At 37.4% G+C, this 117,807-nt stretch overlaps 1 protein-coding gene and 1 long non-coding RNA gene across 2 annotated transcripts; one reads left to right on the plus strand and one right to left on the minus strand.

Annotated features, from left to right (window-relative positions):
* Nucleotides 1-9,393: 9,393 nt before the first annotated feature.
* Nucleotides 9,394-90,802, plus strand: LOC148130880 (uncharacterized). Its single transcript, XR_015749411.1, has 3 exons — nucleotides 9,394-9,446; nucleotides 74,508-74,622; nucleotides 88,634-90,802. It is a non-coding gene; the product is annotated as an uncharacterized LOC148130880 (long non-coding RNA).
* Nucleotides 31,640-43,023, minus strand: DUSP5 (dual specificity phosphatase 5). The gene is made up of 4 exons (XM_026676952.2): nucleotides 42,308-43,023; nucleotides 38,276-38,418; nucleotides 37,661-37,880; nucleotides 31,640-34,290 (listed from the first exon to the last, which is right to left on the minus strand). The coding sequence occupies exons 1-4, from the start codon at nucleotides 42,726-42,728 to the stop codon at nucleotides 33,869-33,871; spliced, it is 1,206 nt and encodes a 401-aa protein (XP_026532737.1). The 5' UTR covers nucleotides 42,729-43,023; the 3' UTR covers nucleotides 31,640-33,868.
* Nucleotides 90,803-117,807: the final 27,005 nt, after the last annotated feature.

Below are 117,807 nucleotides of genomic sequence, written 5' to 3' on the forward strand. Positions count from 1 at the left end.
AGAAGAGCTGATGTTATGAATAATGTGCTGTCCCAGCCAGTCTATGGGAATTGGATAGTTATTTAGGAATTATGAGCTGTCCCGTTAAGGGAATGCATCATGGTAAATGTAGTTAAAGGTATCCTGGGAAGTTTAGTTCATGTCACATGGCCACATCTGCAACCCTGATTGGTCACTAAATTGACTCTCGGGTTGGGGGAAGTTTTCCTCACTTTTGCCTGAACTCCCTAACTCATGGGAGCTGATTTCTATTGCTATGTGATGGGTTAGGAGATAACCATGTTTTCTTACAAGGCAGATATACAAAGGATTGGTCATTAAAGAAGAACTTCGTCACAAACATGAGTTATGAGGATACCTGATGAACTAATAAATGTAATTTGTTATGGATGTCTTGTTGAGTTATCTATCTGCATCTGTACAGTTTACAAATCCACCTCTGCAGAAGACAGAAAAGTAAAAGATGGTTATCTCCTAACCCAGGGGTGGGCAAACTTTTTGGCTCGGGGGCCGCATTGACTTTTAAAATTTGATGGACGGGCCGGGTCAGCACAAGATACGATACATATAAAAAACTGCATTTGTTAACAGTTCCCCTTTTCAAAGCGAGGGAGGAAAGAGTTTTGTTTTTAAGCGGGAGAGACGCCTGCCGTACTCGGGTGCGAAAAATAACTATTTTTCTCCGAGACATCCTCCAAAACTCAAGTTTGGCGTCATAGTTAAATTTGCACAACATAGATAGATAGATAGATAGATAGATAGATAGATAGATAGATAGACAGATTCTTCCCCTACGAATAAACGACTGTGTGTGTGTATGTGTGTATGTGTGTATGTGTGTATGAATGTACCCCCTCAGCTTACAAAAGTTGGCCACTTATAAGATAAAAAATAAATAAATGCCCACCCCCCAAAACATAACTCCTCCGGTGCCCACGGATAAACTGTGAACCACCAATTAGTAGCAGGGCTGACCCTTCCTCTTGAACCAATGTCTAATTGGGGGGGAGCAGACCGGCCTTCAGTCTCTTGCGAGAAACTGCTGGCTAACCCTGCAAACCGCTTGCCGAGGTGTGTGTGTGGGGAGGCTTTAGCTTGCCTTTCCCCCCACCCACCCAGCGCCCATTCCGCCGCTGCTTTTGCCATTAAACCACGAGTCCTCCCGGGCGCTTGGGAAGCCCGCTCGGCAGGAAACATCTGCGCGCCTCTCCCAGGACCTGCCCGCTCCACCCAGCCTCCCCTCCCGGCTTACCTTGAAGGCCACGGGGAGGGTCTTGTTGCATCTCCAGTGGGAAAGCAGCACCAAGCACAAGAAGTTGGAGCTGTCGGGCCTCACCAATTCCCCCGGATGATCGGCCAGGACGTCCACCACCGAACACACCTCGGTCTGGCTGCGAGGTCCCGGGACTGGCGCGCTGAGGGCGCCGCTGTTCTCTCCCATCTTACCGCAGGGGAAGGCCATGGAGGGAGGTGTGAGCGCCTGCTGGTGCTCGGGTCTATGGGAATACGCATCACAACAGCGGGCGTTAGGGGAGGAAGGAGGCGGCGGCAGAGCTGCTGCTGCTGGCCGAGAGGCGAGGGAAAGACGCGCCTAGGGCGCAGCGAGCCAGATGCCCAAGTTCACACGGTGGGCCGCTCCGAAGCCGGGCGCAGGAGAAAACCGCCCCAGCCCCCCCTGTGCAGGTCGGGCCCTCGCCGCCACTGCCAGTCCCGGCCGCTCCGGCCACCAGTTGCTCCTGGGGGGCGCAGCTCTTCCCGTGGCCCCGTTGTGCTTCTCGTGCTCCTCGATGCCGGCGGTGCTCGGGGCTCAGGCGCCTCGGCGGAGGGGGATTCCCTGGGACCGAGAGATCTGAACCGGCTGCTGCAGCTCCAACGCGCCTCCTCCTGCCTCTCGGCTTCGCCGTCCCGTGGCTCTGGGTTCCAGAGTGCAGCCCCAAAGTCTGCCCGCCACGGTGGGGAGCCCGGAGCGCTCAGCGGGTGGTTGGCCGAACCCCAGAGTGCTCCTTTGGTGCTGCCTCCCACGCCCCTTCCAAATCAAGCGCGCTCAGGCGAAATGAAGCTGGGCTCTGTCGGTGGTGGCCGTGAGAGCAGCGCTCAGGGCTCCTTCTCCCGCAGTCACGACGGAGGGGCAGGGAGGCGAGCCGGCAGCATCCCGCGCTCCTCTCGGCTCGGCAGCTTCTCTCCCCGCGAAGGGACTGCGACGAGACCTCAACAGGTTTCAGCTCTCTTCGCTCCGCCGGGCTCCTGCCCCCGTTTCCTGCTCTGCCTGAAAAGCCCGCCAGGCGCCCTACTTGCTCTCCACCACCCGCCCTCCGCCTCAACCACCTCCTCTCAACGCGTCTGAAAGCAGCCAAAAAGTGGCCGCGGTTACATACGGACCAATCTTCGGCGGGCCACATAAAAAAGACCAACGGGCCGGATGTGGCCCGCAGGCCGTAGTTTGCCCACCCCTGTCCTAACCCATCTCCTAGCGATAGAAAGCAGCTCCCATGAATTAGGGAGTTCAGGCAAAAGTGAGGAAAACTTCCCCCAACCCCTCGAGGGTCAAATTAGTGACCAATCAGGATTACAGATGTGGCCACGTGACATGAATTAAATTTCCCAGGATACCTTTAACTACACTTAGCATGATGCGTTCCCTTAACGGGACAGCTCATAATTCCTAAGTAACTATCCAACTCCCATAGACTGGCTGGGACAGCACAAATAACTTATCATTAGTCATGTGTTTCGGGTTTTTCACTGGAAAAGCAAAATAGTTATCCCCCTGTAACTTTGAAAATATATCAATGCGGACATTTCAATTGCATTTTATGGGATTATTCATAGTTTTAAAATGTTTTTGTAGTGTTTTGATATTGCACAACATAACCTCTTCAAAGCAATTTATACCAACTTAGCATCAAATAAAGCATCATAAAAATAACCACTAAATTTTTTACAATTTATTAAATTTATTGACCCCCTTTCTTACCACAAGGTAATTCTGGGCTGTTTACAATATTAAAAGTTTTTTTTTTTACAAAAGCTATACACAATAGGAACTAAATAATAAAGATAAATACATAACCCTAACTAAAAGATGGGAAGAGAGGGAGTAGGATGAGGACGGGAGGTAGGATCTGTTATTAGGCTCAACCACCCCCAATTTTAAAAACAATGCAATAACAAAAAGCATTTTAAGTCTCCCTTGAAAGCAAAGGAGCATTGTGCAAATCTTTCGCAAGTATAACAGCTGAAAAAAAAAACCTCTTGTCCCATCAATTTATATTAGGGGTGTCAAACTCACATCACTGCGGTATCACGTGACGTGTTGCGACTTTTTCCCCTTGGCTAAACTGGGTGGGTGTGGCCAGCGCATGATGTATAAGGGCTACGGGCCATGAGTTTGACAGCCCTGATTTACAGATTCATTAAACTAAATAATTTTTAATAGTAATCTATAAAATAGCCAATTGCCTCTGAAAGCGTATTGTGATTCAGTTTATTATAGAATATGAAATTTACTATGATTGTCTCGCAATCAATATAGGATCCCTAATAGAACTAATAATGTGTGAAGCTTGCATTTAGATGCGAACATACAGGAAAAAAGAAAAGATAATTCCATATGATAATTCTGAAGTAATGAGGCCTGTGATCAAGAATTGATACAAACTTAAAAATTAATCTGCAGTAGGCTATTCTAATAACTGAAATTGGATACTAGTAATTTGTTTCTCAAAAATCTAATGGCATCTGTTTTTGAAGCATAGCATAAACTGATAGCTGCATTTTGTAACATCTGAACCTTCTTTGAAAGCATTCCCATATGGAATACATAAGGTGCTTTGATGTGGTGGCACAGATGCAAAACTATAAATCAGGAGGCTTTGATTTCTGGTACTTTTTTAGGCATGAAAGTCAGCTGGACAATTTTGGACCAGTCACCCTTCCTTGTTTTAACTATGTTAAGTGGTAGTTGATGGGAAAATAGGGAGAATTAGTTATGCTTTGATTTGGCCAAAAATGAAGTAAGGATAAAAATCAAATAAATAAATGTAGTCCACCAGGATACTGATTAATAATTTTATTTTTTGCTGAAAGTGGCAAATTTGTCATATCAATCAAAACCTGTACATATAGAACAGGATCATCCTCAAATTCCACTTTCATATCTCGAATACACGCTTTCCTCCTACTCTGATGCCAAGAGGAGACCACATCAACATAGATATTACTGCTCAAACAGTATGACATTAACACTCATGTTAGATATTCAATAAGAAAAAGACAGCAGCCTGTAAAAAGAACAACAGGCACGCTTGGCGGCAGTCTTTTACATAGAGCAGAATAAAGAGATCTTTTTCACCTCTCCACATTGTCCTGCCTCTTCAATCTAGCCCATACCTAACAACTCATTTATTGCACAATTTATTTTTCATCTCATTTATCCCAGGCTGTAGGCTGCTGGCTCCTACTAACAAAGGGATACAGTCAAGATCAAGGGAAGTACTAATACCACTCTATAAAGCCTTAGTAAGACCACACCTAGAGTACTGCATCCACTTTTGGTCACCACATTATAAAAAAGATGTTGAGACTCTAGAAAAAGTACAGAGAAGAGCAACCAGGATGATAAGGGGACTGGAGGCTAAAACATACAACGAACGGTTGCAGGAACTGGGCTTGGCTAGTCTAGTAAAGAGAAGGACCAGGGGAGACATGATAGCGGTCTTCCAATATTTGAGGGGCTGCCACAGGGAGGAAGGGGTCAAGCTATTTTCTAAAGCGCCTGTAGGCCAGACAAGGAATAATGGATGGAAACTGAACAAGGATAGATTTAACCTGGAAACAAGGAGAAACTTTCTGACAGTGAGAACAATCAACCAATGGAACAGCTTGCCCTCGGAAGTTGTGGGAGCGCTATCAGTTGAGACTTTCAAGAAGAGATTGGACTGCCATTTGTCAGAAATGGTGTAGGGACTCCCGCTTGGGCGGGGGGTTGGACTAGATGACCTACAGGTCCCTTCCAACTCTGATTATCTGTATCTGTAAATATTTACAAAACATTTTACATTTTACTTGACTTATAACCATTATTTAGATACAATTTGAATATACAATGGCACTGAAAAAAGTTAATTATGACCAGTCCACACATTTATGATTGTCCAGGCATCCCCACAGTCACATTAAAATTCTGGTGCTTGGTAACTGGTATATATTTACAATGGCTGAGTGTCCCAAGACCATGTGATCACCATTTGTATCCTTCCTACTGTAGTTGGCTTAAAACAAGCTAAGTCCATGGGAGAAGCTGAATTTGCATTATTCACTTAACAACTGCAGAGATTTTCTTAACAATCTTGACAAAAAGTCATAAAATCTAGCAGGATGTTCCTTGGTAGAAACTGGAACATCACTGACTTCAGGAAAAGCTACCATCAATGTTTGCTGAAGCCGTGTTTTTAATTTCTAGGTGCACCAATAGATTGTTTTCTATTTCCTTTTTCCTAAAGGATTGACAGCCTATGGCCTAACAATAGATGGCAGCAAAGAATTAGTCTTCCTTAATTGCTGTTTAGCAGTAGCCTGGATATGTGCAAGACAGCCTGCACAAGTTATTCCTTTAGTCTTGATATGTGTATGAGATGTATTCAGTTCTGAAGGTTATATCCACATAATTAAAAAAAAAGATCATTGGTGTTTCAGCCATTAGGTGGCAGCAAAATGTAAACTTTTTGTCTCTTGACTGCCATTTTGGGTTTTTAGATTTATACAGGTGATATGGAGCTACTGGATTAGTAGATCAGCTGGAGTTTGAGAAATTTGTTTTCTTATTCTCTCCATCACCATTTTACTATGGGGTGAATTTTTTTAAAAAAAATGAGACGAACTGAGGAAACAGAACTTTCCACTGGGAGGGGAATGCCTTAGTTGACAGCTATCACAATACAAGACTAGATTGTTTCAGTTATATGAATTAAGCTGAATTTTGGGGTGGTCAGCTTTAGGCTTTGTAGACTCTCAATAAATCTACCCATCAACTAAAGCTGCTTAAAAAGGGAGGAGGAGGAGCAGAATTTCTCTGCAAGTAAAACAGGAGTGCAGAAGAAGCATCCATCTCAGTAACCAAGTAAAGTGGACAAGTGATCAGCAAACGTTTTGGGCCAATTGTAGCTCGATGGATCACTATCCCTTACTGGTTAACTTCAACCATCCTCTATTGTATATTGTCCAGATGGAAGTCTGCTTCTACTGTATTTCCCAGGGAAGACATTACTTTCACACCGAAACACCATGGACTGCCTATGAAATAAGCTCCATTGGAAGGATATACATCCTTAACAGTTAGAGAAGCATCTTCATACTGCAGTAAACATAAGTCATCAGGTTTCCCCACACTCAGCACTTTTTATTTTTTCAGATTAAACTTCAGATTCTTGGTTTATCTCATCATTCATAAAATACCTCCATACATTTGTTCAGGGTTTCTGTAGTATCTTAGAAGCATTGGAGTTTGAAGAACTGAGCAGTAGAATTTTGTAGTGTTTCACTATACATTTTTAACCCAAATGTCCAGAATATTACAGAAACAAAGCTATCTTTATTTATTTAGTGAATTTTGTCAGTCTTTCTGTCATTGTCATGACTACATAATACCGTCTCTTGCTGATATTAATTATTTAAATATTCATAAGACTGGTGAATTATAAAAGCTAACTTAGCTGGCTATACTGTTTCAATATACTTCCAAGATGTCATATTTTGTTTTAGGAATCATTTGTGTGTGTGTGTATTTAAAACTCTTGCTCATTGGAATCATATCTTCCAAGAAATTGTTCCTATCAATTGCAAACAGTGTATGATATTGAACTGAAAGGAAGCTAACTATGGGTACTCCAATCATGCCATAAGGAGCTACGAGCTGGCTTGTAAAACATTCTTGCAAATGATTGAAACAACTCAATATATCTCACACATACTTTCTCTATAGTAGTAGTCATAATGTTGTGTTTCAGGATATTCAGCTAAATACCTTTAACAACTTTATGTACGCATAAGTGCGTGAAATAGTGGTGCATCTGAATGGAGATGAGTGACATGTGAATGGGAATAGGTGCAGAGAGGAAATAGTATACAAGAACAGCATCAGAATTTTCACAGAACTCCATCTGTCTTCTCCTTTTGACAGATGGAAAACTAAGACCAACTGTAGGTACTATAGCAAAAATAGCATGCCGATTGAGTGCTAATGAAGTCACAAAATAATCTGAAGGAAAAAGTAATAATTGTTAACTGTAAGGTCTATAAATTACAGTAATATTAGACCCAATATGTAAAAACAGCGGGAAGAAAATTTACAAGAGGAAATAGAATTTTCACCTTGACAGCATCTCATCATAGAAATGTAATCATTAGAAAAATCAATTTGTATATTACAATATTTTCAACTAATTCTTTTCTTATTAGGTTTGCTCAGAACATAATTGTCTGCTTCCTATCTTTTCTACAATGTACAGTAGATATGGGCCAATTATTTCTTTTTTGTGTAAGCCTTTTACATCACAAAGTATCCTTAACATCATTTATTCTGAGATTACTGCCAGTGAAGTTATTAGGTGTTTATCTCATTAAAAAATCTCTGGGTAATAATTCTTAAAGCATAACTAGGTAATATCTTGGTAAAATTGGTAAAACTAATTTAATGAATTTAAACACTGTTAATCTGCATATGCATGACCTTTTGTTAAAAGACTTGCTATTAGCAGGTATTCTAGAATTCTGTAGGCTCTTTGTCTATTAACAGCTATATGGCAAACAGGAAGTCATCTTGTTATTTTTGTGAATCAGTGAAAAATATAAGCTTACATTTTTTTGCTTCTAAGCTCTTAGAATCCCAATTAAAGGGGAGGAAACTCTGGCAATTCTATTTATTGTTATGAAGCATTTTAGCAAACCCAATTGTTTATGCTTTATATCATTTTCTTTTAGTGTATAATTATTGTTTTCCATTATCTTTCTAGCAATCTTGTGCATGCAAATTATTATCAGTGCTCCTTCCTTTATTTCTCAAAATAGTACAATAAAGCATAGATGGATGGTTGATATTTTTCAATACACAGAATTTTTCACAATGTTTTAAACAAAATTAAAACAGTATTCTCTCTTCTAGGCAAGGCAAACTATTTAATAAACTCTACTTGAGCACAAAGCATAGAGTTAGGCATAGAACACTGTTTTCTGATTCTTTTAACTGCAGTTTCACCTAAGATTTTCTCCATGCAGATTAAGTATACAGTATGTTTATTGAATTAAAAAGCCTGCCTGTTATGGGCCAATGAGAGCCTTCAGTATAGCATTAAATGTGTTTGAACAAGATGTATATAGTAGAGATTGTGCTAGTTTAAGGTAACAAGTGGTTCCAATAATTATCTGCTAGATTTAACATCAGAAATTAGAATACACAAATATTTAGCTTCAAGTCTCAAAGATGCTTTTTCAAAAGGCAACTGGACCATTTTTTTTCCTTGTAGAAGTTAAAAATGTTTCGTTTCTCATCCAAGAAACTTCATCAGTTGTGATGGCCCTCACAAGTGATGAAGTTTCTTGGATGAGAAAAAAAAAAAATTTTTGTTCTTTTTCCTCAAGGAAAAACAGTCCAGTTGCCTTTTGAAAAAACACTTTTGAGACAACTATGACCTAGATGACTGAGAATCTCCACAGATGCTTAGCTTCAAGTTCATTTATTTAATTATTGATTCTTCTCCAGCTATAATCTATGTTCCTTGTAGATGATTGTCCAAAGTGAGCTGTTATAGTTTTATTGGTTATGATCCATGGATAAATATACACAATTGCTAATGCCATGTTCAGCTGGATTGGCAAACTATAGCATTAAATTAAAAATAAGTTGGTCTTTCTTACCTACCCCTTAATACCCCTTAATATCAGAAGGATGGATACATATAATATAATATTATTTAATATGTTGATCTTCAAATGTGTTGTACCCTATTATCAAGAACTAGATTGGCCCAGGATATCATTCTGTCTGAGAGAGACCAGGTTGGAGGGAGCTAATTTGATTACTAAATTCAGAATGATAAACTTCTGGTGAAATCAGAATAGATAGTATTGAGCTGAACAGCTGAATGGTCTGGCACACTATTAAGGTAATAGGTTGTTATCTTCACAACTGCAATTTGGATAAAGAACACTTCAAGTTAAAAAAAAACTGGAAGGGGGAGCTTTAAATTCTATACTCAGTAGGACTTTTAGACATGAGAATGAACTACATTAGATTTGCTGTGTTTTCTACTTGATTCAACATATTTGCATAAGATGGGTTAACAACAGGAATCCCTCTGGTATCTTCCAGCATATTCAGCATTCTTGGATTTCCCAAGATGAGATGACAGTTCTCTATCCTCTAGGAAATGAAATTACTACAAAGAATATGAGTAAGTAAACCCTGTTCCTGGATATGTTAAAACAATAATTTAGAATAAAACCCAACAGTTTCATACAAGATACCTAACAGTAAGTTAAACAATAGCATGAAGAATTAACTGGCTCAACTTGGTCTTTTCCTACATGCAGTTTAGAGAGGTCATTGTACTGAGAGGAAGAGCATGAAAATAAAGAAAACTGGATTGTTTTAAAATTCTGGGAAGATTCTAAAACAGCACAATCTTCTTTTGCATAACTCTGATAATCAATATGTGAGTTGTTTAATCTAAATACCAGCTGGGAAAAGAATTATTTTCAGATATTATATTAGGCAGGAGTGGGGATGGGATTGGGGAGAAACAACTGAGGCTTCTAGGGAAGCTGAGGAAATGTAGGCCGTTTTCTCTGCAAATATACCAGCCAATGAACAGTAGACAAAAAAATTGGATTGTTAGTTGCCAATCATTACTTCCTGTCTTATTGTCTGCCCAGAGATATACAGTAGCTTATAGATTTCAGTCATACCTCCTATATCTCATGGGTGAAACATTATCAGTGTGGGCCATTTACAAGTGTTTGGCAAGTCTTTTATCATTTGAAGTTCTGGAGGAAGGGAAGGAAGAGGGAGGAGAACAAAGATATACAATCATAGGCTCCCTTCCTCCAATACTTTCAACATAGCATTTATTTTTCTCTCATGTCAACTCGTCAGCATTCATAAATCTGTAGAACAATGTTGGACTTTCAAAAGCAGTTGTAAATAGAGAAGGTGTATTTTGTATCTCTATTCTCAATTACAATGACACATTTTTTTAAAAAAAATATATAATATTTATTACTAAACACATTTCTCCCCATTGATTTCCTTCTTAAGGATATTCATTCTTAATATTTTAATTACTTCAGTTATTATTACTGATTTATTAACCTGATCAAAGAGACTTGTGAAATTCTGGATTAATTTTGATCATATATTAATCTTTTCTGAGTCCATTGAGACATAAAATAGAGGGTTTTAAAAAGGGAAACAATGATAGATTATCTTGTTGGATAATTCAAATATTCTCAGAGTTTATACAGCAAGTAAAACACCACACATCTTTAAAACACAAATAAGGGATAATAGTTTAAATCAGCTAGATGCTACTATGTGTTTTGAGTACAACTTTTCCTCCATGAGTCAAAAGAAATTTGAATGGAAATTCCACTTGCTTAGAAAAGTCCTTTTTATAAACACACCAGTATCATTAAAAAAAATTCATAGACAGTCAGAAAAGTATTTCCAGGTGAGTCTTGGAAAATTACTCTTTAGGGGTGTGAGTTTTAGTGTCGAAGAGGAAAAACATGGGAATTCAGATTCGGGTTTTCCCTCTTCCATACTAAAACTCACAACTCTCCAGTCACACTCTCCAATCCACCTCAATTCTGAACTCCCACCAAGTCCAGCCACTCCCCACCAAAGTCCAGCAACTCGTCCTTGATCTCTGGTGAAAGAATGTTGTGGCTATCCATCCCTTGCTGTGGTAGCCCTAAATCTGAATCAAGATGGATCTGGGGCTGACAGCAGCATTTTTAGAACATTAACGATTTTCATAATTTTGATTGTAGTACCGTATATACTCGAGTATAAGCCGAGTTTTTCAGCCCTTTTTTTGTGCTGAAAACCCCCCCCTCGGCTTATACTCGAGTCAGATTCCCCTCTGAAAAAAAATGGTGTGGCGCTCCGGAGCTGGGCAGCCGCTTCCCTGCTTCCGTGTTTCCTTTGCAACTTGTAAGCATGGGGGTAATCGGAAGCAGAAAAGTTCTTGCATGGTTTCCAAGGCGTCCCCTCTCCCCCTAATTCCTCCCTCCCCCCCACCTCCGACTCAATAAGCAGTGCTCAGGGTTGCCAGATCGCAGCTTGGCTCTGTGGCCAAACTCAAATCAAAATACGGCCAAATTATTTTCTCTCACGGCCAAATTATTTTATGCAATATAACATGAGGATATATTGTTTTTTTCCTTTTTTAACTGTTTTTAGGGGGGGGGAAGACCCACCATCATGTGAGAATGCTCAGACACGAAGTCTATCCGCCCGAAAATAAGTGTGTGTGTGTGGGGGGGATTTTAACAGAGGGAAGACGTAGGGAGAAGCCAAAAGCGACGGAAGATCCTTCAGGGGAAACTGAGGGGGAGACTCACCCTTGGTCCAGATGAGCCCCCTTCCCCACCCCTAAGGAAGCAGAGGCAGCCAGCAAGGGCAGGCAAGCCCCACTTCGTGGACTCCGTCCGTCCTCGCTCCCACCCACCCACCCACCCAAAGCGACGAAGTCCCCCAATCGGGCAGCCCAGAATCGCCCTCCCCTCAGGGGGCAGCAACGACGCCCGGCGTTTCCCGAGACAAGAAGCTCTGCCGTGCAATGAAAGCGCCCTGGTTCTAGGCTCGCGAGCTCAGAAAACAACGCGAGCCGAGGTGGCTTCGGCTCTGCTCGGCTTCTCCAACATCCGGCGCTGCCCTGTTCTATGTGCCGGGCCCGGCAAGTCCGAGCAGCCAGCACATAGAACAGGGCGGCGCCGGAGATCATTAGCCGCCTCTTTCGCAGCACAAGAAGAACAGGGTGGTGCCGGACCATTGGAGAAGCGGAGCAAAGCCGGAGATTAGTAGCTGCCTTTCGGCGAAGAAAGCTTCCCCCAACCAGCCGGCTGGTCGTCTCCTCCTCGGCCATACAGAACAAGCAGGCAGAGAAGGAGGAGAGCAGCTGGCCAGTTGGGGGAGGCTTCTTGTGCTGTGAAAGAGGCGGCTAATGATCCCCGGCTCCGCTCGGCTTCTCCAACATCCGGCGCCGCCCTGTTCTATGTGCCGGGCCCGGCAAGTCCGAGCAGCCAGCACATGGAACAGGGCGGCGCCGGAAATCATTAGCCGCCTCTTTCGCAGCACAAGAAGAACAGGGTGGTGCCGGACCATTGGAGAAGCGGAGCAAAGCCGGAGATTAGTAGCTGCCTTTCGGTGAAGAAAGCTTCCCCCAACCAGCTGGCTGGTCGTCTCCTCCTCGGCCATACAGAACAAGCAGGCAGAGAAGGAGGAGAGCAGCTGGCCAGTTGGGGGAGGCTTCTTGTGCTGCGAAAGAGGCGGCTAATGATCCCCAGCTCCGCTCAGCTTCTCCAACATCCAGCGCTGCCCTGTTCTATGTGCCGGGCCCAGCAAGTCCGAGCAGCCAGCACATAGAACAGGGCGGCGCCGGAGATCATTAGCCGCCTCTTTCGCAGCACAAGAAGAACAGGGTGGTGCCAGACCATTGGAGAAGCGGAGCAAAGCCGGAGATTAGTAGCTGCCTTTCGGCGAAGAAAGCTTCCCCCAACCAGCCGGCTGGTCGTCTCCTCCTCGGCCATACAGAACAAGCAGGCAGAGAAGGAGGAGAGCAGCTGGCCAGTTGGGGGAGGCTTCTTGTGCTGCGAAAGAGGCGGCTAATGATCCCCAGCTCCGCTCGGCTTCTCCAACATCCGGCGCCGCCCTGTTCTATGTGCCGGGCCCGGCAAGTCCGAGCAGCCAGCGCGTGGAGCAGGGCGGTGCTGGAGATCGTTGGCCGCCTCTTTCGCAGCGCGGGAGGCCTCCCCCGGCTGGCTGGCTGCTCTTCTCCTTCTCTGCCTGTTTGTTCTGTGTGGCCGAGGAGGAGGAGACCAGCCGGCTGGTTGGGGGAGGCTTTCTGCGCCGAGGGAGGCGGCTGCTGGTCTCCGGCTTTGCTCCGCTTCTCCGATTGTCTGGCGCCGCTCTGTTCTTTACTTGGGCAGCCGGGCGCCCGCAGTGGCGCCCGCGGCGGCAACAGGCAGTTCTGCCCAGGCTCTGTTCGGGTGTCCGGCTGGGGCTGTCAGGAGTTGCTGCCGCCTGTGCGGCTCCGGTCCCGCGTTGCCTTGGGAAGGGTGGGGCTAAACCAGGAGCCGCTGAGCCTGAGCCTCCGGTTCTGCTGCTGCCGCTGCTGCCATTGCAAAGCGCCGCCGCGGCTCTTCCTTTTTGCCTTTCCGTTCCCGAGGCGATGCAGGACTGGGGCCGCACCGGCGGTAGCGACTCCTGACTCAGGGGGCCTCTGAGGAGAGGGGAAGAGAGTGACTCCTGCCTCCCGCTGTCATCATCATCATCTTCTTTTGGGTTAGTGAATCAATTAAACCTTTCAGGATAGTGAGATCGTTTCCCAAATTAATTATTTTTTATTTTTGAAATTTACCAGTAGCTGCTGCATTTCCCACCCTAGGCTTATACTCGAGTCAATAAGTTTTCCCAGTTTTTTGTGGTAAAATTAGGGGCCTCGGCTTATATTCGGGTCGACTTATACTCGAGTATATACGGTATGTCATTTTGCTAATATACTATGTTATTTATATATTAGAACAGAACAGAATCATGGAGTTGGAAGGGACCTTGGAAGTCTTCTAGTCCAACCCTCTGCTCAGACAGGAAATTCTATACCATTTCAAACAAATGCTTGTCCAATCTCTTAAAAACAGGACCATGTGGACTAATATGCAGTTAATATTTAGGCTGATGTCCTTTGCTTTTCCATACTTGATCTGTAGTTCATCAATGCTGCATGATCCAATATGATTTAATGCAAGATTTCTGAACTGCATTTCAATGCTTTTATCAATTTGCAATGCTAGGAAAATGAATTATTGCACACATTGATTTCTTTACCATAAATAGTTATTTTGATACCCCCCACATCTTGGTCTTTTTGATGTTCACGAAGAGGCCAAATTTCTCTCTTCTTTAAATCTTTTAATCAGATGTTTAAATCCTTAAACAGAGCCGCTGTAGTGCAGTGGTTAGAATGCAGTACTGCAAGTTACTTCAGCAGACTGCCAGCTACCTGCAATTTGGCAGTTTGAATCTCACCAAGCTCAAGGTTGACTCAGCTTTCTGTCCTTCCGAAGTCGGTAAAATGAGGACCCAGATTGTTGGGGGCAATATGCTGACTCTGTTTAGAAAGGACTGTAAAAGCACTGTGAAGCAGTATATAAGTCTAATTGCTATTGCTTTGGTTGTTGAGAGGAAAGTTATGTTGTCAGAATATCAAAGATTGCTGACATTCCTTTTTCCAATCCTAACTCCAATTTTTGATTCTTTAAGTTCCAGTTTCCTCATGATCATTTCAGGATACAGGTTAAATTAGAAAGGTGGAAGAATGCAACCTGGCTGTACTATTTTCTCTATTTTGAACCAGTGAGTGTCTCCATATGATGTTCATATAAGGGCTTCTTGATTTGTGTACAATGACCACACCAAGTTGACCAGATGTGTCAGCAGGTCTTCTAGAACTCTCCAAGATGATTGTCACAATTTAAGGTTTTCTTGTAGTCAATAAAGCAGATGTAAAGGTTCTTTTGATGTTCTTGAGATTTTTCCATTATCTAGCATAGATTTGCAATATGGTCACGAGTGCCATGACCTCTTATGAATCCAGCATGAATATTGAGTACTGTAATTTTCTTTCAATAGTTCCAGATGTTGTGTAATACTAAGAAGAATCTTACTAGTGTGAGACCAGTTGTGTGGTAATCGAAGCAGTCCTTGATAATGCCCTTTTTTGCCAGTGGAATGAACACTAATAGTTTTCAATCCTATGGGCATGTGTTCATTTCCCAAATTTTCTGGTACAAAGCTCTGATGGTTGTATTGGTATAAGCATCAGCAATTCTGCACAATAGTATCAATGCCTGGGGCCTCATTGCTTGGTAGTTAGCTCATTGCCCACACCACTTTTTCCTGAAGTATGCTAATTCTATTTCTACTTCCCTTTCCAAATCATTCTAGGGAGCCTGGGACTCTTTGTTGCTTGACATACAGCTCTTCTATATATCCTCAAAGAGAAAGTTAAATAACCATGTATAATTAAGCCTCTGCAATTGATTAAATATATTTGCCTTGCCATAAGAGTTGGTCATAAGCACTTTGCCTTTACCAATTTGCTCAACCTGAAAGATCTAAAGATTGTTTAAATAAGGTCTATGTTATGAACAAATTGTCCTCTTCTGTAACTGTATGCCACAAATATATGTATATGTATAAATGTGTACAGTACTATGTTGTCAATCAGTAGTGCATTGTGGGATGATGATAGGATTACTTTTTTCCCCCTAAAGCAGTTTTTTCCAGATGTATTGACAATAGCCATAAGTGGCCATGCTGGCAAGGAATTTTAGGTGATGTAGCCCAAATTATCAAGGTTGCACTTGGTTGAAGAAAATTTGACTTGGCTTGAAAATCATCCTCAGTATTATCCTCAGTACCTTCTCTTCCAAGACATTTTTTCTCCTAGGATGGAAGAGAAATCCTTAAAGCCCTTTCAATTTCCATGAAAGTAAGATGACAACTCGGCTAATCATGGCTGCTCATCTCTTTGAAATTCATTTTGCTCTTGGAGATGGAAATTCTATCCCAGGCACAAGTCATAGAATAGTCAGTTGACTTTATGAGCTTTTAAAAATATTTTTTTAAAAAACACTTTGGGTAATGCCTTCCACAACATACTTTTCTCCATGGGCACCTATAGTTTGCTGCCACGCAATGTGAATCCAAATCCAAATTCAAAGATAGTTCCCTAAAGACTCCTTTTACTATAATCCTGAAAAAAGGTAAAGCATCCATGTAAACCTGTGTTTTTCTTCTACCTTGACAGTGAGCTCCTTCACTTTAGTTGATGTGGAAAATGTGGATATGCAGATGTTTTTCTTCCATTCTCACACTGTTCAAAATCAAAATCATCCAGTAAAACTGTCTGGGAAAATCCAAACTTAATAAACAGAAGTACAACTTTATAAAACATTTATGTGCAAATTGTGCTTAGATACAGCATTGGCCAGACAAATTTATAAAAGGGTATAGATAAATTCATGAGAATGAGCTACTACTGTAATAGTTACTCATTTTGATGGTTGTTTAGTACCGCAGAATCAAAGGCAGCATATTTTAAATGCCATTGCTGAAAAGCAACAATGAAAAAAGGCACTGTCATCCTATGACTAATATCTACAGACTCCTCATTCTTCCTGACCTTTTGAGTCAAATAAGACTTGTGTTGGAAAAAATATCCTTCTGGGTTCAGTTCCAAGTGGGGAAGAAAGACACTGGAAACATGGTGACTGCTTGGAAAGATGGTTTAATGGTGGACAGGATCACATGCCTTGAGTGAAGAAAGAAGGAAAAGGGCTGAGATACCGACAGACTTGGGACTTGAGACTTTTATACCCTCTGTTGCGATTTGAATTTGAGCTTGTATTCTGATTGGTTGTCAGACTCCCATGGGGCCATGCAGGGGCAACTCTATAGGCTGTCCTGAGTCCCAGGTTGGTTGAGCCTTGATGGATAATGATGTAATGAAAGGGCTTTGGGCAATTCCTATTATACCTCTACCTGGAGATCTTTGTTATATAAAATAGGCTGGCCTATTAGCAAAGGTGGAGGGGGCGAGTTTCTGCTTCTGAGGTGAGTTTCTGCTTCTGAGTTTCTGCTCTTTTTAGGGAAAATATTCTGCCTTTTTAATATTTCCTAGGATATTTCATTTTTCTAGGAGAGGGGTGGGTGCTAACTTCCTACACTTGCTTCAAAATCTTCATTGGTTCCTTTCTCAATAACATGTCCTTGCAATCTCCCTTGTTTAATTTCTGCTCCTGTTCAGTTTCCAGGTTATCTTGAGTAACCTCCCAAGGAACATTTAAAAAATTAAACATGTATATTTGCTAGATGTCTGGGATAGTCAGAACTCTCAAAGGCCCCTATGGCTTTCATAGCAAATAGAACAAATCTACTTTCTTCCCACTGTTCTAGGATAGGATTCGTTCGCCAAAGCATATTCCACAGCATATATACCACAAAAAGCTAGCAAACAGCATGGTTGATTTAGTGAGCTGAACCTTGTCAGTTCCTTAGATCTTAGTAATATAGATACTTCTGCTTATTCAACTGCAGAGATGCTAAAATAGATTTGCTCAGCATAGGCAATTAAGCCAGAATTGGAATTGTTTACTGCTGCTTTTTGATTTGAGATACAAAATATCTGAGGAGAAGAAAGATATACCGTATTTATCGGCGTATAACACGCACAGGCGTATAACACGCATCTTCATTTTAAGAGGGAAATTTCAGGAAAAAAAATTAAATTTCTAAATAAAAACTTTGAAGCAAAATAAGGGTAGCTCAGAACTTTTTTTTTATTAATATTATTACCACTTATAAGGTAAATCAGTGGTCCCCAACCTTTTTGTACCAGGGACCGGTTTCAAGCAGAAAATTTTTGCAAGGACCGGGGGAGAGATGAGAAGGAGGCTTCGCTCTCTCGCTGCTCCACCATCCAAGGAAGAAACTGCTTCAAAGAAGCGGGGGCTTTTCCTGTCGCCGCAGCTATTCCGAGCGCCCGTTTCACCCCCACTCCCACCCGCGCGCGCGCTTCAATCCACAGTGTCCCATTCTGCCTGCCTGCCTGCCTGCCTTAGTTTCTGGTTGTTTGGGAGCAGCTTCGGCTGAGAATAATAACTATTCGCCTCTTTTACTCAGCCGAAGCTGTTCCGATTCAACCATTAACGAAGGCAGGCAGGCAGGCAGAACGGAGCACTGCGGGCGGGCGGGCGGGCGGACGGGGTGGGGTGGGGAGAAACGGGCGCTTCAGGGAAGCTGCGGCGACAGGAAAAGCTCCCGCTTCTTTGAAGCAGTTTCTTCCTGTGCTGGTGGAGGAGCGAGAGAGCAACTGAGAGAGCTGACCCAGAGAGAAGGACAGGCTTCGGTTGCTTCCTCCCTCCCCTTCTTTCATTTGTGTCCTTGATCCCCGATCCCAGCAGCATTCACCGAAGGCTTCTTAACATTATATTGGCGTATAACACGCATACATCATTTGCCCCCTATTTTCAGGGGGAAAAAAGTGCATGTTATACGCCGATAAATATGGTAGCCAAAAGTTAGTTCTTTAAATAGAATACAGATTTATATTGGTGATCCCAAAATGTTTGAATTAAGATGTTTTGAGCTCAAAATAACTATTCTTCCCTTAACAGAAGGAAATACTATTGTTTCCATTATGAAAATTAACAAATATTAAATAGCCTGTTTTAGATGATATAACATTTAAACCAGCTGTTTCAGTTCCTGGAATATAAACTTGGAAAGATTGGAACAATGTTAGAATATTTGGGACACTTCTGATCAACTCAAGAAAACTGTTTCAAATGTGAAATAACTGTTTTTGATTCAAACTGTTTTGTGCACAATTACTTTTTACCACAGATACATTGAAGTTCATGTGCATTGCCATTCTGTTTTTTTTTTTTTTAAGAAGAATAAGTGGATTGGATGAAATGTTTTGTGGTGTGAAATATCTTAGAAGTAGTTGCATGTTCACTAGTATTCTGTTAAACACAAGGAACATTACTTGTATGATATGTAGAATCCCCTTTTGGTGCTGGTCCCTACAACAATATACTGTATTTTTTGGACTTCCGGCTTGAGTTCCTTCACTGACAGACTGAAACCGCTATAGTGCATGGTTTCGATCCGTGCTCGCCACCGGAGCGCCCTGAGCCGGCTGGTATCGGGGCTAAGCCACCCCGTAGAAGTGGTGAAGAGGGGGGGAGACTGCCAGCAGGGTTGAAGAGAGCTGCATCTCTCCTCCTCAGCTAGCCATTATTCCCTTTCCCAAAGGCGGTTGCAGCGATGGTGAGAAATGGCCACTTCAAAGAAGAACTCGACTGGAAAAGAATGTGCAGGAGGAAGATAAGAAGAGAAAGTCTTGGTTGACCGGGCTAAACTGCAAAAGCAACAATGCAAGGTACCCTGGAATTTAAACTATAAAAAAAAATAACATTGTTCCCAAAGAAGTTTTTGAAGCAGCGAAGGAGAGAGGGAAGAGAAAGGATTTGGTTTTGGTTTTTTCTCTCTCTTCCCTTCCATATACTGACAGCTAAGAGACTTAAGCAAGAAATTGAAAAAAAATCTACTTTGACATCAACAGGCATTTAAGCTGAAAATAAAATGTCAAAGGGATAATAAAGATTTCTGGATACTTAAAAGCTTCTAAAAGCAGGAAAGGAGAGAAAAAGAATAAAAGGGCAGGATCTGGAAAAATGGAGGAGACTGCCTGGAACTAAAACCTCAACAAGATTCCTAAAAGATACATTTTAACTGAAACTTGGCAACAAAATAGTAGAACCCCTGGAAGAGAAAGTGAAAAAAGAAGTAAGAAGAAACAGCTTGGGATTATTTGGATTACTTGGTGATCTCTGGATTTTTGGTTGTTGCATTTAAATAACTAAAATCAATCAGGTGGTTGTTTAAAAGTGTTTAAAATAGCACCACTTTTAGAAGAACTGAAAATGGAACAAAAAGTACAAGGAAGATGCATAAGAAGGGCTTCATATTTTTTGGCTTCATATTTCAACTCTTAAAAATGGAGATCTGGAATTATGAGAAACAACAAGAAATGCTTGCAGAACAAGAAGATTGGGACAAAGAAGAAGCCATCTTTAATGATCAAGTAACTTTATGTGGGGGGGGGGGAAAGGAAAGGGGGGAAATAGAATGAAAAGTTTAAGATTTGAAAAAACAACCAAAAAAAGAAGAATAATTTGAAAAATAAGTATTATATTAGAAAGCAACAGAAGAGGGGATTACGGAAGAGAGAATTAGAAGTAGAGAGACAAGGGAGTAAAAAGGGGAAGGAGAAGAAGAGAGGGAAGAAGGAAAGGAAAAGAAGTTATAAAGGACAGAAACAAGATATAGGGAACAGGGCAAAAGTATAAGAATTGAAAGTATGTTTAGAGATAATGGGTGAAAACTTAATTGTAAAAGGGATTCTGCAAAGGTATCTATTTGTTATATTACAAATAGAAATAATTTTTGAAAATATGCTTAAAATGATGGATAAAATATTTATTGTAATCTAGTGGAATGTTTGTTAATAAACAAATGAAATAAAGTGAATGAGAGAATTAAATTAGGAAAGGATGGGAACATCCTAATTATTATTAATGATTTATAAAATATAAGTGAAGAGAAATATGGGGGAAAAAATTAATTATTGAAAGTTTATAAGTGTTCCCAAGGAAGTATGATATTTAATTGAAAAGAAAGGTTAAATATGTTAAGATTTTAATGAATATTAATGATAGAATTGAATTGGAATGGAATTCCAATTCAATTCAGAGTGAGAAGCACAGAGCTGAAGACAGAAGCCTGAAGATGATGAATGAGACTTCATCGAAACGTTGCCTAGATACTTCCAATCTTACGCGGGAGAAAACCCGAATAACCAAAGATCCACATACAAATACCCGCGAGAACCTCAGAAAACATATATACATATATACATATATACATATGCATATGCATATGCATATACGTATACGTATACGTATACGTATACGTATACGTATATATATATATGTTTTCTTAAGTTTTCAGCGGTACTTATGTATGGTGTTCGGCTTGGTTCGGGTATTTTCCCACGTCATTGTAGTTGTTCTTTTAAAGTTGTAGCAACGTTTCAGCAGAATCTCATCTGCCATCATCAGGCTTCTGTATTGTGTCCGTCTGTGAGTCAGACTTTTACAGTGGTTTCAGATTTGAATAGGCTGCCCCAAATTCAAATCTGAAACCACTGTAAAGTCTGACTCACAGACGACACAATACAGAAGCCTGATGATGGCAGATGAGATTCTGCTGAAACGTTGCTACAACTTTAAAAGAACAACTACAATGACGTGGAAAATACCGAACCAAGCGAACACCATATATATATATATATATATATATATGTTTTCTTAAGTTTTCGCGGGTACTTACATGTATGGTGTTCGGCTTGGTTCGGGTATTTTCCCACGTCATTGTAGTTCTTTTAAAGTTGTAGCAACGTTTCAGCAGAATCTCATCTGCCATCATCAGGCTTCTGTATTGTGTCCGTCTGTGAGTCAGACTTTTACAGTAGTTTCAGATTTGAATTTGGGGCAGCCTATTGCTGTGCCAGAATGGTTTTTTCTTCATCCTGATTGGTTGGGAGTCTTGGTCTGTGTTTATTGGTCTCGGAGTTTGCTGTGTTCTGCTTGATTGGTGTCTCTAATATCTTCTGTCTGTTTTTTGGCTCTTTTTGTATCTTGATTGGCTGGCAGCATTGTGTTGCTTTAATGGAGGCCTTTAGTGCAGCTTGGCTTCGGGTAAATGGACGGCTATCATTAGTTAGGAAGCTGGGTTTCATCTGGGTGCCTGGTTGGGGTGTGTTTGAGCTGGAGGTATCAGGGGGGATCTGTTTGTGCCCAGGTGTTTGCCTGGCTTGTGGTGTGGAGATTTTTTTGTTTGTGAGTGCAGGCTTCCAAATGATTGACAGCCTGGTGGAATCATCTCTTCTGTTCATGCTTTCTGGTTCATGCTTTCAATCATTTGGAACCAATCATCTGGTTCATGCTTTCAATCATTTGGAAGCCTGCACTCACAAACAAAAAAATCTCCACACCACAAGCCAGGCAAACACCTGGGCACAAACAGATCCCCCCTGATACCTCCAGCTCAAACACACCCCAACCAGGCACCCAGATGAAACCCAGCTTCCTAACTAATGATAGCCGTCCATTTACCCGAAGCCAAGCTGCACTAAAGGCCTCCATTAAAGCAACACAATGCTGCCAGCCAATCAAGATACAAAAAGAGCCAAAAAACAGACAGAAGATATTAGAGACACCAATCAAGCAGAACACAGCAAACTCCGAGACCAATAAACACAGACCAAGACTCCCAACCAATCAGGATGAAGAAAAAACCATTCTGGCACAGCAATAGGCTGCCCCAAATTCAAATCTGAAACTACTGTAAAAGTCTGACTCACAGACGGACACAATACAGAAGCCTGATGATGGCAGATGAGATTCTGCTGAAACGTTGCTACAACTTTAAAAGAACTACAATGACGTGGGAAAATACCCGAACCAAGCCGAACACCATATATATATATATATATATATATATATATATATATATATATATATATATATATATATATATATATATATATATATAATCTTTTTAAGAATATAGTGTGTATTTTAAGAATGTACCAAGCAGAATTCGATTGGAAGTTATGTATTATATTGAATGTTATAATCTTAAAGGTATACATTGAAGCTTAAATAAGAGTTTAATGGATAAAATTAAAAGATATAAAGGTGTCATACTCTAATTAGTAACTACAGGAGAAAATTTGTTTAATGAGAAAAGATAATATGAAATTGAAACAGGACAGACAAAAGTATAAATATAATGATTTGAATTGAGATGAGATAATCAAAATAAAGTTGAGAAAATTAAAAGAGGGGAAAAACTATGTAGAAAATGTAAAACAGTAATAAGATATGGAATAGAACACAAAATTGAGCATGAAATTGAGTTTGTGTCTGTATGAAGAAGTGTAACTCGGGACCATGCTATTTTCAAAAAAAGATGTTTTATTTGTATTATGTTCTTTTTGTGAAAACCCAAATAAAATTTTCAGAAAAACCCAACAACAATATACTGTATTTTTCGGACTATAAGATGCACCAGACCATAAGATGCACCTAGGTTTATAGGAGAAAAACAAGAAAAAAAAATAGGTCTTTGCCTCTGTGCATCACATTCTTGCCCTCCCCGGCATCCAGAAGCACTCTGCAGGCCAAAAATGGGCCCGTTTTTGTCCTCCTGAGGTCTAAGGTTTGCAGAGAGAAAATTGAAACATAAGGTAATTACTTTAGTAACAGATAACAGGACTGAGTTTATTAACAATAGATTCTAAACGAAGTTAAAATTGGCTGGTATCGAACATAAGCATTCTGCACCTTACAGGCCACAACATAATTCATTTATGGAATGAAGAGGGCAAACGTTACAAACCATGGCTCGCACTATGTTATCTGATTCAGATTTGCCTGAAACACTGTGGGGTGAAGCCATAATGTGTAGCAACCATGTGTTAAACAATGTGGTTAACACAACAACTGGTGAATTGCCATTCACTTGTTGGCATGGCAGAAAACCAAATTTAAGTTATCTTCACACATTTGGAGCTCCAGCATGGGTGCATATTCCCTTACAAGTAAGACTGAAAAGACAACTTAGAGCTAGGAAATTATTTTTCGTAGGTTATGAGGCCAACCATACATCGTTTAGATTTTGGGATCCAGGCACAGCTAATATTTACTGTAGCGCTAGTGCTAAATTTCTTGAGCATGTTGGGTGGCATAAACTAGAACAGGAGTCTAACAATGATGTTGTTATCGACACCCAAGTAGTCCCTAATGATGAGATAATTAAACCATCAATAGCCATTAAAGAGGAAGAACAGGCATAGGAGGAGGTAGAAGAACAGGAGCAGGTGGAACAGGAGAGTCCACCAGTAAGCCCTGAATTACCTAGACGTTCAACCCGTGTAACATGACCACCAGATAGATATCAGGCTAGTATTGTATGCCAAGTAAATATAGTTCCTAGTAACTATAATGAACTGAAACTGTATCCTGCTAAGGATCAGGCTGTTTGGCAGGAAGCAATGGATAAGGAAATGAAATCTTTACAAAGTTTGGAGGTATATGAAAATGTCAGGTTACCACCAGGTGAGCATGCCATAGAGTGTAAATGGATTTATAAAATTAAGACAGGTGTAGATGGGACTGTTACCCACAAAGCCAGGTTAGTAGCACAAGGGTTCAATCAGTCAGCCAACGACTACGATGAGGTGGTTGCACCTAGTCTGAAGGTTACCACATTATGAGCAGCATTAGTGTGGGCAGCAAAGAATAAATATATAATAAACCATTTAGATGTGGAGACAGCATATCTTCATGCACCGTTGAAACATACTATATATTTAAAGAAGACTGGGTATAAAAACTGGTAATAAAACTGATTGCTGGAGATTAAAAAAGAGTCTATATGGCTTGAAGCAATCAGGCTATGAATGGAACCAGTGTATAGTAAAGGAATTAATAAAGATAGGTTTTGTAGCTGGCATGGCGGATCCATGTTTATTTAAAAAGGAAAGTGATGGTGTAGTTTCATTGTTGCTATTGTTTACTGATGACATAGCATTAATCACAAAGTCTGAGCAAGAAGCTACTGAGATTATTTCACTGTTAGAAAAGAAATTTAAAATAAAACATTTAGGAGAAATTAAACAGTATCTTGGTTTAAAAATTGATAAAACTAGGGGAGAATACAAAATCTCACAGGCAGATAAAATTAACCAGTTACTAAAGAATTTTAAAATGGAACTTTGTAAACCGGCTAAAACACCAATGAGCCAGGAGTTTAGCCACAGTGATGTGCAAAGTCCTGTTTTTGATAAAGATATTTATCAATCTTTAATTGGTACTTTATCTTGTCTTAGTAATTGGTCAAGGCCAGATATAGCACATCGTGTGAACCAATTAGCCAGGTTTAATGCTGAGCCTGCTAAAAGGCACTGGCAAGCTGCTAAGCGTGTGTTGAGATATCTTAAACAAACAATGCATTATGCATTATATTTAGAGCCTAAGGATGAACTAAGTTTAACTGCATATGCCGATGCAAGTTTTGCTACAGACATACCTACACATAAATCAACGTCAGGTACTGTAGTGTTATTAGGAAAGGTATTAATTGGATGGCGGTCTAGTCAACAAAAACATCTAAGTTTATCAACAATGGAGGCTGAATTCTCATGTTTGTCTCTATTATGTACGGATTTAGTTTGTTATAAACAACTATTGATAGATATGGGAATTAATGTAAAGGAACCTATTGTTGTGTATGAAGAAAACCAATCAGCAATTCAAATGGCTTCCAATCTCTCCGTAAAGACAAGATCAAAACACACCGATCTACAATATCTAAATGTGAGACAATGTGTTCAAAGTAAAATGATTACACTGGAGTATTGCATGTCAGAGAATAACTTTGCAGATCATTTTACGAAAGCCCAAGGCACTGTAAAACATAAGGCTTGCTGTAATGAATATGGACTTAAACTGTAAGGTTTTATATATTGTCCTACTCAAAGGGGAGAATGTTAGGAATGATAGTCACCTAACAGTTGGGTTGGAAATATATAAACCAGGATAATAGTTTAATACTGTATCTTTAAGAGAATGCTGTAATTGTGATTGGCTGAGGTTCCTCCAACAGCCATAAGATGGAGCCAGAAACCTGGTTTGTTCTCTCTCCTTGCATTTTCTGTTTTGTCATATTGCCAGATCGTCATTCTCCTTGGATTGTTGTGAGTCTTGCAACTGTTAGCAAACTCCATTTATTGAACTCTGTTTTTGATACTTGACTTTGTTTCTGGATTATCCTTGGACTGATACTAACTGCTTTAACCGTGTATGATTTGGGCTGTTTGTTGGACTTTGTTTACCTGTTTACTGGAAGTAAAACCTACATTTTACTATTCAGTGTATCTGTATGCTGGTTGTGTGTTATTCCTCACCACTCTCACTACGTTTCCCTGAGTGCACTCATTCTCCTAACAGGGAATACCTCAACAGCCTCCTGCAATCCACTGCCAGCAAAAAAGGAGCTCAGGAGGGTCCTCCCGAGCTCTGTTTTGCTGGCAGAGGGTTGCAGGAGGCCATCACAGCTTCCCAAGCTCCGTTTTCACTGACAGAGCACTTAGGCTATCAAGGTGCCCCTGACATAAGTGATGTTGAGCTGGCCACGCCTACCTATCCCCCAAGGCAGTGGTCCCCAACCTTTTTTGAGCCAGGGACCGGTTTCACGATTATTTATTCTTCCACGGACCGGTACCTGAGTAACGCGAGACTCCACCGCCATCAGGACGGCTCTTCATTTGAAGCCGCCCCCCCCTTCGACGAAACTAAGGCGCGAGAACCCAAACGCCGCTTTCCAACTGAAAAACCGGAAGCACTTTCCAACCGAAAACCCAGAAGCAACCGAAAACCCGGAAGTGCCGTCGAAACAAGATGGCGGCGCCCAAGTTTTGCGGCCCGGTAAAAAAAGATCCACGGACCAGTATCGGTCCGGAGACCAGTGCTTGGGGACCCCTGCCCCAAGGTCAAACACATCCCTGATGCGGCCCTCAGTGAAATCAAGTTGATGTAATTGATCTAATCATGGAGAGTTAATTCTGTTAAGGGCTGCTATCTCTTTATTTAGTTTGGTTACTCAATGGTTTCTTGTATCAATTGTTCTGCATACAACATTTGGAGTTTATTTTTCTTTGGAAAATTAACAAGATTAAGACCTTTCCCTGTTCCCTGTTACTAGCCTATCACCTTCTGGAGTTCCAGAAGGTGATCCAACAGGAGGTCCAAGTTTTTCTTTTTATTTCTCTAACTGCTGAAATATCTCTCAAAACCATTTTTATTACTGTACTTTCCATTGAAAACTTTATTTCCTCTAGAGTTTTAGTACCCAGCTATGGGTACTCCTCATTTTACAACAGTTCATTTAGTGACCTTCAAAGTTACAATCACACTGAAGAAAGGGACTTATGACCACTTTTCACATTCACAACCATTGTAGCATCCCCATGATCGCATTATCAAAATTTGGATACTTAGCAACTGGTTCATATTTATGATGGTTGCAGTGTCCAGGGATCACGTGATTCCCTTTTGTGATCTTCTAACAAGCAAAGTCAGCAGGGAAGCCAAATTTACTTAACAACAGTTTGATGAATTTAATAGTAACAGTGATTCACTTAAGAACTGTGGTAAGAAAGGTCATAAAATGGGGGCAAACTCACTTAACAAATGTTTCACTTAGCAACAAAAACTTTGGGCTCAATTTTGGTTGTAAGTTGAGGACTATCTGTACTTAATAGCTTATCTTCTTGGTTATTATATCTACCTTCCATTTCTTAAACATGTCACTTTTCATTCTTTTTATGGGTCTACAATCATTTCCTGAGCTGCTCTCCATTTTTCCTTTATTTGAAATACGGTGTAATTGTACGTGTAGTGTCTTATTTCTAAGAAATTCCCAATGTCCCACACTTTATTTTAATTGATGAGCTCTGCCCATGGAATACTTGTGTAGGGCTTATTTAAAATATCTAGAATTGGCACTTCTGCAATCTAATGAACATGCTACTATGCACCAGTTTCCCCTTTCTGTAGTATCTTGACACCCAAGATTAAGGAGATAGATTTAAAGCAGTTTCTGTAAGCCTTCCTGATGGTGAAATGGAGTGGGAAGAGAAATATGATTGGAAGTGTGTATCTGGAGTAAATTCACTTAAGTGTGTGTGTGTGTGTGTGTGTGTGCCTAGTTTCTGCTTTTAGAAACTGCAGACAAGACACTCCTTATTACTGGTAATGGAGGAATGGAGTTTATCTCATAACCTTAAAACAGTCTGCGAAATAGCTGACTAATATAAAATGAAAGAACCAGTTTCATCATTTCACAACACAGACATTTTTTTAAAAAGGATACTGAAATTGGGAAGTTCAGTTAATGGTAGTGTCTTATTTGATTGACTTGAGTGATTCAACCCTTTCCCAAACTAGATTCCTTTGCCTTATTTAGAGAAATTAGTCATGTTTCATAACAAGCCGGCAGTGTGCTAGAGCACAAATGTCAGAGCAATGAACTGTGCAACTTTGGTGGCAACATCTCCCCTGCCCAAATGTTAATTTCCCCATTTCAGTGGTTAAATATTTTTTGGGCAATACAAGGAATGAGCTGGCATCTGTAAGCAACAATCCAGAAAAGAAAATACAAGGAAGAAAAAGAGCATTAGCAGTAGGGGTGGGATTCAAATTTCTTAACTGGTTCTGTGGGTGTGGCCTAATTTGTGGGTGTGGCTTGGTGGTCATGTGACCGGGTGGGCATGGCTTGGTCATATAACTGGCCGGGCATGTCTTGCTGGTCACATGACAGTAGTGTAACAAAAAAAAAATTCATTTATGCATTTATTTATGTTTTTATCTGTTCTGTTTTTGTGATTAATAAAAACAAAACCTATACTAAAAATTAATAAAAATTATTTTAAATTATTTTAAATAATTATGATTAATAAAACAAAACAGATACTAAAAATAAATACATAAATGAAAATTATTTTACTATGATTGTTACATGTTGATACATGTTGATACTTCTGTTTGTTTCTCCCATGTAACAATAACAGTAGTGTAACAAAAAATTTTCATTTATGTATTTATTTATGTTTTTAGTATTTGTTCTGTTTTTATGATTAATAAAAACAAAATCTATACTATAAATTATAACAACTTTTAATATTTTTAGTATAGGTTTTGTTTTCATTAATCATAAAAACAGAACATACTAAAAACATAAATATATAAATGAATTTTTTTTGTTACACTACCGTCACGTGATGACCAAGCCATGCCCAGCCAGTCATGTGACCACCAAGCCATGCCCAGCCATTCACGTGACCACCAAGCCACACCCATGAATTAGGCCACATCCACAGAACCGGTTAAGAAATTTGGATCCCACCCGTGGTAACAACCGGTTCTACCAAACTGGTGCAAACCAGTAGAATTCCACCCGATTAGCAGGTATAATTATATCTGTTGAACTATATTAATTATCTTTTGGGTAAAGTGTAGTTTCCAAAAACAGAACATCTATGGTTCTTGATCAGCTCTCTCACTGCCATAGAGAAATAATAGTTTTAAAATGTAATGCACGTGTGTCAAACTCTTGGCGTCACCTTGCCATCATGTGACATTTTGCAACATTTTCCCCATTCGCTGAGCTGGGGTGGGTGTGGCCTGTGCGTGACGCATCTGACCCGTGAGCCAGCAGTTTGACACCCATGATATAGTGTGTGCCCTGCCTTGCTTCTTCTATAGTAGTCAGGACAGCAAACAGAACCAAAGTAAGTACAGTACAAAACAGTAGAACAAAAGTAATAAAAAGTAACAAACCAGTTAAAATCTATGTAAAAACAGCTGAAATATTTGATCTTACAATGCCAGTATATTACTGAGATAGAAAGATGCTTGGATGGATATTTTAAATGCTTTGAATACTTCTAGGTCATTACAAAACTAAGTATTATTCTGTGGGGCTACTTTAGATAACAGAATAACTAAGTTGGAAGAGACGTTGGAGGTCTTCTAGTCCACCCCTCTGCTCAAGCAGTCAATCCTATTCCATTTCACACATGATTGTTCAATTTCATTTTAAAAACCTCCAGTAGCATCCACAATTTCTGGAGGCAACGCCCTTCCACTGATTAATTGTTCTCAGAGTCAGGAAATCTCTCCTTAGTTCTAATTGGTTCTCTCATTGATTAGTTTCCATCCATTGTTTCTTGGGTATTTGAACAATGTGTTTTCAATATAATACATAGTTCTGGTTTACAATCATTCCAGGATTTTTCACTTCAGGGACTCCCCCCCACCCCCGAATAGATTTGCAATAGCAGAAAAAAATAGAGAATAACATGGATGGTGCATTGGTTGGTTGATTACACGCTATCAAATTGTTGTTGATCCCAGAGATTACATAAATTTTCTCCATGACAAGCTGTCCCTTATCTGATTTTTCAGGTTTACCAAATGTGCCCCCATTACCAAGATTATAGCTTTTCTTGCAGACTCTCAAAAAAACACTTGGCGTCTTATTTTATTTTCTAAGTTTTGTTTTTCTAAGAATGTGAATTGCAAGAAACCAGATTGGTGCCAGAATGATGGCATGTGCACAGAGATGTTGACAAGCAAATGCCTTCATTATATGCTTGGTTCCTTATGTCCCATGATACAGGAGTTGTGGCATTCCCATTATGTCATCACGTTTTCTTTTGTTCTCGCTTCTGTTGCAGTTGCAAAATGTTAGAATCCATATGCATTTATATGTCCAGGATGTGAGGGACCTGTAGATATTTTCTCAGCCCCTTCCTAGTTTATGCAGTATATAGGTCCTCAATAGAAGGCAGACTGGTTGCAATTGTTTTTTCTGCAGTCCTAACTATTCATTGAAGTCTGTACCTGTCCTGTTTGGTTGCTGTGCCAGTTATAGGCAGGAAGTTATAGAATAACAAATGATAATTTGATAATTCCTCTGTAGAACTGTATCAACAATTCCTTGGGCAACCTGAGGTTTCTGAGTTGACACAGTAAGAACATTTTTTATTGTGCCTTTTTAATGATGGTTTTAATGTTAATGTGCATTTCAAGTCCTAGGAGATTACAGAATCCAGAAACTTGAAATCTGAAATGGATAATAGCAAACCACTTCTGAAAACTTGCTAAGAAAACTGCAGAGACTACTCCAATCATTGGGAATCAAGACTGACTCAAAGGCACATAGACAGACACATCTCTGCAAGAAAAAAAAATCTTTTAAATGCTATTTTTGTTTCTTTCATTGTTCCTTTCTTAATTGTTATTAGTTCCAGCAAGCTGGAAAATGCACCCATGATATGAATACATTTGGGACTGCTAAATAACATTTCAATTTAATTGGGAGAAGAGGGTTGAGCTTGACTTGATCAGTATATTACAATCCCAAATCACTTTCAAAAGTTATTGTCAGACTAGTTTTTAATGTGATGGGAGATATGACTAATGGCAAATATTATTTATTTGTTGATCACATTGTGATAAAACCACCCATCGTGGTTTATTAATTACAATAATTATATATATTGAATTAATATAATTTGAATGGAAATTTATGTTATGTCCCAGCCTTTTCCATTTATTGGAAAGCAACCTCTGACATACTAAAGATCAATGTAGCCTTTAGCACCAAAAATGTTTGGCACCCCGTTGGATAAAGGCAACATATTATATTTAATTCACATACTGTATTAGTGCTGGAAGAATGATCTGCCTAGTGAATAGTCAAATAAAAGAGGGGAGAAGCCCAACACTGTTAAAAGTGACAGTGGGAGATTTGTATTTTCAGACCTGAAATATTCTGTTAATGTAGTCTGATGATTAAATACAATTAGTCTATCTGCTCATGTTTCCTGTGTGTTTTACCTGGGAGGGCTGATGCATATACACTTCCTTTCCCTCAGAGTAAATGCATTTATATCCCACTACTGCTTTGTTAGTTTCATCTCTTTGTCAGCATGTCAGTCCTTTAGAAAAAAAATGTTCTCTAAAACCTAATTCAAGTACCCTCACAAAATACCTACTACTGCATGCAATCTGTGGAACAAAACATTTTTAAAATATTTATTTTAAAATGCTTTCATTCACATTCACAAGTTTACTAAACAATTCTTATCTTTTCCCATATTTAGAAAAAAGTAATACTGACAGGACAAAGCCACAGCAGATCATGGAGCCATCTGCAGGGAACACAGAGATTGCTTGTTTTTGTTTTAGTCCCATTTGCTAAGAAATAAGTATTCCATAGGCAGGAATGTGAAATGAAAAAAATCAACACAAGGAACACCAGTCCACATGTCATTCAGTAAGGATTGCCATTCAATTGAAAAATACTTTTTTGGTAGATTTATTGTTTTTCAGACTGTCTGTCTTCTCTCCCCCCATCGATTAAAAAAAATCTAAAAACACATAAATTCAAATTTCAATGTACAAAGAAAAATACATTTTCACAGAACATAGTTAGAAATTCCAAAACTGTTTTTTATGTAACAATTTGCTATGGGATTGTCTATTCAGTTACAAAACTTGCTTTGACATCATTGGCCAGTTCAATCAATAAAAATCAAGAGCTTAAGAGTACAGCTGTCAGATATTACATACAGCAATTTCTTTTCTTTTAGCAGCCCACTAGCTATGTCTTACATATGACCCAGTGACTAACATGCAATTATTTCGCGGCAGTTTAGCCTTCTGAATCATGTCAAACCTCATTGTGAAACACTGGGCTTTCTGTCACCAGATATCCATTCTAATATCTTAGAATGAATCTGTAAACACCTTAGTCTTCAACTATGCCTTGAGGACAAGGAAGTCCACCCATTGCCCCCCTTGTTAATTCAGGCAGGTTGGAATTTGGCAGTACAGTATTTTGAATAGCTAGTTGTAGCTATCACCCTGCTAATCTGTTATTGGGTGGCTAAGATAGACCAAAAGAAAGGTAGGCTATATTGCCACTTCTAGAACTGCTAAGGCTTTCTAGTAGTATATGAAGAATAATGTCTGAAGGATGATGTTGTGGGTGTCTCTTATAGTACAATGAAATATAGGAAAGAAAATGGCTCTGTTCACATATCAACTTTAAGATAATATTTTTTAAACCATGGTTTACCGTATCACCAAATCAACATATCAACTTTAAGATAATATTTTTCAAACCATGGTTTACCGTATTACCAAATGGCTCATAGAGCCCCTGTTATAATGCTAAGACATGGTGGGTATGCTCAAGTTGTGAAAACCAAACAAGCTGTGTTATAATTGTGTTACATAGTCATATAGCATTATGACAAAATCAATGCACTGTCTTTTGAAAACAGCAATTTTGTAGCATAAGGAATAAAATACACCAAGTTATCTCCTTGAAATCCTGGCTCATGATAACAAGGGTTATAGTTAAAACAGCAGAAGCACATCAGATGAAAAGTCAGCTCTAACTGGACTGGGTTGGAGAATAATGTATGAAATCCTCATGATTTTTGCAGCTTTAATAACTAGAAATTATCTCCCCAATTTACTTCATTCTGCTGATAACAGTATGAAGCAGAGGCTTTCAAGTAAGGGTCCAATTTTAACCCTGAACTCTGTAGTATACCAACAAAATAATGGAGGCTGATTGGTGCAAAGGGAAAGGCATTTGTTTTTCCAGCTTTCTAATTCACTTGCATATGGCAGATTATGACATTTTTTGGAACCCACAAAAGAAAGAAAAAAAGGCAAGCATTCAAGTTTTTGCCACTACCAAGTAATATCAAGGTTTGCTCTTTTGTAAATTGTGCTTTTTGTTACAGCTTTTTTTCCTGACACAGCTGTTTATTGCTTACACTTCAACGCATGTCTATAATTAAAAGAGGGAAGGAGGCAGGAACTAAGAAGCAATCAGACAGGTCTGAGTAACTTTTTAAAAAATGTGGTTCTTTCTAATCCAGCAAGGTCTGGATATACAGTAGTGAATGCACAAATATTTCAGACATTATTTAAAACACTCATAAATATGCACACATTATCCTCTGAAGAGATTTATTCTTTCAAAACAGTAACCCACCCAAGAACTACAGAACTGAAGTTCTTATCCAGAATGAGGGGCATTTACTTCTGGGAACAATATCTCCAAGTTCTAAGTGGAGTCCTCAGATTATCTGAGCCTAAAACCTGGAATTTGCTAAATTTAGCATGTGATAACTCCAAATTGCATAGCTGACCCGAGCTTCAGTGCACCAAACTCATCCTTCACTCCATCTCAACATAAAAGCATATTTTCCCTTCTGATGTAGACAGTCATTCCAGTGTCTGGAACAAAATGAAATAAATAAGGGCTTCTGTATTGCGTATAGATGAAATGTCTAGTTATCATCACCTCACCTCATGGAACTGTACTGTCTCTTGTTCCCAAGAGGGCCCAGCACGAGGAATTTGCAGCAATAGAGTTCAACGTTAGTGGATGGACAGGCGAATGCAGGGGTACTGAATTCAAAACCGAGGTAGGAAAGGGAAAACTTTTGCTTAGAGCCAGCTCTTCTGTGAAGAAAGACACCGCATCCCTTTTGCAAGACGCAACGGGAGGGCTAGGAGCCAAAGACAAAATTTCTGACTCATACTGCAACAGCTGCCCCATGAAACTGAAGTTTGGTGAGATCAGACTCCTCCGTTGCTTGATATAGTCAAATGCTTCCTCCAGGCGGAATTTTCTCATTTTCATCAGATAAGCCATGCAGATGGTGGGAGAGCGAGAAATCCCAGCTTCACAGTGCACCAGGATCTTGCCCCCTGCCCGTCTGGTGGAATCTGAAAAGAAGAAATAAAATGGATGAAATATGGAAGCTATTGCAATCACTATTAGTGAATGCCTCTGTTGGTAGCATGCTATGCTATGGCTCCTGCCTTGTCCAGCAATATTCCTTTGAGCTTTGGGTGGTCTTGGCCCTTATTGGCTTTCCAGAAGACCTTGAAGGATCTGGCTTTTCCTCCTGGTGTTGTGGTCCAGATCTTAGCAAAGCCAACATATATCTGACCTTGACTAATTTTTAAAAATTGGTTCCTGTTTGTTGATTTATTTTAATTTTTTGGTTCCCTGCCTAGAGTTACCTTAGTTAAGGTGAGCAGCCATGTAGACTTGTTTAACAAAAAAACATAAATAAATGCCATGATGCAAAGCACTTTAACACTCATTTCAGATTGCTAAGAGAAGGGCATTCAGCAGGTATTTTACACATTTACACAAAAATTACAACTCTTACTGTGTGGTATATAAAAAGACTTCTCTCTTTCCCTTCAACCCTTGCCAAATCTAGCCACATTATGGCAGCAGATGTTTAATAAAATGGACTCTACAGTTCTATAAAAAATCCTGAAACAGTTTGATGCTTTTCATAAGAAACACGGTGGCAGTAAAAAGTTTTATTTACTCTCTCAAAGCAGATGGAAATGAGTGCATTTCCTTTCTTACTAGGATCACAGAAAGCAGAACCTTTGTCCCCTATCTTTTTGGTAGACGTTCAGTATGCATTTTGCACCCAAGATGCCAAACCCTGGGCTCCTGAGGTTTCCACCACAAACTGCACAATAAACTACTCTAAAATCCCTAATTACAATCCTTGATAAGTGGCACTTGGACTTAAATCAAACTATAAATGGCTTAAGCAGAGCTACCATTTTACGCAATGGGAGGCCCCAAGGTTACTCACACAATTCAATTATTGTTATAAGATTAAAAAGAAAATGCTGAAAATAAGCTCCTTGTGTAAAATGCAAGGATTTATAAATAGTACTGAACTGCTTTAGCTGGACTAGGAAATGAATTTCCAAGTTTTATCCTATTGTGAAACTTGTTAGATTTACAGTCCATACTATACTCCACCCAGAATCACATACTCCCTAATTGTTATTACAAAGCTTCCTGAAGCATCCACAGAAATCATTTTAAATCAAGGAACCAACACTTTATTTACTACATAGTATTGAATAGGCATTGATATGTAAAGTGCTTAGAATCTCAGAAATCAGTTCTTGCAAAAATTTAGGTTTAAATCAATATTCATCTTTGAAAATCATTGGTGACTTTGAGCCACCCCATTTCACAAAGCTGCTGTTGAGGGAAAATGGGGAGAACATCTCAAACTCAAAGTGGAATATAAAGATAGTAAGTTAATAAATCTTATTAGTTAGGATACTCTCTCTCACTGAAGGATAAGGGTGAAGGCAGAGACCAAGAAACGTTGCTTAATGCTACCTAATAAGTTAATAGTAAGAGAAAGATTTGAATGGATGGCTTCTTAGTTGGATATGAATTAGATTTTTTTCTTCAAAAAGCCAGAAACAATATATTTCAAGAATCATATCCAAATAATTTACCCTTTTAAAACAATTTATGTAAATAACTGAACTGAGCTCTATAATCCATGGATAAACAAATTAGGCAATCCTGCCTATCTAATGAACCTGCTAAAGCCTAAGCTATTCCTATTTAGGGACTGGTGAATTTTTCCAAATAGCATAGGACTTAACCATAATTTTATACTAGAATTTCCATTGCAATTCTTTAATTAATAGAAAACTGTCATCAAAATGTTAACTATATGTTAACATGCCAGTTTCTTACCTCTAATGAACTACATCTGTCTCTTCACAGCTTCCACAAGATATTTACATATATGGTTGGTTACCTAAGCTTTGCACAAATCTATTTGACCCTATCATTTATTTATTTTTTCTCTGTACTGTATATGTATATAAAATGTATAAGCCAGCTGAAAGCATTTGAAAAATATTAAGTCTTACGTAGAAATGAGTTTGACAAGAACCTACTCAAAGAGTTCCAGAGTGTCATGCCCCTGGTGGAGACTGACACTGAGGGAGAGGCAGAACAGCCAATGGGGAGTGGAAGTGTGGCTCCAGAGGTTGTGGAGGAGGCTGGGGAAGGGCAAAGTCTGGCTGAGCAGTCAGAGGAGGACCAGGCCCATCCCCTATCCATCCTAGGGCACGCAGGGAGGAGAGGATAAGGAAGAGACATGGTGTCCTCGGGAGGAGAGGGCTTTGATCCTTTTCATGGGCTGCAGGTGTAACAACTGAATAAGAGTTTGGACCTACATACTGGCAAACGCTAGAAACAAATCGTGTAAATATCTCTTGTTTATAGTTCCTCTCTGAGTTTGGCGTTCTTCCCAGCGTGTGTTATCTGTGAACATCCTCCAGCCCTTATCTTGCCTGGTTTGTATTGCTTTTTTCCTTCTTCGTGTAACTGTGTGGGAGTTTTTTTGGTCTTCTGTCAAAGATATTCGGAGCTTGGAAGCAAAGTGAAGGAATAAAAGGGGCTTCACCTGTTTCCTTGACTGTGTTTGTTTTCTATCCCACCCTGGGTCATCACATAGAGAATACACAAAAGCTCAAGGTATCCCAGTAAACAGGCATTAACTGTATCTTCTGTGTGTGCCAACTCATTTCTTTTCAGTCTCATACCGTCCTACTCAACACTTAAAGAGAACTTCTTTCACACTTCCCACCCAGCAGTACAATTAGAATGCTTAGCCCTACATTGTGGAAACATGAGGCTGGGGATGGAAAGTGTGAGGGGTTTGCATTCACAGGAAAAGGAGGGATGGCTTATAGACTAGTTGTCTATATACTTTTTTTTTTTCAAAATTCCCAAAGTGCCTGTAGTAAATCTACTACACCATTAGACTGCCTTTGCTAATATGAATTGAGTTAAATATTTCTGTGGAAATATTTATTTAAAATATTTGCATGTTATCTTTTTTCATCTATCACATGGTACATATCAAAATGAATAATAATGAACACGAATAATAACTACAAATAATTAAAAATATTCTAGTCGAAGAAACCATCACAAAAGACCCAAGCCAAAACTAAAAGTGGCAGGCGAGGTAAGCAAAGTACAAATGACCATATAGATTTCCATGGAAGTAGGTATTATTATAGTCAGCATTATGGTTGTAAAAACTATAAAAACTACCATAGCAATTAATAGCTGTTTGCGACCATGGAACCCTATAAAAACAAAAATTCATAATCCTCTGAAATGCTACTGGAAGGGGAAGAAGAGTCTGAAGTCTGACACTAGTGGAGGAAGGTTTCCTTTCATGATTCAAGAGTTCTTATTTTTCATTTGCACGAGAAAGAGAGAAAATTCACCTACCGATAAATTCTATGGCTTCCTGGAAGTGTAAGCTGATGTCTGCTGTGTGACTGTCCTCCACTGGAATCCACTTATAGCAGAATTGGTTAATAAAGGGTTCAGAACTCTTTCTGGAGACATTCAAGAGTGCAGTGATGTTTAAGTTGGCAAGGAACTCGCACTTGGAAGCATGATAGGCACTGCCAAGGTATAGGAAAGGCAGGATTTCCACTGGACCACCCTGGAAAATAAAAGAGGAATAAATCATTATAGATTTTCTGGATGATTTTTATTCAATAAACTCAAGATAATAGATGTTCCTGTGATGAACAGCTGCAGTATTGAGGTTGAAAGAGTTTGCAATAGGTGGAAATCCTAACAGAGGTTATTAAACCTCCTGTTGCTGCTTTGGCACTTCAGCTTCTAAAAATCTTTACCCTCATTCTACTATAAGAGTCAGTTCAATACGGTTGCTGCAGATAGGTAGGAATAGCTGTTGTTTCAATTTCTTCCTTGAATTGATTCCTTTTGTCATGTTACCAATCTGAATAAATGAGTAAACGGTGGAAAATGCCAGAAAGATTCCCCAAGGAACCTGGGAATGAATAGATTAATCGTATATTCTTCTAAACATACCTGATCATATGCTGGCTTCTGGTGGATGCATTGCTTCTCATGCAAGCCGTTGATGTTTTTCTCAGTTTCAATCTTCTCTTGGGACAGAGGTTTTGCATCTATGCAGAACTCTGGATATTGTGAGTAAAACGTTTCATAACCTCCTAGAAAAATTACAAGTACAAAGATATATATTAAAAAAAAGCTAGGGGGTGGCCTGTAACTGTACTGGGTCATCTCCCCCCCACCCAAACCTGTTTCCTTTTTCCTACTGCATTAATAGTTTCCATTACAAAGAAAAATAGAGAAAAGAAAGCAAAAGAACAAGAACCTATATTTAGAGCTACAAAATTAAAGAGAAAAACTGCAAATAAAATGTGACATTTCAAAATATTTCCTTCAGACATTTTTATGCTTTTATTAATTTGAGAAAATGAAAATTGAAAGGCCACTGTGCGTTGATTAAACACTCCCATTCCTTTGCCTCTTGACAAATTAAAAAGTAAAGGGGGCTGGAGGTCACACCATTTTGCTAGTAGAAATCAAGATGTCTTGACTATCCCACTTTAAATTAGGGCACAGTGCTTAAGGAAACACACTTATTATCTTACAACTTCACTCCCTCCAAATCCCTTGAGTTGGTACATAATGAAACATTTCCAATAGGAATTTAAGAAAATATAGAGAAAACAGAAAGTTAAGGAAAAGTCAAGGAAAAGTGGTGTGGGGACTTAGGGGATTTTATAAACAATATTCAGTTCAATCAGTATAAAAACATTGTGTTTTCATATTTTAATTCTTATCTAATTAAAAAAATGATCATAAGAACCTAGTAAGGACAAAGAAATAAGTTTATTGTTATAGCACAGAACGTTGCGAAAGGATATTGCATACTTTTAGCCCTATGTCAAAATGGATGCTATGAGTCTCCAAATGATCAGTGTAAGCAGCCAACCCTTCCTCACTTTTGCTTCAAATGGTCTCCCCTCAATTCATTTCCCTCATTTTTAATCTTCTGAAACATCTTATACAGGCAGTCCTCAACTTAGAACCAGAATTGAACCCAAAATTTCTGCTGCTAAGTGAGAAATTTGTTAAATGAGTTTTGCCCCATTGTACAACTTTTCTTGACACAGTTGTTAAGCGAGTCACTGCAGTTGTTAAGTTAGAAACACAGTGGTTAAGTGAATCTGATTTCCCCATTGACTTTGATTGTCAGAAGGTTGCAAAGGTGATCACATGACCCTGGGACACTGCAACCATCATAAATGTGAGTCACTTGTCAAGCATCCGTATAAAAATCGCATGACCATGGGGATGCTGCAATGGTCATAAGTGTGAAAAATGGTCATAAAGCACTTTTTTCAGTGTCATTGTAATTTCAAATGGTTACTGAACGAACTGCTGTAAGTCAAGGACTACCTGTATAGAGGTTGGGAGGTGAGAATTAGAGTTCATTTAAGTGTTACAATTATGTTTCGATCCCTAGTTTCAGGGATAAAAAAGAAATCCACGCTATCTCATTTTCCTTGGATAGATCAGAGAACTCAACAGATCAGCTGTAACCAGAAGCACCAGGGGATCAGGAGATTAGCCAACTATTCTTAATATGAGTCATCTTTCCATCCTGTTCTCTAGCTCTTTCTCTGCCTGCCCTCCTCTGATGACTGCGTTCTGATGCTATGATTTCCACTAAATACTGCGTTGCTCTGTCTTGCAAAAAAAGAGATTCTTACTTTTCACTGTGAAAGATCAAAATTCTAGGGACAGGAAAGTGGCAAAAAACCACTCTCTTATATAGCAAATAATTTCTTCCAACAGGGGAAGAAATCATAGTTTAATTTTAAACTCTTTCAATAAATTTTTTTCCACAATGAAATATTTATGATTTATCTATGTAAGGAAGTAGTCTTGCCAATGAAGTAATCAAGGAGTAAATTTTAAAGATTTTTGTGACTGTTCACTTAAACTCAGTGCTAAATTCAATTAAAACTTTAAAATCAATGAGGAAACCATTTCAAAAAAAGGTCCTATTATGAGTGGTGCATCAGAGAAAGTGACATAACACATGCTGAAAGCTTTCAAAAATATTGATGGGGGGCGGTTGAAAGGATTGTGTCACTCAGCAGTAAAAATATTATCTGAAGAGCAGGATTGCATTTGTGGTTGCCGTTAGCTGACAAGCTTTCTGACTCATGCCTGACAGACTGAGTCTAGGCCCACTTAGAAAATTGATTCCACGCAACAATGAATCCTCTCCTACATCACAAACAGACAAAACCCTTGGGATAAGCCTCAAGGTTCTTCAATTAGTTCATTGTGAACATTCAGTCTGAACTAAAAACATAAGAACAGCATCAAATTGTGACTCAAACATAATTTACCAGTATAGCCAGTTTCCAGAAGATAACATGCGAATCTATAGGAATAATAAGCATGCTATTTCAGGATATTCAACATGGATGGCATTCAGCCTAAAAATCACCCTGATAATTTCCTACCAGGGTATCTCACGCTCAAATGAGCTTAAAACAGGAAAACCTTTTAGCACGGAGTAATATTTACATTCATTTCCTAAGATCACCTTGCTGTTTCAAATAGAATGCTAAGAATATAGGAGATAAAGCTTCCAAGAATTACTTTTTGATTTGGAAATGGGAAGATTGAGAGACTGCCATTTAAAAGACTAAACTACAAAGCAGTTAATAAGCAGATCAGAACCAAAGTGTAATGTGTTTTAGTACGTAGCATATTAAAAATGTGCTTTGTTAAGTATGTGATGAAATATTCCTGAATTACAATATCCTCTCATTTGTTTCCACCCATCAAAGGAATCAGATTTCAAAATCTTTTATATGACACGAGTCTTCTTAAAAATAAAATTCTTTATGCCAGCATTTGAATTAGCATAGTGTAGAGATTTTCCTGCACTAGTTTGATATCATTGAGAAAAAAAAGATGACAAAATATTTTCTGACTTAATATAAAGCAGTAAACATGATGCCTCTAACAGGATCAACAAAGACATTTAAAATGTTCCTAATAAAAGTACTATGCTTCTGCTATCTGAAATAGATCATTTTTGTTCATACATAAATGTCTGACTACCTTGGAATACACAAATGATAAGAATCTGCCCCATAGGAGGCAGTGCTGACTTCTACATTCTGCATTCCTTTAACTTAAAAGCAGACACTTTCTGATATTTCTGATTGCTTTCCATCTCTTGTATTAATACTTTCATGAAACCGCCATACTACTTATGTATCAGCCAAGTGCATATTTAAATAAACTCAAGAATAAAAGACAGGATGGTTTTTTAAATCTGGCATGTGGGGATGGTGAAGTCATTAATGTTTCAATTTTTTTATATATATATATACACATTTTCTCTTGTTGGACTAAAAGATCAGGCAGATCTAGGGGAGTTTTGATTCCTTAGTCACCTAAATATGTACACAAGAGCGCAGGAGATGTATTGATTTTGATTCTGCCCCTCCTTCCTTTCCTTTTTTCTTTGCATGCATTTATGACGAATAAGATTTCCAATGGACTTTTTGTCCTCGCTCGTTAGGAAAAAAGTTACAGCAAAGTCGGGAGAAGAGGATCTGTTGAAAGGAAAACCTACTGATCAATCCCTTTCAATTGTGGAACGGAATTGCGAAAAATGCTTCTTTTCTCCTTCTTTTTCGTTTAGCATACAGTAGATTGCATTAGACACGTGCCGTTTACGCGACCGTGCCGGTTCTCCCTTGTTCCGCGAAACCTACGCAGTCTTGCACCTGGACAAGTATCGGGAAGAACAAGGCGGCCGCGGCTGCTCATGGTTAGCAGCGCCGCCGGCCTCTGGCATCCGCTCATTTAAATCTGCCGGGGTACCGGCGACATCCAGACGGAGCCTCTCTTTGGGATCTGGTTTAGCAAGATTCGCCTTTCCAAATTCCCTGCAGCAACGCTTCCCAGGAGCTACTGGGCCGATCCCGTCTCCCCATTACCATCTCTCCCCGGCCCCGCCTCGACCCCGCGGCGCTTCTTTCTCCTCGACGGCCTCACCTTTGAGGAAGCAGACGCGGGCTCCAGCCTCGGGCAGGCTTGCAGACAGCGTGTTCAGCACGATCTGCGCCGTGCTCTCTTTCTTGAGCTTCCGCCAGTGCCTGGTATTTTGATCCAGGACTACCACGGCTGTCCAGGTCCGAGGCGGCACGGCGTCCCTGTCTTCTCTTTCTTCCGAGCAAGCAGCCGGCGGGAGCAGAAGCCGCCCCCGGGCCGTTTCGTCGGGCACCACGAAGTGTAAAGGCACGGGCCGCCCGTGGGAGCGGCGGATGACCACGGAGTTGAGGTTGACGTTGAGAGACCCTCGGAGGCAAGAGGCCGAATAGGAGAGGTATGGTCTGCAGTCCAGGACGAGGCACAGGGCGGGATCCTTCCGCAGCAGTTGCTTGAGTCGACGAGAATCCAGAGCCGTTACCTTCATCTTGGCTTGCTCTTTCCGCCTCTGGCTCCTTTCCTTCCCCTCTCAGAAGTAGCCTCGCAAAGGGTCGCCCCTTAGGCGCTTAAGCTGCCTCGGCGGGTGATTATTTGAAACAACGACACCCGAGAGACAGCCAAGCCCGCTTCCTTTAAAGCCGCTCCCGGCCTCGACCCTGCTGCTCTGTGGCTCCTTCCCTGCTTTCGCATCTCCCTCCCGGAATTCAAGTAGGGGATTCCGCTCCGGAGAAGAGGCAATTTATCTGAATGAACGCCGGAGCCGCGCGGCTCTGTCCCTATAAGGCGAGCGACGTCATAGGAATGTTCTGTTGCAGGGACGCCTCTTCGGCTCAGCGCCGCCCAGCCGAGAGTAGAGGAGATTCCCTCCTCCCCTTCCCCCCCCCTCCCCCAGGAAAAGGGAAGGCCGAGCTGAGGCGATGCTCAGGAAAGCGTTACTCAGGCTTCTTCGAGCAAAGGAAGTTGAAGAATGTTTTAAAAATTCTCCAGTCATCAGAAAACCCTCCTTACACTCACTCACTGATTTCCGTCGACTTACTAATGAAGGAAAGGACGTGTGATGGTGACGGAAGAAAGAGAAGTAGCAGAAGGTGGAGGTGGAGGTGACACCAGGGTTTGTTTGTTTTTTGCGGGCAAAAAACAGGGCTGACTTGCTAAAGCTACAAGGATCGGCCTCTTCAGTACCTCCATGCAAGCTACTAATTTTATATTGCCACAGCAGTCAGAAGTTCATTCTCTGTTGAATTTCTTTCTGTAGAATACCTATAAAATACATAGAGGATGCCTCTCTTGACTTACATTTTTAAAGTTCTGCTTTAGCAGGAAGTTACAGACAACATCTTCAAAAATATCAGTATATAGAATAAGATGCTGTCTGACAAAAAAAAGCTGTGCTTATCCAAAGTTCTCTGTTCACACGAACAAATCCAACATAGTCTCAAAGTTTTTTTTTGCTTTGATGAGTAATCTGCTTATGATCAATATACTCCAACTCTTCTTGTGTTGGCATAAAGTAATTCTATCATAGAGGAGGTTCTTCATATTGCCTATCCCACAGTACTTCCCCTGTAACTCATAGAACCCCATTTTCTCATTCTGCAGGTGTACCAGACATTGTTGGTTTTAGTCTCTAGCTCTGCTGCTATGCCCTTTCAGCATTATGCCAGTGGGCAAGAAACACCCAAACAATTGCCATCAAGAGTAGGCCTGATATGACTAAGTTTCACAGTTTTGCTTTCCACCTTAGCCTCACCAGTTTTACTCTCACCCTACCCTCCTTTTGTAGATGCAAGGAATATGCATCTACAAAAATATTTAAATATCTTGTAAATAGTTCCATCTGGTGAGAAACCTATGACTTTCCAGGGTTTGATGGTTCCCAGGCACCTAGTTTTGAGGATACTGGGTGGCATTATGCAGAATATTCTGTTCACAAACTGTTTCCGGTATACAGAACTGTTAATTTTGGGTGGTCTGTGCCCCAAGAGTGAAACAAAGCTGTATTTTGATGACTATTAATTGAAATCTGCTTATTCTAGTCTGGGGGTATGGGAAAAAGCAGGGGACTACCTTGGCAAGAGTTTGTGTGAATATTGGCAGTAGCAGTGCAGGCTGAGGGAGGGAGGGAGATAAGGGGACTGGGATGATAGAGGGGCCACAGCAGGCCAATAGGATATGCCCTCCTAGGAACCTGTCCCTTAATGCTGTAAGGAACAAGACATAGAAAACTACATCTGTGGCAATACGTGGGTTTTGGTAACATATTACAAAAATAAAGAACTGAAGCAATCACATTTTCCTTTGCAGTGTGACTCATTTATGCTAGGAGTTTCAGTTTAGTTTGTAATGTGGTTCATTTCCAACAATTGTATGAATTGAGAAGTAAAAATAGAAAGGACTTGTTAAACAAAAAAGGCAGGAGGGGGGGATTAATTCTACATTACCGTAGCTTAGGTAAAATTTCCCTCTCTTATTCCCATTGTAATATCTTCCTTATTTTGCTGCTGTAGTATTTTTTCTTCTGCTTTTGATACCTTAGACAAAAAAGAGACTATGTTCTAATAATAACTATTAAGTTACTATGTTGTAGCATGCAGCAGACTGTCTTCACTTTTTTGCTACTTTTATAAATTTTATTGTTTTTTAAGACAAACATAGACAAACAAAACAAAAAAACATCAAGCCATCTTCTATATATATATACATACAGTGTGTCGGTTGGTTTACAAATTGTTTTGTGCTTCCACTTCGTAGTCTTCAGTTACAATTACATTGTATATATTCTCATATTGTCAATCAAATATTAAATACATTAATATCATTGTTAATCAATCATTTGACTATACTATTATTCATTCATGTTTTATGCGATAATCCATATTTTACTTAATTTGTTTTATGACAGTTCATATTATCATCTCAAATCTATCCTACAATCATTTTGTAGATATAATAAAAATACATCTTTATATATTCATTATTTTTTTAAAAATCTACATATTTCATTACCATGTTTTATTGTCTAACCATTGATAGAATAGATCCCAAATTTTACAAAATTGTTTATCATCTTGTTCTCTGATTTCAAATGTCAATCTACTCATTTCAGCACATTCTAATGTTTTCTTAATAATTTCCTCCTGTGATGGTATTTTCTCATTTTTCCAGTTTTTGGCAAATACAATCCTAGCCGCTGTTAATACATTTACAGTCAGATATTTCAATTCTTTACTAAATATTTCAGGTAAAATTCCCAATAAAAATATCTCTGGTTTCAAGTCTATATGCTTTTTTGTCATTTTTTCCAACCATGTGTGGATTTTAGTCCAATATTTTTTGGCATCCACACAAGTCTACCACATATGGTAGTATGAGCCAAGTACCTGATGACATTTCCAACATTTTTCAGATTTGTTCTTGAACATTCTTGCTATTCTTGTTGGGGGAAAATGCCACCTGTAAAACATCTTATACAAATTTTCTTTATATGCTGTTGACATTGTCATTTTACAATTTTTAGACCACACTTTTTGCCATTTCTCTAGATCAATCCCATATCCAAAATTCTTCCTCCAAGCAATCATTTTTTCTTTAACTTGTTCTTCTTCTAGTTTAATTTCTAATAAATATCCATACAATTTTTAAATCACTTTTTCATCAGTACCTGTCAAAATCTTATCTAAATCAGTCAGTTTATCATAGAAACCTTTTGTTTTAGAATCTTTATCATACCTTGAATGTATTTGCACATCTGAAAACCAATTCATCTTTATACCTTGTTCCTCTAATTTTTGCATAGATTTAAGTTCACCCTTTTCATCCAATATTTCACCATATCTAACTGTTTGTTCTTTTTTATATATTATAGGATAGGAAAATGTTTCAATAGTCGATAACCAGACTGGAATTTTCAAATAACATTGCCTTTTAGTCTTCTCCCAGTTTAACCACAGAGACTCCCGTATATAATGTCTTCTAAAATACCCCTGTGTTTTAGTTCCTTTATACCATAAAAAAGCATGCCACCCCAACAACAGATCATGTCCTTCTAATGTCAACAATCTAGCATTTCTTAATGTTATCCGTTCCTTAACCCACATCAAATTTGTAGCTTGGTAGTACAACTCCCAATTAGGCAAACCAAATCCTCCTCTTATTCTAGCATCTTGCAAAAGTTTTAATTTTATTCTCACTTTTTTACCTTGCCATATATATTTCAACACAATTTTATTTAAGTCTTCAAAATAATCTTTTCCAAGCCTAACTGGAATTGTTTGGAACAAATATAAAATTCTGGGTAATATACTCATCTTGATTATTGATATTCTCCCTATTAATGACAGTTGTAAATTTTCCCAATTCGCCAAATCTAGTGCTATCTGCTGCTTAAGTTTAACATAATTATTCTCTTTTAGTGTACTACATCTTGCTGTCAAATGAATCCCCAAGTACTTGATCTTATTCGTGACCTGGATTTTCAATACATCCGCCAGTTCTTCCTTTTGTCTTGATAATATATTCTTTGTCAAAATCTATGTTTTGTCTTTATTTATTTTCAAACCAGCCACCTTCCCATATACCTCTATCTTTTCTATCAATTTTAATGCTGTTTCTAGTGGATCTTCTAAAATGAATACCAGATCATTTGCGAATGCTTGTAACTTGAATTCTTCCTTTTTAATTTTCATCCCTTTTATATCCTTTTCTTCTCTAATATTTCTGTTTAACACTTCCAAGGTTAACACAAACAACAAAGGTGACAGTGGGCACCCTTGTTTTGTTCCTTTTCTTATATCAATAGAGTCTGTCAGTTCTCCCTCTATTATTACCTTTGCTGTTTGGTTATGATATATAGCTTCTATTGCTTGGATGCATTTTTTACCAAAGCCCATCTGTTCCAGCTGTAATAACATGAATCGCCAATTCACATTATCAAATGCCTTCTGTGCATCTAAAAATACCAAAGCCATTTGTTTTTCAGGGTGTGCCTCGTAGTATTCCAAAATGTCCAAGATTACTCTCATATTATCTTTAATTTGTCTCTTTGGCAGAAATCCATTTTGATCAGGGTAGATAAAATTATTTAGGTATTTTTTAAGTCTTTCTGCCAATATTGAAGCAAAAATTTTATAATCTGTGTTTAGTAAGGAAATAGCTCTATAGCTCTTGATTTGTAATGGATCGGCCTCCTCTTTTGGGACAAGTTTAATATAAGCTTCTGACCATGATTTAGGTATCTTCTTCTTTAACATAACTTCATTCATAACTTCTACCGTGTTTCTCATATAATAAGGCTGGGTCTTATTTTTTTTTGAGCCCCCCAAAAATGGCTAGGCCGTCTTTTCGGGGGTGACTTAATTTCCCCACCCCCTTGCATCTTCGGGCGGGCGGGCAGCGACGGCTTGGATGTTGACCTCGGCGTTGGTGGGGCACTTCGTATCGGGGTCAGCGCAGGCATCACCATATCCAGGTGTGCAACAAAAGTACTTCCTAACAGCAAGCCCCCCCACCTTTCCCCCCATTTCGCATGTTTTAATATAGGCCTTAATTTGGGGGGAGGGGCTTAATTTCATTTCATGCCTATAAAACATGCTGGGACTTCCTATTGAGGGAGGCCGTATTATTGGAGAAACAGGGTAGCAATGGAAGGTTCAACGATTCTTGTAGTGTTTTGTAGAATTCTGCAGGAAGTCCATCTGGGCCTGGTGCCTTTCCATTGTTTTGCTTCTTGAGTGTTTCAGTTAACTCCATCATCGTTATATTGCTTTCTAACATTGTTTCAATCTCTTTAGGTATTTGGGGTAGATTAGCATTCTGTAAGTACTGTTTAACTCTTTCCTCATCAATATTCTCTTGTGTGTATAGTTTCCCATAATAGTCTCGTATAATTTCCTTCTTCTCTTTAATTCCATAGCAAATTTGGCCTTGATCATCTATTAATTGCAATATTTTTGTTGATTCTTTCTCCTTTCTCAGATTATATGCTAACCATCTACCTGGTTTGTTTGCATCTTCAAAATAGTTCTGTTTCGCACCTCTGATTTTCTGTGCTAGTTCTTCTTTTTCCATTAATCCCATTTTATGTTTAATTATATCCATTTTTAACTTAATGTCCTTTTTCTGTGGCATTTTCTGTAACTCTTTTTCAAGTCCTTTATATTCATCATCTAATGTCTTAGAGGCTAGTCTTTTCGTGGTATTTCTTTTCCTTGTATAGTCTATTGTCAAGCCTCTGGCATATGCCTTCATTGTATCCCATACGTTCTGCATTGATGTGTCTTCTTTTTTATTTTCTCTAAAGAAAAAAGCCAGTTCTTTCTCCATCCTCTGTATGAAGTCTTTTTCTTTTAGTATAGTATTATTTAATGTTAATTATTTAAAGTGGATTGTGATCTGCCCAAGTACTTGTTTCAATATTTATTTCTTGGATATTAGCTAACACCCATATCATATCTATTCTGGACCATGATAAATGTCTGTTTGAATAGAAGTGTATTGTTTAGTCTTAGCATTTCTTTCTCTCCATGTATCTTTTAAATTTATTTCATCTGTCATTTTAAAAAAGGATTTAGGGAAAGTCTTTCTGTTTTGCTTTGTTGTTTTCTGTGCTGTATAGTCCAATTTATTGTCTACAATTCCATTAAAGTCTCCCATCATAACTATATTAGCATAGTCCAGTTCGATTATTTTCATATGTAGTTTCCTATAAAATTCTTCTTGATTGTCATTCGGGGCATAGATTGCAATCAGGAGTGTTTTCATATTATTGTCTTCATATTATTTCCACCACTAATAATCTTCCGTCGTCGTCGGTATAGATCAATTTTGCTGGGATAATATCTTTAATGTATAAAACCACTCTTTTCTTGCATTGCGTCAAAGTAGTAAATATTTTCCCTAATTTTGGCTGTATGAACAGCCAAAATGCTTTTTAATATGTACTTCTTATAGGCAGATTATATCAAATTTTAATTTCTCTAATTTATGGAAAGTTTTCCTTCTTTTAACAGCTGAGTTAATGTTAATTGTAATCAGTTTTTTCTCTTCCATGATTATATCTTAACAGGTAGGTTTAGCAGCTCTCATAGATCTTGGTTCACATTGTTCTTTAACTTCCACCTTTCTGCCTACAGTAAAAACTCAAAAAAGGAAGAAAAGACCATAAACAGAAAAAGGAAAAAAATGTTAAATCCTGGAGGAGACGGAAAAATAGAAAATAAAAAACTAAAGAAGAACAAAAGAAGTTCTTCAGGTTCTTCAATACCTTAATCCAATTAAGAAGTCTCAGATATAAAAAGATGTACAAAAAAAAAAGGAAGCCACCCAAAAAAAACAACAACAAGGAAAGTAAATAAAAAAAATACAGGGGAGGGAGAGAGAGAAAAGAAAAGAGGCTACTCCCTTAAAAGAAAAAAAAAGAAGGAAAACATTAATACTAAAACTTTTCCTTTAAAATAAAATGCAAGCGTAAAAATTAGACTTCAAAAACAAAAAGAAAGACAAAACAAAGTTCCAAAAGGCCAAAGATCCAAAAAGCTATTACAAAAAGTAAGCTAGTAAGGAGGGGGTTTGTTAAAGTAAAAAATAGCCCAGCTTAAAAAAAGTAGAAAGAGCACACTGCACCTTATTTAGTTATCCAAGGCTTTTGTTAAAATTTATAACTCCCTTCTCTAGAGTCTTATCGTCTTTTTTTTCTGTAAACTTCAACATCAGACTCCAGCTACTGATAGAAACCCAGAAGAGCACCTGCAATAATACTCTCCCATGCTCTTCCCTCTATCTTATCAAACAGGCTCAAAGTCCTTGAAAAGAAGTCTCAGATCTTTCTCAACTTTGTCTGGTCAAGAGAAAAAAAAGAGAGATACAATATTTCCAAGCCTCTAGTTGGCAGTGTTACAAAGTTTCTTCTGCTTTCACTTTCCCCCTCCTTTTCCAAACAAGATATAATAAAAATTAATTAATAAGGGAAAAAGATATTTTAAAAAATGACTAGAAGGGAGTGTCTAGCCTAAAATATTATAAAGTCAAAAAGGAGAAAAAAAATAGGTAGAAAGAAAAAAAAAACCAGTCCAGTTTCAAAATATAAAATCATATATAAAAAGTCCAGCAAAGAAAAAAAAATTACTTTGACTTCCCGTTTAAAATCGCCACTTAATCACTTCTGTCTAAAATTTTACAGATTCTTTCTTTTCCTTAGGGTGTCCTTTCAAATCTTACAGTAAAGAAAAAATTCTCACCAAACTGGCACACTTTCTCTTTCCGTTCTCTTCCATTTCGGAGCTGTCCCAACTTCAGCAGCTTTAATGGCTGCCTCTTTGCCGCTGGCAAAAAGAGCTTCTCCTGGATCTACCAGGGACGTTGCGATATCCCTGGGATCGACAGGATGCGCTCTTTACATTCACCATCTCTTCGGGACGGTTTAGATCCGTTCGGATCGTCCAGAAGCAAAGATATCGGCTGAGATCTCAGACCTCCAAGATCGCACGCCGTATCGTCGTGACGCCAGCTCCGCCCTCTCCCACTTTTTTGCTACTTTTAGATGTCGCTTTTAATGAGCAATAATCTCAGATATTTTTTAAATAGTATTTTAGATTCCAAAATCAGTTGTGATGCTTGTTTCCCAATTCTTCTCATTTTTCTTATACGAAAGGAGAAATGTAGAATTGCAGCACAGTTATTTTTAATAGACAGTGCAAGGAGTTGTTCAGTTTTAAAGCCCTTTTTGAATCTGAAAGTTGAGGCTTAGACTGCTGTTTAAGAATAATCTTTACACTGACTAAGGATTTACAGTTAAAATTATATAACTTTCAGGAAAGATTTGTTAGAATCCATATGTGGTGAAGATTTGGCAATATCATTATTGAAAGCATTTGGCTTTATCACAGAACTCAATAAATCAAAATCCTGTAATTACACAAAGCCACATAGAAATGCATTATCTGAGCTGTTCCAGAATACTGGATTATACTGTGGTTCATATCAATTCTCTTGTAGATCTTGCCATATTACTGTGTATACAAAATTGAATAGAATTCTTAGCTCTGTACAGTACTGGAACCTTTCAAAGGAAGGAAAAGCTGCACATTATTCTCTACACTCAACAAACATTCATTTCATTGTCATTGTCAATAAAGTTACATGTATGTATGTATGTATGTATGTATGTATGTATGTATGTATGTATGTATGTAACAGAATTTGCAGTAACTATGGCTGAAGTAAAGCAAACAACCAACTAAACAATAACACAAAAGTAGAACATACTTGCTATATCTTTTTTGTCTCAGGTGGAATGACTTACTGTATATTTATTCCTTATACTGTATATTTCTTTCCTAATAAGCATTGTATCAACATGTCAAGAAAGGTTTGAAATTCCACAGAATTGGAGCAGATGATTGCTTGGAAAGAACATGTATCATGTACAAGCCATAAGCTATTGGCCCATGGAATTGTGGTGGGGCAGAACAGTATCAAAGAGTGATATATAAATAAACAACAGCCCCAAGGTGATTTTTTTCCAGGAAAACATGTAGGATGGTTGGGCCTACAAAAATTAAGGAACCTGTAGAAACAGTTTTGAAAGGAATTTAACCTGGGAAAAACTGCTAAGCAACAGAGAGATTCAGTATTACAAAGATGGGATTCTGTAACTATATGCCATAGTAATCATAATTCATGTGATACAGCTCAATAAATCCACGAATTTAGATATGTAGTGCATTGCCAAAAATCTCAGAATATTGTAGGCTTCATTTGATTGATTGTCAAGGGCATACTTGGCTTTTCACTTAATTCAATCATGCTACCTACTTTGGAAAGAACAAATACAGATTTGAGAATTAAGACTTGTACACACAGTTTAACACAAATGGAGTTATTAATTTTATTCAGTGATAATATGTAGCAAGTGGGCAAATAATTATGGATATGTTTATCCATATATTTATCCATATATAAATATATATCCATATATTTATGGATATATTTATGGATGGGGGCGTGCATAAGCGCACCTATCGTGCCTACCGTCCCTGTCCTATTGTTTTTTTATTTTTCTTATAAGTATCTATCTCATGTATTTAAAACTATATTGGCTCCTCTATCCTGGGAGATACTGAATGATAATATTGAATTCTGTGATAAAAGGATCATACATCTGTTTCCATTAGCCTTTAACCTGCATTCTCCTGCACTTTCCTACAATAAAAATACATGAATCAAGATTTGGGTGCACAAATGTTTTAGGCAGAATACCTCATATTATTTTTATAGATTGTTAGTATGGGGAGTAAAGGATGGGAGAAGAGAAGGTTTTCAGAATTAAAGAACATACTGTAGGTAAATAAACATTGAATGTCCACACAATGTATCAATAAACAAGAAAAGGACTAGTCAATTGCAGCCCATATATTACACAGTAATATATACTGTTGGAAGGAAAATACTTCTGCTTCAGATCCAAGCCAGGAATAAAATAAAATGGAGGCTGCTTGGAAAGAAAGTTTAATTATAAACAGAACCAACAGCAGTTCTGGGTCAGCTGAACAAATGGTTGAATGAATGGATGGATCTTTATAGGTTTCTGTGACATTGAAGTTTGAACTGTTCTTGGGGGTTGTGCAATGAAGGGCTTGTGTCTTTTGCTAATTGGTGGTGGGTTAATTCTATTATTTCCTAAAGGCTCATGTCCTATTCTTAGAATTTAGGTAGAGGAGAATGTAAATTTTAATCCCATCCTTGGAGGTGAAGTTTTTTTGTTTTATGAATAGGCTGGCCCAATCTTTCTTAATGGGCACAAAATATCTGCTGGAGGTTATTAAGAAAGAGTGAGTCTGCTTTCTGTCTTTAAGAGCATGTGTCCATTTCTCTTTTAGGGAAATATAATATTCTGCCTTTTCATATTTCCCCAAAGTATTTCATTCTTCTAGTATTTCAATACCCTGTTCTTGCTTCACCTTATTAGATCATCTGGATATACCATTAATGTTAAAGAAAACAACTCTAACCTAGAGCCATGAAAAGCCAAGAGAAAAACTAGTCATAATCAATGCTTGTAATGATTGAAATCATGCCTGTCCTTATGCCTCATGGGTGTAAATTCTCATTCACATCATTATAAAATTTATTTAAATCATATTTTTTTTGCACAGGAAGTTAGAATTAAAAATATGTGGTTCCAATATGTATGTGTGCAGTGAAATAATGCACACGAACACTGGATCCAAATCAAAAAGCTGCATTGCAGAGGCCCAAACAGAGCACTTATCTGTAACTATAACTGTTGGGCCATTTCTTAGAGCAGAGATGTCAAACTCGCAGCCTGCAGTCCAGATGTGTCACGTGCTGGCCCTGCCCGGTTTAGTGAAGGGGGAAAAATGATACCATGACACCACTGTGACACCCTGAGTTTGACACTCCTGTCCTAGAGTCATATGACTGCTCTCTAAAGCTATTGCAGGGTCCTGCAAAAAGGTATATAATCTGAAGTGCTGCACATGTCTAATTCCAGTTATTGTTCATGTTTTGTACATGTTTGCAGAAATCTGCAAGAAAATGTAAGAGATGAAAGGAACATTTTAAAGTTGCACTAATTGAACAATGGTGTTATTTATCTATTCTGGTAGCCTGTTCCTACATTTAGTTCTGAGCAGCTGTATTTTTAGAAAGCTATGCCAGCTAGTTTTAGAAGAGACTAAAACTATTCTTTGGAGCCCCATTTAGCTTCACTAGAACACAACGTTCCAAGTTCATTATCAGGTGAAGTTAAAAGATCAGAGAGGCAGGAAGTCCATTAGAAAATTTAGATTATCTTTGGATATTTATTTGCTATTAAGTGAGAGCTGCTCTGCCATGGCTCCTGTAAGCTTTCAGCCTCATTAACATACAAAATTACTGAAACAAAATTAATTATAATGCAGGAAGTCCTTTTTCCTGTTCTTCTAATCATGGCACAGAACTGACTAGAAGAAATGCTACAGAATTCCAATGACTTGTCTCCAAATGGCATGATGACACTTAATAAAAACTATAAGGCAATTAAAATTGCAAATTCTGTCATATTTTGAAAAAGACCATGTGAGCAGTTATACTGAATGTTCTGTGGGGCTAGAATTATTTGGCATAAAAAGTATTTTACTGGTCTGGCTCAGACATGTGTACATCAGTCCCAAATTCAAACCAATGCAGGTATGTAGGAATACATGGAAAATCAGCATTGACCACGAACCTAACAGGAAAATAAAAAGCTAGAAATAATGTTAAGAAGCTAAAACTTCTTGTCTCAAATTCCAGAAGTTAGGAGATGTAAAATAAGCATTTTCATTATTGAATGTAAGGAAATCTCAATGTTTGTTAGTTTCTGATTAGCTAGTAAACCTATTATAGAGCGTCATTTCAGGAAATAAGAAATTGGATTCCTTCCCCTCCCCCCCTCCTGTTTTTTGTTCACAGAAGAGTTCAAGATGCCTAACAAAATTAAAATATTACTTCAATAAATATAACTATTCAATAAATTTCAGGAAAAATTACATCATTCAATTGCTGATTAATTTTAAAAATTAAAGACAAATTTAAAATGGCACATTATATTCACACATTATCTGTATATCTAAAATAATAGGCATTTATTCTTTTCTAGGAAGTTAATAATGAAGATTTGTGAAAAGAGTTCCAGTGTATTTGCAGCCCTTTTACTAAATGTAGTTTAAGTAAAATTAACATGCAATAAGGGGGTTATTTAAATTATTTAAGTGGGTTAACCAACTAGGGTAAGGCAAGAAAGTCCTTCAGATATTTGTGCTTTAAAACTTGCAGGGCTTTAAACTTCATCATAAATTTTTCAATTACAACAGAAGACAAATAGGAAACCATTTTAAACATTTAAGCAATTAAGGTAAAGATTTTCAAAGCTTGCATTCCTACGATGACCTAAAATAATACATTACTTAGTGTAGCCTCCCCATAAGTATGATTACCATAGTCACTCCATCTCTGATAGCTTTTATTTGACAGGATGGACAAAGTTTAAAGACTAAATCCAAAATTCAAGGACCATGTCAATATTATTAGGTTAACTGAAGAAAACCAAACCAGTGTAACTAGGCAGTAAATAACTGGTAATAGATATGAGGGAAAGTATGCAGAAATTATTTAGACTGGATCTCCTGACTGGATTACTCGGCTGTATTTTATGGTAAGAAGTCTATGAAAATGCCCTGGTGGCTTTAAAAGTTTAAAATCTGATTTGCCCCCAAGATATATATCAATCTTGCAAGTCTGAAAGTAGTCCTTAACTTATGACCACAATTGAGCGTAAAATTCATATTGCTAAGTGAAACATTTTTTAAGTGAATTTGTCCCATTTTACGACCTTTCTAGCTACAGTTGTTAAGTGAATTCACTTAACTAAATTAGTAAATCAGTCAAACTATTGTTAAGTGAATCTGGCTTCCCCATTGACTGCTTGTCAGAAGGTTGCAAAAGATGATCGTGTGACCCTGGGACCCTGCAGTCATAGTTCATAAGAATCAGTTGCTAAGGATCTGAATTTTGATCACATGATCATGGGGATACTACGATGGTCGTTTGAAAACTGGTCACAAGTCACTTTTTCCTGTGCCATTGTAACTTTGAATGGTCACTAAAAGAACTGTTGCAAGTCAAGGACCTTCTGTACAGTTCTTCACCCCCCAACCCATATTTCTTTTACTGACTGAAAAACTAGGGAGAATCTCTTCTGAACCTCTTGCCCCACTCATTATGCAGCTATGGGCTGTGCTATCTCTTATCTGATTGTTCCCTTGGCAGTGTCTCTTTGCCCAGTCACCAAGATCATTCCCACATGCAATTACAAATTGTGTACATTAGCCTGATAGCCGAAGGCAGTTTAAAATCCTAATAGGTTTGCCTATTAGCACAAGCCTGATCCAGTATTAATCTGTACTTGACCAGAAAACTATATTAAGCTTCAGTGTGTGGAGGAAAACAGGCCCAGGTTGTATATAGCTGAACACATGAGCCAGACATTACCTGGAATATGCAATGGTTGCCATGGCAGCCATGAATAGCTGTAGGTGGGGGAAACAGGTTAGGGTTTCTGATGTTCATAATATAGCACTGGTGCAGGCTATTAATTTCCCCCTAAAATATATCACTTATAATGCCTCTCTCATCAGTCTGCAGCTTTCAGAGATGTGATTATGATTATAGGTGGAAAAAAAAAGGTGGAAAAAGTGATGTGCTCCACTAGAAGATTTGAAAAATGATTTGCATTTCCATACTGTTGTCACCACAGTCGCTCCCTGAATGTTCAGATATACCTTGAAATTGACCTGAATTTGTCCTCACTGTTGTTGAGCTCAAAATCTCAGAATCGGTGCTTTTCTTTATCTCTGCTTCGGAAGCCCTCGGCCTTAATTTTCCTAGAAGTGATCTATCTTTGGTTTAGCCAATTATACCAAGGATTCCAATTGTTATAATAGGTTGAGGATTCTTTATTTTTTAATGCTTGGGTTAGTTTGTCCATTTCGGCGCATTGTAAAATTTTCTGGACCATATGTTCAGTGGGGATGGAAGGTACGATATTTTTGAAGAAGAAAGGATCTTACAGACAGTCACAAAAAATATGGTTTTATTTTAATTGTTTTCCCTATTCTACCCTACCCTCCCCTTTCCTTACTCTTCCCTCTTTCCTCTCTCAACCCTTCCTCTCTTTCCCTCTTGGCCTATGCTAAGGCCTGTTTGTCTTTTTTTTGTACATAATTTGTAGTTGTGTTGTTGTTTTTTTAAAGGTAAAATTAATAAAGTTTTTTCTAAAAAAATAATAATCTCAGAATCATTACATAAGATGATCCAAGTCATGTACCTCATTCTACATGCAAGTATGTCTGTTTGGGTACTTTTCTTAAAAATGACAATTCTAATCAATTGGACTAGAGCAGTCTTGCCAACTACCCATTTCATGTTGGGTCATCATTTCAAAGATATTTCCTTATCTGAATAGAGCAATACAATGACAATGAGTGGCCAAAAAAACAGTGTTAGCCGGAGCAACTTCCAACTTCCTGGTTTCCCCAGTTTGAGTTTCCTTGTGGGAAGCTGGCAAGAAAACCAGGGAACATCAGAAAACCTTCCTCCCTTCCTTCTTGCCTTCCTTCCTGTTCATTATATATTTGGAGAGTCCAAATTTGTACAGGAGGTAACTATCATCAAATGCCATAGCTTTGAGACATCCTGGATATCATCTGATTATCCCAGATATAAAGTATATTTTCATTTTAAAAAGGGACAACTGTGCAATTTTTAATGTACACAAAGAAAAATTAAGGACCAAATGTATAATTGCTATTAATTATATCTTAAAATTAATTCTGTTGAAGATATGAAATAGGAAAGCTAGTGAACATTGCAAAATCCTCCCCCTCCCCATTTTTGGCCCTTATAGGAAACATCAAGAAATTTTGATATTTGGTTAATATTTTGTACAATAACAACTTATCTTAATATAATACAATAATTACTTTTAACATATTAATCAGCACACTGGTGAGTTTAGCATCCTCTGTCTGTGTTTGCACAACACACTGAACCACAAATGAGTCAAAGACCTTTTAACCTGGCATATGGAGCAAGTCCAGCCTGCATTTATGATCTAGTCGTGTGCATTAGTGGTGTGTGAATCCAAAAAATGAGCTTAATTAAGGTTTCATCTTTAACTTCAAGCTAATGAAGTAGGATCATTTGGCTATTCTCTATATTCCTTCAGGACATGAGAGCCACAAAAAGTAGACAATGGAATAAGCATATTGTATAGATACATAATGCAGTCACTGAATTAGTCTAGTGCAAATATAATCTAACAGGCATCTGAAACAGGATTGAGATATATATATCATCAGTTTACAGGTAGTCCTCAACTTATAACAGTTCATTTCAAGATCATTCAAAGTTACGACGACACTGAAAAAAGTGACTTATGAGGGTTTTTCACACGTACAACTGTTGCAACATCTCCATGGTCCTGTGATCAGAATTTGGATACTTGGCAACTGACTCACAGTGTCATTCATTTAACAAATGTCTTGCTTAGCAACAAAAATTTTGTGCTCCACTGTGATTGTAAATCGAGGACAGGAAATTCTGTCAAAGTCCCCTTTGTAAATCAGTGGTTGCTTTCTATGGGCAGGCACAATTTGGAGCCTTTTTAAAAAACAACAACAACAAATTCTGTAGTAAGATTGTTTAGATTATTTAGATCTCTTAGGTGCCTACAGGAAGCCCAGTCAAGCTATATCACAAACAGCTGTGGGATTTTCTGAAAATCTTCATGTTTTGGGTTTCCTTTCCACATTGAAGAGTACAGTCTTTCAAAACAAGTGGTGATGCGTGCTGCATTAAATTTGCCTTTGCTATGGTTTAGGCAAGCAGCTGGAGGTGTAGGAAAAGGAAATTAGTCAGCAGAAGCAAAGATAGCTGGGCTTAAGGCCAGGGACTGACAGTACACACTTCTAAAATTAATGATGCACCCGGATATCAAGGTAATGGAATAATCATTTATGCATACAGAGAGAATCATGAACACACACAACCAATCTTATATACAAGGTTCTACAAACATCTCCATCATGGTTTTTTGTGGAGTTACAGGATAAATAAAAGTTCATTCAATTTCCTTGAAAACATGTGCATTACACTAGCCAGTTCTAGAATATATGTTATTATATAAAAGTAATTCATTTTTTTTTATTTTTCTTTGTATTTAATATTTTGATAAACTATTTTGATGTGGGGAAGTCAGATTCCCTTAACAACAGTTTGACTAATTTAACAACTAAAGTGATTCACTTAACAACTGTGGGAAGAAAAGTCGTAAAATGGGGCAAACTCACTTAACAAATGTTTCACTTAGCAACGGAAATGTTGAGCTCTGTTGTGGTCATATGTCAAGTGCAGGCCTTGACATGGAAATTCATGCAGCAGCATGACACATGCTATTTCATCTGCCCAGATTAGCATTTTGCCCCCCCACCTGCCCTCTTCAGAAGTTACAGTAAGCAAATGGGAGGTGATAGACTTATGTGCTTAGTATAATCTCTATGACATCAGAGGTGTAGGAGGAAGCTTTGCAGAATGTTTACTGATTTGGCTCAGAGATACTCCAAAGTGCTAGGGAACAAACAGATGTTTCAAATGTTTGCCATTCTGCATCAAAGGCATGGAGGAAGGAAATCAGTTGATTGATTTTGCCTTTGGTCAACAGGAAACTTTATCACTGAACAGATTCTCTTGTATCTTGTCTTCATTTAGCATTTTGTTCTTCACAGCTTTGTTACCTCATTGAATCTAACTAAAGGCTTGCTGCTTTCTAAAGCTAATGGATTATATTCATGCAAATTGTTTCAATACTGTCAAATGTTAAAAAGCTGTCTATTTGTTTTGGTCAAATGTTTTTATTTTGCTTCTCTTTTCAGTGTTTGTTTTAATTTGCTGTGAATCATTCATTCATTCTAAATCATTTATAACTTGCCTGTCACACTTCCCTATTCAAACTAGCTGATGACAACCCAAAGAAGAACAAAATTCTGAATCTATTATATAACAAACCTAAAGTAAAATACTTAACCTCAGAAAAGCCAGCAAAGAAATTAATTTTTAAGAAACAATGCTGCACACTAATTTATTGGGCTCTCAAAACACTTGTAAAACAGCAACGTGAATTAAAGGTGAAAATGAAATGAGTTTCCTACAGGAAAGAGTTGTGGAGTTAGGATCCCATTAATAATAAAAACCTGCAAACTGATAATAAGTGGCTCTGAGAAAAGCAATAAGAAAGACTTGAGAAATGAAAAGGAGGTCCTGAAGACAAACTCCAAGCATTTTAAGTTGAACCTATAATCAATATTGGAAGTTAATTAAGAATAAATAGGAATCCTAGCTTACACTCCATATTGTAAATTATATTTAAAACTATATTTGCAACCTAATAAAGCTTCTAAACATTATTCAAGTGCAGTCCCCATATATCCAATTAGCCAGCATGTTACCAAATAATATTTGATTATGGCCAAAGTTGTCAAACCAATAATTATATGGCATAAAAATATTGTAAGGAAAAGCTAATTAGAAAAGCAGATTTATTATGTAGACCAAGGCTCTTCAAACTTGGCAAGTTTAAGACTCGTGGATTTCAACTCCCAGAATTCCTGAGCTAACATGATTGGACGAGGAATTCTGGGAGTTGAAGTCCACAAGTCTTAAAACTGTCAAGTTTGAAGAGACCTGGTGTAGACATACACCTGATGGAAGCACCATTTACATATTTACACCTTTTACACATGGAATTTCTTTGCTATATTGGGTTAAGGCTGTTTGTAAAGGGTAATTTCATAAGGCATAGAAAAGTTCAGAAAAGGGGGCATGCCTTTTATTCAACAGTTCCTTGATCATATTAAAAGTAGGAATGTAGATGTTTATTAAATGTTTTTGTAAAAGAAAAGCAGAAATTTGTATTTTTTCCTATTTCTGTCCTTTTTATAATGTGCAGAGCTCTGAAACTTATAGAATTAATAATGGAATCAATAAATAAGATTTATTAAAAACATGTTAGCAACCGTAGAACTTTTACCAAAGGATTTGGCATGTTCCAGAAAATAGATTGTGGCATTATCCAAGCCTAGAGAAAGACACTATTCCATTAGTACACCTTCTCTTTTTCATAACATGTAGTGTTAAATAATCTCTATTTCACTAAGAGAGAAATGTTTGCTGGTCTTAACTAGGAAAGGCCACCAGTTATTTGCATACAGGGTGACAGCCCAATAAATCAGTGACAATGGCCATCCTTATGAATGATGTTATTTTTCTCAAGGCATCTGAGCATGCACAAGCCATGAAAGGAAGGAGTATATTAGTAGTTTATTTCCTTTTCTTATTTTTCCAAATTCCTTATCCTGTAGGAAGACCATTTTTCTGCACTCTAATCACAAGCTCTTGAGAAGCAACTATTGAGAAGCCAGTCATGTTATAAAACCATACCTGGATTTAGCAGAAGAAGGGAGGGCAGAAAAGGATAGGGAAAAATGTATATATCAGATTTGAACAATGAACAGAATCCTTCTGGGAGGACCCCCCCTGTCTAAAGCTGTACACAAAGGAAATGATATAATAAGGTATGAAGACAAGAAAAAAAAACTGGAGAGGTAGAAGAATATTTTTTCCTAGAAAATGTCACCCTCATGGACTCAGGAAATAGTGGGAAAAAAATTGAAAAGACAAACAACCAGGGATTTGAAAAACACCAGGAATAAAGAGATTTACAACAGAAAAACCAGAATCCCTGACAAAAAAAAAAAAAACTAATTGGGAGGAACATATATTAGTATCATCAAACATTTGTGTAATTGAAGCATGTACATGTAATGAACAAATATTTTTGAAGATTCCTTAGCCAGGGCCAAGCTTAACCAATTTATGATGCTGAGAGTGAGAAAGACCAATTGTGAATTAATATAGCAAAGGAAGAAGTTTTCTGGTCAAGTGAAAGTAGTGCAGAATATAAATTAATATGGCAGAACACAGATTCTTCTTCAGTAAGCCATTTCTTCTTATATAAACTTCGTAATACAGTATTTCATTGTTATCTCCCATTAACTCCTCCATTAGCCCAATTTAAAAAAATCATGCAAGCTGATTGCTAACAGTGTGCAGGATGTGAATCCTGATAACTTAAGCTGAGCCAGGAAATTGGGAAATTAGATCAGTGAGCCAGATTTCAAAACAAATTCAAGGAAAGTATCTGGGACTTAGTTCTTCAACCACATAGGCCCCAAATCTCCCATCTCTATTTTAGGAGGATTGCCCAGTCCTTCAAGATTTCCCCAGATTGATGCACAACCGATCAGGACAACAGTGGAAGTTATTTTTTAAAATATGGAAATCATATTTATATATGTTCAAAGTCAGAGGTTGAATCTGTATCCCATATGTTCTGTTAGTATCCACTATATGTGCAATGGTGACCAGATGCTATAACTCCAGTTATTAGAAATTTTAATTCCCCTCACAATGAACAGATCACTGTTTTCTTTCTAAGTGACCAAATTTTAGGAAGCCTCAAAGGTGGTAGCAAATTTTATGTGTACATTTAGTCTGGCAGGGCTGTCAAACCTGTGGCCTGCGGGCCAGATGCGTCATGCACCGGCCATGCCCACAACCAATTTAGCAAAGGGAGAAAAAGTTGTGATACGTCATGTGACGCCACCATGATGATGTGAGTTTGACAGCCCTGGTCTATGGGAATCAGCTAACACCTTCCTCATAAGTTTGATCTTGGACTTTGTATAAATTATATACATTAATTCGATTCCTGAAAATTATTGACCTATGGCTCCTTTGACCATGTTTTAGCTACCTTATAAATATGAGGAGCAAAAAGCACCGAAGCCCCTAGGTAAATAGCAGCAAGATGAGAGTAAGCATTCTAAAGCATTTAATGCCTATTCCTTAACTGTGATACTTAATCTTTTCTGTTATCACTATAAGTTCTAATTTAGTGATGAAAGAAGATATTCTTAGCGTTATATTCTGACAAATTTACAGACATTGCTGATAAAATCAGTTACATGTTAATTTGGGTTCTGGATTTGAAGCCAATTGAAAGTATAGACCAGAAAAGCATTTCAAAAATGAAGTTTTACAAAATAAATAAGTAGATGCGATGACTATACGTAGAAACATTCTTGGATTGGATCAATGGTCTAATCCAGCATTGCAGGATACACAGAGGCCAATCAAATAATTCTACTCAGAAAAATCAGCAAGAAAGTGATAGTTTTTTCCCACTATTGCTGTCTGGCATAGCAGGAAAATGCCATTGTCCTATTGTTAAGGAGTACATATTGTATCTGGAATGCAAAAAAGCTGGGTAAACATTACATGGCACCAAAAAACTATACAAAGCCCTAACATTTTGCTGCCTTGTAATGGTTATTGCAATTTTTGCAGCCCAAATACAATGCCCCTATTGTTTGCTTTCATCCAACAGAAGTAACATCAGACAGTGAATTTTCCTCATGTCCTGTCCCTTCCATGAGTGGACCTTCTTAAAATCCCATTAAGATTTTTCAACAAAGCCAACCTAGCAACTGCTTCTAAATGCTTTGTTAGTACTGTTTTAAATGCATGTTTGGCCTTCTTCACTTGGCTAATCTAATTTCAGCTGCCTCCTCAAATGTGGCATGTCATAATCAGCTTACTAGGAAAAGACAGTATTAAGTAAGAGCAGGTAGATTAATCATCTATTGGTTCCTAGATTCTAAGCAAGCTAGTTGGCTGTATTTTATTTGAACTTAAAATGTGGAGGCACAAGGTGCAGGAAATACTGGAAAAGACATTATTTCTCGAGAAAAATGTGTCCTTCCACCTACAGTGCAGGCTGGTTTGATCACACTCACTGCCAAGAAAAGAAGGGATTGTGTGTATGTGTACTCATATTGCCCAGGAGTAAAAATATGCTGGAAATATGTCTGTCATTCTTGCAGCAAAATGGTTTGAAAGTTAAGAGATCTCTTTCCAAGCTTCTGTTTCAAATCTTTCTTTTTTTGCACACACACACAAAACCAAAATTCTAAAATTTCATAGAGGCCAATGAACTGAATCATTTAACTTTAAGTAAGATGATAAAATCGTAAGTCATTCCATTTGGTAATAGCTTGCATTCTAAATGAAAATTCTTTTATATCTAGGGAAAAAATGAATGCAGAAAATAAGGTATAAGTGAAGGGTTCTGAATTAGTCCATTTCTTGCCATACCAATTTTTTCCTTATGTCTTGCTCTCAAAGGGAATTTTACTCCATGAGCCTTCACCTGCGACCTGAACTGATTGTCAGTTTAAATGATATCTTCTTCTGTAAGATGGCTGGGCTAGGAAGGAAAAGGTGGTGTGTATTGCATTAGCAATACCTTTTCTTCCTTTATTTGCTTGAGTTACAGCAGATGGTCTTTCACCTTCTACTAATAATATTAATTTCATAAATTAATATTAGATCACTGTGCATCCCATGAGTAGAATTCTCCATCACTCTCTGGAAGAAATTTCTCAAGTGGGTGAATCATAACTACTGTTCATCATTCAGGACCATTTTATCTCCATTCCTTTTTTTGCTTTTCCTCTTCCCCAGCCATCTGTTGTTCAGTAATTGTACATTGTACATCTAATAATTCCTGCATTGCAGTGCCTCAAATGGCACCATATTGCTAAACCAGCATCTGACGGCAAGGCTTTTTGCACAGGGTGTTAAAAGTAGAAACTAACATTTATAATCTTTCAGCCTCATCCTTGTTCACAAGGCCCAAAAATGCTTCAAGAAGATGTACTTCTTGTACTTTGGTTTTACATACTGATCCAGCTGGACAGACATTCTTCTTCTTTCAATTCCACAGGCCCTATGAACAATGCATTGTATTTAATTAGATATATATAATTCAATTACATTTCATTCTTGACCTCACCTCTGCCATTTGTTAGTCATAACTTTACAGCAGTTTCCAGATTGCAACCCAGATCTCAGGTATAGGAAGAAAGGAATCTGTTTAACTTTTAGAATGTTTTGTACCTGGCTTTGTTTTAATAGGCAATAAATGATCATGAATTATATTTTAGTTTGTGAACCATGATTTATGGAAACTTAGTGAATGCAAATAGCTGATGTATCAGCAGTAGTTATCATCAACTGGAGAAAGGAACAATCTGTAATTAGTTTATTGAATGATGATGTCAAGATTACAATCATGACTGTACAAAAGATGTGTACTAATTGTAACATTAGAGAAGAAAAGAGAAAAGGAAAGAAAACTTCACTTTGGTATTCACAGAAATGTTATCTGAAATATAATGGAAGTCCAGCACCAAAACAAATGAATTATATTCCTAGATTAGTTTATATCAGTGCAGCTCAACATTTGGGTAATATTTTTTTTGCACATAGGATGAACATAATTTACTTGCATCTGCTACCAAGTGATTCAATGGCAATAATTCTGTGATTATGAGCCCCAGATATACCTTAGATATACCAAGGGACAAAGGCAAAGGTGGTATTCAGCAGGTTCTGACCAGTTTTGGAGAACCGGTAGCAGAAATTTTGAGTAGTTTGGAGAACTGGCAAATATTACCTCTGACTGGAGATTTTACAGTATCCTTCCCCTGCCACGCCCACCAGACCAGCCCACAGAACTAGTAGTAAAGAAATTTGAATCTCCCCACTGGACAAAGGGCATGGTGTAGACTTTGCCTTCAATTAGAGTTTTGTTATAGGATGTGAGCAATACAACATAATTTCTATTCAGTAAGTATAATATGAAAAGCTCTCTGTATAGTTCTGAATGTGTGTGGGGGTGGGGGTGGTAGAGGTTTGACTTTTTTAATGAAACACATGACTGAAGCAGGAGACAAACATCTGAGCCAAGACTCAGGAAAGAGTTTCCGCCTCATTGCCTAAGAAGTGACAGATGCAAGGATACATCAAGCAGGCAAGATTTGAAGATTTGCACTAGGTGCCAGGTTGCTGACGTCTTTCCAGGCATGCTACCACAGCACAGGATTCTCCTGTAGAGAATCAACATTTGCTCTTGTATTCCAAACAATAACAGGTTTTTGCATTAAAAAAACTGGAGATAAGGCACATTTAGAAGGCTGCTACCTGGCTTGTAATGCTTGACACAACTAGTTGGAAAAGTATTGAATCATAAACATTGAAAATTGGTGGGAAGTGGAGAGAAAAATGTTGGGGAAAGTAGAATGTTTTTTTTTTTTTTAATTCAAGATTTATAAAAATCCTCTGACAAAGAATCATTTTCTCTGACTCAGATATACTCTATTCCTCCAATGTTTGCAGAGAACATATTTCATGGGTTTGCAATTTATCTTGTGCTGCTAAGATATTAGCATGAATTGAGAGCTGAGAGGAAAAAAAATCTCAGCAACAGGCAAGCAAGCAGTAATTAAGAGGAGGAAACCACATAAATGAGGACGTGGAGGTTGCAGAGGAAATAGGGAGATTAGGTTATGCTAATGCTGAATGGGCATTTCAGTAATAACTGGGCTGGGTGTCTGTCTCATGATTACAACTGTGTTGAATGTTTTCAGGTAGAAGCTCAATTAATTCTAGAAATAAGAAACCACCGTTTGGCCTGCTTGGATGAGATACTTAACTACTCACTTGCTTCTGATTCCTCACACTGTCATGTAAGAAAGCCAGAAATGACTATATCTGGAATCAGTAGTGGGACTCACAGTGCTGGGTTACTAGGCTGCACTGGTTGTTTTCCAAATGCAATTCAAAGTTCAGGTTTTCATTTGTAAAGCCTTACATGCATAGGATCAGGTTATTTGCAAGACTGCCTCTCTACAAGGTCATCTATCCATCCCATTAGGTAAAATAGGAGAATATACTCAAAGTCCCTTTCCCTGAATGTTGCCATCTGATGAGACCTTGGAGGTGCACCTTCTCTGTAGCCCCAGTCCTTTGGAATAGCTTCTCACCTGAGATTAGAGGGCTCCCAACTTTTAGTCTAGTGAAAGACCATAAAGACTTGGCTCTTCCCCCACAAGCATTGGGCTAGAATAGAATTGAATCAGGAGATTAGTAATTTAGTTGTTCTGGCCCTGCTTGGAAAAAGGAGTTGTGTTTATATTGTATATTTTGTTGTTGCTATTAGGAATGGCCTAGGAGCATTGTGTGAGACAGGTGGCCATATAAGTTCTTTACCTAAATATATACATTTCAGCGGAACTGAAAGTAAATGTCACTTCATTTTCCTGAAATTCATTTTTTTACCCCTATGACAATCCATCTGTGCCAGGGACAGCCCAACTCATATAACCTTCTTTAGGCCTGAGCCATGCTCTCAATATGGTAAATTCAGTTCAGTGGTTTATGAACTCAGGTTTCAAGTTCAGATCTAATCAGTTTGTTAGCATGCTACTATACAAACTATGATTCTCTGGTGCCATTGGACCGTGAATAAAGTTAGAAGGATATATCTACATCCCTGAGTTTCTTTTAACAAGATTTATTGAAAATAATAGGATGAAGTTACAGAAGTCTCAGGAATCGAACAGATTTCACTTTTAGAACCAAATTTACAGTTAAAATTACCCTCTGAATTTTAGTGGTATTTTTTTCCTAGAATAATCTTTTGTCTAATTACAATAACACTTTATTATTTTTAATCATCCCCCCCCCCCCTTCACTTTTTTTTCCTATAAGGCTTTCTGATTAGGAACCAGGTCTAATGTTAACTTCATGGTTCCTCAAGTGTTTGTTATAGAATTTGTATTATAATTGTGTTGACATTAATATGCTCATTTTTTAAAAAAACTTTCAGGTTATGTTTGTATTTGATGTCTTTACAAATGAATAACAGATTACAGAATGTAATAGGTACCTTCTTAATTATTTATTCTTTTACTTTTGTGTCATGTTAACCATCCTTGGGTTCAGAAGTAAGTAGCCATCCTCAATCTACTGCTTTCCAGATGTCTTGTATTGCTACTCCTATTAGCTCCATGCTTCTAGAGAGGCCCAGGTTAAGAAGGACTACAGCTAAGCTTAACCTCTCTGCAAGCAATGCTCATGATTATTTAATTTGTTTAAGAGGCAAGCTTATCATACTGGATTGTGTTAAATTGTGATCTAAACTCATCCAGTAACCTACATATTAGACTGAGGCAGGATATATTGAAATTGCAACTAAATTAGGCACTTCAGGGTGTTTCCTGCAAGGAGACAGTATATAATTGCTGTGGCTAGTCTTACTGGCTGCTTTGGTCATATAATTGAACAGAGAAATTGCAGGCTAAAAAATAAAGCAAAAGTCACAGGAAGTTTTTATATACGATCCAAACATAACAGCTGCTTGACATTTTTTTAAAAAAAATTGCATTGCAACAGTTTTGATAGATTATTTAAACAAAAATCACACAAGAATAAAGATGCAAAAAGCAAAGCAGAAGATAACCAACTACCAGTAGAAGACAAGTAAAAGCATTGTGGAGAAGAAGAAGAAACCTTTTGGTAATACATTTTCCTCTTCCATTCCATTATTTTCCTCACCATTAAACAGTATCTAAATATTTGTACTTTACTTTGAAAGTTAAACACTGGAAGTTATTGTTAGTTATCTGTTTAACTCATTTCATCTATTGTTTTTTTAGATATCTTTGCTATTTTCATAAAAATCATATTTCAAATTTATGAATGTAAGGTATTGTATATTTATATATATATACATTTATTTATTAAATGTATATGCCCCTCATCTCACTATCAAAATGGGCAAGAGAGAAGTCATTCTTCTTGAAGTTAGTTAGCTTTCTGTTATGGATATATGCTATCAATTTTGCCCTTGTTGCCTATTCTTCAGTGTTGGTTTCCCAGTCTCCCAACCGATAGACCAATTTCACCCTGAATTTTTGCAGGGATACTATCTGTAATTGTTTTAAATTAAGCCACTGCTTTAACAGAAGATATAAACATAACTGAACTAGTATTATGATCATTGAATAAAGCGCAGCAGGTTTGGAGCCCTGTTGCACATTTAATTTCTCACAAAGATTCAATTATTGGCCTCAAGTTATTTTTGAGACTAAGTTTGTATGTGTACTAGGTCTCCAGATTTAAAGATACAAACATGGCGGTGCAAATGTAACAGGTCGACCACTTCTTAAGCAGCGATTCATTTTCGTGGGATTAGTTTTGCAAAACCAAAAACTCTCTTATCAAGAGTTGTGCCTTTGTTCTATTCAGGTAAACATTCTAGTACAAGAAGTGGTCTGATATTAAATTTCTTGTTCTGTGTAGCACTGTATTCAGAGTTCTTGTCTGGCATTCTGTGTATTTGTGTTCATTGATAATTATTCAGATCAGGACAGCACAAACTTAGCTATTCTCAATTCATTTTATATGTTAGATAGGAATAAACAATATGCTGGAGATAAAACAGGTATACCACATTTATTAGTCCTAGTAGCTTATTCATCACATTGGGTGAATGAATTTTGATTCTTTTGATACCAGGTATAAGTAAGTGATCAATGGGATCCCATGCCATAGAGGAATTTGAAACCTCAGTTTAGATATTAATTCCATTTGTACAATACAACTGATGGGGTCATCCACTTTCTATGGCAATTTATGACAGAAGATGATTTGATCAGGTAACTAATATCCATTTTGCACCACCTTCTTGCTGGTGCAAAATTGACTTAGGGGAAATTACTTCCTGCCTTCCATAAATTAAAAAATAATAATTATAAAGTTATATATGATCAAAATCAAGAGTGGTTCTCAAAATAAAATGATAAGATTTCAACAGGACATTGAAAAATATCTAAACACTTTAAGAAAAACTATTTCCCTTTTTTAGATTTTAACTGATGTTGAAAACTCTGAATTTTAACTAGAACCTGGTATATCTGAAAAGAATGGAAACAAGTCTGAATAAAGAAGTAGCTCAAGTCCTATTTATGAGTTTATGGCTTTCAAATATCCTTGCTACCAGATGAGCACCTGTTATGAATGGTAAATTCAGTATACAGTAACTCAGGTATAAAAGAGAGAGAGAGAGAGTTCTTGACTCTATGCAAGCAAGCAGTCTAATCCTTTCACATGTTTGCCTAAAGAAAACAATCAGAAGCAAAAGGGTCAAAAACATGAAAGTTTCTCTTGCATCAGTCAGCTGTTACAAGGTAGCCAAATTGATGCTTCTTCTTCATTATATAGGATAAAATGTGCTTGTATCACATAATTAACATGCAGCTTCGAAAAGACTAATTATTTCCCCATTTCCAAAGGGAGAATTGCCACATTAATTCAAGACACAAAATGTAGCATTTTAATTACATCCTATTTAGCCATGTCTATTATCAGTTCTTCATATATGATAATCAGAATGTTTCAAATAGTGCAGAACCTTGTCACTCTCTGAGTTGTCTTTCTGAATAATAATTCCCATCTGGAGGCTAAATTTATTAATTTTCAGGAATAGGGTTAAAAGGAATTAACGCAAGAGAAAATAACAAAGAAAACCAGGGAGACAATGAAGGGAGATGGTAGTTGCTATGTTCTCAGAAACAACATTATCAATATCTAAATAGACAAAAAGAATCACCTTACACAACAATAGACAAAAAGAATCACCTTACACAACAAGGTGATACATTATTATAATTTAATCTTGATTCCATTCTTCTATCAAACAATTCAGAATAGCAATCTATGTAACCTTTCTTATCTTGAAGAAAGAAATGTAGGATTTTAGCAAAAGATCCAGTGTCAATCAGTAAGCTTACTAGCTAAGCAGAGATTTGAACTCAAGTTCTCCAATTCTAGTCAAGCATACAAATGATTAAAAGTCCTGTAAAAAACCTTTCAAGATTTATATTACACATGATTTCAGTTTAGTCTACTCCAACCATGACTAAACATGGATATAATCTCATAGATACCTGCCTAGTCAATGTGTGATGGTTAAACTGGTTAGGAGTTCAACCATCCATGCTAGGTCCACCTGTGTATTTTTATGCCTCTCCTAAATGGAAATCTGCATAACATCCTTCAAAGGAGAAAATGTGACCTTGAAGACAAAAGAAACGGGATCACAACCTCATATTCATCTTAGCCTTTGGGCATTCACTAAAATATGTGAAAAGGTCAAATGTTTTATACATTTCATCATCCATTTTTAGACTGAATTTTTTAAATTAAACAACACATTACATTTGTCAGCTTTTGTATCATCTACAAGAACAAGATTACTTCAAGAGATGTACAAGATATGATACAATAATTTCTAACATAAACAAATTCAAAGTGCTCACCTTAAAAAAACCCAGATGAAATAAATGTCACAGATGGGAGAAATTGAGTGCAGCCAAAGGTTGCATTAAGCAAGAATGTGGATTCTGTATAGTTTGATAAAGTTGTAAAATATAAATCATGGATTATATTATGAACATTAGCATTATGATGCCAACTGATTAAACAAACCTAGTTATCAAAATGGTTAGCCTGAGCTGTACAAAGGACTGGCTATTATATACAAAGGGTACATGGGTCAGCTTTTCAAATTTGAGTTTATTTGCAATTTGATGGACTTGGGACATGCATTGATCTTAATTTTCACTCTTGCTAGCTCAGTATGGTTTAATATATTTCATTTTAATTCTGGCCTGTTGAACAAGCTACAGGAACTGGTTAATAATGTTAAGCCACAAACAATGAACCACAATAGTTAGGGTCACATTTCATAATGAGCAAAAAATCAAAGTGCCATCTGAACCAAGCCATTGGTTGCATGTATTGTATTTGTTGCTACTTTGGAAATTCCACTAGGAGCCAACTCAGCTTGAGATACTGTATTGCCAGAACTCAGCTCACTCTGCTGTTCAGAGTAACCCACCTATTTTCCTTTAAACAGTTCTATGAGCTATTCTCCTTCACAGAAGAAGATCATAGGTGAGAAATATTATTTTGCCTAAGGCTATCCAAGAATTCAGGGCAGAGCTGAACTGTAAGATATAATCAGAGCCTCAAACCAAATTTTATATACCTAAATACAAGTGCCATGTGCTTTACTGCTTCCAAAAGGAATTACTTTTCATTAGAAAGTAAAACATTGTATTGAATTGCATACAGAGGCGGGGAAATTCGGCACCCATAATTATAGTTACATTTTGAGCAAGCCTTAAGCCTGAAAAAGAAGGCTGCATATAAGACCTTCATGCTTACTTTTGAATCAATGGCTGCAATTCTCATCAGCTAGGATGTGCATGATACAAGATTTAACATTTTATGTGTTAATTCTATTGCTATGGCAACATTTGCTATATGCTAGATAAATGCAGTAAAATTGTACATATTATATCAATAGAAGCAATTGCGTGGCTGAAGAGGGGGAAAGTAGAAAAATAATACATTTATGTTTTGAATGGCCTTTCTAATACATCCCCATAACTAATGATATGTTTTCATATTATGACCAAGCACAAACTAGGAATAGCTTTTTCATCTATGTCTTGATTTCACTCTGTGCATGGCTTGGGGCAGAATGAAAAGTGAATCAAGTGGAATTAATATTTTTCCTATAAAAATGAGTTCTAAAAACATAGCTGTCTTTGTCCTTTGCAAGATTCTATAGCTTCACAGCATATGAACGAACAATTAATGTAAATTAACTAAGAAGCCCATTTCCTTTGCAATTATCAAATTGAGGTGGCAAATGATTTAATAACAAAGAGTTACTGCCGGAAGATGTAAGGCCACCTCTTTGAAGCTTGGGAACAGAGGCTTTTCTGTCAGTGCTTCCTAACATTTTAGGTCATTCTGCAACCACTTGGTTCCTTCCAGATTGCTGGTTAAAATCTGGGAATCCTGAAAGCTGCAAAGCATTACATCCTGCAGTGTTTGCATTACTCCGACATTGGTTCTGAATTCATGTGATCCCACAACACTCCATATATTTAGCAATATAGCTAATTTATTTATTTATTTATCAAATTTATATAGCTGCCCATCTCACCGAAATCAACTCTGTTCTAGAAATATTGCAGAACTTGCAGAACTCTGTAGTAAAAATTCTTGCCTCATTGCCTCTCTCAACTCCTAGATTTTTCTTCCTTGTATGTCACAGCTTTGTGCTATTGTTTCTCTGCTGTTTTAATAAACTGAGCAGAGGATTGGGGATTTAGCACTGAATCCTGTTTGCAAATGGTTTAAAGGCCAAACAAAATGAGCTGTAGATTAAAGGGCACTAGCTGGATACCATTGTTTGCTCTGTCTTATTTGGTCAGCTGGAGAATACACAGGTCTCCCCATGTGGCTCATTCTGTATTCAGCTCAGCAGCAATGAGTTCAGCCTCAAACTGTTCCTGATGTTTTGAGGAGTGAGAGGAGCAGTGGCATACTAATAAGCTCTGCTCTTTCTCAAAGTACCGGTATATTTATTTTTGCCCATGTAAAAATGCTGTGCCCGTAATATATCCAATATGTTCTTTAAAAAAGCAACCCTAGAAAGAATCCTGACTGAAAATTAATGTATTCATAAAGTAAAATCAGTCTTCCCCATGTATAAGTATGCATACCTGCATGCATAAATATGTCTGTTTCAGTGACAGAACTGCAGTAGCAATATGGAAGATACCAACCATACTAGAAATGCATGAGCTATGTTCTTTGGTGTTTCTATTAAAATGTAAAACAGTATACTTAAATTTTAAAATAATATTTAGAAATATTAATATTTCATATTTTGTAGATTTCTGCAGGACAAGTTGTCCAGATAGTGCTAACATAGGAAAAGTGTGGAAAGTCAAATGATGTTTATGGTTAGGTGGCTTAGTCTGAAGTGATCTAGTTTGACTTCTGATAGACATACTATTCTGCCCAAATTCTTTGTCAGGCAAATCACAGAGTAAGGAAAAGACTTGAAAAATAATCAGATCATCTCTTGACCCACTAACAACTTCCTTAATAAGTAAAAACAATAAGTAAAAAGTAAAATAAGTAAAAAGTAAAGTAGTAAGTAAAAATATTTTTAAAAAAACAATTTGCTTGCATCCTTGTGAAGTTCTTCTTTGATATTTAATCTAAATTTCCTTTCTTGTAATTTGAATTTGATAATTCAGTCCAAACCTATAGACAATTGGTTTATTATCTATGCATGAAACCTCAACTAATATTGCCTTTAAGAAATAACATTCAACTCTAATATTGGTTTCCCTGTAGTAATTGGTTTCTAAACTCTTCATTGCCATTGTCACTCTGTTTTAGCCATGCTTCAGTTTGTTATATTCTTGTTAAATGGAGGTGCACAGAATTAACCACATCATTCCAGATGGTCTGACCAAAACAGAATAGAATGGTACCATTATGTCTGATGAGCTAATTTCTAAAATTCTGGTTCAGTCTAGAATTTCATTAGCCTTTTTAATATTGTATAATTGACATGCTTAGTTAGTGGTTAATTATTATGCTGTCTTCATGGCAATGCTGCCAAATCAGGATCCACATATCCAGATTTTCTTACCTAAAAGTGAAAACTTTATATTTATTTCTGCTAAATCTTTTTAGACTAGTTTGGCACAATTATTGAATCCCTGAAGATCATATTTAATCCTTCAATTTTTGTCTTCTAATAATGATTTTTTTAAATTTTTATCTGATTCTTACAATGGTCTAAGATTACCAAGGAACATCTTTTTTATGGCAGTTCCTTCTCCAGAATTTGAAGAGTACTATTGTCAATCCCTTGAAGTAAATATCCTGCTCTTTATTGAAAGGTGGGCAAGCAATAGTCTTGGATGACTACGGAGAATAATTTGAAGGTATGTTTCTATTATCGATTTGTCTTCTAGTTTTTAGGATTTTTCTGACAGCATAATTGGCAAGGGTGGGGATGTGGACCTATGTTAGTCTCTTGTGAGTTCATCTTTATGTTAAATAGAAAATTCCTAAATTGTCCAGAATGGAACTTTTTATACTTACAGTGGATAACTATGATGGGATTTTCTTGATATCTCTTTATATTGGACCCCAATTTTTTCAGATTAACCTATGTATAAATACAAGCTGAATAGTCAAGACCTTGTTGATGATCCAAGGTCTGTAAAGGACCTTGGAATACTCATCTCTAATGATCTAAGTGCTAGAGCCCACTGTAACTAAATAGCCAAAAAGGCATTAAGAGTTGTTAACCTAATCCTACGTAGCTTTTTCTCTGGTAATATCACACTACTAACTAGAGCATACAAAACATTTGCTAGACCAATACTCAAATACAGCTCATCAGTCTGGAACCCACATTACGTATCTGATATTAGCACAGTTGAGAAAGTCCAGAAATATTTCACAAGAAGATTTCTCCACTCCTCTACTTGTTGTAGAATACCTTATGCCACCAGACTTGAAATTCTAGACCTAGAACACCTTGAATTACACTGTCTTTGGTCTGATCTAAGTATGGTATATAAAATCATACATTGCAATGACTTACCTGTCACTGAATACTTCAGCTTCAACCATAACAACACACGAGCACACAATAGATACAAACTCAAGGTTAACCGCACCAAACTTGATTGCAGGAAATACGACTTCAGCAACAGAGTGGTCAATGTCTGCAATACTCTACCTCAGGGGTCCCCAACCACTGGGCCCCGGACCGGTACCGGTCCGTGGATCATTTTCTACCGGGCCGCTGGTTTGCTGGGTGCCGCCATCTTGTTTCAACGAGAAAGTGCTTCCGGGTGAGCTTTTCTGGTTGGAAAGCGGCGTTTGGGTCCTGAAGGAATCCTCGTGCCTTAGTTTCATCGAAGGGGGGGAGGCGGCTTCAAACGAAGAGCCGTCCCGATGGCGGAGGAGATTAAGAAAGCACAAAAAAGCACAAAAAAGGTACAAAGGAGGAGTTGAAGGTGGCGGGGAGAAGCAGGGGACGTCTGGCTGGCCGGTTGCTCGGCTCGCCTTGCCTTGTCATGCATGCTGATGCCGGTACCGGGCCACGGATAATTTTGTGATGCCGGTACCGGGCCGTGGCACAAAAAAGGTTGGGGGCCACTGCTCTACCTGACTGTGGTTTCTTCCCCAAACCCCAAAAACGTTAACATTAGACTGTCTACTATTGACCTCACCCCTTTCCTAAGAGGTCTGTAGGGGGCGTGCATAAGCGCACCAACGTGCCTACCATCCCTGTCCTATTGTTTCTTTTATTTTTCTTATATGTACCCATTTCATGCATTCATAACTATGTATATACTTATACCTATTATCTTATAAGCGATTGACAAATCAAAAATAAATAAATAAAATAAAATAAAAAATGTATAGAGTATGGAAATACTATATTATAAATATATGGCTACACATGAATTAAGTGTACATTAATTTAACCCAATAATTTTTCTCCTGGTTGGTCTAAGTTCTTTATCTTGCTTCTATCTGTCTTTTGAGTATCTGTATGACTAAAATACCACCTCTCCTGTATTTAATTTTATGCAGGATAGGAGTGATTTGGGAGGTATTTTGCTATATGTCTCCTTCTATTAGAAACATAATTAAAAGAGAACAGTGCACATTGTGTTTGATTTAGTATGAGCTAGTTCTGACTGTATGGAAAATTTTTATATCTTTGGCTCCATTCATGTGCTGAACCTTTACAACAGGATCATGAGATAAAGTTAGCCTTCACTATGCTGAAAATTAGAAGGTTCCTCTTTGTAATCTTTTTTTAATATGGTGAACCATTCATGTGCATCCATTTATCATGTGGAATCGCTGATTTTTGCTGTGCCATTGAACTCCTCATAACAAGTTGCCTATGGCTGTGCATAAATGATTCTCCAAATAGAACAGCCCCCATGTGATTGCATGTTCAGATGAATTGGCGTTTTGTCTTTTTAGACTACAGTTGTGTTATTTCCAGAGGGCTGTTAGAAGCCATGTAAACTACTTGGAAATCTACTTTTTTATGTTGACGAGGCAGGGCTTGGTGAGAGGAAATTCTCAATATTTTCTTGCAATGCTTTCTTACACTGTATTCTTCAGAAAATAGCAAAAAGCCCCAAATGGTTTAAAAGAGTGGATTCTAACAGCAAGTTTAGAAAACTCATTACTGGGATTTTCAGCTTCCCTAGTTATAAAAGAGTGAAATTTAGGGTGGAACTTTAAAAAAATGTCAGATCTTTCAGCTCTCTTCTCCTCCCTTCTTAGTTGTGACTCATCTCTTCAAAAAATATAGTATTGACTTAAGCATTAATCCAACTCTTTAGATCTTCCAACAGTACTACTGTATGAGGATAATACCAAGATTTTTCACTCAGCATGACACCCAAGAAGTAATGCACAGAATTACCACACTGATATTCAGTGAGAATCCTAGCAACAGTATATACTATTTATTTATTACTGTGTTATTTTATAGCTGCCTAGAATCACTCCAAAGAAGCAAGATGGCCAGTAATAGAGTCGCTCGATAGGGAGATGGGCAGTATATACATTTAATTAAATATACAGTATGTATATGTTTGTGTATGTGTATGCGTATATGTACAGTATATGTATAAAATGTTGGAATATGTATATATACTAACATACACACAAAGGTATTAAATAAACAAATAGCCAAATTGAAGAATCATCATGGCCTATCTACTCTTTTACTTATCTGATAAATCAGTACAAAATTAATCCAAAGACAGAATGCATGTATCCATAGTTAGTTTTCTTTCATTTTATATTAACATCAATACATTTCTCATCATGTCCATAGATAATGTCAATCATGATAGATCAATAAGCCTATTACAGGGAGAGAAGGCAGTAATGGTAATGGCAGTAATCATATTCTGTGTGTATACATGCAGATTAAGTCCTAGGCAAATGGAGCGTATACATGAAAGTCAAATGTATTTAATCATTTACAGCCCCATTAAAGTAAGACAGCTAATAACAGTAGCCCCCATTGGTGGAATTGATATCTGGGCTACAAAAATCTGAGCAACCACTAAAATTCCAGCCTTCAATTATTCATCCTTTTTTTGTAGCTTAGATACTATACTGTTACCAAAATTTGCTTTTACTGAACAATACACTACCATATGGTGACAGGTTATTAGAGTAGGGAAGGATATATAGCAAATATTCCTTTCCCAAGTGCCATCATTAATGTTGTGATTATTTCCCCTTTCCCACAGAATTACCACCACTTTTTCCCTCTTGTATCATAAATATTTCAGGGTGGAAAATATCTGACCCGCTTGGTTGATAAATCATTGAAGCTTCCATTTTGGAATCTATACTGATGCTATGTGTATTAATTAACAAAACATATTGTTCAGAGGTTAATCACATTCTATTTTTTTTTTAAAAAAAGGCAAGAATGCTTTTTTATAACCATAGGAATTGGATTAGCATTCCAGATATTATTGATCTGTAATTCCCAGTATCCTTCACCATTGGGATATTGTATAGTGCTGCTGGGAACTGGGGCTCTGCCATATCTGCTGCCTATCTTGCCTAGTTGCCTTTAGATGAGATAGGTGGCATATAAACCAAATAAAGTAAAATATTTGGACTCCCACAGGTTCTCCACTTCTGACCAGAGATTTTCTTAAAAACGTAATAAAGGAAATAATAGTTTTTTAGATTCCCACCCCCCTTGGTTATTTCACTGCTTTTCTGTAAAATGTAGACTTTTTCTGTCTTGCTATAGCTCTTTGCCAATTGTAAAACGGTGGAGCTGAACAGAGCAGAAGTATATGCCAGCTGTGAACTTGAGCCATATCATCATGGGTGAAATGAAGTCATTGCTATTCACCACCACAGGTTGTTCTTTGAGCAATTTCTGCCCCCCCACTACCTCTCTGTTACACACGCATACACTGCACAGCTCACCTGAATGAGTCACCTCATTCTTTTGCTTCTCCACTTCCTGTTTTATTCACAATTGACATGCTCCACTCAATTATTTTATACATTCGGGTGTCCCTGCCTTTCCATTTATTTCCCTGTGTTTTTCCACATCACATTAGCTTATTATTCCAATTCTTAATTTGGAACAATATAAAAATGAAATTTAGGCAAACCAGTTCAAAATGCACTGAAACCTGATGTGGGCTGTATTGAATATTTGCAGCTGTGTTCACAGCTATAAGCACCTAGGGGCCTTTCCTATTTAAACATCTTTGATCAGGCATGAAATCTGCTAACCTCCCTATCTATCTGCCTTTATTGCATCTGTTAACACTATAGAGGAGCCATGTTAATCTATGGTAGCCAAAATGCAGTCAGTTGGCAGCAGCATTTTTTTCTATCTATGCAAATTTTATTAATTTAGTATTAGTTAGAAAAGCCTCCTAATTTAAAGAGTCTGCTGTGGTTCAATGTCCAATGGTACTGTCCAAATTATGTTAGGCTAAACAATTGTCTAAGCCTTTGATTTTTCTGCCTCTGCCTCCTTGGATGTCACCTGCCAATGGCAAAACATCTAACAGTCATTGCAGTAGTACAGGAATGAATGGCTGAGTTTCTGTGTTCTTTCTTTAGATAAATAATGCTTATATATCGAGAATTGACCATGTTCATTAAAAGAAAGTGACATAGGCATAGTTAGACAAAAGAACAAATATCAACTCCATATCAACTCCTTCCATTCTGGTCCATATGAATATCAAATTTCAGATTTGAATGAAATGTTTCACTGCTGGTGAAGGAAGTTGATCTCACTTACTCTTTTAGTGGAAGAGCTGAGGGAAGCTACAGTTTACCCCAGTGCAGCCAAGAGTGAGGTTAACTCCAAATTGAAGCCAGGCCTTAGATAGATATAGATATATTTCTAATGAAATAAAAGATTTCTTAAAGCAAATTGTTCTCTTCCTCAATTTCCAGGACTTCCCCAACTTCTTGGAGATTCCCACCAAAGACTTCTGGGGTTGAGGGAAACCCTGCCTCTCTATTTGGATTTCTGTGCTCATTTTTTTCTCCAAAGAAACATATTGATTTTTCTATTAGAGGGAGGCACAATAAACATTTAATCCTGGATCTTATGTTCATGGCAGAACAATCTTTCATTGTGGGTGTATGGATTATGACAATCAGTTTGCAGTATGGCATGGAGGATTCATTGACAAGAGTTGTCATTTTGAATTGGCATTCACTACATGAAATGACATTTCCCTATTCAAGCATCAACCAGAAACAAGAATAAGCCACTTTCCTAAACCTCTAATAACATCATTGTGGAATCATAAGATTCCAATGATGGAACTACACTGTCTGATAAGCTCTGAGGACTACAGCTCTAAGTGCTGAAAACATTTGAGGATGAACTATTGCTTCTGATGGCTAGGGTAAGAATGTGAATAATCAAGGGCATGTATAACCACAGGAATTATATCTGCAATCTGTTGAGTGGCAATGGTTACCAACCCAATCTTTTCTATAGTTTAGACTTACTGGCATCTCTCTGTGCTAAAAATTCTTTTTCATAGATAAATTTGGGAAGAAACACCTGCCATTCTAAATTAATTGTGCTGATACAATGCATCCCTCTCACAAGTTCAGAGATGACACAGATCTGAAGTAGGATGCACACATATCAATTTTTTATTAAATTTATTATTGTATTGTATATCAAAGAAAATCACTTTCTAACTTGCAGTGTCTCTATCCTGACTCTACATTTTCTATGGGCTGTTTTATTTTGTAGACCCATTTAGTTATCCCTATTCTGACTTCTATTTTCCTATTTTTCTGTAGCTTTCGAAATTCTAACTATCTGACCTTTATATTTTACTTTTTATCTGTAACTCTGTAATACCCTTAACCTATTGGTTTCTATATTGGCTTTAGCTCTTATCTAACCTGGGCTCATCTTAGACATTACTACCAACTGTTCCTAATGCCTTTACTAATGAATTGGTCTCTGCTGTCATTTGACTTACCCAGAGAAGACTAATATGAGATTGGAACTGCTGCTATGTTTGATTGATCTTGCCGCTGGTATCGTCTAAATCTGATGCTTGCTTCATGAAATTCTTAGAGTCTTCTCTGATTCTGTAATGACAGTCCTTTCAGTGTTGGTCTCTTGGTCCCTTGGTACATCTGAATCACTCTGGTTTGACCCTTTCTTTGGCCCACTTCCTTCTGTCTTAAGTTGCAACTGAACTTCTTACAAGGCGTCTCTCACCATTATTCTTGACCCTGCTGTTAAATCTGTTGGCCTGTGTTGTCTCTTTCTCTTTTTATTTGGTATTGTTGCCAGAGAGGCTGGTTTCTGATGGTATGGTTGTTGTTGCCTCTGAAAGATTGTGGTTACAGAACTATCAGCCCAGCTTTTAGGCTCTTCAACTAAGACTCCATAGTTTTCTTCATCCTAGCACCCTGGTACTCTAAAGTGGAGGACAGTAATAACTTTCTCTTCCCCTTCTTCTTCTGGTCTGCTAGGTTTGGCTACTCTTTGGCAATCGCAGAACTCATCTTATTTAGTTTTGTCTTGAAAGCTACTATTTCTCCTTTCCCCAGCTTTGAGATGGACTTTCTGCAGCCACATTCCTCTGGAATCCCCTCTGTGCCAAGGCCTTTGTCTTCTCTTCTCTGCTACAAAACAATTCTCCAACAGCCCTAGGAAATCCAAATGCACACACTACATGTTGTGTGTGAGGAGACTCCTTTTTGCTAGAGTGTTTTTAAAGGAAATGACTCTCCTTTCTTCTTCCTAAGCATTCAGAAGAAGAAAAAAAGGTGAAACAGCTTACTACTTTCACAGCCAATGTCTCATAATCCCACTTTAGTATATTACTCCTGGTTTACTTTTACTCCCATTATTGCACAAGAACAATTAGAGCTTTTTTAAAATAATAAATTTTGTTGATACTTTCATAATTTAAAACAAATGTACATGGCACCATCAATAGGCCGTAGATACTAGGAGAAGTCTGGATCATCCACAAAAATTAGGATGCACATGTGCCTATGGATTGTAGAGGATGCTATTCTATAATCAGTAGTTAAAAAAACAAGTTATATCTCTCAGCCAGTCAGATCTGGAGATGGAATGATTTTTCTGTTCAGTGCAGGCAGCCAATGTCCTGAACTCACCCTAAAGACAAGGGTCTGTTCAGGCATTTCTTATCTCCAGACAATTATTATTAGGCGGAGAGAAGCAAGAACAAATACAGTATATTGACATTACTTCCCCCACTTTGGTTGTCCCAATGTTTCTCCATGATAGTTAGCCACAGTTACCACACTACCCATTGTTGTCCTCCTACTCATGGAAATTGATAATTGGTACAGCTATGCATGGAAACAGGATTGTCATTTTATCTCCCTATGAGAAAGATTGTATTGCTATTTTGAATGAAGATCTTTTCCAAATTGGGTTGGAAAATATTGATTGATCCAACTAATGCACACTAATTTCTTCTGTGGTGTTCCCTAATTATCTAACCTATTTTACTCTCCCCCTTCCTGTGTGTGTGTATGTGTGTACATATCCATATATACATACATATTAAAATTCTATACATAAATAGAAAAGCACATACACATATATTGAAACATAAACCTGAAACACAAAACTCTTTTTACTGTGTTTACTGAGAAATTGGGTGATATATTGATCGTTGTAGTAAAGATTTGAATCTGCATTTGAGTGGAGATATTTGTTCTCTCTATGTATTATTCTGCTGTTCTCCTAGCATTAACACCCATTCTCTTTTCTCAGGATTGTGGGAATATGAATCTTTTGACACCTGGTTAAAACCTTTTTGATCTTTCCTACTTCACACAGACTACCAAAGTAGGCATTTAATGATGCCGTCTTTTGTTATTATCCTGAAAGGAACTATTTAATTTGAATTTCTAACAAAGAGTTTGTCTGAATAAATGTGAGGAAATAGGAGCATTTTATCACATTACTTTCCAGAGGAACTTCAGATACATGACAGAAAGGTCAGAATTTAACCTTCATGAATTTAAACTGCCTGATCCCTATTAATTTCAATCCATTCTGTCTCCAGTGTATTATAGAAATGGAAAAAGTCAAAGGATTTGAAAACAGATTATTAAAGTTTGGGGTTTCATTCTTTTGTAAAACATGAATAATTAAGAATAATTATAATTAAGGATCAACAAAGATTTATAATTTTTTGTCTGATATTTAGAGAGAATATTTTTCTCACCTTTCATAATTATCACATGGTGTTCATCCATGGAAACTGATAATAGATTTAGAACAATATATTGCTTCGCCAAATGTTTTTAATCATGTGTCTTATTGTCACAAAGTGTGCTAATTTCAGATGTAGTGTGGCAATGAGTATTAGCAAAAACAATGATGCAGAATAGGATTAGAGGCAGAGAGTTGGCTACTATAGGTCAATCTGTCTCCTCCAGAGATGTTGGTCCTATAAGTCCTAGAGTCCTCAACCAATACTACTAAAGCATATTTCAGACAGCAGATAAACCAAAATGGGATTGCAAACGATCCTCTGTGGTATTCTGTTCCTTTTCACAAATCATCAGCTTAAAGACCATTTCCTTTCTAAGCACATAGAAATGAAACTGAACTAGGAGAAGAAATAAAGATAAAAATTCCCTTTAGTCATATTTAACATCTGATGATTTCATGGGTATCCATGTAATTTTATTGGTAACAATGTGGAAATTGTTTGCAATTGTCTTTTCCTACCTATGTTTTCATTTCCCCAAACCAAGTTTATCCTATGGCTCTGATATTTCCTGGTGGTCTCCATGTTCTAATGTAGTCAGACCCTGTTTAACTTTTTGAAATCAGTCAAGGTCTGCTAGAGGTTGCCGAACAAGGCTGAGAGAAGGCTGCAGACCAATTATATAATCTTATAGCTAAAGATAGCTGTGATTTTTCATAGTTGTGTGGAGTCCACATACTTCTAAACTTTCAAAGCCATAATATGAACAGGTTATGTCATTTTCCTATACCATTTTCCTATACCAAATCTTTTTGGTCAAAAGCCACCACCCACTGTCTGAGAAATCAGTGGGTGTGTGCTGTAATCTCCATTCACACACCCACACTCATCAGTCATTTGTTAAGACTGCAATAAACATCTCCCTGAAGACTCATTAGCAGCTGAAGATGTTTCCATATGTTTCTCCAACCACAAGATAACATAAAGGGAAGCACAAACATGGGAAATAAATCAGAAGCCTTCATTTATTGCAACTATCACATAGTGGTAACTGGAATACATCCTTCTTGTTTTTTCTGGAGGCAATAACTAAAAAGGAGTTGCTTCTGAAGAATGCTTCACAGACATTGTGATTCACAGACATTGCTGGAGTCTTCTCTCCAGTTATGACAATGACTCGAGTTTAGCAACTAGGCTAACCTAATGTTATGTCATCAAAATAAATTTAGGAATCAAAAATTGATGCCAGACAGGAAGGCTTGCCTGGGACACCCAGAAGCCATCTCAGACTTTGAACTGTATTATAGTAAAACTTTAATTGCTATGCAATTGTTTTTAGCTTTAGGGGAAAATGGAATTAATTACAAACATATAAAATCATTTTCAGAGCCTTGAAAGTAAGGTTGGTCCAGTGTAGCTCAGAATTTTTCAATACTGAGTTACTACAAATTAATAATGCAAGAGGAAAGGTGCCTGATCCAATGTACTGTTCATATTTAGAGAGTCCAGTTCAATCCATAGGTAGACATCTAATTTAAGCATAATCCTACTTTTTCAGCTAATGAAATACATATAGGGATAACTTACTTGGGGAACATGTGCCATTATTATCCTAAAATTTTTGGAGAAGGATTATAGATGATAAGAATGAGGATGAGATAGATAATAGATGATAGATAGATAGATAGATAGATAGATAGATAGATAGATAGATAGATAGATAGATAGATAGATATAAATAGATGAGAGAGAAGAGAGAGAAAATCAGTAGATACAGCTTTTGCTTTCCATGCTGGAGGTTTATATTTAAAAAAAGATCTCAAAGGTTTAGTTGAATTCAGATTTTATTATTTATTCTGGGTAACATGTAGACTGACATATGGATTAAATACATAGAGTTCAAAAAAATCTGGATGACCACAAATAATAGTAAATGACTGACTGTATTCTGTATCTCTGTGTTTCTTTGTAGTGATCATTGGGGCTTTTGCACCAAGATAAGGCAACCCTATTATTTACCCTGTCCTGAAGGCATTGCCTTCATTTTTCTTCACATTTTTCTTCACTGGATGCTTGCATCTTTATTATCTACCAAAAGGGTCATAAAAAAGGAGTTTTCCAAAACAAAAATGCAGTATGGCACCGGGTGTTAGAACCAGCATTTCTAGACCTCAGCAACTTTAAGCTATGTGGACTTCAGCTCCCAGAATTCCCTAGGCACCTAGGAGAATAGCTTAAAGTTGCTGAGGTTGAGAATATTGCATTAGAGTTTTAAAAGCAAAAGAATTCCTATGGAAATAAAATAGAGCCACGTACTAAGATAATCTTCCTGTTACTGATTTCAGGCTTCTTCATAAAAGCATGGCCTTTATTTTGGCACAGCAATGTCTGAACAACTTTATAAAATGCTTTAAGTTGTTAGAAGGGAAATGATCTAATAATTCTTATCATTATGTCAGAGTTTCCTGGTCTGTTGACTTTCTAAAAGCATTGTGCCCTTACATTTGCATTGAATATTTCAAACAGAGAAAGCTTGAGATAAGTATTAAAAATAAAATTGTCATCTTAACCTATATTGCAGTCTGACCCAATTTCTAAATTGAAGGAAACAATGAGAAGGAAGTTAACATATATAATCTGCAAACTGATTAGTAGGAAATATATTGACATAATTACTGTACTATAATACTATTGGGCTTCATGTATCAGGAAAATTCTACAGACTGATAGACAATGCAAAAGAAAGAAGCAACGATTTCTGCTATCTCCATATCAGCAAATAAACATTCATTACGAGCTTAGAATTTGAATATTTTAAAAATCTGTCAGACAAATTTAAAGTGCTGAATTTGAAAACAAAGAAAAGGAAGCATTTGGTATTGAATGTTTTGCTTTAATGCTCTAATATTTTTTTTTTATTCTTTTCATTTGTTTTATTCAGCCAGACAAACAATACTGGTGGTGGTGGCTATAAACTAGCACTTTTGTGGCCTAAATAACCTACTCAGAGAACGATGGACAGGAAGCAATGAGTCATGAGCATCCTTTGTAGATTATTTTTACTTTGTATTTTATAACCAATTATTGGATCCCACCTCCCTATTTTCTGACAATGGTGAAACTGATTCTGAATAGTGAAGAGGAGGAAGAGGAAGAGCCAGCAAGGCCAAAGAAAAATGTAGGAAAAATAGCAAGAGTTACCTGAGGGAAGAGGTTTGCCCTAGGAAAAACAGATTAAGGGCTATATGGCAAGCAGCTTCTGTGTTTTAGTTATTGAAAATGAACTAAGACCGTTTCTAAAAAATGAACAATGATGTCTTTGCTTTATAGTTTAATTTTACACACCAATTATATATCAGCAAATAAAACTCCTTGAGTTTTATTAGCAGTGGCATATTTCCTGTTAATTACCAAAAATGCTAGGAAATACCTAGTAAAATTATGGCTTGATTTATTCAGTTTCCACATTTAATGTATGGTTAAAGTGTGACACATCTTTCTTTCAAATGTATTAATGTTTTCAAAATTATATTTGATACTCTATAAACCATACAATTTATGAAATTCTTCAAAGAAAGAATGATAAGATTGGGGTACAAATATTTTTGGGTGATAGAAAACAAAAGTCAGAACAAGACTCTATCAACCTCCAGATATTGCCGAACAACAGTTCTAAACAAGTCCAGTTCACATAGTCAATGTGGACGAAGGCTGAAAATTATAATTTAGTAACATTTCGAGGTCCAAGATTCACTATTTCTGTTTTAAATGTATCTTTATCGCATTCTCCAGCTTTAGTTTTAAATCTGGTTGTATATAAAAATTAAGGTATCCCTGGTCACTTGATATATTTCAGTCATTCTCTAACTGAACAGAACCTGACACAATGCTTGTGTGATACAAAATTAAACACATTTTTTTGCAAATTTGTTTGAATACCTGCTGTTTATGTACAGTTATTTACCAAAAAATCTTCTGTTTACTTCAGAAATCAAGATACAATCAATCAAGGTGCCAAAACTTTTGGATGTAACTATACCTTAATTAGGCCTTAATTTCATTTATTAGATCCAGTAACTTGTCTCAAGTTTTGAGCTTATTTCACACATTATATCATTTAGAAGTATATTGACAATGAAAGACAACTGTTGCAGTGAATCAAGGAGATCCAATAATGTCTCCAGACATAATCCTTTTCTAGATCATTATATTAAACTATATTTATTGATTCATCAAGGTGTAATTTTGCTTTGGTGAGGATATGATATATGGTGAATGGTTAATTTTTATCACACTACTTAATTATGAAGGCAGAGGGCAATAATATGTGAAGTTTAGAAGCTCTCTCTCTTCAAATTTAATGTAAGTGGTAAAAAAGAATTTGGAGACTATAATCTCCATTATAACTATAATCTCTATGAAGTAATGCTTTTTCCCCTTGTATATGGCCACAATAGGAGGATTCCAAGGGAATGAGAACAAAAGGCTATTCATAACTATTACCTATGCCAGAGATTTTATTCCAAAATGAATAATGATTCGTTGATACTCAACGGATACATTAAATATGGAATAATGCATAATCTTAATCTTTATCTAAAATGAAGAAGATATCTTCCTGAATGTTTATTATGGCTGCTGCTATTCACTTTAAACCTATTATTTGTAGTTCTTAGTTATCACAGTTGGGAGCAGCAATTTGGTTATTAAGCAAGTCACTAAGTGAAACCAGAACTGTCCTCATGAACTTCAGTTTTCCTTTGTTTTACAGATCTACAAAGTTCCTAAATAAGGGCTTTGTTCACAAAGTTACTTTTCATCACCATTGTACTGTAGGTAGTTCCTCCACTTACAACCACAGTTGGACTGAAACAGCCACAGTCTTGATTGTTGAATTGAAGCAGCAAGTTAAATGAGATACCATGTGACCACTTTGCTCAAGAGTTGCAATCCTGCTGTTCCAGTTGTAGTCATTCAGCAGGCTAATAGAGGGCCTGGACCCTCTCCACTCCCTACTGAGGAGAATGATCACAAGAACCCTGCTGTTAGTTAGTATTTTTGCCAGATTTAAGGTCTCCTTCAGGACGTGGAAGGATTTGTCGTCCCTGCATGGAGGGGAAGGGACATCTCTTGATGTGCTGGAGAAATGGACCTCAAATTCACTATCCCCTTTACTTGCAACTTTCCCTTATGGCTTTCCCTATTGACTTTCTGAGAAAGCTGGCAGAGAAAATTGCAAATGGCCAAGAAATCATAAATTCTGCCAGGGTATGGAAACTTATGAGCACAACTGTAACTGTGAAAACTTGCTGTATGAGACAATCACTAAGTGAGGACTACCTATAATGAAAATTACGCTTGGGTTGTTCAAACTTTTCAAAGTACTGCTTTTATAGAAACTCCAAGTAGCACTGAGACCTTAAGTACTGCATTCCTGCTTCATACATTTATTTAAAATAACAGCACATATTTCTGAATAAGCACTTTTAAAGGTTTGATTCACTTATTTAATCATATAAAACAGATTTTATAATCAACATTTATTATTTTGTTTTACTATTCTATTTTATTTGTTATTTTTATTTGTTCATCAGTTCTCCTTCTGAATGCCAGACTCCAGAGAGATATTTAATATCCGTCATTTTTTTCTGTCTCATTTTGTTTTTTTCAGTCTGACAACTGACGAGCACGGGGTGTTATTTTCTTCAGAGATCCAATGACTATATGCTGCCCTCTGATCCTTAGCCTCAGGTGAAGGAAAAACAGAAGTGAAAAAAATAATCTATATCATGCTTGGAATGTCCATTCCCCATTGAGGAAGTTCCCGTGACTCAGAAAAAGAAAAGAAAAGAGGAAGAGAAACTTTGAGGCTCTAACTTGTTTTTCCAGTTCTAGAAGCAACGGGGACAAAGACTCATCACCTACACCTGTAAAAACAAAATAAAAAAGTGTCAATCATGGATTTTTAGTCAATTCAAACATTGATTCTAATTCATGCTTTCATAATATCATGATTTAGGAAATGAATGCTAGAAGAATAATTATTTTTCTAGGAAGGAATATTTAAATAAAATGTCCTACAGCAGGGAAAGAACCAGTTTAGTGTAGTCATTAAGGCATCAAGCTAGAATATAGGATACTATGAGTTCAAGTCTTACCTTAGGCACAAAGCCAATTGAGTGACTTTGTTCCAGTCACTCTCACTCAGCTTAAAGAAGCAGGTAATGGTAAACCATTTTGGAAAAACCTTGCCCAGGAAACTGCAGTCACCAGGAGTCAAAACGAACCCAAAGGCATGTATGCGTGTGTGCTTTACACACACACACACACACACACACACACACACACACAGCCCAGGGATAGGGAAATTGCAGGTCTCCAGATGTTTTTGGAATCCAATACTCAACCTTAGGTACATGAATACTAATCAAAATGAGATTTTAATTTTTTTAAGTAGCCAGCTTGCTTAATAGTTTTGGGAAATGCTGTAGAGATACTATAACGTGACTTAATTATATCATTTGACAAAATATGACATCACATTCTGATTAGCAAACTAGTGAAGGTGGATTTACAACTGATTTATAAGCCATATAAACGATTTTTCATCAATGTTCCTTAAACTAAATCAGATTGTCAAGTACATCCTCACAGGCTTTGGTCCTAATTCTAGTACTGTTAACATTTTCAGGAATAGTTTCATTGATAAGGTGAATAGCCAGAATTCTAATCAGAGATGCCCATGACTTCAAACTGAAAGATTTTCGGTTTTCTAGCAAATGCTTAAGAAAATAAAACCAAAATTTAAAAAACTTATTCAACCAGAGGCAAACTTACATAAAAGAATGTAATGTAAATAGAGGGAATTACAAAATCTCTCACTAAGTAAAGTGAAATTTCATCCATAGTTACAGGATTGGGGATATTTGGTAAGGCTTGGCAGTGCTTCAGAAATACTGTGGAAAAGGTGTTGTGCAATCTCACCAAAAAAGGAAGACTTCACCCTCACTTGTCAGTATCTTTTAAGTGATATAGAAAAACAAGGTAGCAGCTTTTTCTCTTTCAACTGCAAGCTCCAGTCTCTAATTTCAAAGACTATTTTGACACTGGAATTCAAAAACGACCATTGAAACCCATGTGGTTTTAAAGCCCTTGCTCGTTAGTTGAAGCAATTACAAATTTCTGTAGACACTAAAACTGTTTGTCTCTTAACAAGAATGTCTAAAATAACAGTAATTAAGTTCTGGTGAGAACAGGTTAAATTACTCTGAATCTGCTGATAGGCAACATGTCAAACATTTTGAACTCTGAAAAGGGAATAAAAATAGGCAGGATTAATAGACTTGTCCATGGAGTTTCTTACCCAGCAATAATTTTTTATGAATATTCCTTATAATGCTGAATCAGATCAATTTCTGGGGGGAAATGTGTGGTTTTGTTTTCATTAAAACCTGAGTACCAATTCCAAATAGGGGTATTGTACCTTTTAGAATTTTATTTTCATTCACTATACAGACCCAGTCCATTGCTGGATTGGTTTCTCAAAAGTACTGTTCAAAATAGCATTTTATTACTGTCAAGACAAACATTGTCTCTGAAGTGGAAAGATGAAAAGAGCAGGTTTTTACCAGATGTTGTACTGTTTGTTGTCTTTCTTTGAATTCTGTATCAAGAAATTATCAGATCCAGAAACTGTTTAAACATTTGTTTAGTTAAGATCAGGATCAGAAATAAAGTATAGCAGTCCATTTAGTTTCTAAATGTCACATGTTACTTTTTCTTGTTTTATTTGGAGATACTTAGTGGGAAATGATTCTCTACTGTAATTTCCAGTATGACCTTTCCAGAAATCCAGATACAATTAGATATTTCTCCTTTTTGCAGTATTTCCCCACCTCTCATATTTTTTCTGTTTCATCTTGAAAATGTGTTGCTGTTTTATTATGCAATGGAGTTTTTTTGCATTTCAAATTGAAATCATATGAAGGACTGCTTCCATTACATTCTCAGATCCCATCTTGAATGCATTCCTGTTCTGAGTATGGCAAGATTAAGAGATACTGGAACAGGTGCAAAGAATCATAATTCAGATCGATAGGGGACTGGAGATAAGGCTTAAAAGATAAATGAAGGAAAATCAGCATTTTTAGAAAAAAAGATGATAGCAAGAGGTATTATAGCACTTTTCAAATACACGAAAGGGGTTTAAAACATAAGAAAATAAAGACTTGTTCTCTATGGTCTCAGTAGATAGGAGATAATATAACACCCTTATGTTATAGCAAGGAAGATTTTGCTCATATAAGGAAAATTTCCTAGGGGTAAGAGGAATTTAACAGTGGAATCAGATATTTACTTATGGATGGAAGACAAACAAACCCACAAAACATCTGGAAATAAATGCTGAAGTTAGCAATGCAACATTTTACACAGGATTGGAACACTACCTTAAATATAATCTGTGCTGTTTAGACTAAAAAATATTAAAATGTCCCCATACGGCCTATAAAAATAGTTATTTTCAAAACCTTTTGTTGGGGGTCTACAAGTTCCTTCATAGGGCTTTTCCAGACAGGGGACATTTCCAATAATGGTTCAGAGTAAATACTTTGTTGAGTATTTGATACGCAACCAAACCTTTATAGTTGAACATTGCTCTACCAACTGCAACATTTCTACTGAGAAATCAGTCCTTTATTGAGCAAGAGTATCAGAGTAAGTAACATTACATGAAAGAACCTTCAAGTGATGTTTCTATTAATATAACTCTTCAGGTTATAGATACCTCATAAATTACTTCAGGATTTTCTTCTTTGTTTTTAAGATCTCAGAATCATGGCTATTCCCATTCTCTTATAATATGTTCCTAGGCATCCATACTAGATCCCTTTTTGAAGATGATATCATATATTAATTTTGCAATCAGAAGAACCTAGGTAAGAGACGAGTAGGTCCAGTCAAAGGTACTTTTCCCAAGTGCAATTTTAAATAAGATTCAAGCAGTCTTACCTTTTGCAAGTAGGACCCGAAAAGTGAGTTACCTTGTTTCAGGCATTCCCCTCCATTGCTTTGGTCACTGGTCAGCCTGTTCAACCACCATTTCTCAATTAGTGCTGTATTTTCTGAGTTTCTTTCAAAGTCATCAGTTCTTTTTCCCTATTTTAAAATTAAGTTTCCAGGCAATCCACCTTCCAACAACAAAGCAGAAAATTGCCGGATACAATTTTATTTATGAAAGAAAGGAAGGCATATTTAAGCAATACTGAAATATGCAATAGAATAGATATAGCAGCCCTGCTTTCCCTATTAAAATAAAAAGTGTTCTAATTTGCCACCCGACATATTGTGGTCTGTCTTTTCCTCTCTGAAATGATTTCTGTCCTGGTGTGTCCTTTATATATGTCTAATAACAGCTGCTCAAACTAAATCTGTTTGGTCCTAAGAACACTTTATAAATTCATAATTGATAGCAATCTTCTAATGCATTTGTTCTTGTCACATGGTTTTCTCTTACACAATATCTACGGAGAGGATAGGATCAGTGCAACCTAATCCACAGAAATCAAAGATTCCTCTTATTGCACAAGGTCATCATGGTGATCCCATATATATTTAAGCCTTGATTTATGACTTTTTTCATGGACATGCACATTCATATCCCCAACCAATGTACCTGTACTGACTCCACAATCATTTCTCATATATTTATCCATAAAACATATTAAGAGGATATCAATCCTTGTCTTATTCCAAAACTCTACCACTGGCCACCGTATCCAGCCTCTCAAGTGGGAAGAAAGCTTCACAGGAGAAAGTCTACTATAACTGTCAGGTTTGGAACATCATGCTTCACGTCAAAGAAAGTACATATTAATTAAAAATAATACCTTAGAAAATTAAATGTTACTTTATCTGTGCAGTTATTTTAATTTAATCACAAATAGCTGAAAAGTCAAAACAGAAAGAAGGAATGCATGCAGTGGTGGGACATTTTTACTACCGATTCTGTGGGTGTGGCTTGGGGGGGCGTGGTGTGGCTTGGTGGGTGTGGCAGAGGAAAGTTACTGCAAAACCCCATTCCCTCCCCACCCCACTACCTACCTTCCAGCTCCATTTTCCTGTGCAGGGCAACAAAAGAAGACCCAGCCGATCAGCTGGACAAAGGAAAACATTACCTTTTTTAAAAAAAAATCTTATGCTTATTGCTTTAGAATTATTGTTTAGAATTAATACTGCTAGAGTTGATTAAAAATAAAGGGATAAAAATCCCTAAGTCAAGCAGCATGTTCCTCTGTGTAACATCTATTCAAAAATAATTCTCTATGAATCTGTTTGAGATTGTTCTTAGATACATTATTTGTTATTTTGATAAGTTATTTTGATAAATTGTTAGAATATAGAGTTATTTTTCTAATCAGACAGGACATTATTAGCAGCAATATTTTTCTGCTTTCTCTTCTGTCCTTTCTCTTATTCTTTTTCCTTTTCCTTCCTTCCTTCCTTCCTTCTTTCCTTCCTTCCTTCCTTCCTTTTTTTAGAAAGTGACACATCTGGTTCTCAACTCAATTGTTTTACTAACTGACAGTTGGGGAATTTCATGGCTGATTTTCATAACAAAAATGTTTGTTTGGTGTTAACAGATGAGAAACAAAGACATGGGGAATAGCACAATGAAGGAGCACAGGGTTATTCTTTTTGTTGCCTTTATGTTACTAAAAATAGACTTCATCTTATAATTACTGATTTTTTAATGAATGTTTGCTGAATATTTATTCCACTGCTTTGAACATCTGAAGTATTAACAGTTAAGAACATCTGCACAATATATAGTTTATACTTATCTTATGTTACACTTCTTGGCGAAGGAATTCAAAATAGAAGATCTGGAATAGGAAAGTTAAATTCTAGGCAATTACTACCCCTTTCCTATCAATGATTACATCATTCATAAATATATGAGATTAAGCATTCCTTACAAATTCAGTTTTGGGAGCTTGATTTGATAAGAGATTTGGTAAGAGATAGACTCAAAGAACATAAGATTGAAAGGAACCATGGAAGACTTCTAGTCCAGCTTTCTGCTCAGGGCTGAAATCCTCAGGACATCCCATACAAATAACTTTCCAATTGTTTGAAAGTCTCCAATGTTGAAGTATTCAACATAAGGATCTACTTCAGTTACTCAATAGCTTTCATGGTCACTCCTTATTTCTTATTTTCTACCGATTGTTCTGCTCCTACCATTAGGTAATATTGAGACTAAATTAACTTAACATCCACTTCTCTATGATTTCATTTCAAGTATTGGAAGACTGCTATCAGGTCTCCCCTTGGTCTTCTTGCCCAATTATTTTATCTGTACATCCCAAGATTTAGTCTCAAAACCTGCCAACATCTGCACTTTTTCCAGTTCCTTGGAATTCTAAAACTAGACACAGTCTTCCACATATTGTCTGCATAAAAGATTAGAATTATCACTTCTCATGATCTATCTCTATTAATGCAGATCAAGATTGCATTGTTTTGGAAATTATAGCACACTGTAGTAGCACTCGTGCATAATATATGGTCTATCAGGAACCCCAGAGCTAGGTGCCATTTGCCTTGTGCACCTGACTTTTTCATATCTATTGGCAGAACTCTACATTCCTCACCATTGAGCTGCATTTTGTCAGAAAAGACCCAGTGTTTAAATTATGTTCAATAGCATTTTGTTCACAAATGGCTGGCTGAAAACTGCCATTAAAATTTCCTACAATGCCTTGGATGCAGCATCCCTCATTAACATGATTTTTTAAAATCTAATGTTTATGTTTTCTTAAACTACTATCTAATAAAACTATTATGTCCAGAATATGCAGCCCAGAAGACCTTTAAGTCAATATTCCAGAATCTAATGGGATCTGAGGTCTATTGCCAGCAATGTATAACTCATCTGTCAAAGTACTTTAGCTCTGGTTCCCTTTTTACAGGAATCAGAAGAACTATATTTGCTATTAAAAGGACATTTCATTGAAGAAAGTCATAAAACAACTAGCTCAAAAAGTTGTGTATGTGTTTAATTTTTGTTTGCATTTGGGCCAATAAAAGAAAAGATGAGGCAGAAGATTGTTCCAGTCACTGTGGAACTACAGATGAGTTACAAAGCCCATCATCTGTCAGTCCTGAGGCTTGTCTGCCTGGATGGATAAGTGTTGTAGTAAGCACATTGGGAAGGTCTCAAGTCTGCTACGACGCTTCATGAATCAGCCTTCTGCTCCTTGGTTGTTTTCATCCACAACTTTTAATGTGAGTTTTTGAAGTGTGATTTTTATTATTCCACTTCTTCTAAGGTAGAATCTGTCATAGCCTGAAAGGAAATGATTGCGGATTATCACAGTGGAAGTCTATATCTACAATTAAAACAATTTCCTCTCAGAATAATGGGGAAAGCAATACAGGAACATATTCTATGTTTTGATCTGCTCTGTCACAACAAATAAATAATATTACATAATACTGAACTAAAGAAACTAACAAATAGAAATGTATTGTCATTTTTGTGGAAAAGAATAAATGGGAAAGGTTCCGCTTTCAAAATAGAACTGCTGAAGAAAAACAATGTGACAAAGCAACATTGAGAAAATGAGTCAAAAAATTATACCTTACCAATTTTTCTAAATTCTAGTTATTATAAAATGCGTGACTCTGAAATATCTTGAATGTTTTCAGAATTTTTTTTTACTGATGCTATCTTGTCTTTGAAGCACTTTATCTTGGGGGGTGGGGAATCTGAACATCCTGCATATGACCAGCTAAGGCCACTCACCATATCAGAGGACAGAAATGAATGATATCCGCCTCCAATGATACACTGCATATGCACCCCATGTCCATGTTTCCCAGCTTTGGTTCAAGATGCTGATTTCCATCATCAGCCATCTTAGGCTTTTTAAAGAAGATGATCTCCAGTGCATCATTCTGTTCTAATTGTAGCCCCAGCTCTGATTGGCTGCAAAATGTGAGCACTTTTGGCTTCTACCCAGTGGATGAAGAAAGCTTTCCTTGCTTTCCTACCACACAGCCACAGTAGTACAGAGCTTCCCTTTCTTTCTTTCTTTTTAAACAAAATCCACTTTAAGTTACAATTTGGCCATTGCTACCTTGTTTCTATGAAACTGATCTAACAATTCTTCCTTATTTCCATTGACCTGCAGAACAACAAACTACCAAAGAATAGCCTTGTTATCATTCTATTTGCTTTGATTACTGTAGCATCAGAGCAGCAATGCTATTGTACAGAAGGGGCCGGGGGGGGAGGCAGAAAAAAAGAAGGATTCAAATTTATTGTCAAAGGAGATAATGTGGGAGGGGGTGTGAAGGCATCCATTGTGCAATTGTGTGGAAAAGCAAAGAAAAGGTAGAGGGACTAGCAAGGAAGGAACGATTCTATTGTTTATATCAGTGGTCCCCAACCTTTTTTATGCCGCGGCCCGGTACCGGCATCAGCTGGGTGCCGCCATCTTGTTTTGATGAAAAAGTGCTTCCGGTGAGCTTTCTACCGGGAAAAGCTCACCGGAAGCACTTTTTCATCAAAACAAGATGGCGGCGCCCAGCAAACCAGCGGCCCGGTAGGATTTGTTCCACGGACCGGTATCGGTCCGCGGACCGGTGGTTGGGGACCCCTGGTTTATATAGAAAAAGCAAGGGAACAACCACTAAGGTCCTGCAATGGTCATAATCAAGATTGAGGACCAGTCTGACTTCAATCCATTTCAACAGAGACTGAATTTCTTTTCTTTTATTTTCCATTTAATAACAGTAGTAAAAGAAAATGAAAACCAAATTCAGAAAGCAGAAGGAAAGGGAAAAGAGAATAATAGATGTACAGAAAAAAGAAAAGAAAGAAAAGAAAAAGAAATATAAAGAAGTAGTTTTCAATCTTCATCACAAATACAAACTTAATAATTTATCATCCTCAATAACATGACATGCAAGTATCTCTTCTTCCCATGACCCATCCCTTATCAATACACAAATTCAAAATCATTAACATTTTAGTCCTAGTATGAGCAAAATCCATTAAGGGATCCCAGATTTCTACAAAATGTTTTATTGTAATCCTGGTCAATAAATCCTTGTCCTTCTTAACAATTTTAAATCTTTAGTTCCTTCAGATGCTGTGTGGGATTTAATTTATTTTCTATTTTACTTTTTCCCATTTCAAAGATTTCTTCAAGACTTTAACCAACTTTTTTTTGTAAGTCCAGTCGGTTTCTTGGCTTGTACTTTCATTTTAGTTGTTTTACTCCATTTTTATAAAATAACTAGTACTTTTGCAAATTCTTTAAATGACCTGATATTTTTTCATGAAGAAATGTTTGTTTAATTTCTTTATATTGTAAATCTTCCAATATATTCTTCTTGCATGAGTAATTTCATCTTTAATATCTTTAGGACATAGTCTGTTCATAGAAGCATGTATCACTGTTGTATCACCCCATCTTTCAAAAATGTCCTGAAGTATTTCAAATGTCAAAACATTTACTGTCATTTTGCAAGTTCCAAGATGACCAAAGACATTTTTTTCCACATTTCCCTTTCTGCCATTATGTCAAGTCATAAAACATTCCTATGCCTGTTTTAGTAGTTGCCGTAAAAAAGGGGTAGGAGGGAGGAAGGAAATCTAGAAGAGCAGTTGAAAGTGAAAGTACATTCCAACTTTAATCTTTAAAAGATTGTAACTAAAATACCAGAGTTTTTGCCCGGGAATATATTTAATTGGAGAACGTGAATGATGACAACCCAGCCTGTGAACTTGCTCAATTGGAGAATCTGGCTTATCAGATGGGGGTGGGTGGGAAACAGGGTGAGAGGTGACTGTAAATTACGTATGCCAGAATTGGCTTCATACAGGGTAGTACCAGTATGTTGCCTCTAATGAATCCTTTGATGTTTTTTGAAATTTGGATTGAGAATCATGATTTAATTAGAGCGATTGCTGGAATTCTGACATTGTAATCTTTAGCTCTCTCTAGAGTTTAGTTTCTAAAATCACATAATGTCTCAAGTTGCTATTTTTACTTGATAGACTAAAGAAGTTAGTTCCCATGAATTTGCTGTTCATTTATATAATTATTTTCAAGATTTTGTAACAAAAGTCCCAGTGTTCCCTTATTCCAGTTTTGTCTGGTCCCTTAATTCTTTCATAACTTTCTTAAATCAGATTCTTATTTGCTCTATATGTCTTATTTTTTTATGTTCTTAAGCATATAATTAATTTTTCTTTTATTCAAAAATGAAGGTACACTCACCAGGTGGCTTTATAAACTTTTAAATATCTCTAATCACTTTAAGGTAGTTAAATCAATCATTTAAAAAAGTGATTAGAAAATGAGATAGTGAACTCAATGTCCTTCAAAAGACACCATCTTGGTTGAGAGCATTTGTCTTCTGGTGCTCAAACCCTTGGGGAACTGCTATTCTGCGGTCTTCTTTCAAGGAGCAGCCCTCTGAAACACAAGTGGGTGATCTATTATTCTTTTCTTATCCGGAGAAGTTCTATGGGTCTAGACTACTTGCCAGGCATTCAGTCATAGCTAAAGTACAGTGAGAATCTCCACTCATTTAGAGACATCTTAGCTTACCCTCCAAAAATTGCAATCAAGAATGGAATTTCTGAAAAAACAACTAGAAGCAGCAATGGAAGAAAACCAACGTGGGCTGCAACGTATAATGCTTTTAATCTCTCAGAAAAATATAAAATAGAACTATATTCAATAAAATGTGCTAGGTTTTGGTTGATTGGGAGAAATATCTTCAATCTGCTCCTATCAGGTAGCCCTGTGAGGTAGTTCAGACAAGAAGCACAACCAGAAGTAATAGTTACATGATAAGAAACTTGCAAGAGTAAAAATAATTGTCCCAGAAGTGGTATTCAGCAGGTTCTGACCAGTTCTGGAGAAACAGTAGCAAACATTTTGAGTAATTTGGAGAACCAGCAAATACCACCTCTGACTGGAAATTTTACAGTATCCTTCCCCTGCCACGCCCACAGAACCAGTAGTAAAAAAAATTTGAATCCCTTCTTTTCCTTTTAATCTCCTGACAACTAAGAAGTGTCCCTTCAGAAATATTCCATGCCATTCCCCCTTCGGTTGGCTGAGACATGTTTTACATGCTAATTGTTCAGTTTGCAGCTCTTCCTCCTATCTCTCAAGATCATTTCCACATACTCCTTCACTACCTTATGCCTTCCAGATATGTAATGTGAGCATCTATTATGAGCTAACATATGGATTGGTAATAATGGGCATTATATTGTAGGCTAGCATTGTTAAATGATCCCAGGATGAAAAGATTGTCCTAGATTTATATTTATTATATACATACATATATTTATTACATACATACATACATACATACATACATACATACATACATACATACATACATATACAAATACACATACACATACACATACACATATACATATACACATACATATATACATACATACATACATACATACATACATACATACATGTATGGTATTCAGCTTTGTTCGGGTATTTTCCCACGTCATTATAGTTGTGCTTTTAAAGTTGTAGCAACGTTTCGGCAGAATCTCATCTGCCATCATCAGGCTTCTGTATTGTGAACACAAATTGCTATCCAAATATCAATGAATAAAGTGGCATTAAACACACAATCAAACAAAAACATAGCAATAGCAATAGCACTTAGATTTATATACCATTTTGCAGTGCTTTACAGCCCTCTCTAAGCAAAGAGCCAGCATATTGCCCCCAACAATTTGAATCCTCATTTTACCAACCCTGGAAGGATGGAAGGATGAATCAACTTTGAGCCAGTGAGGATCAAACTCCTGGCAGTCAGCAGAATTAGCCTGCAATACTGTGCCATCACAGCTCACTTAGGAAAAATACATCTTAGACCTGGTCTTGTCTTGGTCTGATATAATAAATGTCATAAAAGCCCCTTGGGACACATTGGTTTTATGGCACTGTAGAATATGCTTTGACCAATGAAACTGGCTTGGTGAGTCTGATGTGTTAGCACAGAAGCTTTTTCCTTTTTCCAGATGTTTATATTTTAATGACTCCCTCCCCCTCCACCATTAGTGTGGGAGCTTCAAAACTAAAAACCACTCCTCTGGAATAGTAAAAGCTTCCTGCAGTGGCAAATAGAGTATATGAGCTTTTAGGAAAGTAACAATCTACTCAGTTGTCCCTTTTAAAAAAAACGTCTAATGGAATGGAAGTAGTTGTGACACTAAACAGCACAAAACATGAAGTCTGGTAATGTATCTGAAATAATTCTTCCCTTAGGGATACTGCAAACACTTGTCTGTCTTTGTTTCCTAAGAAGTAACCTCTCTATCTTGGAAACATGAGCCCACACATAAGCTAAATTCCAGCTAATTGATGATGCAATCTTAAAATGTAAGATTTGTCTTGAATTCTAAGAAAAGGAGCCATATATGGCATGTTGGTGGCACAGTGTCCAGTATTCCTAACCTGAATTGTTCTTCTTCTTCTGCACAGTGATGCCGAAGCTATTATGAACCCACCATTTTCATGAAAGCCGACAGCCTGCTTGGTGGAATATATAAATTCTCCAGCACCTGATTTCTAAATGTATGCATGAAGCATGAACGTGTGTTTCTCTCTGTGAATATCTATATGCAGAGGTAGATGTTGAAGAATATGGCATTTTAGTGGACTTGCTACTGAGGTATGCAGATTGTTTATTTTATATAGCTCAAGATCATTTACTCCATCTTCCCTGTTAAACACTACTAATTTTTGTTTTGATACATTAATTTTCAGATTCATTTATCATATTGCACACTATCTATTTAACTTCTGCTGGAAATCATTCAGATTCTCAGCCATCAACACAGGATTCTCCATATGTAACCACACATCTATATCCCAAGCATTCTGTATTAATTTATCCACGAAGACGTTATAACTACTAAAGAGTTGATATCTACCAAAGAGATATCATGTGCCCTTGCTCAGTATTGAAACAAACATCCATTTATTCTAATACATGTTTTGCTTCCATAATATACTGCTCTTCTCATATTCTGTGATTATCCTTCATATTCTCTCAAAACAGATCATAACTCAAGCACATTTACTTTATACTCTAAGTCAACAAGTGAAAAAGCTTTCTAATGTTTACACATTTCTCAGGAACAAATTGGGGAAAAATCTGTATTAATTTTAAGTGGGTCTTTCATCCAGTAAACAAACATAAAGCATCTCATGTCTCTTTCTCACATGAGGAAACATTTCACTGAATGTCATACTGTAATAATCAAGATATGAATTCAGCCAGTAAATTTACTTTATGGTTAACATATCAACATTATATCTCCAACCTAATAGTTTCCACATATATCTTTCAGCATTAAGGGTAGGTGCTAACATGCAACCAATAATTTCATAATCCAAAATGAGAAATAATATTGACAGTTCACTTCAGGTATAATTTTTTTTTTGTTACTGCAGCATCCATCTGATAAGGTGTTCAGAGCTGGAGTCATTTCCAGCCCAGTCTCCCAAGCATGTTGGGACCCTCATTTACCAAAATATACAATGGGTTTAGTTTTGCACACAGTTGTGCATCATTTTGATCCTCAACTGTTTTTCTTCTTGCTAGCCAAGGATAATTTTTGGCTGGGATAAGGACTACATTTGCATATCTTTGCTTATTTACATGGAAGTAAGTCCTGTTAAACTCAATATTACTTCATTTCTGACCAAACAATAGGTTGTTAAGACTGAAGATAGGGAATTCTAAGAAGCATAAAATACACTGATAATACCCAAGGAAGCCACAACTTAATTCCTCAAAGCTATGTATCTAAAATACAAGTTCTACCTGTTTCAGCAATACCAATATGAGAAACATAGAATCAATTATAGAGAAGAAGCAATTATGGGCTTACTCCTTTTGAAAGTACTACACTAATGGTTTGAACAAATGGTTTGAGCAAAAAAAAAGCAAAGCTGCAATGCACTTGTCCAAAGAGATTGGACAAAATAATATATTCAAATAAAGTTGAATAGAAACTCTGCTGTTTAACCTAGTACATTCCTCTTACATATTAGTCCATAGTTTTTCTGATAGTCAGACCTTTCAAGGTAGGAATATGAAAGCTATTGCATATTCATGGGTGTGATGCAACCCTCTGCTTCTGAACAATTTCGGGCTTGTTCCTCTGATTAGAATAGTTGAACAGGCAGGAACATAATGCTTTACATGCTATATATACATACAAATTGACTAACAACTATATTAGATTATATATTTGTCAACTGTTCAGTCCAATGGCCTCATATCCTGTTTCAAACCATCACTTTAAGTGGACCAGCTGACTCATTTCATAGTTGCTGTTGCTAATTTAAGTGTCTAAATCGGTTCAAGAAGGAACATGACAAGCAGTCACTTCCTCATGCAAAGTTTTTGAACTTGTGCTATTCTAATTATCTTTTACCTTTCAATTTCCCCAGAAGAGATCAGCACTTACACGTCAGCAGCCCCATCATATCATCCGGTCTCCTAAAAGAACAAAGCACTTAGGGGCCTTGGATATGGGATGTGGCACAAGCCTCTCTGGATTTCTGAGATGTGTGTGTGTGTGTTGTGTACAGTGGGGAGCTTGTAGCCCCACTGCTTTGCTCATTCTAACCTAAACCCCCTCCCACCTACCCTTTTCAGACCAGTTACAAGCATTGCTTTAAACTCTAGCCACTAATTTACAAAACATGGAAATAAAACACCATTGTCTTAATGTGTTTGCCTTCTCTTCTTTCTTTGGTGGCTGCTCATATTTTCACTACACAGCTCACCAGCACAAATGAAGATTTTTCTTTTAAGTGGGAGAAAAGCAGAAGGGGAAGAGGAGGCTGTGAAAACCTGCAGTCGAACAGTTCTTCATCTGAGTGTGCTGAAAGGCGCTGTTGTCAGTTATTTTTAGGTATCTGTTAAAGTTCGTATCATCCAGCTTCCTTAAACAGCACGCTGTGGTGCATTTATTTTGTCAGTCTTAAAATGCCATATGGGGAGCTCATATTTTTAACTAGCAAACCTTATGAAGTTTCATGAGGTTAATTTCTCTCCCTCTAATATTAATACACACACACACACACACACACACACACACACACACACCTTGGCAACTGGTCGATTTTTAGCACCACAAGAAAATATTGACTGTCACCCACCAAAGTCTGCCATGGACATATTTGACTATCAGTGGATATTGATTTTTACTTTTAAAATAAAGGAGTCCTCTGTGATAGTGCTATCCTATTTTTCTGGATCTTTATGTATTTTTTTTCACTGTTTTTAATTCCAGTGTTCAAAATGGCAGCAACAGTCAGATACAATGAAAGCAAATAAAATCTTTAATCAGCAGATTATTATCTATTAAAGATACATGCACATATTTTAAACATTTGGGTGTGTCTAGAGCAGCCAAATCTAGATCTGCCCTATAATCATTTAGACAACCATTAGATGACAACAAAGAAACACAGAACTCTCTTTATTGCCATATTTTTTAATGACCCAATAATCCCTTTATTTGGGGTGGAGTCGGGGCGACTGAATGGAACCAAGCGTTTATTGGCTGGATACCCTTCCTGACGCCTATGCAGACTTTGCAGCAGATCGCTTATCTTTGTGCCGCTGCCTAGGATTGAATTCTTAAGCGTGCAGGTGGGAGGCAAAAGCATCTTTACTTTTAGACCACCACATTTTCTATTCGGTGAGTTGGGGTGACTGAATGGAGCTCAGTGTTTATTGCCGTCTAATAACAGTATGAATTTCTCTATCCTGAACTAGAAGCCCTAAATGTTTTCTTATTCAAATGTGATGTAGCATTTTGTGGTGGAATGTAGCCTGGATTCTCAAGAGGGAGGGAGTGAATTCTAGAGGAATAAGAGGCAGCAAAGTTTAGATAGTTTGGTTGGGAGGAAGATGGTCAACTTGGTCTATCACTGAAGTTCAGCAATAAATGGTTCAATGTGCTGCTAACATTAGTTTTAATATTTTTTAAGGTATTCAAATTTTGCGGGGCACAATCAGAGGTGTTGTTCAGCAGGTTCTGACCAGTTCTAGAGAACCGGTAGTGGAAATTTTGAGTAGTTCGGAGAACCGGCAAATACCACCTCTGACTGGAGATTTTACTGTATTCTTCCCCTGCCACGCCCACCAAGCCATGCCCATAGAACCGGTAGTAAAAAAAATTGAATCCCACCACTGGGCACAATGCTGTAGTTTTTCAGGAGTTAATAGCATATTTTACTGGTGTTTTAGCCATTTTTTTTGTTCTAGCCATATCTACATTTTTGAGTCTTGCTGCTATAATATTTCTTGAAAATAAAGTGCCTGAAAAAACATTGAAAATATGTCTATATTTAATTCATTTCTGTGTTTTGAAAGCTTACATATAACATGTAGTTATACAGCTTGGTTTTGAACTAGTGTTCTTTCTTCCACTACACACAGGAGAACCATAATCACTTTTATACCTAAGATACTTATTTGTATTTTGGGTCCTTTTCATATGCAAAGACTGGGTCAATCAAAGATCAGTTCCAGTCTCTTATGTCCTGATGATAGTGTGAGGTTCAGGAATCTATAGTCGATTGATTGACAATTAGCTTACCTTTTGCTCCAGAGGATATTTGTGAAGACAGGTCCCCCCCCCCCCATTTCTTCTGGAGCTATGGAGCAAGGCAAGTCATTTTCCATGATTACCACCTCATATTTCTTCTAAGAATATATCCTTCTTCCTCATATAGCCATGTTGCTCTGGATCTTGCCATCTACTCACCCATTTGTGTTTTGCGTACCATAGCTGGTTGCTTGTTTTTATTTTAACCATTTTTTTCTTCTGTGAAAAGTAAACACTGATTAACATGATAGGTGGGGAAATGGGAGGCTGCTGCCGGCAAATTTTAATTCATTGTCATTGGCCATCTGGAAAAATATAACAAGATCCATGGGAAGATCCAGCTGTTGAAACTGTTGCTGACAAGGGTGAGGCTGGTAGCTGCTTTTTTTTTGTAATGATATTGGACCACCAAAAAGCCCAGTACATCCCCTGGCTGAGTCTTTTTGATAGCATTACAAGTTTCTTTCACTTCTTTGTGGATTATATTTATACTTTGGATTATTTCTCATTTCTGAGTCATGTTTAACATTTCTTACTAGCTGAATTTAGCTAGCTTATAAACTTATAAGATTGAAATGGATAATATTAATTTTGACTATTTTGTAATGCTGTTTACATTTTTGAATCAAAGGCCTTTAAAACTAATTTGTTCATAGAGATTCACCACAAATTCAAACTGAATTTTTGTTACAGCTTTTGGCCAATTAACAAAGTGCAACGAGGTACAGGTAAACCTTTGAAACAATCTACTTGTCCATGATAACTGAACATCTAACTACTGTTTTTAAATATATCCAGAGGTGGGATTCTACCGGTTTGGACTGGTTCGGGTGAACCAGGTGTTAAAGTTACATCTGGTTTGCTGAACTAGTATTTGAACTGACCGGCTTGCCCCGCCCACCCCACCCCTCCCAGGAGTCTCCATGCGATGTAGGTAAGTGCAGGGTCCACATGGAGGCTCTAAGAGGGGGAAAATGGGCCTTCTGGAAGTCTAGAAACAGGCCTGTTTCTGGCTTCTGGAGGCCTTCAGAGCCTAGGGAGGCTATTTTTGCCCTCCCGGAGGCCCAGGGGAGGGCTCCGGACCCTTGGGAGGGTGAAAACTGCCCCTCCAGGCTCTGGAAGCCCACTGGAAGCTGGAAACAGGAGGTTCTGGTAGGCCACGCCTACCATGGCCACGCCCACCTAGCAACCGGACAGCAAACTCCTGAATATATCTTATGTATGTTATATTTGTGTGTGTCAAGAGAAGTTGAAAAAAGTGAAAAGAGTAGTTACTGCTAGAGACTGTAGTGGTATTATCAATTATCACAGACCTTTTTTTACCTATTAAAGGTCTGGAAAATAATATGTAACCAGACTTCTTGACAGTGCAAATAGATTGCACTTATTTCTTTGTAAACTTAAAAGTAGCTTGTTGATTTTTCTGATTTCTTGCACAGCCATACTAGAAAATTGCATTTTCCTTGTATTTTCAAAACACATTTCACTAGGCATTTAACTGAAAATGCTCTTACTGGACAATATAAAAATATAATAAATTGATTGGTATGATTCACTGTTTTTTTTTTATTCTAGAAAAAAACATTTATTTGAGATACATTTAAAACAGACAAATCAACATATATATATGTATATGTATATGTATACTTGTTTTTTTTATTTGGGACTTATTTTGGAGGTAAGACTTATATTACGGGCATCCTGAAAAATCATGCTAGGGCGTATTTTCCAATGGGCTCTTATTTGGGGGGGAAATAGGGTAAATAAAGAAGGATATATAGAAGACAACATCTATCTTTCTTGGGACTCTTCACATTTACTTTGGTTGCACATTTTCTTGTTTGTATATATTCTGCTCTCTATTAGATTTTTTTACACAATGTCCAGTAAAGCTATAAAATTTCATATCATAGATATTTAGGTGGCTTAAAGGGAGCTAGACCAATTAATGAAGAACATAATGATTAGTGGCTAGTGAATTATAGCCAACATCCTTTAAATACCAGCAACTCTCAGGAATAGTTGAACAATGTTATCACCTCTATGTCTGTGTTTAATAACTTCCAATATGTATTTGATTAGTCACATGTGACAGATAGTAGAGGATTCCATGGCTTAACATGGTTTTTTTTTTAATGGATTCAACAGTGTTGGGGATTTATTATAAGTAGATCAAAGTAAAGTATTCACAGAAGCCTCTTGACTGGCAACATCCCCGATATCACGCTGTAAGATGGACCTGAAGCATGTGATGCTTAGAAATAAACAATATGCTATCTGCGATTAAAGAAAAAAAGATGATTACAGTATCTGGATTTTTTTTATTTTGCTTAAATGTGTTCTTGATGAGGAAATGATAGAAATTTAATAGAAAAGAATGTTGGAAAAAGTGAGCAAAAACTGTCCAGATCTGGTGATTTTTGACATATCATTTGTATAGAAGAAAACACATTCTTTTTATCTCATCCTATGAGGATGAACAGTGGGCCACAGCTATGTCAGGGACGTGACTGTTATAGTGGGGAAATTACATAGATTAACAGGTCACAGTAAGCATTAGTCATCTGATATGACACTGAGCAAATAATCATGCTGGATATTTTTAGCCCATTGCTAACTGAGTATAAACATCAGAAATTTTAAAGTGAAATAGTAAATTTTGTTCTGGGCAGAACAAAATTGATCCAGCTCACTATAAAGCCTTCAAACCCAACATTTTTGTGTATGTATGCAAATTCAAAAAACACTATAAAAACCTTTTGCAAAGTCCATGCTATAGTACAGGAAACGTGGAAACTTTATCCTAATCTAATATGCCCTTTATATTGCTTAGTAATATAGTCTTTACATTGTTATTTACCACATAACATTGTTCATAAGTTAGAAATACCTATAAATAAGTACCTCCCTCCCTCAATCCACCTACAAATCCATCATAAACTTTGTAATAGTACAGAGCATAAGGCCCAAGTTTGACAAAACTACTGGAGTCTTCTTCAGTGATTCTTGTTATCTGGTGCTCAAGTTTGACTTGTAATGTTTTTAAATAAAAGCTTTAAATTCTGACAGGACATAAAATAATATTTACAAGATAAATCTGGGCACAAATGTAAACATGAATAGGACATAATGTCTTAGCCTACATAATAGGAATGAGAATAATGAAGCATCCATACATTTATGCCCTAACTGCATCTTTGAAATACCTTCCGGTGATCCTATTTAACAGATAGCAAAATCTTCCTGGGAAACAATGTGACTTTTTTTTACAATGCATTTAAAGACAAAAACCACTTATATTGATTCAGAACTTGCTACTTCTTGTGCAGTTTCTGATGAATTGCCTAGGGTGGACATTGAGATGGACAAGGTCCTCTTTAAGGGTGACTCTGTCACTTAAGAGGTGGATTCCTGTCCTTTCTGGCTCATTCAAGCTTCCAGGGAAGAGACTGGGAGTTATAAGGATGAGATTTTGAATTCTGAATGAATTTCCTAGCTCTAGCAATATTAGATAACTTCTGCCGCATTCCCAACCTTCACTTTTTGGGGTAAAGTTCTGGATAAAATCATTGTGTACACCAGTTGCAGAAGCCAGACTACAAAGCTAAAAACTTGTCTTAGATCCCTGTCAGGCTGATTTCAAGCTTGGGTATCTATCATAAGTTGCCTTATCACTCTTTTTTTTGGATGTTGTTTTTTATTTTATATTCTTTATACATATCAATATGTGAATTGTGTGATATCTGGGTATCATACATTTCAATACAAATAAACATAATTATTATTACTCCCAATTATTGCATTTCATTTTCATTATTTCAAATTGTTTACACATATCTTATACTTCTGCCCTTCATTTTCTAAACCTCCCTCTTGTTCTTTCATATATCATAATATATATTCCCCTCTTATTTCTTTCTCTATTTCTCCTCGATCTCATTGTAATATTCAAAGAAGTGCCTTTTAAATCATATTTCCCTTATTTATGTCTTCCCAACTATTTATGTTAAAATTTCACCCTTCTTTCTTCCATTAACCAATGTCTCGATATACATTTCTAGTACAATCACAATCATTTAAACATTTAAAATACATCTATTCATGTGCTTACCAATCATCCAATCCATATATTTTTACTCTTAATACACATACTTACATTAAAATATATTCTTTCATTATCTAATCACCCATTGTTCAATTTTAAGTTGCTTTATCACTCTTATGGTTGACCTATGAAGAGACTTGGATGGAGACAGCATAGTTCTTCTTGAATTGAATTGAATTTTTTATTGTCATTGTAAATATATACACAGTATACATACAAAGAAATTCACATAATTCTGGGTTACACCTCTAAGTGGTTTTTCAACACAATTGACCATGGTATTCTTGTAAACCATCTGCAAAGACTGGAGATAGAAAACTCTTGTTTACAATGATTCTGTTCCCTCAAAGACGGACAGTTCTGGTTGGTGTTAATGGGAGAAGAAAGATTGACTCTGGCTTTTCCAGTATGATATGACTTCTTCTTCCCTGGCTTATGTAACTTCTATATGAAGCCTTGGAACTTTGTAAATCTGGAAAACCTTTTTGTTAACTAGTCCATGCTGACTTTTACCAACTGCATTGTTTTATTTCAATATGTTTACAAAATTGATCTCCTCATCATCAGCTCTAGAATCTTTCCAGGAATCAACTCAGATGCAGTAGCCTTTTTAAAGGTGAGTACAGACAAGAATTACTAATACAATAAAAATAGGAGTAGTTTACAACATGTTTTACATGAACAAGTTCCAAATAAACACCTGTCAATTCTAGTTAAGTGGATTTCAGTAAAATGAGTGGACAACTTGTGTCTGTAAGCAGCACATACTGTATGTCTCTTGGCTTAATTTATGTGCTTCATGGCCTAATTTAAAACTCTTTTGAAAGTAATAAATTTAAACTGCAGCATGAGCAATCTGCCCTCTCTAGCAGCCTGCTGCATGAGGAGGAGGAAAGTAATAGAAAACAATACCAGAGAGGGAAACAGAACGATGTGATAGGAGAAAAAAAACAAAAGCCAAAAAACAATCCCAATTTAAAAGAGAGACTTAGCATCTCTCTTACTTTTGAATTTTCCATGATCCATCCCTTGCTTCAAGCCAATTCCCCAAATGGCAATTGTATTGATCATTTCTAGGAGATTAAATTAAGATTTATATAATACTGGGATGGGACGAATACCTAAGACACTATTAACTCTTTTGGGAAATTGAAAGAGGGTATAAGCATGGTGAAATCTTTTCATAAATAGACTGTGGTTGGGAAAGAAAAGTGGGAAATACAACTGAGCAGTTTCATAAACCCTAGCTTGTGGCTTTTTGGAAAATGTTCTTCTGAACACCTGATTAAAGGTATATTAAACATATAACTGAAAATAAGAGCAACTCCTAAAATGCACTATATGGCAAATCCTGTGGAAAACAATGATGTATCCTCTGCCAGGTAAGAATTATTGCTGTACAATACATACCCTGGTGCTATAGTATGAAACACATCTCTCTGAATGAGTTGAATTCCATGCATGGCTTATTGGGCTGATTCATGGTATCCTCATCCTTCTTTCATGCTGCCTAATTTAGATTTGATTGTGTGTGTGTGTATGTATGTGTGTGTTATTGGAAATTTTAGAAAAAATATAAAAACAGCAAAGGAAAAGAAACAAAAGAGATAAAAAGGTGCGATCTAAATGAATAAACATTACAACATTCTGTACAATTTACAGAATAAATCTTTATGTTAGAGGATATCACTAATCAAAGGCTTTCTTAGTGTCCTAAGTCATAATAAATTCTTGATCCAGTCTATCTTAATTCAAATAGACATTGACAAATATTGATACTGCCTATATACAAAAATATGTGTATCTAGATTAATCTTCGAAGGAGAGGGACAAAATAGAAGATTGTGGTGAATACCATAGTTCTGGTTTCAAAACTTGTCATTTCTCAAAGAAATAATACTTTCTTGATATCTAATCTGCACATTTTAAAGCATCCATACTGCTAATATGAATCATCTAACAGATTTGCTATTATGAACTACTGTAGAAAAGAACAAGTTTGGAAGTTGTCATAGGTAAAGAATGTAGTTACCTTGGCAAAAATAAATGTTAAATAGTGGGTAAAAAGTAATAATTATCTAAACATGTGAATTACTTAAGATTGCATATTTCTGTCTAGAGTTTTAAAATAAGATCTTCTACAAATTTCATCTCACCTTTACACTTGGAATAAATAGCACTGAATGGGTCTTGAATTATATGCCTGTGTGGGAGAGAAACAGCTCAGTGTCATAAAATGCAGGCTTTTCAGAATCTATTTTCAGGGCTGCTTTTCTTCAACGGATTCATTTTTCACCCTCTGTGTATCATGGCTGAATTTAATTTCTTTAGCAACAGCTAGTAATAAGGCCGGTCCTGTGAAATATATACAGTATATATATATGCAGTTTAATAGTTGTATTTGCCATTTGTATAGGTAATGATAGGGGAATTCTATCAATAGGACTTTCCCATTAGAAGCAGTTTTCCCCAATTCCTCCATTGGCTTCTATATATTTCTGGTTTTGTGGAACAGTGTGTGAAGTAGCCAGACAACAGAATGAAGAAGAGAAAATCAACAAAAAACAGCTGTTCACTTCTTTCTTCGGAGAAATAAATGCTAGTAGACTTTTTCTAATAGTAGACTATTTTGAATTGATGGAAAAGGTAGACACATAAATTGCTTGACCATTTTGAATTACAATGGGTTGGAACAAAACACTATTATATTAATAGCAATAACACTTAGATTTATATACAGCTTCACAGGGCTTTTACAGTCTTCTCTAAGCGGTTTACAGAGTCAGCATATTGCCCCCAACAATCTAGGGATCTTGGAAGGATGGAAGGATGAGTCAACCTTGAGCGTGGTGAGATTCGTACTGCCAAATTGCAGGTAGCCGACAGTCAGCAGAAATAGCCTGCAGTACTGCATTCTAACTACTGCGCCACCATGGCTCTTATGCTATAAACTTAAAATAGAATAGGAAGAAAAAATATATAATGTGAATAGTAGATCAGTGATTTGCTCTGGAAACCTGAATGGGTAACAAAGATTTCTGTCATTTATAAGACATTCTCAGCTTTGCTACAATATTGGATTAAGTAATTATTTGAGAACTTTTATTTGGGAGAATTGATACAATTCTGCTGTTTTAGTTATGACCATGTGTTATTATCTGCATGATAATACCAGCTGGTTATTTTGGTACTGCCTAGATTGCATCTAACCAATTGCATTACTGGAGAAATAATTCTGAAAAAAATCCTTTCAGTAATATCACATTTTACTGAATGTATTGTATGTATTGCCAGGTATTATTCAGTTACTCTTACTCTTACTCAGTTATTCAGAAATGGTTATTTAGGAGAACAACAGGCAGAGTGGGAGAGGCAGAATTAAGCAAGTAATGAGCCTGGAGTTATTAAATTTCCACAAACATTCTTAATCCAACTCTTCTTAAATTCCCTTTGAACTTATCTACTACCAATTTAACACTGAACATTAATTGATGAGATTTTTGTATATAGGTATGAGCAATAAATCTTTTTGACTGCAACTTAAAGTTTAATGCAACTATGTGCCTGACAGATTAGCTTTCTAAATAAAGGGAAGAATTTATCTTTTGAGTCTAATATGACAGTAGCATACTTCTCCTTATTTCTTTATATTTTTTCAACATGCCCACTCTACTTCATCACTTTTATTTCAACACTACATTTATTGTATAAAAGCAAGCAGATTAGCTTGCTTTTGTACAATCAGCTACCCTGACACATTATGCCAGAAAATTATGTCTTTCATTGGTTACCTTCCTAGATTTTCTTTCTTCTAAAATCTATAAAAAAGGAGTGGCAGTCCAAGACCACAATGCATTTTTATTAACACTAATTTTATTAACATTTTATTCTTAATGTATTAAGAATCCTAAGTATGAAAGTAACCTTAGTTATCTGAGTCAGAAAATTGACTGCTTGAGATTGGCTGTTGCATTTGGTTTTGTAGTTTTGAGTAAATGTGACAAGAATTTCTTATTAATAATTTTGCAGATAAAAGCTGTATTCACACAAGGAATTACTCTAAACCAGTGGTTCCCAAACTTTTTCAGTCCACTGCCCCCTTGGTGCTACAAACTCATCCTTGGTGCCCCCCACCCAGGGGTGGGATTCAAATTTCTGTGGGCATGGCCTAATTTGAAGGTGTGGCTTGCTGGTCATGTGACTGGGTGGGCGTGGCTTGGTGGTCACATGACCAGGTAGTTGTGGTTTGGTGGTCACATGACTGAGTGGTTGTGGCCAGGTGACTGGCAAACCAAATACAAGTGGTCCTCACTTAATGGCCAGTTGCTTAGCAAGTGTTCTAATTTATGACTAGCCTCCCCTTAGCTACTTGACCTATTTTTGGAGTTTTGACAGCCATGCACACACACACACATACACACTCCCTTCTAACTCTGCTGGAGCAGGTCACTGGACTAGAATCGGCAAAGCATCTCTGATTAGATTCTAATAGTGAATAAAATCTAATCAGAGATGCTTTGCCAATTCTTGTTGATTTGTTTTATTTGTATTTCTTTATTTTATGTTGCTGAATTGCATTGACATGTGTGTCTCTTCTTGTGCACAGCCCAGAAAGTTTTGTGATTCTTTGCAGCAAAAATTACTGACCTCTGGCTTTGCTCTACTTTTCAAACACTCCGCCACTGCCGCATTCTAGGTGCCGGTCCCGCAGGTCCACCCCATTGAGCCCACTGCACTGGAGGGACCTGCCCACGCATGTCCAAGTGGAGCAGTGCACCAAGTCAATGGGGTGAGCCTGAAAGAGGGAAAGAGAGAGAGAAAAGAAAGAAAGAGAGAGAAAAGAAAGAGAGAGAGAAAGAGAGAAGGAAGAAATGAAAGAGAAAAGGGACAGAAAGAAAACGGGACAGACAAAGAAAGAAGGGGGGATGGAAGGAAGGGACGGAGAGAAAAAGAAATAAAGAAGGAGAGACGGAGGGAGGGACGAGAAAGATAATATCTATTCTACTCCAATCACCTGCTCCAGCAGGGTTAGAAGGGAGTGTGTGTGTGTGTGTGTGTGTGTGTGTGTGTGTGTGTGTTCTCCTTGTAATTTACTAGTACATTTTGGTTTTGCCTTCTTCAAAATTGGCACTGTAATACATTAGGCAAAAGTAATTTTTAGGGCAGAGGTCTGGTCCAATGGATCCAGTTTAAAGCCTCAACAAAATGTGAGAGCTTCCTGATAGTCTTGACCATGTTTCGTTCACAAAACCTTTAATTAGAAGACAAAGATGTTTCAATGTTCTGGCAAAGATGTTTCAATGTGGAAAAGGGCCTCTAAACTAGGCCTCATTTCAATCTGATGCATCAGGTCTCTCTCTCTCTCTCTTTCTCTTGTTCCCTCTCTCTCTATCCCTTCCTTAACCTATCTACCTATTTTCTGCCCAGGCAGGCCTGGGCTAATCCTGCATCACCCCATTTCCCCTTCCAGAGGCCCCGGTCCTTAATCTTCCCGTTTCCTCACCCATGACCTCCTCTTTCGTCGTCCCATGGCCATGACTTTACCTTCCTCCCGCAGCTAGCTTCCAGGGAAGGCAATCCAGGGCTGAGCCATTGTTGTCGCTGGGCTCCCCGCCAGCCCATGTCACCCTTGTCATGAATGCAGCGGCCACATTTTTTTCGGCGTAGCTGGACTGCATAAATTAGGCATGACTCATTTAATCATCTTGTTTAGCAACAGAATTCTGGGAGCAATTGTGGCCATAAATTGAGGACTATCTGTGATATTATTTGCTGTAGCAAACAGGAAAGGGTATTTACACTGGTTCAATTCCTGAACCTCATTGATAGAAAACCACTGTGGAATTAAATCAATTTTATTTATTTCCTATATTTATAGCACACCTTAATTGTATATTACTGAAAGCTGTGTTCTCTCTCCTTTCTTCCCCACAACAACCTTGTTAGGTAGGTTGGCCTAAGAGAGAGTGACCCAAGGAGCTTTAATCCCCAATTGAGCAATTCATGGTTTCCCAGTTTCTAAGTCAAAATTAAGGACAAAGACCACAGAATTTCAGAGAGCTGTTAGCAGAGACAAGCAGTATTAGAACAATATCTGTAAAGACACTGAAGAAACAGACATGGAAAACCAAGGAAAGTTATCCAAAAGTTCTCTGAGCTCAGAAGGAGGTCACAGCCACAAATTGGGTAGTAAAGGATGCTAATGGACAGATAGTAACCAGTTCAAAGGAGATCAAACAAAGATGGAAGGAGTACATGAAAATACTATACTGTACAGTACAAATGTCACCATCTTTAGAAGATATTCCTTATATACCCCTTTCTTTCTATGATCGATAATAATTTATGAACTTTGAATGCTGCCAGCTCTCAATGCTACTCTACTATGCATCTTGAAATCTAGCCCGGTGTAAACTGGATATGCTGAAGGTGTGGTTAACGACTTAAAATTTGGTGTCATTTTATGATGCAAACCTAAACCATCAGGTTGGTTAATAGGTTACCTAATCCAGATAATTAGGCTAACTCAGCTAACCATGATTTAGCATGAAAGCCAGAGGTTTTCCTTTGCTTCTGAAAACCTGGCCGCCTTTTTGTTGGAAATCTTGGCATAACGAGGGGGCACTCATACGTCTTGCCTTCCTCACACCCCACCATTGTCCCCCAAGAGAACCCCCTTCACCCACCTGCGGAGGAGGCTTCATCTCCAACCACTGCCAGAGGGCTCTGGGTGGCACCGGGGAAGAAGTCCGGCTTTCCGTCTCTCTCGTTCCGTGGCTCTGGGCATCACTTGTTGAGCTTTCTGGTTCAGAGGCAGGGGTGGACCGGGCCAGGAGAACTGCCCCACCGTGGGTCCATCCTGCCAGCCACCGGGAGACCTTCCTTGCAGCCGGCTTGACTCAGCCCAGGTGGGGACCTGTTGCGGCTTGGTGCACGCAGCGCTTCCAGGATGGGAAAGGTGAATCCCGCCTGCAGCGCTGCGCTGATCCCCTGTGCCTGCAAAAAAGTTCCAGCTGCCACGTGTTTTTCTTGGTGCAGCTGGACTGCAGCTACACCAAAAAAACACACAGCATCTGGATGCTTTTTGGAGCAAAATTTACCGATCTCCAACTTTGCTTGCTCTGCTTCTCCAACACGCCGCTGTGGCCGTCAGCGATTGTTGCATATGCACACGATGTCACATATGCGCTATAAGGACTGACTGGCCAGGGAACGGAGGAGCGGGTGGAGAGGAGCAGGGCCAGGCAGGGGCTCATTTTACCAGTTCTCCAACTACCGGGAACGGTAATGAACCGGTAGAATACCACCCCTGAATTGCGCCCTGCGAGGGGCCCACCTCCAGCACCCCCCTGATGCCTCTTAGCACCCCCCTGCTGGTCCCCTTTTCTCTAACACCCCCCTAAGGCATCCCCCTACCCCCAGGGGGCAGTACTGCCCACTTTGGGAACTACTGCTCTAAACTATAGCTTGCTGAATAGGCCACACGTTGTTCTGTGCCACAAATTATGGCAAGATAAAAATGTATTAAATCCAAGCAAAAGAAGCGATAAGTGTCCCTTCAATGACTGAATGAGTTAAGTCTTCCTGTGGTTTTTTTTTTTAGGAAACAGTTGAGACATTTCTCATAAATGATCTCACTTTTAAAGAAGCCACACAGTCATACAGTAATCATACAAAAACTATCAAATGAAAAAAATGTCTGTTCTGCTATCCCATATTCAAAAATAGTTACGTTACTATAGCGTTATTAGATTTCAATTATGAATCCTTGCAGGTTGACAAGGAACATATTTATTCTCCTCCTGTAACTTCACATCCTTTAAAAAAAATTGTTTAATTGGGAAATTATTTTGTAGTTGTAGTTTGGCCTCTAATGTGCATCAGGAGAACAATTTTCTTATGTTATAGTGTGAAAGATTGTGGAAGAATGCTAACAGCAATTGTTAAATAATGAAATCAAATTTCCAGAGAGATTGAGAGTTCCCTTTTATTGTATATATTTAGCTGGAGATGGGTTTTCCAACAGCATTCCTATAGTCCTAACAAAAATATTTTTGTTTCTTCTGTATATCAGTATCCATACTGTAAAGAGGCTACATAAACAGTACCCAACATGTGAATAAGATTGTCACCTTTGATAATGGAACCAAAGCAGTTAAGATATCTGAAGTGTACTTTTTTCTTTCATCAACAAACCATTGTACTGGATTAGAAGTCTTATTCCCATGCCACACAGAAAATGGCATTATATAATGAAGTGTTGTAGTCCATTATATTAAGACAACATCAAAGTGGGCAAAACTATTATAAGGAGATTTTTTTCCCCTACTCTTCCCATCTTCGTATTGCCAAAACATAAAGCAATTCCTGATTAAAAACCATGAGTTTGGACTAGGAAGCTTTGTGGCTTCCATAGTAGGTTTCACAATTCAGAAAGAAACTATTACTGCTCAAAGGGTCCAATTATGCCTAACTGTTCAATCACATATTTCTAAAGGGATAATTGCTTGGACTTTCTCTAAAGGAAGCCATTGTTTTCAATCGGAAACTCCAGAGGGTTGGAAGGCTTTGGGGGTGGGGAGAATTTAAAGAAGTCCAGATGACAAGAACAGCTCCCTGTGTGGAAAGGGATCGATTTAGTTTCTTTCAGCCTATTCAATTTTTGTGCTGTTTTCTGCCTTGATTTTTAACACCCACCCCACAGCTCTCTGAATGTTATGTTACACATAATCTTCCTGTTGAGCAATTACCTTTGAAGGCTACACAGCAGTTGCTTCTATCTTCTGTATTATAATCCGCCTGTGGTAGTGCTGTACTGCAGAATTTAGCATTTTTTCTGGCTTGTACCACTGTTTCTCAGAACCTGAAACAATATTGGATAAGCAGTTGGGGGAAAAATGATCTGCTTTGGAAGGATATCCCCCTCCACCCCCCGATTCTAGATTATTCTGGGACCGTGTTTTTCAACCTTGGCAATTTTAATATATGTGGACTTCGACTTCCATAATTCATGAAGTCAACATCCTGGCTGTAGTAGTTGAAT

The sequence above is a fragment of the Notechis scutatus genome, chromosome 4 (genome assembly GCF_049901735.1).
Source record: "Notechis scutatus isolate UNSWTSFEM ecotype Mainland chromosome 4, rNotScu1.2, whole genome shotgun sequence".
Lineage (NCBI taxonomy): Eukaryota > Metazoa > Chordata > Lepidosauria > Squamata > Elapidae > Notechis > Notechis scutatus.

Excerpts from the sequence above, each read along its gene's own strand:
- DUSP5 (XM_026676952.2), bottom strand. The coding sequence starts at position 42,728 with ATGAAGGTAACGGCTCTGGATTCTCGTCGACTCAAGCAACTGCTGCGG. Across the intron at positions 38,419-42,307 it reads CCGCGTCTGCTTCCTCAAAG|GAGGTTATGAAACGTTTTAC; the intron begins GTGAGGCCGTCG and ends TAATTTTTCTAG. Across the intron at positions 34,291-37,660 it reads GGAAGCCATAGAATTTATCG|ATTCCACCAGACGGGCAGGG; the intron begins GTAGGTGAATTT and ends TCTTCTTTTCAG.